We start from the raw sequence: 131236 nt of genomic DNA on the forward strand, positions 1-131236 counted from the left end.
GGTTCAAAAAAGGTTTGGATAAGTTCTTGGAGGAGAAGTCCATTAATGGCTATTAATCAATTATACTTAGGGAATAGCCACTGCTATTAATTGCATCAGTAGCATGGGTTCTTCTTAGTGTTTGGGTAATTGCCAGGTTCTTGTGGCCTGGTTTTGGCCTCTGTTGGAAACAGGATGCTGGGCTTGATGGACCCTTGGTCTGGCCCAGCATGGCAATTTCTTATGTTCTTATGTTCTTAGAGAGGGAGAAATTTTAGATCTAATTATCAGTGGAGTGCAAGATTTGATGAGAGCGGTAATGGTGGTGGGGCCGAGGAGAAAGAGGGCTGGTATAGGTGAAGCTCCAGCGGCCTCTAGCTTCAGCCAACTCCACCTGCTGATGGTGGGGACCCTTAGGTCCTTACCTACGGGTTGCGTCAAACCCACCTCGGCCCAAGGGTCCACCTCCGATGCAAGAGATTAAAGAGGCATTTAGGCAAGATAAGGACATCGCAGAAAGATTAAACGATTGCTTTGCTTCAGTGTTTACTGAAAAGGACATTGGGGAGATACCCATTTCGGAGATGGTTTTAAAGGGTGATGATTCAGATGAACTGAACCCAAATCATGGTAAACCTGGAAGATGTGGTAGGCCAGATTGACAAACTGAAGAGTAGTAAATCACCTGGACCGGATGGCATACACCCCAGGGTTCTGAAAGAACTAAAAAATGAAATTTCAGACCTATTTCAATTAATTTATAACCTATCACCAAAATTATCGGTTGTACCTGAAGACTGAAAGATAGTCAATGTAACCTTAATATTTTAAAAAAAGCTCCAGGGGGTGATCCGAGAAACTATAGATCGGTGAGCCTGACTTCAGTGCTGGGAAAAATCATGGAAACTGTTATAAAGAATAAAATCACAAAACGTTTAGGTAGAAATGGTTTATTGGGACACAGCCAGCATGGATTTATCCAAAGGATGTCTTGCCTCACAAATCTCCTACATTTTTTTAAAGGGGTGAATAAACACGTGGACAAAGGTGAACTGGTAGATGTGGTGTATTTGGATTTTCAGAAAGTGTTCAACAAAGTCCCACATGAGAGGCTTCTAAGAAAACTAAAAATTCATGGGATAGGAGGGGATACACAATTGTGGACAAAGGTGAACCGGTAGATGTGGTGTATTTGGATTTTCAGAAGGTGTTCAACAAAGTCCCACATGAGAGGCTTCTAAGAAAACTAAAAATTCATGGGATAGGAGGTGATACAAAATTGTTCAGAGTTGATACAAAATTCTTCAGAGTAGTTAAATCACAATCAGATTGTGATAAATTGCAGGAAGACCATGTGAGACTGGAAAACTGGGCATCAAAATGGCAGATGAAATTTAATGTGGATAAGTGCAAGGTGATGCATATAGGGAAAAATAACCCATGCTATAGTTACACAATGTTAGGTTCCATATTAGGTGCTACAACCCAAGAAAGAGATCTAGGCATCATAGTGGATAACACATTGAAATCGTCAGTTCAGTGTGCTGTATCAGTCAAAAAAGCAAACAGAATGTTGGGAATTATTAGAAAGGGAATGGTGAATAAAACGGAAAATGTCATAATGCCTTTGTATCGCTCCATGGTGAGACCGCACCTTGAATACTGTGTACAATTCTGGTCGCTGCATCTCAAAAAAGATATAATTGCGATGGAAAAGGTACAGAGAAGGGCTACCAAAATGATAGGGGGAATGGAACAGCTCCCCTATGAGGAAAGACTAAAGAGGTTAGGACTTTTCAGCTTGGAGAAGAGACGGCTGAGGGGGGATATGATAGAGGTGTTTAAAATCATGAGAGGTCTAGAAAGGGTAGATGTGAATCGGTTATTTACTCTTTCAGATAATAGAAAGATTAGGGGGCACTCCATGAAGTTAGCATGTGGCACATTTAAAGCTAATCGGAGAAAGTTCTTTTTTACTCAACGCACAATTAAACTCTGGAATTTGTTGCCAGAGGATGTGGTTAGTGCACTTAGTATAGCTGTATTTAAAAAAGGATTGGATAAGTTCTTGGAGGAGAAGTCCATTACCTGGACTTAGAAAATAGCCACTGCTATTACTAGCAACGGTAATATGGATTAGACTTCGTTTTGGGGTACTTGCCAGGTTCTTATGGCCTGGATTGGCCACTGTTGGAAACAGGATGCTGGGCTTGATGGACCCTTGGTCTGACCCAGTATGGCATGTTCTTATGTTCTTATGTCCTTTTGTGGATTGCAAGCTGGTTAAAAGACAGGAAACAGAGAGTAGGATTAAATAGTTTTCACAGTGGAAAAAGGTAAACAGTGGACAGCCTCAGAGATCTGTACTTGGACCACTGCTTTTTAATATATTTATAAATGATCTAGAAAGGGGTACAACAAGTGAGGTGATCAGATTTGCAGATGATACAAAATTATGCAGAATAGTTCTCAAGTGGTTTGTGATGAGGACCTTCGAAGACTAGAAGATTGGGCTTCCAAATGGCAGATGAAATTTAACGCGGACAAGTGCAAAGTGATGCACATAGGGAAAAATAATTCTTGCTGTAGTTACACAATTGGGCCGATACAGTACAATGTGTTCCGACGGAGCGCACTGTTAACCTGCCATTGGACGCGCGTTTTCCCTTACTCCTTATTCAGTAAGGGGCAGAAAACGCGCGTCCAACCCACCGAACCTAATAGCGCCCTCAACATGCAAATGCATGTTGATGGCCCTATTAGGTATTCGCGCGTGATTCAGTAAGTAAAATGTGCAGCCAAGCCGCACATTTTACTTTCAGAAATTAGCGCCTACCCAAAGGTAGGCGCTAATTTCTTCGGGCACCGGGAAAGTGCACAGAAAAGCAGTAAAAACTGAAAAATTGAGCGTCGGCTGTCAAACCCGCTGACAACCGCCGCTCCGGGCCAAAAGGAGGCGCAAGGGACGCGCTAGTGTCCCTAGCGCCTCCTTTTGCCCATTTCTACCGCCGGACCTAATTTAAATACTGAATCGTGCGCACAGGCGAGTGGCCTGTGCGCGCGCCGGGAGAGCAGGCTCTCCCGCGGACTTTACTGAATCGGCCCAAATGTTAGGTTCTATCTTAGGAGTTACAACCCAGGAAACAGATCTTGGCATCATATTGGATAATACATTGAAATTGTCAGCTTAGGGGCGGATTTTAAATGCCCTGCGCGCGTAAATCCGGCTGGATTTACGCGCGCAGGGCCCTCGCGCGCCGGCGCGCCTATTTTGCATAGGCTGCCGGTGCGCGCAGAGCCCCGGGATGCGCGTAAGTCCCGGGGTTTTTTTAAAAGGGGCGGGAGGGGGCGTGTCGGGGGCGTGGCAGAATGACGCGGCGTTTCGGGGGTGTGACGCGGCATTTTGGGGGTGGCAACGCGGGCGTGGTTTCGGCCCGGGGGCGTTCCGGGGGCGTGGCCGTGGCCTCCGGACCAGCCCCCGGGACCGGAACACGGAGCGGAGCAGCCGGCCGGCGCGCGCAGATTTACGTCTGCTTTTAGCAGGCGTAAATCATGAAACAAAGGGAAGGGGGGGGTTTAGATAGGGCCGGGGGGGTGGGTTAGGTAGGGGAAGGGAGGGGAAGGTGGGGGGAGGGCGAAGGAAAGTTCCCTCAGAGGCCGCTCCGGATTTTATAAGATACGCGCGGCTATGCGCCTGGTGCGCCTGGTGCGCGAACAAAAGTACGCGATCGCGCAATTTTTTTAAATCTACCCTTTAGTGTGTTGTGGCAATCAAAATAGCAAACAGAATGTTAGGAATTATTAAGAAGGGAATGGAAAATAAAACAATGGATGATATAATGCCTCTGTATCGCTCCATGGTGAGACAACATCTTGAATACTGTGTGCAATTCTGGTCACCACATCTCAAAAAAGATATAGTTACACTGGAGAAAGTGCAGAAAAGGGCAACCAAAATGATAAGTGGCATGGAACGGCTGCCCTATGAGAAAAGGCTAAGGAAGTTAGGGCTGTTCTGTTTGAAGAAGAGACAACTGAGGGGGGATATGATAGAGGTCTACAAAATCGTGAAAGGACTTGAACAAGTTATAAATCGATTATTTACTCTCTCAGATAATAGAAAGACTAGGGGGCACTTCAAGAAGTTAACAAGTAGCTCATTTAAAACAAATCGAAGAAAATTCTTTTTCACTCAGTGATAGTTAACCTCTGGAATTCATTGCCAGAGGATGTGGTTACAGCAGTTAGTGTAACTGGGTTTAAAAAAGGTTTGGATAAGTTCCTAGAGGAAAAATCCAAAAACTGCTATTAATTAATAAGCAGTAGTAGCTTGTGATCTGTCTAATGTTTAGGTACCTGCTAGGTACTTGTGCATTGGATAGGCCACTGTTGGAGGCAAGATAATGGGGTTGATGGACCCTTGGTCTGATCCAGTATGGCATATCTTATGTTCTTATGCTCATAAAATTTGTGAGGTGGACATTCAAAGGGTTTGTCCAACTGACAGACAAAAAACAAGATTTGAATCTCACCCCCAACCCCCGCTATGGCTAAAATTTTTACGAATAGCTCGTACACAAACTTTGCTCTGCCAATAAGAGGCATGCTGAGAGAGTTCCCTGGGCACGGTTTCACTGACATTCAGCGCTGCCCAAACAAAATATCCAGATATCTCAAGTCAGCCCAATAACTGCTCTAAAATGATCCAGATAACCAAGATAAATATAGTCTAATATAGTGTATTCATATTGCGGTGGCAGAGGCAGCTTTGTAACAGCAATGGGGTTTCAGGTGGTATCAGAGGACTCACAAATTGTAATTGCCCAGAGGGGGGAAAGAATAGAAAATTAATTCTCCTTCTTACCAGGTCTCCCAATATTCGAAATAGGGGTCCAGAACCCACCCAGCAAGTCTCCCAGGGGAAGAGAGAGAAGGCAGAACCCAAATAGAAAAAAAAAGCTTGAATGCAAGCAGATAAAAATTTTACAAAGTGTGAGCTATGTCTCAGATCTATTATCAAGAGTTTAAACAGTGAGAAACAAGTAATGAAAATATTATAAATGTACTGTAAGCTTTCCACAGGTAACACAACGTGGTTTTTTCTTAATTCACAGTTAACAAGTATTTTAAATGAAGAGAACCATAAAAACAATCAGATAAGTATGGTTGAGTATTAACTGCTATACTTTCTAGATCAAGAATTTAGTAATTAATGCTACTATGAAGAAAGTGAATCGGTGTCCCAATTCTGTCTTGCAGGTGCAGCAGGACAAAATTGACACTCTAATTGCAGGTAAGTAGATAAGTGTTTTGTGTTATTTCTTTTCTGTCTTGTTGGACTCTGTATATCTATTTAACCCTTTTTTTTCTTTCTCTGTCTCTTTCCAGTGAACTCTCCAGACCCTGTGAATTTGGAGGCTTTCGTACTGCATGTCCTTCACTTATCTCTCTGGCACAATTACTTATAACAGCTGCTGCAGTGTTTCTGTACGCTTTTTCTTTGTGGTGTTGGAAAAGTTTCAGTCTAGCTAGACTTTGTGGCAAGTATACACTTAGCTGACTTTCTTTAGGATGAATCTTCGTACCCTCTGCCGCTGCTAGGGGGCGTGGCTTGCTGCACTGCTGCTCATGGATGTGGCTTGAGTGCTAGAGGGTCCTGGATGTTGCTCCCCAACTGTGATGCTCATGCTGTATTGAGTATGTTGTCTCTGGAGAAGTCAGAAACTTATCTATACTCTTTAAATATAAAAATAGCATGTTCCCTCAGTGATTATTCTTGTCAACTAACATGAACTGTTAGCTAATGGTGGCAAACAAAAGATAATTAAATATCCTTATTCTAGCTAGCACAGAAGAATTAAATTCAGATGCTCACTCATGTATGGTGAGGATTTGTTATCAACTTTGCTATAAGCAAGCTTACAGTTTCATATATCCAGCTTGTCTCACTGCAGCACCCCATTACAGTAAACTAGACCTTCTCCTGAGTCAGACTTTGGTTCTCCTACATCAGTTCAATTGAAGAGAATATACTTCTTTAGAAGATATGTGTATTCTCCTATATTATGAGAGCCGCAAGGAGAAAGCCAAGATCACTTATTTTTATATATTTCTTAAAAGCAAGCCATAATAGTGGCATATAAGCCATATAGTGATGGGAAAATCACTCGCTTTATCCATATTACATTTGCCAAATTTCCAGTTAACTCTTATAATGCTATCAATGGTTGATGACAATTCATAGCAATACAGCCAGGTTAATTTAATATTAACGATTAAACTGCCTACTCTGAACCTTACCTGGAATTTACCTTATTTTTAAAACAAATATCATACTAACACAATCACACATACTTCAAACAACCATTCTGGAGATGTGTGCCTTCCTCTCTGTGCTCCACTGTTATTTCTGGGATTTCAGAGCAGTCTCTGAAGATCTGGCAGGTACCTTCTGCTCTCTCACTTAGTCAAACCCAGACTAACTGAAATCTCCAACCAACACACCAAAGAAGATCAATGCTCCTATGCTGACCTCAGTAAAAAATAGTTCTAAGAGGCATTTAGGACTAGCTTTTATATACTTTTGTCCTACGGACAACCCCCATCTTTGTATGACGTAGAAAAGAAAATTTTGGAATTTTGAGACATAATTTGAGGCTGAGATGGAATCTTAATTTCTTAGTCCACTAGCTCCTTCACATAATTTCCCTCTAACACAGGCTCAAATAATGGTGTCACCAGCGTATTTGCATAGACACAAACCCCTTCTTCAGGATTCCACTGACAAAATGGAGTTTGATACATTCTGAGACCCCCAGACCATCTTTGGCTGCCAGGAGAAACCCTCTCCAACTTGGACCCAATGCTTATTTTTTCACAATTTTAACTTTAAAAAGAGCTCTGGGACTCCCCCAAAATCGATTTTGGCAAAATTCAATCAAGGCTATAAATCCAAGGTGGGAGCTGAGGCAGGCTTTCCCCATCTAGAACCTGCTTTTTAAAAAATTTTTTGTTGCTCAGATCCATTTTTATAAACTTTTAAAAGTTCTTCTGACCTCCGTAAAATCAGGAAATACTTCCTCCATGACACTTCCGGGTTGATGACTCATATGTCAGTTCTCCTGCAAGTTCATTGCACAGACACACTGCCTACTGCTCTACTTCTAATACAGTACCAATGGTTGACCTTGAGCTACAGCCATGGGGTAAGAAACTCTTGTAGCTACTTCTTTTTATTTTCTCTCTCTCAGTCTCTCTCATTACAGCACCATGAAAAAACAAATAAAGTTTTCTTACTGCACTGGCCACAACAATCTCAGGGGCCGATGCAATATGGTGCGCTGAGCCGAGCACACTGTTAACCTGCAGTTGGACGTGGGTACAATAGGTGCTAATCAATCCCGTAATGCAATAAGGGGATTAGCGCATATTCAACGCGCGTCCAACGCGGACATCACATGCAAATGCATGTGAATGAGGCTATTAGGCATTCACTCCCGATGCAAAAAATAAAATGTGCGTCTCGGACACACATTTAACTGTCATCTATTAATGCCTGCCTGGAGCAGGCGTTAATAGCTGTGCACATAAAAAAAAAAGTACAGAAAAAAAACTGCTTCTCTGTACTGCCTCCTACTAATGCAACCCCCTAATTTTAATATTGCATTAAGAGAGCAGGCGCTGACTGTTCAGCGCCTGCTTTCTATGAAACTTTATTGCATCGGCCCCTCAGTGTTAGATTCTAAGCAGCACAGGGAGGGGAGAAGGAGCTCTTACAGCTGCCTGCATTTCTTCTCCATGCAGTAACTTACCCAGTAAGAGAACTGGAAAAAAAAAAACATGCCACATCCCAGCAATGTGTTTTTTTTAGATCCCAGGTTTCAAGTCAGTAGTTAAAAATCATTACCCCTTTATTTCTTTGTTTTAACCCTATCCCCAACCAAACAAAAAATGTGTAAAGGCCGAGGGGTGCCCTACTCTTCTCCCCCTTCCCCTGCCAACACGTTAACATTTTAAAAAGTGCCCCTTTCCCATCCCGCCTCGGCATTGAATGATTTTACTACTGCTGAATCATTAATAAGCTGATTTGCATGACTTGTCAGCTCATAAATGATTTAGCAAATGCAAAACTACACATGCCAAAACATCAAATTCCAAGCAAACAAATTTGCAAAATTTGCCATTTTTACCCATGTGAAGCCATGCAAGCTCTTAGGAAAGGAACTGTATAACCATGTGATTAATTTTGTATGGTGTCAGCTACAGTAAAAGGATTCTAGGAATAAATTGAAATTTAGGGTTAAATAGCCTGCAGTGAAAGATCATGGCTGGTTCCATACCTTAAGGAATTCACCTTGGGGTGAATTTTCAAACCTGCGCACGTGAGTACATGAGCTTACTCCCTCATGCAAACTTATGTTTTCCTGACGCTGGAAATTTAACTCCTGGTCAGAAATAGTGTAAAGAAGTGGAGCTAGAGCTGGTCTATGGGGATGAACCTACAGTTTGTGGTAACAGGATCCTCTACAGGGCATTGGCGTGTATATTGTGGCCACAACCTTTATGAGACAGATTGTGCTCCTGACTCATTTTGTGTGCAAAGATTTTAGGTACACAACTTTTATGCTTGTAACTCGTGTTTTGTTTGCAGAGCACAACCTTTATGCACACAAATCATGTTTTCTGCAACTACAATGTGCAAAATCCATGTTTTATATGCATAAATCATGTTCTGTGCAAGTTATGCATATTGGGGCAGATCTTAAAATATGCGCGCGGGTGTAGATTTGTTCGCGCAACCCGGCACAAACAAATCTATGCTCGATTTTATAACTGTTATAAAATCCAGGGTCGGCGCGCGCAGGGGGGTGCACAATTGTGCAACCTGCGCGAGCCGAGTAGCCTCGGAGGGAACTTTTTTCCGCCCCCCCCCCCCCCCCTACCTTTGTTGAGAAAGTTACGCCTGCTCGAGGCAGGCGTAACTTGCGTGCGCTGGCTGGCCAGGCCTCCGGACCGCCCATTTTTCGAAGCCACGGGACATACGCGCGTCCCGGGGCTTGCGTGCGCCACTGAGCCTATGCAAGATAGGCTCGGCACATGCAGGGGAGGCAGGGGTAGGTTTTCGGGGGTTGCGCGCATATCTTACGCGCGCAACCCTTTGAAAATCTACCCCATTTTTGTGTGCACATTTTCAGGTTAGTGTGCTTTTTTTAAATCCTGATGCATTGGCATATCATTAGCTTACTGTACCAGGAGCTAATTCCTTTTTTAGTGCATGACTAAATAAAATGTGGGCTAAACATTAGTACACGTTTTTTTTACTCATGTCTTATCACATTGGACCCTGAGACAGCAAGCACTGTATTTGGTCAATCAAACCATCATATGGTTGTAGCTTTTACATGTTTATTCACCCTTTTTTGAAAGGGTGAATAAACATGTGGACAAAGGTGAACCGGTAGATGTGGTGTATTTGGATTTTCAGAAGGTGTTCAACAAAGTTCCACATGAGAGGCTTCTAAAAAAACTAAAAAGTCATGGGATAGGAGGTGATGTCCTTTTGTGGATTGCAAGCTGGTTAAAAGACAGGAAACAGAGAGTAGGGATAAATGGTCAGTTTCACAGTGGAAAAAGGTAAACAGTGGAGTGCCTCAGGGATCTGTACTAGGACTGGTGCTTTTTAATATATTTATAAATGATCTGGAAAGGGGTACAACGAGTGAGGTGATCAAATTTGCGGATGACACAAACTTATGCAGAGTAGTTAAATCTCAAGTGGGAAAGGCTAAAGAAGTTAGGGCTGTTCAGTTTGGAGAAGAGATAACAGGGAGTTATGATATAAGTCTACAAAATCATGAAAGGACTTGAACGAGTTAATGTAAATCGGTTATTTACTCTCAGGCCGATATAGTACAGTGCACTCCGATGCACTGCTTTTCTGTGCACCCTCTGACTTAATATCATAGCGATATTAAGTCGGAGGTCCCGAAGAGTAAAAAAAGTAAAAAAAAAAAACAAATTTGAATTCGGCCCGCGGCTCTCAGGCCGAAAACCGGACGCTCAATTTTGCCGGCGTCCGGTTTCCGAGTCTGTAGCTGTCAGTTGGCTCGAGAACCGATGCCGGCAAAATTGAGCGTCGGCTGTCAAACCCGCTGACAGCCGCCGCTCCTGTCAAAAAGGAGGCGCTAGGGACGCGATAGTGTCCCTAGCGCCTCCTTTTCCCCGTTTTTACCGCGCCACCTAATTTGCATAGTGAATCGCGCGCACCGGCAAGGGGCCGGTGCGCGCGTCGGGAGAGCAGGCATGCGTCCGCTCTCCCGCGGACTTTACTGTATTGGCCCGTCTGTCAGATAATAGAAGGACCAGGGGCACTCCATGAAATTAGCAGGTAGCTCATTTAAAACAAATTGAAGAAAATTCTTTTTCACTCAGCACATAGTTAAGCTCTGGAAATTGTTGCCAGAGGATGTAGTTACAGCAGTTAGAGTAACTGGGTTTAAAAAAGGTTTGGATAAGCTCCTAGAGGAAAAATCCATAAACTGCTATGATGGTAATTAATAAGTAATAGTAGCTTGTGATCTGTCTAATGGTTGGATTCTTGCCAGGTACTTGTGACTTGGATTGGCCACTGTTGGAAACAGGATACTGGGCTTGATGGACCCTTGGTCTGACCCAGTGTGCATATCTTATGTTATGTTATGTTATGTTATGTTCTTATGATGCCAATAAACGATATCATATATTGAAACATTTCCTGCTGCTTATTCTGCAGCTTTGTTCTAGCCTACAGCAGGGCCGGATTTAAGCATTTTGCACCTATAGGCAGGGTTGGGGGGTGGGGGACCCTGGAGATCAGAAAGTGAGAGAAGTCCCCTGCCCTGGCTCCCAAAGTGCCATAGAAATGTCCTTTTGAAGTGGACAACTGGAGCAGGATTCTCCTTGGCACAGTTGCACACCTCTTTCGCCTGGGTATTTTGTGCCTTCAAAATTTGGTATCTAGGCAATTACCTCTGTTACCAGTGCCTAAATCCAGGCCTGGCATACAGGTGTCCTACTTCAGGGCTGCAAGCCAGATTAGTTTTCAGGGTACCCCCTTAATGAATATGCATGAGATATATTTGTGCACAACTGAGACAGCGCATGCATATTCATAAGAGAGAGCCTGAAAACAGACTGGTTTCATTCCTTGAAGGCTGGAGTTGGACACCCCTGTTCTAGCCTAGGATAACTGAATATGGCAATCAAATTTTGGGGTTGTCACTTGCCTTTTTTTGTCATTGAGAAGTTTGATACGACTAGATTGGGTGCCTGTACATATTATACCCTCAGTTCCAGAAGGCAGTTCTCTTTGGCATTAACACAAGTATTTAGGAGAGCACCAGCAGTAAATTTAAGAGACTGAGATCATTCCCAATTTGCCCTGGCTTCCGGATGAGGTTCATTCCTGCTGCTGTGTGCACAAAGCAAACTCTTTTGGAGACATTACCCCATGAGGAGCAATCCTGTGCCATGCCAAAGTATTTGAACAGTTTCTGGTTTAACATATGCTTATATATGCTGTGGAAATATGAATAGCTTGAAACATAGAAGATAGCCATGAGATTTGATCTTCCAAAAAATTAGCTTTCTGAAAATTTACTTTATTTTTTTTTACACACATTCCAGTCAAATGCCTATAACACTATTTGTTAGTTATAACCAAATGTTTTTTATTCTGCAGTACTGGTCACGAGCCATACCTTGCGCAGATGGCAGCATTCTGCAATATAGTAACTTGTCGCCAGCATAGCCAGTAACATTATGCACTATTCCTTATCACTGGATGCATCTTGGTTGTGGTGTCACTGATATTCTTGTTTTCTCTCTCTGCTTTACAGAAGTCCATTCAAACCAAAGCGGCCCCATCGAGTGCCCTAGCTACAGTGAAAGCAGCAGTGAGACGAGTTTGCTAGTTTCACCCTTAGTGGTGGCTGGAATAGTGATTGGACTTGTGCTGTTTCTGTCCTGCGTGACCATCATCGTTGGCAGCCTACGCAAGGATGGGCGATTGAGACAGCCCCACCTGAGAACAGATGCTGGATACGGTAAGATGAATACTCCGCCTTCTTGCTGCAATGCTAACATGACCATATCAACAAGAATAAAAAGATTGACGTCATCCAAGCAGAGTCCCTGACTAGATTTAGAATTGACAAGGAATCTGAAGGCAAGCATCTCAGGATATTTCATTGTTAAACTGCTAGAGCATACACATTGTGGCTGCTGATATGAGCAGCAGGAGGCATCTGTCCAGACATTTAACCATTGTGAAGAAGTAAAAATGGTGATGGTTAAATATTGCATCTGCAAACTTAACAAAACAGTGCATTCACTGGCACAAAGGATAGATTGTAAGGATCCTCTAGATAAATAAATAAATGATCCAAACCCATGGACTAGAAAGAAAGAAAATTATAGTGAAAGTGAATGAATGATCATATAAAATGGGGAAAAATCCTCTAAATAAATGCCATTTCTCATAACCATGAACAAGAAAGCTCATGCATCAAAGAAAATATATTCCCCCCCAAGTTCTTTATTCTGACTACTGCAGCATTCACCTTTGAAGATAGCTGAAGTAAAGATATGAGAAGGCATGTTGCTAACTCTGTTGCCGTTTCAGGCCCTCTCCAGAAAGAGCTCACTTAAGAACATAAGAACATAAGAAAATGCCATACTGGGTCAGACCAAGGGTCCATCAAGCCCAGCATCCTGTTTCCAACAGTGGCCAATCCAGGCCATAAGAACCTGGCAAGTACCCAAAAACTAAGTCTATTCCATGTAACCATTGCTAATGGCAGTGGCTATTCTCTAAGTGAACTTAATAGCAGGTAATGGACTTCTCCTCCAAGAACTTATCCAATCCTTTTTTAAACACAGCTATACTAACTGCACGAACCACATTCTCTGGCAACAAATTCCAGAGTTTAATTGTGCGTTGAGTAAAAAAAGAACTTTCTCCGATTAGTTTTAAATGTGCCCCATGCTAACTTCATGGAGTGTCCCCTAGTCTTTCTACTATCCGAAAGAGTAAATAATCGATTCACATCTACCCGTTCTAGACCTCTCATGATTTTAAACACCTCTATCATATCCCCCCTCAGTCGTCTCTTCTCCAAGCTGAAAAGTCCTAACCTCTTTAGTCTTTCCTCATAGGGGAGTTGTTCCATTCCCCTTATCATTTTGGTAGCCCTTCTCTGTACCTTCTCCATCGCAATTATATCTTTTTTGAGATGCGGCGACCAGAATTGTACACAGTATTCAAGGTGCGGTCTCACCATGGAGCGATACAGAGGCATTATGACATTTTCCGTTTTATTCATCATTCCTTTTCTAATAATTCCCAACATTCTGTTTGCTTTTTTGACTGCCGCAGCACACTGAACCGACGATTTCAATGTGTTATCCACTATGACACCTAGATCTCTTTCTTGGGTTGTAGCACCTAATATGGAACCTAACATCGTGTAATTATAGCATGGGTTATTTTTCCCTATATGCATCACCTTGCACTTATCCACATTAAATTTCATCTGCCATTTGGATGCCCAATTTTCCAGTCTCACAAGGTCTTCCTGCAATTTATCACAATCTGCTTGTGATTTAACTACTCTGAACAATTTTGTGTCATCTGCAAATTTGATTATCTCACTCGTCGTATTTCTTTCCAGGTCATTTATAAATATATTGAACAGTAAGGGTCCCAATACAGATCCCTGAGGCACTCCACTGTCCACTCCCTTCCACTGAGAAAATTGCCCATTTAATCCTACTCTCTGTTTCCTGTCTTTTAGCCAGTTTGCAATCCACGAAAGGACATCGCCACCTATCCCATGACTTTTTACTTTTCCTAGAAGCCTCTCATGAGGAACTTTGTCAAACGCCTTCTGAAAATCCAAGTATACTATATCTACCAGTTCACCTTTATCCACATGTTTATTAACTCCTTCAAAAAAGTGAAGCAGATTTGTGAGGCAAGACTTGCCCTGGGTAAAGCCATGCTGACTTTGTTCCATTAAACCATGTCTTTCTATATGTTCTGTGATTTTGATGTTTAGAACACTTTCCACTATTTTTCCTGGCACTGAAGTCAGGCTAACCGGTCTGTAGTTTCCCGGATCGCCCCTGGAGCCCTTTTTAAATATTGGGGTTACATTTGCTATCCTCCAGTCTTCAGGTACAATGGATGATTTTAATGATAAGTTACAAATTTTTACTAATAGGTCTGAAATTTCATTTTTTAGTTCCTTCAGAACTCTGGGGTGTATACCATCCGGTCCAGGTGATTTACTACTCTTCAGTTTGTCAATCAGGCCTACCACATCTTCTAGGTTCACCGTGATTTGATTCATTCCATCTGAATCATTACCCATGAAAACCTTCTCCATTACGGGTACCTCCCCAACATCCTCTTCAGTAAACACCGAAGCAAAGAAATCATTTAATCTTTCCGCGATGACCTTATCTTCTCTAAGTGCCCCTTTAACCCCTCGATCATCTAACGGTCCAACTGACTCCCTCACAGGCTTTCTGCTTCGGATATATTTTAAAAAGTTTTTACTGTGAGTTTTTGCCTCTACAGCCAACTTCTTTTCAAATTCTCTCTTAGCCTGTCTTATCAATGTCTTACATTTAACTTGCCAATGTTTATGCTTTATCCTATTTTCTTCTGTTGGATCCTTCTTCCAATTTTTGAATGAAGATCTTTTGGCTAAAATAGCTTCTTTCACCTCCCCTTTTAACCATGCCGGTAATCGTTTTGCCTTCTTTCCACCTTTCTTAATGTGTGGAATACATCTGGACTGTGCTTCTAGAATGGTATTTTTTAACAATGACCACGCCTCTTGGACATTTTTTTACTTTTGTAGCTGCTCCTTTCAGTTTTTTTCTAACAATTTTTCTCATTTTATCAAAGTTTCCCTTTTGAAAGTTTAGCACGAGAGCCTTGGATTTGCACACTGTTCCTTTTCCAGTCATTAAATCAAATTTGATCATATTATGATCACTATTGCCAAGTGGCCCCACCACCGTTACCTCTCTCACCAAGTCCTGTGCTCCACTGAGAATTAGATCTAAAATTGCTCCCTCTCTCGTCGGTTCCTGAACCAATTGCTCCATAAAGCTATCATTTATTCCATCCAGGAACTTTATCTCTCTAGCGTGACCCGATGATACATTTACCCAGTCTATATTGGGGTAATTGAAGTCTCCCATTATTACTGCACTACCAATTTGGTTAGCTTCCCTAATTTCTCTTAGCATTTCACTGTCCATCTCACCATCTTGACCAGGTGGACGGTAGTATACCCCTATCACTGTAGTCTTCCCTGATACACAAGGGATTTCTACCCATAAAGATTCAATTTTGTATTTAGTCTCATGCAGGATGTTTATCCTGTTGGACTCTATGCCATCCCGGACATAAAGCGCCACACCTCCTCCCGGCTGCTCCTCTCTGTCATTGCGATATAATTTGTACCCCGGTATAGCACTGTCCCATTGGTTATCCTCTTTCCACCATGTCTCTGAGATGCCAATTAAGTCTATGTCATCATTTACTGCTATACATTCTAATTCTCCCATCTTACTTCTTAGACTTCTGGCATTAGCATACAAACATTTCAAAGTTTGTTTTTTGTTTGTATTTTTATTCTGCTTTTTAATTGATAGGGATAAGTTAGAATTTTTTAGCTCAGGTGAGTTTTTAGTTACAGGCACTTGGACTACTTTTCTAATTATTGGAACCTCTCTGTTGGGATGCCCTAATTCTAATGCATCATTAGTATCCTTTAAAGATACCTCTCTCCGAACCATGCGCTGCTGAGCGACTGTCGGCTTTCCCCTTTGTTCTAGTTTAAAAGCTGCTCTATCTCCTTTTTAAAGGTTAGCGCCAGCAGTCTGGTTCCACCCTGGTTAAGGTGGAGCCCATCCCTTCGGAAGAGACTCTTTTTTGTTTTGCTGTAATTATTATTTGATTATGGTTATGATTCTGGTTCTGTTATTTATATAACACAAAACCTTTCCCAATATTACCTTGTAAGTGGTCATAAGATCATACAATGCAATAATATTCCACCTCATCAAACAAACATAATTATATTAAATACTAGCAGTACCCGGCCACGCGTTGCAGTGGCAGAGTCAGGTTCTTTACCCTCCCTCCCCCTTCCCCTTGCTCATTTACCTCAGTCACTCATCCTCCTCCCCTTGGTCACTCACCCCCCCTTCCCTCCCCTGTCCCCACTCCAACTCTCTCCCCTCACACTCACCTCCCCCCTCATTCTCCCTCCCCTCACTGTCACCTCCCCCCAGTGCCGGTGCAAGGGGATTAGGCGCCCTAGGCGAGCCTTCTCACTTGCGCCCCCCCCCCCCCATTGCCCCGCCACCCTCCGGTCTTGGCCCCGATTCCTACTCATTCTCGATCACGCCCGCTGACTGTGTGGTTTTCTGGGTCGCGAGCAGGTTGAGCACTGCTTGCGGCCCGCCAAATCTCCACTCCTCTTTGCCCTCACTTGCGGCCCCATATGGCTCGCACCCAGTGGTGCACCAAGGGTCTCCGGCGCCCGGGGGCCAATGCATTTGTGTGCCTCTCCAGCATCCCCCCGTAATCCTTCTTGTACTAATGCTTAAGGTCACAGAAAATCAGTGGCATCTCTATACAGAAGAATTTGGGGGGGGAAGCCAACATGACATTTCTTCATCACACCCACCTCTATAGCATGGATCCTGCTTTAAAACTGGTTATAAAAAAAGTGTTAATAAAAAAGTCCAAAGGGTCTTCTGCGTAATTTTAAAAAGCTGGCCAGTTTCACACTTCAAGTATATTATAAAATTATTTTGATAGCCTCATTCAACTAATTCTATATGACTATGAAAGTGAAGTCTGGAATATATAGGAAGGGACAGAATGTCAATACAAATCCTGCACCTCCAGGTCTGTAACTCTGTGCATCCACTGAAATTCCCCCAAACAATGGAGCTTGGATGTTTCCCTTACAGCTCATCATACTAAAAGATATTTTCAAATTCTGGTGTCACCTCACAGTAACAGCAGCACAAACACCTTCCACTGCCAGGCACATTGGTGTAGATTTTTAAAAACAGCACGATCGCGTACTTTTGTTTGCGCAGCAGGCGCATACAAAAGTACGCTGGATTTTATAAGATACGCGCATAGCCGTGCGTATCCTCTAAAATCCTGGATCGGCGCGCGCAAGGCTGCCGATTTTGGGCAGCCGGCGCGCGCTGAGCCGCGCAGCCTGCCTCCGTTTCCTCCGAGGCCGCTCCGAAATCGGAGCGGCCTCGGAGGGAACTCTCTTTCGCCCTCCCCTCACCTTCCCCTCCCTTCCTCTACCTAACCCACCCCCCCGGCCCTATCTAACCCCCCCCTTACCGTTGTCCGTAGATTTACGCCTGCGAGAAGCAGACGTAAATCTACTCGCGCCAGCATTCTGCTGGCGCGAGTAGATTTACGTCTGCATGGTCCAGGCCTCCGACCCAGGGGCTGGTCCGGAGGCCTGGACCATGCCCCCGGGCCAGCGCTACACCCCCGGTCCCGCCCCCGAAACGCAGCGTCATCGGGTCCCGCCCCCCCCAACACGCCCCCTTCCGAAAACCCCGGGACCTACGCACGTCCCGGGGCTCTGCGCGTGCCGGCGGCCTATGGAAAATAGGCGCGCCGGTGCGCAAGGCCCTACTCGCGTAAATACGCCCGGATTTACGCGAGCAAGGCTTTTAAAATCTGCCCCATTGTGAACTAACACAAAACCCCGCAAAAAAGACACTCAAAATCTATACTGCAGTCCCATCATAACATAACAGTAATAACACCAAGAACTCAAACAACAATAACCCTACCTGTGAATAAGCAAGGGTAAATATTACACTGGGTCCTAGAATATCAATACACCACCTACTGAGGAAACAAAACAAACCCAATTGCTATAGATCCCTATACAGACACTACATACTAGCTGAATCTCTCATCATGGTCACACACACAGAGCAGAGACAGACCCTCACCAAATACAGAATACAAAACAAAGGAGCACAAATTAGAAAAAACTGAAATGGAAACCCCAAGAAGCCAGACTCTGTTTATTAATAATGGAAAAACAGAACCACCATTCCTCATCAAACAATAAAATCAAGAAACATAAAGCATCAGTTATAATAGTAAAACCATACTAATAAAAGAATATTTTAAAACTACTGATAAATAGAATTTCTATTAATTAAAATCATATACATTTTTTACAATTTCCCAAACACCAATAAAATATTTCAATACAGCACATATATCAAAAAACACCCAATAATTAAAACTAAAGGATTTTAAAAAACCCCTGCTGTCCATGCATGGGAGCTCTTGATTTCCAGTCACCCTGATGTCCAGGATTAGGAGGTTATCCTCTCTCTCTCACACACATACTCACATGTCCATTCTCTCTCACACATACACTGTCACATACATACATTCATGCTCTTATACCCACCATAACATCTCGCTCTCACAGACACTGACACACTCTCAGGGTGTAAGACACTCTCTCCCCAACACCCCCCCCCCACACACACACACACTCTTACTCCCCTGGATTTTCTCATACACACTCATGCTCTCACTCTCACTGGCTCTCTCACATACATACAAACACACACACCCAGGCAAGCTCCCAATCATTCTCACACAAACACACACACATAGGCAAGCTCCCAGTCATTCTCACACTGACCCCCAGGCAGGCTCCCATTCATTTTCACACCACACCCTCCCCATCCCCCAGGCATGCACACATTCATTCTCACACATACAGACCCCCAGGCAGGCACCAATTCATTCACACACACACATGCACCACACACAGGCAGGCACCAATTCTCTCACATACAAACCCCAGGAAGACACCCATTCATTCTCATACACACATACACCCCCGGGCTGACTCCCATTCATACACATGCACACACTAAAGGCAGACCCCTCTCTTTCTTTTGCCAGCAACCTCAAATCCTCTCTCATTCCTCTGCTGCCACTGTCACTGCTGCCGCGTGACTAATGGGGAGGTGCTGATTGCTGCTACTGGCACTGAAGCCCATTCTGCTGCCTCCTCTCTGCAGGCCCCGTGGGCTTCCACTTCCTCCATGCTGATCTCCTACATTGTGAGATCCGCATAGAGAAAGTGCTACTCTTGCACATTCCCAAAGATTACAATGTGCCAATCAGTAAAAAGTTGTTTGTTTTTTTTTACTTTGCTGTCTGATCTTAGTTTTCTAATGGGTTGGTCACAGGATTTTTTTTCCACCTTTCCTTTCTTATTTTTTTTTGCCAATTCCTTTTATATTGTCTTTTTTTCTATTTCTTTTCTCTCCATCTGTCTTCTTCCCTCAAACACACAGTCAGGTTCTCATTCTCACATGCTTTCTCTCTCTCTCACACACACACAGGCTCTTACTGTCACATGCTCTCTCTCATACAATCATTCATACACAAGGTCTCTCACTGTCACATGCTGTCTGACTCGCACACACAGGCTCTCTCTCACTCCCACATGCTGTCTTGCTCAAGCACAGGCTCTCACTGTAACATGCTCTCTCTCATACAATCATTCATACACACAGCTTCTCACTCCCACATGCTGTCTTGCTCAAGCACGGGCTCTCACTGTCACATGCTGTCTCTCTCAAACACACACAGGCTCTCACATGTTGTCTCTGCATTGTATAGCAGTAAATGATGACATAGACTTAATTGGCATCTCAGAGACATGGTGGAAAGAGGATAACCAATGGGACAGTGCTATACCGGGGTACAAATTATATCGCAATGACAGAGAGGAGCAGTCGGGAGGAGGTGTGGCGCTTTATGTCCGGGATGGCATAGAGTCCAACAGGATAAACATCCTGCATGAGACTAAATACAAAATTGAATCTTTATGGGTAGAAATCCCTTGTGTATCAGGGAAGACTACAGTGATAGGGATATACTACCGTCCACCTGGTCAAGATGGTGAGATGGACAGTGAAATGCTAAAAGAAATTAGGGAAGCTAACCAAATTGGTAGTACAGTAATAATGGGAGACTTCAATTACCCCAATATAGACTGGGTAAATGTATCATCGGGTCACGCTAGAGAGATAACGTTCCTGGATGGAATAAATGATAGCTTTATGGAGCAATTGGTTCAGGAACCGACGAGAGAGGGAGCAATTTTAGATCTAATTCTCAGTGGAGCACAGGACTTGGTGAGAGAGGTAACGGTGGTGGGGCCGCTTGGCAATAGTGATCATAATATGATCAAATTTGATTTAATGACTGGAAAAGGGACAGTTGCAAATCCAAGGCTCTCGTGCTAAACTTTCAAAAGGGAAACTTTGATAAAATGAGAAAAATTGTTAGAAAAAAACTGAAAGGAGCAGCTACAAAAGTAAAAAATGTCCAAGAGGCGTGGTCATTGTTAAAAAATACCATTCTAGAAGCACAGTCCAGATGTATTCCACACATTAAGAAAGGTGGAAAGAAGGCAAAACGATTACCGGCATGGTTAAAAGGGGAGGTGAAAGAAGCTATTTTAGCCAAAAGATCTTCATTCAAAAATTGGAAGAAGGATCCAACAGAAGAAAATAGGATAAAGCATAAACATTGGCAAGTTAAATGTAAGACATTGATAAGACAGGCTAAGAGAGAATTTGAAAAGAAGTTGGCTGTAGAGGAAAAAACTCACAGTAAAAACTTTTTTAAATATATCCGAAGCAGAAAGCCTGTGAGGGAGTCAGTTGGACCGTTAGATGATCGAGGGGTTAAAGGGGCACTTAGAGAAGATAAGGCCATCGCGGAAAGATTAAATGATTTCTTTGCTTCGGTATTTACTGAAGAGGATGTTGGGGAGGTACCCGTAATGGAGAAGGTTTTCATGGGTAATGATTCAGATGGACTGAATCAAATCACGGTGAACCTAGAAGATGTGGTAGGCCTGATTGACAAACTGAAGAGTAGTAAATCACCTGGACCGGATGGTATACACCCCAGAGTTCTGAAGGAACTAAAAAATGAAATTTCAGACCTATTAGTAAAAATTTGTAACTTATCATTAAAATCATCCATTGTACCTGAAGACTGAAGGATAGCAAATGTAACCCCAATATTTAAAAAGGGCTCCAGGGGCGATCCGGGAAACTACAGACCGGTTAGCCTGACTTCAGTGCCAGGAAAAATAGTGGAAAGTGTTCTAAACATCAAAATCACAGAACATATAGAAAGACATGGTTTAATGGAACAAAGTCAGCATGGCTTTACCCAGGGCAAGTCTTGCCTCACAAATCTGCTTCACTTTTTTGAAGGAGTTAATAAACATGTGGATAAAGGTGAACCGGTAGATATAGTATACTTGGATTTTCAGAAGGCGTTTGACAAAGTTCCTCATGAGAGGCTTCTAGGAAAAGTAAAAAGTCATGGGATAGGTGGCGATGTCCTTTCGTGGATTGCAAACTGGCTAAAAGACAGGAAACAGACAGTAGGATTAAATGGGCAATTTTCTCAGTGGAAGGGAGTGGACAGTGGAGTGCCTCAGGGATCTGTATTGGGACCCTTACTGTTCAATATATTTATAAATGATCTGGAAAGAAATACGACGAGTGAGATAATCAAATTTGCAGATGACACAAAATTGTTCAGAGTAGTTAAATCACAAGCAGATTGTGATAAATTGCAGGAAGACCTTGTGAGACTGGAAAATTGGGCATCCAAATGGCAGATGAAATTTAATGTGGATAAGTGCAAGGTGATGCATATAGGGAAAAATAACCCATGCTATAATTACACGATGTTAGGTTCCATATTAGGTGCTACAACCCAAGAAAGAGATCTAGGTGTCATAGTGGATAACACATTGAAATCGTCGGTTCAGTGTGCTGCGGAAGTCAAAAAAGCAAACAGAATGTTGGGAATTATTAGAAAAGGAATGATGAATAAAACGGAAAATGTCATAATGCCTCTGTATCGCTCCATGGTGAGACCGCACCTTGAATACTGTGTACAATTCTGGTCGCCGCATCTCAAAAAAGATATAATTGCGATGGAGAAGGTACAGAGAAGGGCTACCAAAATGATAAGGGGAATGGAACAACTCCCCTATGAGGAAAGACTAAAGAGGTTAGGACTTTTCAGCTTGGAGAAGAGACGACTGAGGGGGGATATGATAGAGGTGTTTAAAATCATGAGAGGTCTAGAACGGGTAGATGTGAATCGGTTATTTACTCTTTCGGATAGTAGAAAGACAAGGGGACACTCCATGAAGTTAGCATGGGGCACATTTAAAACTAATCGGAGAAAGTTCTTTTTTACTCAACGCACAATTAAACTCTGGAATTTGTTGCCAGAGAATGTGGTTCGTGCAGTTAGTATAGCTATGTTTAAAAAAGGATTGGATAAGTTCTTGGAGGAGAAGTCCATTACCTGCTATTAAGTTCACTTAGAGAATAGCCACTGCCATTAGCAATGGTTACATGGAATAGACTTAGTTTTTGGGTACTTGCCAGGTTCTTATGGCCTGGATTGGCCACTGTTGGAAACAGGATGCTGGGCTTGATGGACCCTTGGTCTGACCCAGTATGTCATTTTCTTATGTTCTTATGTTCTTATTCAGGTCCTCACTCCCACACACAGTCTCTCAACTCTCACACACAGTCTCTCAACTCATCTCATCTCACACGCTCTACAGATCCTCAGCCTCTCTCTCACCTCTGGGCCGCCTCTTCACGGGCCGTTGCAGGATGGGCTCTGCAGCGGCCCTGGTCTTCTCGGGCCACCCGCGATATGGGATTCGTGGCGGCCCGTAAGCGCTGCTCCTCTTCTGTACGTGGCTGATGCTCCTCCTCCTTCCGGCACGCGGCTGATGCTCCTCCTCCTTCTGGTACGCTGCTAATGCTCCTCTTCCAGCACGTGGCTGATGCTCCTCCTCCTCCTTCCTGCCCATGCAGCTCCTTCAACATTTTTCTTCTGGGTCCGCGGGGGCAGGAAGGAGGAGGAGTATTTGCAGGCTTAGATGCGACCTTTTTCTTCGGGCCGTGGTGACGTGAGGTCCACCACGGCCCTGCCGATCTTCGGCGGCCATATGAGCCTTCTTGTCGGCCACCAGTGGCTCGGCGCCCTAGCTGTTCGCCTAGTGCTTCCACCGGCCCTGCCTCCCCCCGCCTACTGCCTACCCTTCAGATCAGAAAACATTTGTCTTTCTATTTCTGTGGGAACCCCCCCACCCCAAAAAAAACAAACCCAATCCCAACCATTTAAATCAAATAATAACACCACCCCTGCCCCCCCCCCCCAAGACCTGGGAAATTAAAATTGTTGGTGCTACATGTGGTCTGTCCCTGGGCGTCTGTGCGCGTTATGTAGCCAAATAGGGGAGTGCCTAACCAATTTTGCACTCCCAAATTTGTTTTGTGGTCTGGGGAGGGCTATTTTGGTGCGTTCCCGAGATCGTGCAAGTTTAGTGTATGTATTTGTGTGTGAACCTCCCCCTTCCCCCAAAAAACACCCTATGAGAAACATTCTCTTAAACTAGCCACCCCACACTCTCCTGCCCCCCCCTCCCCCAGCCCTGCGAAAAACAGTAACCCACCCCCCTGCCCCCCCCAGAGTTGCCAAATGAATGAAACCTGCTCCCCCTTGTGACCCCTCCCCAAGATGTTCACAATAAATTCATTACAACCCCCCACCCTCCAGACCCCCCTGAGACCTGATAAAAATGTCAGTCGGTGGAGCGGGGGTTCAGGAGTGGTCCGGGAGCGATGTATTGGCGTTGGTCCGTCAGCTGCGAGCACTGAAACGGGTTCCGACGGCCCTTTCCCCTTACTATGTCAGTGGGGTGGAGCAATGGCAATGGTAGGTCCTCTGACATAGTAAGGGCAAAGGGCTGCCGGCTGCCAGTCCTGAAAATGGCGCTGATGGGCCCTTGCCCTTACTATGTCACATGGGCTACTGCCACCATTGGTGTCCCCGAGTGGCATAGTAAGGGAAAGGGCCATCGGCGCCATGTTCATTGCTGGCAGCCGACGGCCGTAGTGCAGGAGATGTGTCCCGGACTGGTCCGGGCCCCCCGCTGGAGCCTCCCGGACTTCTGTCAGGTTTTGTGTGTGTTGTGAGGGCCTGGGAAGTAAATACATTTGGCATGTGTGTGGGAGGTGTGAGGAGGGTGTGAGGAAGGTGGGTTTGTGTGTGTTGGGAGGCTGTGGGATGTAAATCAATTTGGCATCTGTGTGGGGGGTGTGAGGAGGGTGGTGGGTGTATTTTATCTGTAAAGGAAATAGTTATCTTCCGGAGAAAAAAGTGCATGAATGTGTTAAAATGGAAGTGAAACATGGACCTGGACTGGCGAAATGATTAGTGTAGCGTGTGTTAGTGTAAGGTGTAACAGATGGCACTTACGTCCAGCAGATGTCGCTGTTTTCCCGAAAAAATCTTTAAACATATTTTACCTGTCACAGGTGTGACATATCTGTAATGTAAGTACAGAAGAACCTTCCCGTATGCGAAATGAAGGTTGTGTCCAAATTTGAAAGCAATCAGTTCAGTGGTTTCTGAGATTAGCGATTTTGTACAAACTATTTAACATTTTTATTTATATAGATTAGATAGACCATCATACTAGGCATCAGAGAAAATGTTAGAATATATTATACTTTCTTCCACCTTATATATAATCATTGGTCTGATACAGTGCACCAAATAATTTTTTTTGTTTTAGTATTACAAATAAGATATCATTTATAAGAATACAATATAGTTAAAACTTATCATTCAAAAACTTATCGTATGATTTCACAAAACGTAGTGGAAATAGTAGTAAACGTCAAATAGCTACCGTGGAAATATGTTTTCAGGAAACGCCGACACGTCACATAAGATAATTGATTCCAGAAATCAGAAGCGGCTACTGACAAAGTATATTTATGAATCTCAGATAGATGAACCTGATGTCCATTTATTTTATTGTATTTATTGCCTTATTTTAAAATATTTAATTGCTCGCCATCCCACAGAAGTGCCCCAAAGCAAGATACAAGCACAAAGTAATCCAGTAATATAAAAAACACATAAAAAAAAGGAAGAATAACACTATAAATACTTTACAAACACCCGGAACAGTGCCAGTCAAATGATACAAACTGAACAAAAATACAGTCACCCAATAATCCAATAATCCAAAAGCAAAATAAAGTTACAGTAAAGCAAATAAGCATGAACTAACCCTCACAAGACACAGAGGTTTGAGCATGCTACCATTTAAGTGAACTGCAGCAGAGAAAAAATGGAGGACAAATGTAGATGTGTAATATTAGCCACCAGCCCAGGAAACATAGAATGAAATTGAAAAGATTGTCAGACCTCTTAGTGTGAAGGCACTAAAATGACCATTGAGGAGGGAGATCACGTGATGTGGTGAGCTGGGAGGACGCTCGCTCTCCAGCTCCAGGGCCCATCCCACCAACCGCGAGTCATCCGGCCTCGTTTTCTTCCCTACGGTGGACAAAACCTACACACCGGGAAGCGCCTATGTCCATAGTCCGCTATATGAACAAATTAAGCTCCCCGATGGCGACAAAAGGAGGACGCAGAGAGAAAGAAAAGTCGGCAGCGGCCTCTCACAAGATGGCGACCGCTGGGAACGGGGAATCCCCTTCGACTTCCCCGGGGCTCACCATTGTGGATATCAAAGCGGCAATAAGTGAAGCCCTCGATGATAAACTAAACCACATTACCAACCAACTCGGAGAAATGAAGGAAACGCTGGGTGAACTCCTACCTCGACTCGAACATATCGAGAACAGGGTTTCCAGCGTGGAGGATGACGCACTTCAGACAGAGCGGAAAATGGCCGCCGCAGAGAAACAAATCAAATTACTAAATGCCAAATTAGAAGAACTGGAAAACCGATCGCACCGAGACAACCTCTGTTTCTTAGGTTTCCCGGAGAGCGTGGATGACAGATCTCTCTGCACGTTGCTAGAATGTGGCTCCCTGAATCTTTACTCCTACCGCATCTACAGGGCAAGCTAGTCGTCGAGCGGGCTCACAGGCTAGGAGCCAGGAAAGAAGGCCAAACCCGCCCCCGTTTGGTAATAGCCAAAATACTAAACTCGGCTCATAAAGGCGAGGTATGGAGGGCTTCCCGGGGGAAAAGGGAGCTGTGTTATAAAAATCACCCAATCCGAATCTTTCAGGATTTTTCCGCGGCAGTGTCGGAAGCGAGAAGAGGCTTTTCCAACGTATGCACCGGCCTTCACAATAAGGGCGTGAAGTTCTCTCTCCTTTTTCCAGCTCGCCTCCGCGTGTGGTATGCGGACCAGGTTACTGTGTATGAGACCCCGGAGGACGCGAAAAAATTTTTGGATCGGCTGCCGGCAGACCCTGGACTGTGAGTACCTCAGGACAGACCCATTCTTATAAACTGGAAGTCCATCAATATACCCATATACTGGGGGGGCCAGCATGGCAGGGGCTGCCGGCTCCACGTGCTGGGGGGGAAAAGGTATTGAGGCCTATGTTTAATGACACTTAGCACCAACGGAGGGGCGGGGGCGCCCTTTAATACCGTCTTGGGACTTTTCCCACAAAGGACGCGCAGCCTGGCAAGAAAACGATCAGCAGCCATGGCGTATGGCGGAGTAGTGGGCTAATTTAGTCCCGGAAGGTGTTTTTTATGGGGAGACCGACGGTGAGCGCCACGGTTCCTTTCTCATCTTCTTTTTGCCCCATTCGGCAGTTTTTGTTTTTGGGGCTGATGATCGGGATTACCCAGACCCTCTTACGCCCTGCTGGCGCGCTCGTGATGCGCTCCCCCTGACGAACATGCATTTGGATTACAAACTGAAACCGGCAAGTTTTCACAGCCACATCTGTTTTCGCTTTTAAGCCGACAATAAAGGGATTTTCAAGTGACTAAGGCCTACCAGCCCGAGGAGGACCGGATGAATAATTGTACAGTAGACACTCCTGGCTGGTGGGATGTGGACCCTGGTCACATGCAACCGGATCTCTAGGCCTCTTGTTTTGGCAGGAGGCAAAAAATGACTGGTTCAGTTTTTTCGGGGGAATGTGGGAGGGGGGACGTGGGGGGTATCGAAGACAGCCCTGGTTTCTCTATAAAGGTAGCCCTAGGAGTGCTGGAGCGGTAGACTTACACTTATTTTCTGCCGGATATTCTGTGTGGTGGTTGCGTGCTACGCTATGCACATTTGTGTTCCCTTGGGATGTAACTGTTCTGTTTTGGGGGGGGGGGGGTCAGGCTGGGGACCCACCCTCGACTTATTACCAGAACCCACCACGGTTCTCCACCCACGACCCCATGTGATTGATGGTCAGGTTAATTTCTTGGAATATAAATGGGCTGGGAACCCCTGTAAAACGGAAAAAAGTTCTGACACATTTGAAACATCTCCACGCGGATATTGCTTGCATACAGGAGACACACCTTTCTGCATCTGAAAGCTTAAAGCTCCAAAGAGATTGGGTGGGCACTTGTGTGTCAGCGCCGGCGCAACACCGTAAGGGTGGAGTTGCTATCCTAATCAGCAAAAATGTTAATATGCAGATCTCTCAGATGGTACCTGACTTGGAGGGTAGATATTTAATTGTCGTGGGCACTCTGAATAATAGACCGGTTACTATCTGTACTATTTACGGACCGAATGTTTATAACCAAAACTTTTTTCAGAACATATGTAACTTACTGTTAACCCACACTCAGGGCACGCTGTATGTTACAGGAGACTTCAACTGTGTTCATGATGCCTCCTTAGATAGAAGTGTGCCCTTGTTAAAGTCCCCGGGGAAACAGTTGAAGGGCGTGGCTTTCCTGTGCCAGCAACTCCAGCTTCTGGATGTCTGGAGAACCCTACACCCCACAGAAAGGGACTACACCCACATTTCACGCTCTCACCACACACTCTCCCGTATTGATTATTTATTTATTTATTTATTTTTAATTTTTATATACCGAAGTTCTAGTAGGGACTACAAATCACTCCGGTTTACATAAAACGAAGAACTGCTCAACAGATAGCGGAGCTTTACATGGAACCGTATAACATATGGAACAGTATAACTGGTTGACAATTTAACATAGTGCTAAATAAAGTGATAATATTTTAACTGGTAATAAATAAATAAATATAATATTTTATATAAGAAGTATAACTAATTATATCTATATAACTATATATATAACTGATTATATCCTTATGTCTCAATCGGACTTTTTTGATGTAGCACAGGCGAGTATTGAGCCCCTAGCAATATCTGACCACTCTCCGATCTCGATATCGACTCCCTCACAACTCCCACATTCCACTAGGATATGGCGCTTTCCATCTTTTCTTAAGGATGATGCCCGATTTGGGAAGTTTTTGAAGGACAGATGGAAAGACTTTGCTGCAAATAACCGGCAACACGCCCAGACTCCCCATCTGTTCTGGGAAACCGCAAAAGTGGTACTCAGAGGTGATATCATATCATATGTCTCCACTCGGAAAAAACAGATCAACAAATCTATCCTGGAGTTGGAACCCAAACTCGCCCAGGCCAAAAAGGCACTTATACATCAGAACACCCCTGATCATCGGAAGTCTTTTTACAGTATTTTAGGGCGCTTAAACACCTTATTAGACAGTAGAGCGCAGGCTTATTTATGGAAGGGCCAACAACACCTTTTTCAATATGGTAATAAACCCAGTCGGTTGATGGCCAATCTTACTAAAGCTCAGCGATCTCGGTCGTTTATTACAAATTTGCGCAAGCCCAATGGCGAGCTGACGGCCAAGGAAACGGAGATTTGTGAAATCTTTAGGCAGTTTTTCAGCACCTTGTACACTCCGGAGACTGGAGACGAAGGGGATGTGTGGGAGGACTTTTTTCGGGATGTAGCGATACCCACCCTTACGGCTTCCCACGGGCGTTCCTGAATGGCCCGCTCCAAACCTACGAAATTGCGCAGACTATTTCTGCAGCCCAGGCAGGAAAATCCCCCGGGCCGGACAGGTATTCGTATGACTTTTATAAAATACTGTCCTCTTACATCTGCGACCCCTTGACAAGTTACTTTAGGGAGGGCCTTAGGTCCGGTAGTTTTCCAACTCATTTTAACACGGCGCACATTATAGTGCTTCCCAAACCAGGCAAGGACCATACGTGCCCCTCCTCTTTTAGACCCATCTCATTATTAAATTGCGATCTAAAGATTCTCGCAAAAGTTTTGGCTGAGAGGTTAAAACTTGTGCTCTCTACCCTGGTTTCCCACACCCAAACAGGCTTTGTCAAGGGCCGAAAGCCCAATGTGACTATTGTAAAACTTCTTACAGCTATGACGATCTGCCAACACCAAGACATACCGGCCCTCATCGCAGGTTTTGACGCAGAAAAAGCTTTTGACCGGGTGGGGTGGATGTACCTTTTTTCGGTCTTACAAAGATTTGGGATCAAAGGTGATTTTTTACAGTATCTATCTTTATTATACACAAACCCCATCTCAAAAGTTTTTGTAAATAATAGCTTGTCTGCGGGGGTGCCCATTCGCCGAGGGGTTCGACAGGGCTGCCCCCTTTCCCCGTTGCTGTATATTCTGGCCTTGGACCCATTATTGCGGAAAATCGAAGGTTGTCCACAGATAAAGGGTTTCGGGGGCCCGAGGTATATTTTTAAAATAGCAGCCTTCGCTGATGATATGATGGTATTTTTGATGCAGCCTCAACGTTCCCTCCCGGTAGTACTGGATGTTTTACGTCACTATGGCCGTTTTGCGGGCCTCAAGATAAACTACGCTAAATCTGAGGCTCTTGATGTCACTGGGACTTTACGTCCCACTTGGGGTAGGGATTTTCCCCTGCGATGGGCCGACGAGTCCCTAACGTATTTAGGCTTAAAAATCCCCTGTCGGGTGGTGGATTTCTATCAGGCAAATGTACGGGCCCTTCTGGTGACCACCTTGCATACTCTAAAAAGATGTACTCCCCTCCCTTTGTCTCTTAGAGGGCGTATACATCTTTTTAAGATGATCCTCGTACCCAAATGGCTGTACCTTTTGCAAATGGCTCCTCTTTGGCTGTCAAAACAGGACCACAGAAAACTCCAGCAAGCTTTGCGCTCTTTTTTATGGCGGGGTAAACGGGCCAGGATTCCTTTACAAACGCTCATGAACCCCATAGCTAAAGGAGGTCTGGGCTGCCCAAATTTGCTACACTATAACTTAGCTTGTTGTTTGAGACATATTCGAGATTGGCTTATGGCGACGTCTACTGTTTCCCCTTATGATTATTTACTGGAATGGTATGGCGTACTCTCCTTAAACCCATTGGTACAATTGCCTTTCTCGATGGTGCCCCCCCACCTAAAACTGCATATACTGGTGCACACCTGTAGAATGGCGTGGAAATTATTTTGCACTATTGGAACTATACCCAGCCCTGTCACTCCACTCCTAGCAATCATGGGGCATGCTCTTTTTCCCCCTGGACAGCTAGGAGGCCCTTTTCAACACTGGCATGGGGGGGGTCTCACTCGCATCCTGGATGTATGGGATCGGAAAACTGGGACGGTGTTACCGTTTTCAACTCTCCAACAGCGGTACTCCATACCAGCTGAGGATCTTTACGCATACCTGCAGCTAACTCATTTCATTCATAAAGAAAAACGATCCTTTGAGGTTACACCGGCAGTTCACAAGTTTTTAGAGGTAATCACGACGGGGAGGAGGAGACAGCTTTTGGTTTCTACCCTTTACAGGACCCTGATGGGGCACTCACCTACCCAACCGTTGCAACAATTATACAACCGATGGCAGGGGTGGCCCCTTTTTTCCCTAACGTTTTTGGAGTTTGTAACGTGCTTTGAAGATATACGAGATATTTCTGAAAATATATTGTTGCAAGAAATACAGTACAGATTTCTCTGGATGAGCCATATCACACCCTATAGAGCCCATCAGATGAAGCTCACGTCCACTCCCAAGTGCCCGAAATGCGGGGTGGATGTTGGTACTTACTATCATTGTTTTTGGGACTGTGCAAGGGTTGCAACATTTTGGAAACAGGTGCGGCAAAAATGTTCTGCGATTCTGAGACAACCGTTGCCCCCTGACCCAAATTTCTGGTTGTTTGGGATGGATGACTCCGTAGTTCCTCCCTTGCCAGCATCTGCACTCCTCTTTGTTTTGCGGGCAGGTGTGATAGGTAAACAGGTTATTCTAACACACTGGGTTGGTGCAGATGGGCCATATTTCGACCATTGGTTCCAGAAAATGGTGCGCCTTTGCTCCCTGGAACACGCTATTACTAACCCGGCCACTCCAAAGAAGTCTGTACACACCTCGCAGTTATGGGTTGCTTTTGTAGAGCATCTGTCTCCGAGGGTGAAAACTTACCCTGATCCATGGTGGACTGGGACCCCGTCCCACCCTTAAGGACCCAAGGAAACACACCAACCACAGGACCAAACCGGGGCTCCAGAAGACAAACGGATTTACCACCAGCTGTACCAAGGGTACCCTTACTCTTCCGACTGAACTGGCAGAGGACGAGAAACCGGGACTTAGGGGCGGGTTGGGAGGGAGGATGGGGGGGGGGGGGCGCTCCTATGGATGGAGAATTCTTTGATAGTTCGCACAGTGTATACTCTTTACTCCTCCTGGGAGGAATGTTGTTACCAGTTTATGGTTTCCTGTAGTCTTGTTGTGTTTTTCAAAACTGCTAATAAAAATATTTTCAAAAAAAAAAAAAAAATGACCATTGAGTAGGTGAGACAGAGATTCGGGTAGGGGATTTGCATGTTACAACCCCCTGGAATTCTGCTGGTAAATTTGCAGGAAATATCACTAAAAATCAAAAGATTCAAACTCCTAAATTACAGAAAGGGTTTTATGAGAGAAATGTACTGGAGAACAGTTCTAGGAAGCAAACAGATTCGCACCCTGACTAACAAAGGGTGTTCAAACATTGGGTGCTGAGTTCCCGGACAAGAGAAGGATACCCAGGCAGGATGGAGGAACGTGCAAATGGTTTCTGTACGTGGTCTTGCCTAGGCTTTTTGGCTGAGAGAAGGTGAGCCATACAGGCTCAGACAACAGAGAAAGCAAAATTTGGCCTTTTGGCTGAGAGAAGGTGACTTATCTAGACTGGGTGACAACAAATGACTGGTCATGAGCTTAGCAGAGTTAAAATCACTGAAAGCTGATACTGCGGAGGGCCTAAATCACTGAATTCTAAACATCCATGAGCCTAGTGGAGCTGTAAACCCAAGCCAGGGAAAAATGTTCTACTGAGGGAGGAGAACTGAAGGACAGTAGCAGTCCAGGAAGTGGAGTTGGGTCCCCAGGAGGGCGTGGACCCCAGCAGCAGATCTGGAAGTGGAGTGGACCCCCTTGAGCAAGGGGACCCCAGCGGCAGTTCAGGAGGTGGAGTTGGATCCCCCAGGAGGGTGTGGACCCCAACAGCAGACTGGGAAGCAGAGGGCATGGACCCCAGCGACAGACCGGGAGGCGGTCGGGTCTCCCCAGGACGGTGTGGACCCCAGCATTGGCACGGATCTTTCAGCGGAGCAGGAGACGGTTTAGATACAGCAGGCCCCCCCCACCCCAGGCCAACACTACTCACCAGCCCAGTTGCATATTTTCACATGGATGAGACTTGGGATAAACGGGGGAGGTTAATAATAATACTTGAATAAGCAGGAATGCAAGAGGTCCCTTCTATTCTGTAGGGTGGTATACTGTGGGGGGCCAACAAAGCCCAAATTGCCAAATATTAAATGTTCTTGCTACCTTATAGAAATGTATATAGTTGTGGAGATTGAGACTACTAACCACAAGTAGATAAGTGAGCTGCTTGACATCCTATTAGCAATGTACATGGTCATGTAGAAATGTATATGCTTGTATAGTCTAATAAACCTGTATATATTTGTACATACTGCCAGCCTTGTTCAGTCCCATTTGTTTTCCTGGGGTGAAGGGAGGGAAATCCCACCTACTAACACCTTCTTCCCTAGGTGGAGGCACCAAGCACCAAGAACATGAGGACCGACGGAGTCTGCCCTAGGGGGACTCCCGCCAGGTTGGTCCCAGACTCAGGAACACCCTGCGAGGTAAGCTGTCAAGGGGGCATTACAAGCACTTAAAATGTAATGCCCCACTTAGAACTATAGCAAAAGTGAGCAAACCATACAATTGGAAAAATAATTACCAATTCCTCCCATAAAATGCCTCTGAAGAACAAAGAACTTATCATAATTGGCCAGAAATAAACAATAAATGGGGAACCACCCTGACTTAGCAACCAGTAGTTAGGACCATCACTAATTGCATCCAGCACCCGTCAGAGTACAGAGCATCACTGACAAAACAGAATACTCTGCCAACAACTGGGGCAAACCCCAGAGAAGAGACCAATCTCTGAATGACCTAACATAATTCAAAGATGGACTATACATCCATGTAAAGAGCCAAGATTTCAGTAATTTTCGAAAAGGGAAAAGCTGTTTGGTGAGACTTGTGAGACTATTCCAAATAGTAGAGGTAAACACCAAAAGGCTCTATTACATGCCACTGTACATCTAACATTGTCTTTTGACAGAATAACCAGCAGCATCTAATCTTGCGATCTCAAGGAATATAACCAGAACCCAGACCTTGAAAACTAGACAAAATACCTTAAACTGAGTATGGATCATTAATGGCAGCCAATATAGGGTCCCTCAGGCTGCATCCACCTGCCCCTGCGTTCTGAACCAAATGCAACCTTCTCAAAGTTTTAATAAGTAACCTCACAACTAGTACTCCTGGGAGAATTCTGTGAAACTGTGCAGTGTAGAATTGGTGCAGAATTCCCTTCCATGCTGAATTCTGTATTTGCCTTGCAGAATTTGGTATGGGGACCAGTAGCCAATAGCGCAGGCCAGAAGGAGGAAGCACTGACATCAGCCCACACAGCTGAAAGTGGCAGAGTCATACTTGGCCTGCACAGGCAAAGGAGGTTGTGGCCATGGGTGATGGCATATGCGGGCCCAGAGAGGTAGCAGCAGTGGGGGTCCACCCATGCCACCGATCTAGAGATGGGAGCAGATGGGTTGGAATCTGAGAGGGATAGCTAGAGAAGAGCTGGGGGGTTAGGAGAGAGAGCTGGGGGAACAGAGTGAGAACTGAAGAGGAGGGTCAAGCTTGGAGGAAGGGGAGCAGAAGAGAGAAAGCTTGGGGTATATCTAGTAGTACTTTATAAATGATCAATAGTAGTAGTAGTAGTAGTGGTAGTAGTAGTGGTGGTCTTGCTAGGACTTCCTGCTGGGAGTGAGGATTTGAGTCTGATGGGGAAGAAAGAAAGAGAAAACTGTGGAAGGGGTTAAGCCTGGGGTGGGGGGGGGGCAGAGTGAAATATCTTGCTTAAGGGTTGGAAGAATGAAAAAGCTGGGGGCAGGTTTTTGAGCCTAGGGCAAAGAAAGAGAATTGGAGGGGGGAGGTCACTCCTGAGAGAGGCAGAGAGAGAGAGCAAAGGTTTTGCTGAAGGTGAGGGGATAGAGGACTGAGGGATGGGAAAGCAGGGAAATGCTGAGGGGATGCTTGAGCTGAGTGGTGCAGAAAGAAAGAGAAAGTTAGGGAGGGGTCAAGCCTGGGGGAGGCAGAGAGGGAGAGAAAAAAAGAGAATATAGGGCTCAGCCATTATAAGGGGGCACTTTGTTTGGGGTGAGTTTTTGGGACATGGGTTGGGGTTTGGGGGGATGTTACAGAAACATTCAGAGATATTCACTGTAAAATTGATTTCATTAGAAAATTTTAGACCTTATAAGTGATGAAAAGGAGTTGATTTGTACAATGCAGCTAACAGAGACTGCAGTGTACAAATTTTTATTGATGTCAGTTTTACAATGAATACCTCTGAATGTGTCTGTAACAACATCCCCCTAACCCCAACCCACCTCCTGAAAACTCACTCCGAATGAATGTGCCTCCTTACAATGGTCCGTATATATAGAGTATTAGCCCTAGAGTCTCTCTCTCTCTCTCTCTGGTGCCTAATGGCGAGCTGTAGCAAATGGCCATGAATACAAAAGCATCTCTAGCCACAGGTAGTTTTTTAATGGAAAATAAACATGCATAGATTTGAAAATGCAATCTGTGTGCATTATTTTTCTCCCTTGACATAAACACCCCCAGGAACACCTCCCCTTAATCCTGTTAAAAGTGCATATACTGTGAAATCCTAGGTGTATGTTTAGCCAGTTTTTAGACAGCCCTATTAGTTGAGTAAATCAGTACTTACCTGGGTAAATGGCTATTTCCTCTTTAATTGGGATGACAGACTGCATCCAGCAATACACCCGCTCTGAAGTTGTGCTCCTAGCAAGAGTCTGGTAGAAATCAATCTTGAGGAGCGATTTCTAGATTCAGTGTGAAACCTCCATTAACAACTAGTTCAGGATATTCTCTCATTTTGGAATTTAATTTGAGAACATTAAGGCAAGATTTCTTTCACCACAGATTTTGCTTTTCTTATTTTTAATTTGTCCCTGAAAGAGGCATTTTTTCCAAACCATGGTCATATCAGGACTTCAGTTTTATCCTTGGATCTGTTGTGCTCGGGGGTGGACCCTTGTCCTGGAGCAGTGGAGAACAGCTCCCTGGTAGGGACCAGGAAGCACCTGCTCCCAGGGGGCGGAGCACTGGAGGAGACAGAGGCTAGGATGAGCTTCACCACTGGAAGCCCGCGGTCCCCCCGGGTGGAGGCTGGAGGTCAGATGGAGTGAGGAAGACCACAACAGCGTAGGCGATGCAAGGCAAAGGACAGAGCCAGAATCAGGAGATGTGGTCAATGGCAGCCGAGGTCAGAATCTGAAGGTCAGTCCGAGGAGTAGTCAGACAAGGCAGGGGTCAGGTTCCGGAGGTCAGACGAGGTCACAAGGCAGGCAGAAGTCAGGATCCAGGCAGCAGACAGAATGGTCAAGGGACAGGCCGAGGTCAGTACCAGAGAGTCAGTCCAAGGGGAGACGAGGCAGACGGACCCTGGAACAGAAGGATGCTGGAACAAGGCTGGAATAAGACTGGAACAAGACTGGAACGCAGAGGCAAACTAGTACCTTACAGTGCCGACCCGATTGCCAAGGCAAGGAAGTGCAGGCAGGAACTTCCTTATATTGAACATTCAGTCAGGGTGCGCCATGGAGCTAGGACCCGCCCCTGGCCCTACAAGAGACCGAACTCCGGCATGAGGCCTGGTGCGCAGTGGAAGACCCGTGACCGCCGCCGCGGGACGCCGAGGCCTGGAGGAGCTCGCGGATGCTGCTGGGAAGGCCGACTCATGACCTGCAGAGGAGCCAACGAGGTGAGCAGGACCGTGCGCTGGCCGGGTGCAGACGGGGCGCGTAACAGGATCGGTTCATTTGTTTTTAACAACAAGTATCATTTTTGCAGCTGTTTTCTTTGGACTCTGTCTTATTTATTGTATGTTTATAAATTGCTCCTTATTTTTATATAATTATTATATTATATTTTGACATACTATATGAACACTTGGTGGTTTTATACAAGTGCATTAACATTTATTTATTTATTTAAAAATTCTTATATACCGCTTATACAATTTAGTTAATTGATCTATGTGATTTACAACTTAAAACATACATAAAATTCAAAGTAAGATAATTCAGTAAAACACAAGAAACAAGTTAACAAACAGATAATGTAAATAAAAACTTAAAAAGGATACACAAGAGCAACCTTAAAATTGAGGTATTCCAGTAACAAAAGGAAAAGACATGAAATCTATGATTGTGTGATGTTGTAAGCAATAGTGTATGAATAGGTTTTTAAAGCTTTTTTAAATTCTTTGATATTGGATATAAGACGGATGTCCTCAGGTAAGGAGTTACATAGAACTGGACCAGCGACTGAAAATGCGCGCTTACGGGTCAGATCCAATCTTGCTGTCTTTATTGTGGGCACTTAAAGAATACATTTGTTCAATGAACGTAATTGACGAGATGGTTTGTAGAGTCTTAGCATCGAGCATAGCCAGACTGACAGGATTATAGATTAAATTGTGTATTGTAATGAGAATTTTGTATTTAATACGAGATGATATCGGTAGCCAATGTAGGAATTGCAGCATTGGTGTAATATGATCTTTGCGCTCTATACAGTAAAATGGATTGCGCTTCATGGACGCTTCATGGACGCGGCTTGCATTTGCATGCCATTTAAATACTGTATCGAGCGGTATGTGATCCAAACTGTGCGCGCGGCAAACGAGCGGGCACCCGGCACTGCCGCACTTTTTCTTACGCACCCTTACTGTATCGGCCTGTTAGTTAGTAATTTAATTTGAAGCAGATTCTTTGAATCAGATTCGGAATGTGGGAAAAACTTGAAAATTATGTTAAATTCGAACTAGGCTGAAATTTTCCCAGCCAACATTCAACCTTGTGAGGTCAATTATCAGACTGTCCACACTGGGGAACGAGTCCAGGAGTACCTTTTACCGTTGGGCTTTGCATCCAGTTTAAAAAAGTAAGCATGCATTTACTGTCACTTTCAAACTTCTTGTGGGAAACAAGGTACTTCTGGACTTTTGCTCCTCCTCTTCTCGTGCGGGTCCTTTTGCCATGGAAAACACATATTGGAGTTGAAAATCCAAACCACACATGACATTTTCCAACCCTCGACCTAGAAACGTCCCCAGGAATGCCTCCTCTATAAGCAGCTAAAGGTATACATGTTCTTCCGCAAGGCGCACATGTTTACTACCTTGAAGGACAGCAAATGTCAGATGGACAATTTACGCAGGTAGCCACTATTCACCGGAGTAAATGGCTTTGAAAATTGTTCTCTGAGATTTATTTATTTATATATTTAGTATTTTTCTATACCGACCTTCATGGTTAAATACCATATCAGATCGGTTTACATCGAACAAGGGGACTGTAACAAAAAATACACATTTATTTTTAAATAAGTGAATAAACAGAAGAATCAAAGTTACATTCAACAGGGATGGTAAAACTTGGAAGCTTAAGCAGCTGGAAAGAAAGGCCTAAGAAGGCATAAAGTTAAGAAACATAAACCAACACGGTAACATGGTTAGTGCTTGTGGGAGTTAAAGGATGTCAAAGTCCATAGGTCTTGGGAAGTGTTAATCATCTATTGTGTGTCCGAGGGATCTGGGAAGGCTTGTCGGAACAGCCAAGTCTTGAGTTTTTTCTTGAATGTGAGTAGGCAAGGTTCCAGCCTGAGGTCTGAAGGGATGTTGTTCCACATGGCTGGGCCTGCTATTGAGAAGGCTCGGTCTTTGGTTGAAATGAGGCGCGTGGCTTTGGTAGGAGGGGCTTGTAGAGCACCTTTATGGATTTCTCTAATCGGTCTGATTGACGTATGAAGTTTGAGTGGGATTTCGAGATCAAGTTGCAGGTGATTATGGATGGATTTGTGTATTATAGAGAGTGATTTGTGTAGAACTCTGTAATTAACTGGTAACCAGTGTAGATAACGGAGGATGGGAGTAATATGTTCTCCTCGCTTGGTGTTGGTCAGAGTTCTGGCTGCCGCGTTCTGTATCATCTGTAATGGCTTAATAGTTGAGCTGGGGAGGCCTGTGAGGAGAGCGCTGCAGTAATCTATTTTGGAAAATAGTAAGACTTGTAGAACTGTCCTGAAGTCGTGGAAGTATAGTAATGGTTTGAGTCTTTTTAAAACCTGGAGTCTGTAATAGCAATCTTTGGTCGTGGAGTTGATCATATTCTTTAGGTTAAGACGATTATCGAGTATTACTCCGAGATCTCTTACATGAGTGTGGGTGAGCAAGGAATTGCTGTGAGACTGTGAGAGGAGGTTGTCTTGGTTGGAAGAGATGAGGAGGAGTTCGGTCTTTGAGGCATTAAGGACCAGGTTTAAACTGTTGAGAAGACTGGTGATAGATTTTAGGCAGTTATTCCAGAGCATGAGAGACTTAGCGATGGATTCTATTATGGGAATCAGAATTTGCACGTCATCTGCATAGATGTAGTGAATTAGATTGAGGCTTGTTAGCAGTTGGCAAAGGGGGAGGAGGTAAATGTTGAAGAGGGTGGGTGATAGGGAGGATCCTTGAGGAACACCCAGAGATGTCCGTAAATCCCTAGTCAGGAGTGCAATTTGATTGCAAGCACAAATTAGAGAATTATTGCAAAGGTAGATTTAGACAATCATTATTTTGCACAAAACAAACAAAAAATAAGAAAGTCCAGCTATTTGAATTACCATGTTTTTTAGCTTATGAGACCATGGATGTTTGTGTATTTCCCTTTCAGCAATTAAGCAACAAAAAGCACGGGTCTGCCATGGTGACCTTTATCAGTCAAGATGTCTCACTATACAAGATAACACTATAATAAAACCATCACTACCAAAGGATGCAGAACATGACTGCTTGAAATCCCAAAATGGATATTCCTAGTATAAATCTTTTTAACATTTGTTATCTATTATTTTAAGCCTTTATTGAGGGTGGGGGTTTCATATACACATTGGGAAAAGCCAAATAACTCTTTGATTTGCCTTCTCTGATGTATAAGCTCTCTAGGAGGTACATGCCAGAGATGAGGTATGAATCGAGCTCTTGATGTACAATTTCCAGTCTAGTTATATTGCTTTTTTTTTTTGCCCGAGGCTAAAACGGAAAGCTAACCATCTGCTACTGTTGCAACTCAACTGAGAAGTCTGAGAGTCAAATTGTAAGCTAAAAAAGAAAACAGGCTTTTTCTTAGCATACAGACAGGTGAATCCAAATCCAGTAGGTTATGCACCTCTACCAGCAGATGGAGATGGAGCAAAGCTGACATCACGGTATATATATCCCTGCAGTGACATCAGCCCGCCAGTATTCTCCATCTCCAGCAAATGGTGGATGTGCATCTCCCTACTGGGGATTACTTTTAAGTTTTTAAGGAGAAAAGAAGAGGAAAATTAATTCACTCCACTCTCCTGTACTGGTCCCTCCCTCAGTTGAGAATTCCTGAGATGATTTCCATGGTCCCTCAGATGAGTGCCTTTGTCCGGTAGCTGGTTTTTCAACTGGCATGGACTTAGCTGTAAAAAAACAGCTGAAAGGCAAGCAGGAGCAGGAAGCCGAATTGCGGTGGTGAAGGTCTATGTCCTCTCCCCCCGCAACCAGAGACCGACCTTGTACTCAGCCAGGATGGGCTGAGCTCAGGTAAAAGGTATTGTAAAAAAAACAAAAACCCCAAAAAACAGAGAACGCAGAGAAGGGGAGTTGAATAGGGATTCCTCCCTCTCCCCCCAGTCTCCATGCTCAGCACGCAATTCAACAGTCATTCCCGCCTCCGGTGGTGTTCTGGGGAAGGGGAAAGTCTGGTGGGTTGAGCAGCCCTTGCAGCTAGGCCCCACTCCAAGGCTCTTCTGGTTCACCACATGGTAGGCTGTGGCGGTGTTTTTGCATGGTTTTTTGTGTACCGCAGACTGCCCTCTTCAGTTCCGTTGGATCGGGCTAGTGCACCCGACTGCGTCCTGTTGTGCGTTTGGTTGAGTGCCTAGTTGGGCACCTAGCTAGGCACATAGGAGCACCTACCAAGGTGCCTATTTTTTGCGCGTACGCACGCGCCTTTTTTGCGTGCATTGTCTGAGCATCCTGAGGGAACTCAGATTGGGCACAATGTTGTCAGGCGCCTGCCTGTTAAGTGTGTTGGCCAACTATGGTGCCCATAGGGAAAAAACCTAAGGACCTTGCCCTATGTATTGCTTGTCATATTCGGGCATTTCAACCTGGCGTTCCCTCGAATTTGTATCAGTGCTCAGGGAGAATTACCTCCTTCTGATTTTACTAAGCCTGGTTCTTCCCAGCCTAGAGTAGGAATGGAAAAAAGAGCTGCCTGAAGGGTCGCCTGATTTTGGAGCTTCCCTAACTGGTTCCTCAGTGGGGAAAGATAGTTCTGTGGACTCAGATCAGTTGGCCCTGGTTTTGGCATGGATTCTTCTGCCTTTTCTTCATGCACAGTCCCTGGCTCCGGTTACTCTTAACAACTCAGGATCACAAATGGTGAAATCCCGCACGTCTGGTGCTGCAGGTAAATGCTGGGGTACACCTGGATTCGGTCTTCCCGATAGGGACATAGATGACACAGATGATGAGACCGATCCTTACTTCCTAGAGAATGGGGAAATTCTCCGGGATTGGAGCCATATAGAACTATGTTGAGGTTCTTTCATAGAGATGAGTTACTGGCTCTGATTTCCCAGACATTGAAGATGCTGGGAGTACTGGGGCTGACACCATGTCTTATCCAAAGAAGGATCCTATTTGAATTTCCTTGTATAAAGCCTCATGCTTCTTCCTTATTATGAGAGCCATTCAAGAAATAATTGATCTTGAATGGGGCACCCCAGAAGCTAATTTTAAAGGGTAACAAGTCTTGGATGGACTGTTCCCCCTGGATTCAGCTGTGAGAGAGCACTTACATTTTCCGAAGGTGGATGCACTTGTGTGTGCTGTTGCCAAGCAGATGGCTGTTCCCGTAGAAGGAGGAGTGGCCTTAAAGGATGCTCAGGATAGGAAAAGTGTGGATATTCTTAAGCAGGCCTTTGAAGCAATGGCAATTAATTTGCAGATAGCTTCCTGTTGTTCCCTGGTGGCTCGCTCCTGTTTACTGCTTTCTCAGGAGGTCGATGAATCTGGCATGAATTACAGGGCAGTGATGGAACCAGCACCTGCCTTTTTGGCAAATGCAGGCTGCGATTTGGTCTGCACTTCATCCAGAGGGGTGACTTCAGTAATAGCTAGGTGTCAGCTATGGCTGAGAAATTGATCGGCTGATACAACCTCAAAATTGCCTTATTTGGGAGTGAGCTGGAGAAAATGGCCAATAAGTGGGGTGAGTTCCTTGTTTACCAGAGGATAAGAAACAGGTGCCGTGATCCTTCAGCATGAGAGGTCGTATTAAAGGGTTCAGGCATTTTCGACCCTACAGAGGAGTGACTTATCAGAGGACACGAGCTTTGGGTAGATCTCAGTCCTTTCTTCTCAGGCAGCCTAGATGGGGTGCAGGCTCAGGTAGTGGCGCACCCTGAGCCTCACAATCAAGGTGTGCCAACCCCCCTCCAGATTATGGAGATAGGAGGTTGTCTATCTCTTTTTTATCGGAGGTGGGTCGAAATCACGACAGACCAGTGGGTGCTGGAGGTGATAAAAGATTACTTTGTGCTGGAGTTTCGCAGTGTTCCTCAGGAAGTGTTCGTGGTGTCTCCCTGCAACTCTCCTCAGAAGAGACAGGCTGTGGAGGTTATATTGTCAAGACTCCTCAGCCTGCGGTCTGTGGTTCCACTGTCCATCTCAAGTAAATACAGGCCGATATTCCATTTATTTCATGGTGCTCAAGAAGGAGGCTCTTTTCGTAAAATCCTAGATCTCAAAGAAGTCAACCGTCATTTGCATGTGACTCATTTTCATATGAAAACCTTGTGCTCAGTGATGATGGCAGTGCAGTCGGGGGAGTTCCTGACATGGATTTCTCCGAGGCGTACCTGCATATTCCCATCCAACTAGAGCATCAGTGATTACTGCATTTCATGGTTTTGGAATGTCATCGGTTTCGAGCACTAACCTTTTGGTTTGGCCACTGCGCCCAGAACTTTTTCCAAGGTTATGATGGTGGTGACGGCGGAATTGAGAAAATTTGGGATCCTGGTACACCCGTACTTGGATAACTGGCTGATTTGGGCCAAGAGTCTGGAAGACAATCTCTGGGTCTTGCGCAAGGTGATCTCCTTGTTGCAGGAGCTAGGCTGAGTTGTGAACCTGGCCAAGATCAATCTTCAGCCATCACAATCACTGGAGAATCTCGGTGTTTGGTTTGACACAAAGCAGGGCAGAGTGTTCCTGCCAGAGGGCCATGTCCTGAAGCTGATGTTGCAGGTGCGTCTATTGTCGAACACGATACGCCCGACAGTGACATCCTATCTTCAGGTGCTTGGATTTATGGCAGCAACCCTGGAGGTGATGCCATGGGCAAGGGTGCATATGCATCCACTTCAGCACTCTCTGCTATCTCATTAGAACCCACAAGACTACTTGATAAGGCCAGTGGAGGTCTGCTCTCAACTACAGTGGTGGTTAAAAGGAGATCATCTCAGAAAGGGGGGTTTCCCTAAGATCATCAGACTGGCTAGTATTCATGACAGATGCGAGCCTCCAGGGTTGGGGAGCTTACTGTCAGAAAATGACAATGCAAGGGCATTGGGGTGCAAAAGAGTCTCTCTGGAACATCATTCGGCTGGAAGCCCGTGCGGTCCGGTTGACATGCTTGCGGTTCAGCATCAGATTGCAGGAATGAGCAGTCTAGATAATGTTGGACAATGAGATGACAGTGGCCTACATCAATTGGCAGGGAGGAACCAAGAGCCAGTAAGTGTCGCAGGAAATAGACCAACTTATGGAATGGGCGGAAGTGCATCTTCAGGAGATCTCAGACTCACACATTGCAGGAAAAGACAATGTAAGAGCAGACTTTCTCAGCAGACGGAGTCTGGATCCAGCAGAATGGAAATTGTCAGACGAGGCTGGAAGCCCATGCGGTCTGGTTGCATGCTTGCGGTTCAGCGTCAGCGTCTAAATAATGTCAGACATAGTGACGACAGTGGCCTACATCAATCAGCAGGAAGGAACCAAGAACCAGCAAGTGACGCAGGAAATAGACCAACTTTTGGAATGGGCAGAAGTGCATCTTCAGGAGATCTCAGCCTCACACATTGCAGGAAAAGACAATGTAAGAGCAGACTTTCTCAACAGACAGAGTATGGATCCAGCAGAATGGGAATTTCAGACAAGGCATTTCAGCTAATAGTGGATCGCTGGGGCCTTCCATTTCTGGACCTGCTGGTGACTTCTTGCAATGCGAAGGTTTCTCAATTCTTCAGTTACAGGAGAGATCAAAAGTCATTGGGCATTGATGCTCTTGTGCAAGAGTGGCCAGAAGGCAAGTTGTTGTATGCTTTTCCCCTGTGGTCTATGTTGGGCAGAATGGTTCAGAGGATCGAGAGTCACAGGAGGATGGTGCTTCTAGTGGCACCAAATTGGCCCAGGAGACCATGGTATGCAGATCTGCGAAGGCTTCTGGTGGACTCTCCCCTCCAGTTTCTGCTGCACAGGAATCTGCTAGAGCAGGGGCCTGTTCTTCATGAAGAATCAATTTATGGTATGCCTTTCAGAGGGCTCGGTTACTGAAGCGTGTGTATTCGACTGCTGTGATTGCCACCTTGCTATGAGCGAGAAAGTTCTCTACTTCCTTAGCCTTTGTGCGGGTATGGCGAGTTTTTGAGACTTGGTGTGAAGATCGAGGGCTTCTTCCTCATTCAGTTAAGATCCCACTTATTTTGGAATTTTTTCAGGATGAATTGAGTAAAGGGTTGGCTCTTAATTCTTTGCAGGTTCAGGTGGCGGCTCTTGCCTGTTTCCGAGGTCAGGTGAATGGTGGACCCTTGTCGGCTCATTCAGATGTTGCCCATTTCTTGAAAGGAGTGAAGCATCTTCATGCTCCATTGCATTTACTGGTACCCCTGTGGAGTCTTAATCTAGTTTTGGATTTTTTAGCGGGTCCTACCGTTTGAACAAAATGGAGATAGATCCAAAGTCCTTAAAATTCTTTATTGTAGAAAAGTGAAGTACCGTATTTTTTGCTCCATAAGACGCACTTTTTTTCCCCAAAAAATGGGGGGGAAATGTGGGTGCGTCTTATGGAGCGAAGGTAGTGTCTCTCCCTCTCGCGCGCTGTTCCCCGCCCCCTCCCAATCAGCATGGTGACGCGGGTGTGTCATATTCTGCCGGCGGAACTTGAGCTCCCTGCCCGTCTGCTGTTCCCGGGGTGCATCTCCCTCTCGCGCGCCGTTCCCCGCCCCCTCCCAATCAGCATGGTGACGCGGATGTGTCACATTCTGCCGGCGGAACTTGAGCTCCCTGCCGGTCTGCTGTTCCCGGGGTGCATCTCGCTGCGAAGGCCGGCGCCGCGCAGGTCAGGCATCAGCTGTTTGAACTGCGTGGGCTATGGAGGCCCCTCCAGTTTGGATGGCTGGCATTTGACCTGTGCCGCGCCAGCCTTCGCAGTGGGATGCACCCTGGGAACAGCAGACCGGCAGGGAGCTGTTTGAACTGGAAGGGCCTCCGTAGCCCACGCGGTTCAAACAGATGATGACTGACCTGCGCCATGCCGATTTTGCAGTGAGCTGCACCCCGGGACCGGCGGGGAGCTCGGGCTCTGCAGGAGGACCTCTCTTGCAGTCCAGAGTAAGAACTTCACTCCTTGTGGTTTGGATGTATTGGAGGGTCATGGGGGTGGTATACTGCCTGGGATGGAGGACACATGACACAGACCAGCAAATAGAATTACTGCCTGTGCTGATTAAGTGGCTACCTGTTGAAATATTAGGAGCAATTGCTCTCCTAATCAATGTAATATAGCCCTGACTATTTATTATTGAACTTTGGAGCAGTCATGAAAGTTTAAAATAACTGGTGTGAGAGAGCTGTGTGAATGAGGGAGAGAGTCTGAGTGTGTGATTGTCTGTGGGTATGTGTATATGTGAGGGAGAGCCAATGAGTTGAGTGGGGGAGAGTGCTAGTGAGTGTGAAAGAGCCTTGTATGATTGTGAGGGAGAGAAAAGCAGCAAGTACCTGTGTGGATGTTCTCTGCCTTACTATAAAAAAACAAAACCAAAAAAATATCCCATGGACTGCCACCAGCGGGGAGCTCCGTACAGAGCCCATCAAGGGGACAGAATTATTTTTCTTAATTTTCCTCCTCCAAATCCTAGGTGCGTCCTATGGTCAGGTGCGTCTTATAGTGCGAAAAATACGGTAATTGCCCGACTCTGGCTGAGTTTCGCCCGTTTAAAGGGGGCTGCTTCAGGGGGCAACAAAATGTAAATAGATATTTAAATAACATATAAAAAACATATATAAAACATATAAATACATATATGAAGGACATATAAAATACATATAAAATCCCACATAAATCATAATACAAATAGTTTAAATAATATTAAAAGTGTAAGGCAAAGGAGATAACATGTATGTAAATAAATTATATTTAAAAGGATGATAAAATAAAAGTGAACTTCAAATAATATGAATAAGAGGAAAAAATAAGTCTATGGCATCAAAATGAAGACTGATAAAGAACAATTAGATACCTGTGTATATAATATATTATTCAAAAAGTGTTGATGGGGGAGTCCGAGGAGAGGAGAAAGAGGGAGAGACTTCCTAAACCCATACCAACACTCAGAGAGGCCTACCTCGGCGCTCCTAGGAGGTGAGAGACCCCGGAACATCCCACGAGCCTGCCGTGGGTGCAGCGGAGAGGCGGAGCCTGAGTGACATCATCAGGAAGTGCCTGTTGCTATAAGTTCTGGCGACAGACGCTGGGTTTTGGGAATCCGAAGAGAGGAGAAAGAGGGAGAGACTTCCTAAACCCATACCAACACTCAGAGAGGCCTACCTCGGCGCTCCTAGGAGGTGAGAGACCCCGGAACATCCCACGAGCCTGCCATGGGTGCAGCGGAGAGGTGGAGCCTGAGTGACCTCATCAGGAAGTGCCTGTTGCTATAAGTTCTGGTGACAGACGCTGGGTTTTGGGAGTCCGAGGAGAGGAGAAAGAGGGAGAGACTTCCTAAACCCATACCAACACTCAGAGAGGCCTACCTCGGCGCTCCTAGGAGGTGAGAGACCCCGGAACATCCCACGAGCCTGCCGTGGGTGCAGCGGAGAGGCGGAGCCTGAGTGACATCATCAGGAAGTGCCTGTTGCTATAAGTTCTGGCGACAGACGCTGAGTTTTGGGAGTCCGAGGAGAGGAGAAAGAGGGAGAGACTTCCTAAACCCTTACCAACACTCAGAGAGGCCTACCTCGGCGCTCCTAGGAGGTGAGAGACCCCGGAACATCCCACGAGCCTGCCATGGGTGCAGCGGAGAGGTGGAGCCTGAGTGACCTCATCAGGAAGTGCCTGTTGCTTTAAGTTCTGGTGACAGACGGCGCACCGCCGCCATTGGTGTGCTGCCTAAGCTGCGCGCTCCGTAAGGGGCGCGCGGCTTGGTCCGGCTTAGGCCGGCGAAGGCTGGAAGGCTGCCGGGTCTTTTTGAAGTGGAGTGTGAGGTGGACTCTCTCCAGCTGGAAGCTCTTCTAGGTATATTTGTTTGGTAAAGTGAGGTTAAGTTCTATCTTGTACTGCTGCTTGGTTTGTCTATTGCTTATATATGATCATGCCTCATACTAAACGTAAAGGAAAGGTCAGACAGGAAGCCTTAACCCCTGTGAGACCATCCTCTGTTCAAACAGCTATTACAGGATATTACTCACCGGCAGAAACAATAGCCTCGGAGTATCCCATTGAAGGAAGAGGTGGTGAGCAGCCATCTCCCCTTCTGGGAGAAGTAAGTCTAAGTCTCGGGGCACCATTACCACCTTTCCCCCCCCGTAGCTCTGCATCCGACCATGAACTAGGCTCATTCTCCTTGCGAGATTCACTTGGGGAAAAGAGTCCGATTAAGGAGTTTGTGGGATTAGGAAAGTCAGAGCATGTTGAGCAGGGAGATTCTATACTCCCTTCTCCGGGGGAGGGACCTAGCAGGGCAAGTACACCTGCTAGTAGGAAAGATTCTAATTTACCCATGGGGGGTAGTGATAGACAAGAATCACCTACATTTAAATTGGATAACCCAGTGTCAGGTGTGTTTGCAGGAAGTCCATCAAATATAACAATGGATACATTGCTTTACAAAAGATTATTATAAGCTTAAATGGTAATATTAAATATATGCAAACTGTTTTGCTTAATATAAACCCAACAGTGACAAGTCAGGCTGAGAAAATGACTAAAGTGGAAGAGGAGATAAAACAGATAAGATCAGTACAAACAGTGATTATTCAAGGTGAAAATGCCTTATTGAAGAGAATTGAAAGTATTGAGAATTCTATTAAGTATACTAACTTGAGAATTGTAAACTTTCCAAAGTGTAAATTAATTTCTCCTTGTGAGCAATTGAAAAATTATTGTTCAGAAGTATTATCTATGTCAGTGGAAGAATTTCCTTCGATTTACAATGCCTACTTTATCAGTTGGAAGAATGAAAATGTAACTGAGCAAAATGAAGTAGAAACATCACTTAATGTCACAGAATTAATAGAAACATCTTTCAGTTCCCAAGTAGAGAAAAGAGGCACTCTATTGGTTAAATTTAAACAGTTGTCTGATAGAAATAAAATTTTGAAAATGTTTTTAGTAAAGAGAGCCTCTCTATACTTGGGACAGAAAGTATGGGTATACCCAGATTTATCTAAAGATACTCAATTAAGAAGGAAAACATTTTTGACATTAGTAAATCAAGCAAGGACATTTGGGATACAAATTAAATTGAGATTCCCTTGCAAATGTATAATGAATACTGGGGGTGAAAAATATGTATACTATGAGCCGGAACAGTTGGAAAGAGTCTTGGAAACACAACGAAACCAGGGTGAAGAATAGAATCCATTACTTAACAGATGGCATGAGTAAAATTGTTTTTTTTCTGCCTATCCTCATCTGAGATAATTAAGTTAATTGTTTTGTTATATTATATTATTGACTGCTCATATACAGGACTCCCCTCCTTTAGTAGTTTTGTAACGTCAGATTTGAAGGTTTATTATATTGTTTTGTTTCCTCTTTTATGACATCATTTAAAAACGATTTAATGGTTATTTAACCTTCCTTTCTGTTAAATGATTCAATTGTAAAGATTGAATATTGTGAAAAATTATTAAAATATAAATAAAAAAAAATTGTTGATGCAGGATATGATAAATAATAATCATCTATCGGGGTTCTTGTTGTAGCACAAAAATTAGGACCTATTGAAGTAGCAAAACCATGAGAAAATAAGTCTTTCTTGACATAATACTTAATATTATTGATAAAGTCTTTAATATCATACTAATTATATATATATATATATATTTTTTTATTTTTTTTTTTTTTAAGGGTGTGTACTCCTCTGTTATATCATCTAAACCCGATACTAATGGGTATATTATATATATTTTTTATATATTTTAATAATGATGAGCCAAGAATTATTTAAAATCAATGAGTTAAATATTTTTATATATTTTTATATTGAGGAGCAAAACATTTTTTGCGGTACCAAACGGACTACTCTTTACCGATACTGAGCAAAAAACAAAAAACAAAATAAATTGTAGTAAGTATAATGTACTATTTCTAAAATACCAGAATACTTAGTAATAACACGAGGCACATAGAGCCAACAATGAAAATAAATAAATAATAACAAAAAGCAGCTAAAGTATTTTACATACAGAGTGCAACCAAAAATTCAAATCGGATATGCACCCAATTCTTTGCTGTAACAGTGCCTACAACATGGGAGTAATAGAGACCAGAAACGAGGTGTAAATAGTAGTCAACAATAGGCGCTCCTTTTAAAATCTACCCCTTAGTGTAGCTGGGTTTAAAAAAGGTTTGGATAAGGTGTTGGAGGAGAAGTCCATTAACTGCTATTAATCAACTTGACTTAGGGAATAGCCACTGCTATTACTGGTATCAGTAGCATGGGATCTACTTAGTGTTTGTGTACTTGCCAGATACTTGTTGCCTGGATTGGCCACTGTTGGAAACAGGATGCTGGGCTTGATGGACCCTTGGTCTGACCCAGTACGGCAATTTCATATGTTCTTGTTCTGCGCGTCGAGTATCCAAACTACAGGCCTTGTCTTGATGGAAGCCATTGCTACAAGTGACTCCAGGGGCGATACAGCTGCGTACTATTCCTTCCTTTTTGCTGAAAATAGGGTTGGATTTTTATTTAAATCAGTCTATTTCCCTGCCGTCTCCGGACAGAGCAAAAGATGCGGAAGAATATTGTCTATTATGGCCTTTGGATATCAAAAGGCATATCTTGAGGTATTTAGATGTTTCTGAACCTCTCAGAAAGACAGACTAGCTGTTTATTCTCCATGGTAGGAGTAAATAAGGTGAGCCAGCATCGCAGGCTACAATAGTTCACTGAATTAAGGAGGTAGTCATGGCCGCATACGTGGATGTTGAGCAACTGTTGCCTAGTCAGGTTAGGGCTCATTCCACTAGGACTCAGGCAATGACGTGGGCGGAAGTTCAATTGTTGTCTCCCATCGTCATTTGCCGAGCTGTGACATGGTCTTCCTTACACACTTATTCCAGGCATTATCGACTGGATGTGCAGGCCCGGGAGGATGCAACCTTTGCATGTGCAGTTTTGACTGGACCATGGGTAGCATCCCACCCTGTTCAGGAGTAGCTTTGGTACATCCCACTGTTTTTGGATTCACCTGCCTGTACGCTAAGAAAGGAGAAATTACCTGATAATTTCACAGACAGGTGAATCAAACTTCCCACCCTTGGCTGCTGAATATTGTGCTATGGTCCTCCTGTGTGGCTGTGTGTTCCAAGGAATACTGGTAAGTGTCAATCCAGTCCCTAGATGAGTGTTATTATACTCCTTATCTGAGCTCCGTGTTTTCCTGTTTCCTGAGTGCTGGAATGGTTATCTGTTAATAATCAAGTTTTGCTAGTTTGTCCACAGTTGGCTTTTGAAGAGAATACTAGCAGGCTGATGTCAGTGCAGGGTTATATATACTGCGATATCAGCTTTGCTCCATCTCCATCTGCTGGTAGAGGTGCATAACCCAAGTGGTTCTAGATTCACCTGACTGTACTAAGGAAAAGGAAATTATCAGGTAAGTAGTAATTTCTCCTTGATAGTCTAGTAAACTGCAATAGAATTCAGAATAACCTTATTTCCACTGTCTCCTCACACTCCTTAGAGCTTTTAATACCTTTACAATTTCAGAAGATGGATATAAATAAGACTGATGAATTCATATCAAACTTCTGCAGGACACTAAATGATTTGTGAGTCGTATAGAAGTCAGCCACCAATAATCCTGTTCATACTCACCGTCAGCTGAAAACCAGATTACTCAGCAACATTTGTTGTGTTTTGTAGGCCCAGATGGTTTCTCGTATGGTGGTTCAAATGGAGAACTGAGATCTGCCTGTATAGAGGAATTCTTGCCTGTGTTCGATTTTGGCGCATACGTGGAAACAATGTCGCAAGTTAATGTGGTGTATCCAGATTCACCGCCATGGTAAGAGTTTCAGCCTCTTCCAGAGGTTATACTGAAGTCATTTCCATGGTCAGGATCTGAGCTATATCAGAATATCATTTCCAATTGGTAAATAAACATGCAAAAACATAGTAACCAAAAAGTATAATGTCCTTAAACGAGCTGGAAATGCTTTTTCAGAAACATTTCTAAGGATACCCAAGTTGAACTATAGGATCAAACAGATATGCATTTTTGCCTCACTGTTCTGTTCATTTCAAATAGATTTGAAACTGAACAAGTTGGAAAAGGTGTACTCCTTGTTGGACTAGACACTTCTTTTTGTTTAGATCCTGCACTCTAACAGTAGACTTACGCACAGAAGAACTTATGCACATAAGTCCATCTGTTATTGTTCTTTAATTGCCAGGAAACCTATGTTTGGATGTGGGCACTTCAGTGCACACCCAACAAGAATGCAGATGGATGGACAGGCACAACATCCTCCCATTACTCTTTCTTTTGTGTCTACAACAAAGAGCCCATTTAAAGGGAGATGCCTTTTGGTTTCATTTCAGAAAAAGTTAAGTGGGGATTAAATTAAAACAATGCATTTCAAACTCATTTTATAGAAAGCTAAAGGAGAACTGTACTATAGCAATATAATACAGTAATTTAAAATAAAAAGAGGCCAAAACACGAAGAGTAGAACCAAAGAATAAGAACTTTATCTTGACATTGCATTGGGGCCCTTGTTAGCCACACCCATACTATAAAGTACAGTTTTGGTGGCTACATGTCAAGAACGTTTAGGAAAGAGCTAGAAAAGGTCAAGGTAAGGACAACAAAATTAAGCATTCTTATCAAATCAAACATTTTCCTCAGGAAAATAAGGCGCTTAATGGGAAAAGATAATTACATTGTGCAAACAGGTTAAAGAGCATACAAGGATCCTGCAGGGGACACGTATACTTAAGGTCAACAAAAATGACAAGGAGGCACCCTCTGTGATTAGGTGTTTTGGAACACTTAATATCTTGTATGCAGTGTCTCCTTGGAACTGCTTCCATTAAATACCTTCATCCTTGGAAGTTGAACCTTCCCCCCTTTCAAAGAATCCACACCAGGGTTTGGAAGAGTGAATCAGGGACTCAGTCCTAGTATCAAGTGTGCTCCAGTCTTAAAGGTGTACCAGGAAGGCGGAACACAGATTACCCCAATGCCTTCTTGGAAGCCCACTGCGGGGTTGTAATCACTGCTTTATGTGGGTTACCCGCAGTAACATTTTAGAAGCCCGTTGCAGTCATACCACTGTTTATTTCATTTTAAATGTATTTATTTAAAATGTAGTGAACTTAACTGTTTAATCTAGCACTGTAGTTACAATACAGCTCAGAAGAAGCTTGTGCTTAATTGGGGAGGGGAGGGGTGGGCAATATTCAATGTGCTCGTGTTGGGACAAAGACCACGCACCCTTTGGCCAGCAGGCTTAGCACTAGTTTTCAAAGCGAAGGTGCACACCATCACCTGTGCCTTCTTTCTCTGCAGGTAGATTTTTTTGCTAGAAAAAGCAAGTGTGAAAGTTGGAAAATGCCTTCGATGCATGAGCTTTTTCGTTCTTGACCTACATGCCCCCAGGAATGGCTCTCCCAGTGCTTTGAGCAAAAACACAGGGACTCTTAGGCCACACTGAGGAAGGCTCACTTTCAGACAGCCAATTAATGTGGGGAACACACTCTTTACCAGCATAAACCGCTTTGCAAATTGTCATCTAGGGTGACCTGCAGCTCAGCTAAAGCAGACATCAATGAGCTACTTAAGGTTGGTCAAGGAGAGGTGAGATTAGGAGACTGGAAGAATTTGTTATTGCTTATATCATACTGCCCAGGCAAATCAATATTTCAAACAGAAGAAATTATGTGCAAGCAGCAATCCTGCTAAAACAATTGCAACTCACGGGCTTAAAGGAAAAGTGAGACAGAAATATATTATTTAGGGTAAACTTTCTCACAGGGAGAGGAAAAATGCTAGAGGAGGAGTTAAAAACTCTCTTCAAGAGAGGGAAAGACTAAGAGTTTTAACAGAAATAACAATGGCCTTTTCTACTGACCAAGAAGGAGAGTGTTTCCTGGTAGTTAATATTCTGGTGTAAGAAATCTCCAGAGCGTTAACAAAAGGAAATATAACTCGGGAGGTCAGTAGAGCATGGAGACAATAGTTTTGCCCTCTATAGTTTTCTTTTGTTATTATATCTGCATCTTCTTGCTTCTCACCCCTTCCTTGTCTTAGTTACATTTTTGATGTATTTTTCTGTTTGGGTTTATTTGGGGAGAAGCACAAACATGGGACTCAGGCCCAAATTTAGGCTTAGGCTACAGAAGCAACTGCCCCCGGTACCATATTTTCATAGGCGCTGGAGTGCCAGTGCTGCCATTCCATCGTCTGGGCCTGTCGCCCTTCTGGCGCAAAGCCCATAGCAGCATGGGGCCTATGAGACCTCCTGTGCTGACAGGGCATGTATTGGCTCCACCCCCACTCCGCATGTGCTTCCAGTTACCATGAAAACCAATGCTAGGGACAGGGCCACCCCAAAGCCTGTGAAGGCTCACTGGCCTCGTGCTGAATTTTCTTGTTGGTTGCTGCTTCAACAATAAAATTGGTTGTGGACTTAGCATTGCTGATGGCGCTGCAACTCTGAGGTGAAGGTAAAGACATCAGGAGAGGGACGGATCTGGCAGGGGTAGAGTTGGGGGGTTTCTGGCACCACTGATAACTAGGAAGAGCCCCCTCCTTCTTGCCTATGGGTGCCCTGATTTTATGTCCAGTTCTGCATGGAACAGTCCCCCAGTGGAGGAAGAGAAGGCAAAAATGACACTGGAATTCAGGCAAGCCTGAAGCAAGCTCAGAAGGTCATTAGTTTGTGAGAAAGCAAAGATAAAATCAAAGAACAAATAGGTTATGAAGTATTACAGTGGGAAGAGAAAGTGGGCTGATGAAAGGGGCCTTGTGATTGTTATCTGCCCTTATAGTCTGTTTGCACAAATAAACACTATAGGAGGCCTGAGGCCTCCTGCTGTGAGGTGCCAGTGGGATTCTAGCCTGCAGGCAAAGAAAAATAAAAGGGCCAAAATAAAGTCCCTATCTCATAAATTATCATATAAAAAAAAGCAAAGGAAGAAAATCAAGATGAGCTGTATTCCTTGTCATAACTCTGATAGCTGCTTCTCTGTTTGAGCTGGGGGGAAAACTTATCAGAAACTTATCAGGATTAAACAAAAAACCACCACAGCAGGAGAAGAAATTTTAAAAGTCTCTAATGTTTCTAATGTAGAGACTATCTTTAATGGTGATATAATTACCAGTGCAACACTGAACACAAGACAAAAGATTCCTGGGAGTGGAGAGGAGAGGATCACCTTGCTGGTGGCTGAAAGGAATCAGTAAGTTTTTGCTTGGGACATTGTCTTTGGGAATATTATTTAGTGTGTTTGTGCTTTTAATAGTCAGTAAGGCAGGGAATAAACTGAAGTTAGACTGTATTTTTAAATAGTCAGGCAGCTAATAAGCAGTAGTGTGTTTATTTTTAATAGTCTGTAAGGCTAAGTTAGAGGGTTTGTTTGTATATTAAAAAGTAAAAAAAAAGTTGCCAGAAGCTAGAAATAAGCTAGGAGCAGTGTATACCTAAGTAAAAAGGTTGAAAACTTCAGCACTCACCTCGGAAAGGTGTTACGGTAGTGTGATTTGGTTTGATTAGGTACCAACATTTGTTAATCAAGAGAGCAGTGAGTCAGTCTGGCTGACTAACTGAAGTTAGACTGTTTGGATTTCCCAACCCTCCCACCCCTTGCCCATCCACCCCTAGCTCATCCTTTAATTTATAGGCAGGTGCCACTTTCACAAAAAAAACCCCCAAAAAAAACCTTATTGAGAGTTTGATCATTCCCCTTTGGCCACTACCAGACATGTAGTGAATTCACTAATACATTTAAAGGACATTAATTAGACACATTCCTACTCCCATAGCAACCTAAAACTTAACTAGGAATTGAACAAATTTGAGATGATGGCAGCAGTCCAGCAGCAAGAGGGGGGCTTCCCAGTCTTTTGCATCGAGTGTCACACGTATGATTTTTTACCCACCGGTGAGAAATTGTACATGTGCATGCGATGCAAAGAGCTCCTGTATCTCAGAGAATGAGTTCGATCTCTGGAGGCTAGAGTAGCAGACCTGGAGGAGCTGAGGCAGACAGAGAGGTATATAGATGAGACCTTCAGGACATAGTAGCCAAGTCCCAGCTTCAGACTGGCAGCCCTGGTGCTGTTTTGGAGGAAGAAGGTCTCATGATCGGAGAGCATCAACCTGGTGCAGCAGGAAAGGATCCTGCAGCAAGGACCTGCTCTCCAGGTGGTGCATTCTCCTTTTGCACCAAGGATGTGTCTCCAAGGCCTACTGCCAAGGAGGGAAGGGTTATGTCGGCCGTCATAGTTGGAGATTCGATTATTAGGAATGTAGACAGCTGGGTGGCTGGTGGGCGTAAGGATCGTCTGGTAACATGCCTACCTGGTGAGAAGGTGACGGACCTCACGTGTCACCTAGATAGGATTTTAGACAGTGCTGGAGAGGAGCCAGCTGTCGTAGAACATGTGGGCACCAACGACATAGGAAAATGTGGGAGGGAGGTTCTGGAAGCCAAATTTAGGCTCTTAGGTAGAAAGCTTAAATCCAGAACCTCCAGGGTAGCATTCTCTGAAATGCTCCCTGTTCCACAGCGCAGGTCACCAGAGGCAGGCAGAGCTCCGGAGTCTCAATGCGTGGATGAGACGATGGTGCAAGGAAGAGGGATTCAGTTTTGTTAGGAACTGGGGAACCTTTTGGGGAAGGGGGAGTCTCTTCCGAAGGGATGGGCTCCACCTTAAACAGGGTGGAACCAGACTGCTGGCAGTAACCTTTAAAAAGGAGATAGAGCAGCTTTTAAACTAGAACAAAGGGGAAAGCTGACAGTCGCTCAGCAGTGCATGGTTCGGAGAGAGGTATCTTCAAAGGATACTAATGATGCATTAGAATTAGGGTATCCTGACAGTGAGGTTCCAATAATAAGAAAAGTAGTCCAAGTGTCTGTAACTAAAAACTCACCTGAGCTAAAAAAAATTCTAACATATCCCTATCAATTAAAAAGCAGAATCAAAATACAAACAAAAAACAAACTTTGAAATGTTTGTATGCTAATGCCAGAAGTCTAAGAAGTAAGATGGGAGAATTAGAATGTATAGCAGTGAATGATGACATAGACTTAATTGGCATCTCAGAGACATGGTGGAAAGAGGATAACCAATGGGACAGTGCTATACCGGGATACAAATTATATCGCAACTCGAGTCTCAGCAGAGGAACCTCGTTGCAAGGCGAGGTACTGAAGCCGGGGCCCAACCTTTATGCTCGGCCGGCGTCTGACGTCATCCCGGGGGCAGTCCCGTCTCCCCGGGTGCTGGACCTTCATAAGAACATAAGAAAATGCCATACTGGGTTAGACCAAGGATCCATCAAGCCCAGCATCCTGCTTCCAACAGTGGCCAATCCAGGCCACAAAAACCTGGCAAGTACCCAAAAACTAAATCTATTCCATACTACCATTGCTAATGGCAGTGGCTATTCTCTAGGTGAACTTAATAGCAGGTAATGGACTTCTCCTCCAAGAACTTATCCAATCCTTTTTTAAACAAACTGCACTAACCACATCCTCTGGCAACAAATTCCAGAGTTTAATTGTGCGTTGAGTAAAAAAGAACTTTCTCCGATTAGTCTTAAATGTGCCACATGCTAACTTCATGGAATGCCCCCTAGTCCTTCTATTATCCGAAAGAGTAAATAACCGATTCACATCTACCCGTTCTAGACCTCTCATGATTTTAAACACCTCTATCATATCCCCCCTCAGTTGTCTCTTCTCCAAGCTGAAAAGTCCTAACCTCTTTAGTCTTTCCTCATAGGGGAGTTGTTCCATTCCCCTTATCATTTTGGTAGCCCTTCTCTGTACCTTCTCCATCGCAATTATATCTTTTTTGAGATGCGGCGACCAGAATTGTATACAGTATTCAAGGTGCGGTCTCACCATGGAGCGATACAGAGGCATTATGACATTTTCCGTTTTATTCACCATTCCCTTTCTAATAATTCCCAACATTCTGTTTGCTTTTTTGACTGCCGCAGCACACTGAACCGACAATTTCAATGTGTTATTCACTATGACACCTAGATCTCTTTCTTGGGTTGTAGCACCTAATATGGAACCCAACATTGTATAATTATAGCATGGGTTATTTTTCCCTATATGCATCACCTTGCACTTATCCACATTAAATTTCATCTGCCATTTGGATGCCCAATTTTCCAGTCTCACAAGTCTTCCTGCAATTTATCACAATCTGCTTGTGATTTAACTACTCTGAACAATTTTGTGTCATCTACAAATTTGATTATCTCACTCGTCGTATTTCTTTCCAGATCATTTATAAATATATTGAAAAGTAAGGGTCCCAATACAGATCCCTGAGGCACTCCACTGTCCACTCCCTTCCACTGAGAAAATTGTCCATTTAATCCTACTCTCTTTTCCTGTCTTTTAGCCAGTTTGTAATCCATGAAAGGACATCGCCACTACTTTTCCTAGAAGCCTCTCATGAGGAACTTTGTCAAACGCCTTCTGAAAATCCAAGTATACTATATCTACCGGTTCACCTTTATCCACATGTTTATTAACTCCTTCAAAAATATTAAATATTAGGGTTACATTAGCCACCCTCCAGTCTTCAGGTACAATGGATGATTTTAATGATAAGTTACAAATTTTTACTAATAGGTCTGAAATTTCATTTTTTAGTTCTTTCAGAACTCTGGGGTGTATACCATTCGGTCCTGGTGATTTACTACTCTTCAGTTTGTCAATCAGGTCTACCACATCTTCTAGGTTCACCGTGATTTGGTTCAGTCCATTTGAATCATTACCCATGAAAACCTTCTCCAGTACGGGTACCTCCCCAACATCCTCTTCAGTAAACACCGAAGCAAAAAAATCATTTAATCTTTCCGCAATGGCCTTATCTTCTCTAAGTGTCCCTTTAACCCCTCGATCATCTAACGGTCCATCTCACTCCCTCACAGGCTTTCTGCTTCTGATATATTTAAAAAAGTTTTTCTGTGCGTTTTTGTCTCTACAGCCAACTTCTTTTCAAATTCTCTCTTATCCTGTCTTATCAATGTCTTATATTTAACTTGCCAATGTTTATGCTTTATCCTATTTTCTTCTGTTGGATCCTTCTTCCAATTTTTGAATGAAGATCTTTTGGCTAAAATAGCTTCTTTCACCTCCCTTTTTAACCATGCCGGTAATCGTTTTGCATTCTTTCCACCTTTCTTAATGTGTGGAATACATCTGGACTGTGCTTCTAGAATGGTATTTTTTAACAATGACCACGCCTCTTGGACATTTTTTACTTTTGTAGCTACTCCTTTCAGTTTTCTTCTAACAATTTTTCTCATTTTATCAAAGTTTCCCTTTTGAAAGTTTAGCACGAGAGCCTTGGATTTGCACACTGTTCCTCTTCCAGTCATTAAATCAAATTTGATCATATTATGATCACTATTGCCAAGCGGCCCCACCACCGTTACCACTCTCACCAAGTCCTGTGCTCCACTGAGAATTACATCTAAAATTGCTCCCTCTCTCGTCGGTTCCTGAACCAATTGCTCCATAAAGCTATCATTTATTCCATCCAGGAACGTTATCTCTCTAGCGTGACCCGATGATACATTTATCCAGTCAATATTGGGGTAATTGAAGTCTCCCATTATTACTGTACTACCCATTTGGTTAGCTTCCCTAATTTCTCTTAGCATTTCACTGTTCATCTCACCATCTTGACCAGGTGGACGGTAGTATACCCCTATCACTATAGTCTTCCCCGACACACAAGGGATTTCTACCCATAAAGATTCAATTTTGTATTTAGCCTCATGCAGGATGTTTATCCTGTTGGACTCTATGCCATCCCGGACATAAAGCGCCACAACTCCTCCCGAGTGCTTCTCTCTGTCATTGTGATATAATTTGTACCCCGGTATAGCACTGTCCCATTGGTTATCCTCTTTCCACCATGTCTCTGAGATGCCAATTAAGTCTATGTCATCATTCACTGCTATACATTCTAATTCTCCCATCTTATTTCTTAGACATCTGGCATTAGCATACAAACATTTCAAAGTTTGTTTTTTGTTTGTATTTTCATTCTGCTTTTTAATTGATAGGGAAAGTTAGAATTTTTTAGCTCAGGTGAGTTTTTAGTTACAGGCACTTGGACTACTTTTCTAATTATTGGAACATCACTGTCGGGATGCCCTAATTTTAATGCATCATTAGTATCCTTTAAAGATACCTCTCTCCGAACCATGCGCTGCTGAGCGACTGTCGGCTTTCCCCTTTGTTCTAGTTTAAAAGCTGCTCTATCTCCTTTTTAAAGGTTAGCGCCAGCAGTCTGGTTCCACCCTGGTTAAGGTAGGGCCCATCCCTTCGGAAGAGACTCCCCCTTCCCCAAAAGGTTCCCCAGTTCCTAACAAAACTGAATCCCTCTTCCTTGCACCATCGTCTCATCCACGCATTGATACTCCGTAGCTCTGCCTGCCTCTGGTGACCTGCGCGTGGAACAGGGAGCATTTCAGAGAATGCTACCCTGGAGGTTCTGGATTTAAGCTTTCTACCTAAGAGCCTAAATTTGGCTTCCAGAACCTCCCTCCCACATTTTCCTATGTCATTGGTGCCCACATGTACCACGACAGCCGGCTCCTCCCCAGCACTGTCTAAAATCCTATCTAGGTGACGCGTGAGGTCCGCCACCTTCGCACCAGGTAGGCATGTTACCAGGCGATCCTCACGCCCACGAGCCACCCAGCTATTTACATTCCTAATAATCGAATCACCAACTATGACGGCCGACCTAACCCTTCCCTCCTGGGCAGTAGGCCTTGGGGAGATATCCTCAGTGCGAAAGGACAATGCATCACCTGGAGAGCAGGTCCTTGCTACAGGATCCTTTCCTGCTGCACCTGGTTGGTACTCTCCCATCATGAGACCTTCTTCCTCCAAGGCAGCACCAGGGCTGCCAGTCTGAAGCTGGGACTTGACTATTATGTCCCTGAAGGTCTCATCTATATACCTCTCTGTCTGCCTCAGCTCCTCCAGGTCTGCTACGCTAGCCTCCAGAGATCGGACTCGTTCTCTGAGAGCCAGGAGCTCTTTGCATCGCATGCACATGTACAACGTCTCACCGGTGAGTAAAAAATCATACATGTGACACTCGATGCAAAAGACTGACCTCGTTCATAAGGTTTTGGAAGACGGCCGGGGCGTTACAAAGGCCAAAGGGCATTACTAGATATTCATAGTGCCCATCCCTGGTGTTAAAGGCCTTCTTCCACTCGTCGCCCAGATGGATGCGTACTAGATTATAGGCTTCTCAGAGGTCGAGCTTGGTAAATAGCTTGGCTCCCTGCAGCCTGTCCAGGAGCTCTGGAATTAGCAGGAGCGGGTATCGATCTCTTTTGGTGATGGCATTCAGCCCTCGGTAGTCAATACAAGGACAGAGTGAGCCGTCCTTTTTGCCCACAAAGAAGAACCCTGCTCCAGCGGGCAAGCGAGAAGGACGGATAAATCCCTTGGTGAGGTTTTCAGAGATGTACTCTGACATGGCTTGAGTCTCCGGTAGGGACAGTGGATACACAAGGCCACGAGGGGGACTGGTGCCCGGCAGCAACTCTATTGCATAGTCGAAAGGCCGGTGTCAGGGCAGGATCTCTGCCTTTTCTTTGGAGAACACTTCAGCAAAGTCTCTATATGGTGCAGGTGGTAAAACGGCAGCCGCAAGCAGAGCAAATTGAGGAGGATGCGGCAATCTGAGACAATGGAAAAAACAGAAGGAACTCCACTGCATCAGCTGGAGGGACTCCCAGTTGATTACCGGGGAGTGGCGCTGGAGCCAGGGTAATCCCAACACCACCGGATGCACGGCTCTGTCTAGCACTAAGAAGGATATCTCCTCAGAGTGGAACACTCCGGTTTGAAGCGTCATGGGATTGTTGGACTCCGAGATTGTCCCTGGTAGCATAGTGCCCCAGATGGAAGCGACGCTCAGAGTGGGGCGCCGTGGTCTAGTAGTTAAGCGTAGTTGGTGCACCAAGTCTGCTACGATGAAATTGCCCTCCGCTCCGGAGTCAATGAGGGCCAAGGTGTGGAAGTACCCTCCTAGGTATTTGATGGAGACTGGAACTTTACACTGAGGAGCTGAGCCAGCATAACCTAGGAGTAGCTCCTCGGGACCTCCTAGGTTCGACCGTTTTCCGGCCGTTCCTTGCACTGTGCCAAGAAGTGCCCCTTGTTGCCACAGTAAAGACACAAGCCGAGAGTGTGGCGTCGTCTCCTTTCCTCTGCAGTCAGAGGTGCACGCCCTATCTGCATGGGCGCGTCCGGCGAGCAAGTAGGGGAAGGCGCCCTGGTCTGGACCAAGGACGGCGGCGGTCTGGAGGACGCTGGAACCGAGGGGGTCGGCCTGCATAGTGGGCGACCCTCTTTAGCCCGTTGCTGAAGCCTTCGGTCAATTCGACCGGCCACATCAATCAGGTCATTCAGGTCGTCTGGAATGTCCTGGGCGGCCAGCCAGCCCTTCTTAAGCAATCCTCGCGCCAACCCACCTCCATGGCGAGGGTGCGGAATTCGATGGCGTAATCCGCTAAGGAGTGGGAACCTTGTTTTAGCTGCAGAAGGTCAGAGGTAGCTGTGGTCTGGCGAGCTGGCTCATCGAATGCTTGCCGAAAGTTAAGGGCAAACTGCTCAAGGTTATGCAGTAGGGGGTCCTGTCGCTCCCACATGGGAGAGGCCCAATCCAGCGCTTTCCCATCGAGAAGGGAGAAAATGTAGGCTACTTTTACGGAGTCCGACGGAAACTGGGCCGGTAGGAGCGTAAACCGGACGTAGCATTGGTTTAAGAAACCTCGGCAGGTCTTATGGTCCCCCGCATATCCCATGGGAGCAGGAAGTTGGGTGATGGTCGCCGTGTTCGTACTGGAGACAGGCGGCGATGCTGGGGTTGGTTCAACAGTGGCTGCCTCGAGACGGGAAGCCAATCGTTCCACGGTGGCGGCAAGTACATCTAGGCAGTGTTGCTGCTGCTGGAGACGTTGTACCATCCCGGGGATGGCCTGTAGGCCTGGTGTCTCCGCCGGATCCATGGCCTTGCAAACTGTTATGTTCAGGAGGAGTGGAGGACCCTTGGACCGGCTAGGAGAGGAAGATCCTCTTGGAAGGCTGGGAGGCGGACTAGCAGGTGGTCAGGCGATGGCTTCACCCAGAGCCCAGGATCCCCCCAGGAGGAGCCCGTAGGGATCAGGGCCACTGGGACTTACCAGGCCGGGAGGCGGCGTTTTCACCCGGGGACCCTGGGACCCCCCCAGGAGGTGCCCGTAGGGGCCTGGGTTCCCGGGGCTTGCTGACCTGGGAGGTGTTCTCTTCACCCAGAGCCTTGGATCCCCCCAGGAGGGGCCCATAGGGATCGAGACTACAGGGACTACTAGGCTGGGCTGGGGCCTGGAACCAGGAGCCAGCAGCAAGCAGGCAGTAGCGAGGCAGAGGGTTCAGTAGCAGGTCCGAGGTCGAGGCAGGCAGCAAACAGCAGTGTCGGGGGCAACCGGAGTCAAGAACCAGGAGGCGGCAGCAGGCGGGAGTAAGCGAAGCAGAGAAGTCAGTAACAGGTCCGAGGTCGAGGCAGGCAGCGAACAGCAGTGTCAGGGGCAAACCGGAGTCAAGAACCAGAAAGCAGCAGCAGGCAGGAGTAAGCGAAGCAGAGAAGTCAGTAGGAGGTCCAAGGTCGAGGCAGGCAGCGAACAGCAGTGTCGAGGGCAACAGGAGTCAAGAACCAGGAATCGGCAGCAGGCAGGAGCAGAAGCAACTCGAGTCTCAGCAGAGGAACCTCGTTGCAAGGCGAGGTACTGAAGCCGGGGCCCGACCTTTATGCTCGGCCGGCGTCTCCCCGGGTGCTGGACCTTCAAAAGCGCTAATCCCGCGCGAGCACGTGGTCGGCGCTGAGGACGGAGTTCGTGAGGGCCCCGGCGGCGTCTCCCACGTGGAGATGCTGCAGCCGTGCGGCCTACTCGACTGGGCGTTTGGGGTCTCTTCCCGCGGACCTGGGCAAAGGTAAGAGGACCCGACCCCGGTCGTGGGAGAGGCGGTTGGAGCCGCAACAACTACAGCTAGCCCTGACTAAAAATTTCTTTGTCTTTGAAGGATCGTATTATCAACAAATTTGTGGTACAGCAATGGGGGCCACCATGGCCCCCGATCTTGCAAATTTATACATGGCGAACTTTGAAGACCAATGGATACATGCCAACAATCCCTTCTCTCAGCATATAATAGCATGGAAACGCTACATAGACGACATTTTTCTTTTGTGGTCTGACTCACCAGATACGTTCTCACAATTTTTCATTTGGTTATTTACATTTCACTGCAGAGGTTCAATGTGATAATATCCATTTTTTGGACATTAACATTACTAAGTCTTCACATAGGTTCATCACCACCATATACAGGAAACCAGTTTCCAGCAATACTTTTCTCCACTTCACAAGTGCTCACCCACGAAGTTTGAAGGAAAGTCTTCCTGTGAGCCAGTTTTTCAGGATTTGATGTTTATGCACATCCCTGACTGATTATCAACAACAATAACTGTCTGCAGAGGAAGGAATTTCTCCAGTGCTGTGAAATTAAGCAACCTTAGCTAAGGGAGATGGTGATCACTGCAGCGCACAGTTACCCTGCGATTGGATGTGCATCATCATTCCCTGATGCAAAACAGGGGTTAGCACATCCAAAACACGTGTCCTATTGTGTGCAAATGCATGAAGATGAGGCTATTATCGATTTCTAGGGGTGTGCATCCGTTTTCCACGTATTTGTGATCCGCAACTTATTTTGTCCTATCTGTTACATACGTGGGGAGGTGAAACGCATCGCGACACCCCACGTATGTAACAGATTTCTGTTTTATTCAGCGCGCCCAGCGGCGCACGCTTTTCTTCGCCCCTATTAGCTGCTTGCTACCTATGATTACCACAAAATGGCGGCGCCCCTGCCGTAACCATGCCAACCTGTCTGACCCTTTCCTGTGAGTCACAGTGACTCACAAGAAAGGGTCGGACAGGTCGGCATGGATACCGGAATGCAGCGTATCCGTGCTGACATTTTCTGAGCAGCACTGAATGCAGCCAATAGCTCTCTGTGGATTTTACTGATGAGCCAGCAGTATATAAACATCAGCACGAGGAGCCACGCAGTTATTTCCAGCGATGCTGTGGGGAGGTGTGCTGCTGGGTGGAAGAGGGAGCAGGCAGAACTAATAGAGAAGAGATAGGCTTGCTACTAGTAAAGGAAAGAAAAATATTCTTTGTTTTGCTGCAGTGCCAGGGTCAGCTACAGCTACTACTAGTCCTGTTTCTTTCAAGCTGTTTATTTAATATTTTGGTCATCTCTGACTGAGAAGAGAAGCTGTGCTAGGTCAGCTAGCACTGACCACCATTTAGGGTGTTGGGCTGGCTTGGAGAGATATATTATTTTCAATTTCATCCATTTTTCTGGAGTGACAAAAATTCCTGCTTTTTTTAATTCCAATTACTTAGTCTCTCAGTGCACTGGGCTCCACTGGGCAGTTTAACAGGCTGGGTCTGTGCAGTCAAGTGCCCAGGGAGTCTGCCTCCTTTGTGCTTACAAGCAAGCAGCTACTGTGTGCATGCCACACACATTAGTGCACAGCCAGGCACCGTGACAGTGGGCAGTGGGTAGTTTAAACAGACTGATCCTAAGTATTTGGTTGGGTCTGTGCAGTCAAGTGCCCAGGGAGTCTGCCTCTTTTGTGCTTACAAGCAAGCAGCTTCTGTGTGCACGCCACACACATTAGTGCACAGCCAGGCACCGTGACAGTGGACAGTGGGTAGTTTTAACAGACTGATCCTAAGTATTTGGTTGGGTCTGTGCAGTCAAGTGCCAAGGGAGTCTGCCTCTTTTGTGCTTACAAGCAAGCAGCTTCTGTGTGCACGCCACACACATTAGTGCACAGCCAGGCACCGTGACAGTGGACAGTGGGTAGTTTTAACAGACTGATCCTAAGTATTTGGTTGGGTCTGTGCAGTCAAGTGCCGAGGGAGTCTGCCTCTTTTGTGCTTACAAGCAAGCAGTTTCTGTGTGCACGCCACACACATTAGTGCACAGCCAGGCACCGTGACAGTGGGCAGTGTTACTACTCAGTGACATTAAATCCATAATGTCAGGGAAAGAGAGATGTAATCGAGTGATTGGGACTGGCAGAGGAGGCACCTCAAAAGACACTAGGGCAACACCACCAGTACAGCTAAAAAGGCAACTGTCGCAATCTAAACTCTTTGTAGGGGATGGCAGTTCCATGCCAAAAAAAATGAAATCCGATCATGATACATCGCCATCGCCACCACTTGTTTCTGGCCCTGTAGTTTTGGAGGAGAGGGAAGGGGAGGCAGAGTCATCCCCGACAAAATGTAGACACCCAAAAGCAGCAGGGGGACAGAAGTCTCGACTAACACTTAGCGTTCACAAGGCAGCGCAGTCACTGTTTGCTTCTGATTCAGATGAAGAATCTTCTTGTGTGGGATTCTCATCAGAAACGGAAGAAATAATAGCTGATGAATCTTCCGTAGAATCAGTTAGTCCTGTCTTAGCCTCCACAAATGTGCAGCAGGGGAGAGATGACAGTGATATCGAGGAGGAGGAAGAGCAGTCAGTACAGGCACAGAGGGTGACTGATGCCGCCTCTGGCATTGCTTCTCAAGGTGCACCCACTACCTCAACTCCAGTGCCAGCATCCACCCCCAAGGTGTTAGAGAGGGGAGGATCACGAAAGACATCTCCGATCTGGAAACACTTTAAAGTGACGGAAGACCCGCGTTATCCTCCGTGTAATTACTGTGCCAGGGATATTAGCAGAGGCAAGCAAATGGGACATCTATCTAATTTTGGCATGAACCATCATATGAAGAGGCAACACCCAACAAGATTACTGCCATCTGGGGATGGTGGCAGTTCCAGTCGGGGGACCCCTTCCAACCAGTGTGCAGTGGTAGGAAAGCAGCAGAGACAGCCCACGCCCTCATACCCTTCTAGCAGTCAGGCGGCAGGCCAGCAACCCCCTGACATGTGGCAGAAGCGACAATCCACCATGGAGGAAATGAGGTGGAGTGCGGTAACGCTATCCCGGGGTAGGAGGCAGGCAGCCTCAAAAGTTGTAACCAGGAGCACTGGGGAAATGATTGCCTTTGATGACCAGCCCTTGCAGCTAGTGCAGAATGTGGGTTTTCAAGCGTTTTTTGAAGGTCGTACTTCCAAATTACAAAATCCCGTGCAGAACCACATTTAGTAGAAAGGTCATCCCCAGCCTGTACAAGCAGTGTCGCAGTCGCATGCAAGCACTGCTAGCTAAGGCAGACGGAAGATTGCATTTCACCTGCGATGTCTGGACCGCCATGAATGCTGCACACTCTTACCTCTCTCTGACAGCACACTGGTGGGACATGGCTGAGGCAGGGGCAGCCAGCAGCTCTATTACTGAAGAAGTATCAGGGTGGAGGTGGGCTTTACTGCATACCCACCTGACGGATCAGGCCCATACTGCAGCCAGTATTCTAGCATGCATCAGAAAGATGCTGGAGGGCTGGCAACTACACCAGCGAGACAGGAAAACGCAGGCAGGGTTCTTTGTCACAGACAATGGTGCTAACATGGTTAAGGCAATAACCAATGGGCGGTTTAAGAACATCCGATGTTTTGCACACACTCTGCACCTGGTAGTGAAGTCAGCTCTGGGCTTGGAGTCCAATGACAAGGAGAATGAATACCTGCATAGGTTAATACAGAAGTGCAGGAACATAGCAGCACACTTCCACAGAAGTGTCAAGGCGGGGCAGGTTCTCAGACAAAAGCAGACTGATTTGGATATGCCTCACAAGCGTCTCATTCAAGACATTGCCACCCGGTGGAATTCCTCCTTTATGATGCTGGAGAGGTTACTGGAGCTGCAGACACCCCTTCATGAACTTTCTGGTACAATGGACATAGGTGTGCAGAATCCCCTAGGGCATCATGATTGGTTAATCATGAGTCAGCTGGTAAAACTCCTGCAGCCCTTCAAGGATGTCACGGAGGAGCTGAGTTCCAGAAGTGCCACCTTGGCTGACATCATCCCTATAGTTAATTTCCTGGATGAACATTTGGAGACCTTTAAACGGGAAGAGGGAATGACTGCTGAGGTGCTGAAGTATCTGGACGTTTTGCAGCAGCAGGTGAAAGACAGATTAAGGCCTTTAACAGACGACCGCACATACATGCTCGTCTCTGTCTGTGATCCCCTTGTGAAAGGTAAACTCGCCCTACAGACCAATTGTCTGTCATTTGTGAAGGAGCTGCTGTTAGCAAAGGTCCGTGAACAGGAGCACCATAGGCGGAGACAGATTAGGCTTGAAGCAGAAGTGGAAACAGCAGGCACGTCAGAGAGTTGTGCTGCTAGCCCAAGCAAGAGCAGCACTGTGTCAGCGACAGATAGTACCTCCTCCTCCACGTCAGAACGCCCAAGGCATGTTGGCCATAAAGATTCATCAGTTGTTTAACGGGCGAGAGAGAAAGCAGCTGGATTGAGTGACTCTGAGCCCGCCCAAGCACAGGAGGAGACAGCAGCACAGCTGTCAGTGACACGGTATCTCTCAGAGCCGACAGAGAAAATGCTGACAGATCCGCTGGCATATTGGGCACACAAGACCACTGTCTGGCCACACCTAGCCAAAGTGGCTCAGCGATATCTGTCATGTCCACCAACCAGTGTGCCCAGTGAATGTGTCTTTTCAATGACAGGGGATATCATGAGCCCTCACCGCTCAAGGCTTGCCCCAGAGTTGATGGAAATGCTAGTGTTTTTGAAAGTAAACCTGCCTTTGCTTGGGTTTCCAAATTTTCCCTGTGAATGGCAAGATAAATAAAAGCAATTCAAAGCCTTGCAGCAGTTCCAATTGCCTCCTATGCTCCAGATAATATAAGCACTGTAGCACATGTACCTGACATGAATCGCTGTGCCTGTCAACTGTCCAGGCATTGTATTCCTACAAGTGTTTGACCTCGATTGCTGTGCCTGTTCATCCAGGCCTTGTGTTCCTACAAGTGTTTGACCTCGATTGCTGTGCCTGTTCATCCAGGCCTTGTGTCCCTAGGTGGGATTGACCTCTGTCCTCGACTGCTTTGCCTGTCAGTCCAGGCCTTGTGTTCCTACAAGTGTTTGACCTCGACTGCTTTGCCTGTCAGTCCAGGCCTTGTGTTCCTACAAGTGTTTGACCTCGATTGCTGTGCCTGTTCATCCAGGCCTTGTGTTCCTACAAGTGTTTGACCTTGACTGCTTTGCCTGTCAGTCCGGGCCTTGTGTTCCTACAAGTGTTTGACTTCGATTGCTGTGCCTGTTCATCCAGGCCTTGTGTCCCTAGGTGGGATTGACCTCTGTCCTCGACTGCTTTGCCTGTCAGTTCAGGCCTTGAGTTCCTACAAGTGTTTGACCTCGACTGCTTTGCCTGTCAGTCCAGGCCTTGTGTTCCTACAAGTGTTTGACCTCGATTGCTGTGCCTGTTCATCCAGGCCTTGTGTTCCTACAAGTGTTTGACCTCGACTGCTTTGCCTGTCAGTCCGGGCCTTGTGTTCCTACAAGTGTTTGACTTCGATTGCTGTGCCTGTTCATCCAGGCCTTGTGTCCCTAGGTGGGATTGACCTCTGTCCTCGACTGCTTTGCCTGTCAGTCCAGGCCTTGTGTTCCTACAAGTGTTTGACCTCGACTGCTTTGCCTGTCAGTCCAGGCCTTGTGTTCCTACAAGTGTTTGACCTCGATTGCTGTGCCTGTTCATCCAGGCCTTGTGTTCCTACAAGTGTTTGACCTCGACTGCTTTGCCTATCAGTCCGGGCCTTGTGTTCCTACAAGTGTTTGACTTCGATTGCTGTGCCTGTTCATCCAGGCCTTGTGTCCCTAGGTGGGATTGACCTCTGTCCTCGACTGCTTTGCCTGTCAGTCCAGGCCTTGTGTTTGTACAAGTGTTTGACCTTGACTGCTGTGCCTGTTCATCCAAGCCTTGTGTTCCTACAAGTGTTTGACCTCGATTGCTGTGCCTGTTTATCCAGGCCTTGTGTTCCTACAAGTGTTTGACCTCAATTGCTGTGCCTGTTCATCCAGGCCTTGTGTTCCTACAAGTGTTTGACCTCGACTGCTGTGCCTGTTCATCCAGGCCTTGTGTTCCTACAAGTGTTTGACCTCGATTGCTGTGCCTGTTCATCCAGGCCTTGTGTCCCTAGGTGGGATTGACCTCTGTCCTCGACTGCTGTGCCTGTCCATCTAGGCCTTGTGTCCTACAAGGGTTTCACTTAGATTGTGTGCCCTCTGGGGATAGGGAAATGCCTACAGTACCTGAGTGTAATCAACTATGAAGTGCTGGAAACATTTGAAAATAAGAATATAAATAAATTAAGAAAAAATAATTACTATCCCTGTCCATACAGGCCTTATGTCCCTAGGTGGGATTGACCTCTGTCCTCGACTGCTTTGCCTGTTCATCCAGGCCTTGTGTCCCTAGGTGGGATTGACCTCTGTCCTTGACTGCTTTGCCTGTCAGTTCAGGCCTTGTGTTTGTACAAGTGTTTGACCTCGATTGCTGTGCCTGTTCATCCAGGCCTTGTGTTCGTACAAGTGTTTGACCTCGATTGCTATGCCTGTTCATCCAGGCCTTGTGTCCCTAGGTGGGATTGACCTCTGTCCTCGACTGCTTTGCCTGTCACTCCAGGCCTTGTGTCCTACAAGTGTTTGACCTCGATTGCTCTGCCTGTTCATCTAGGCCTTGTGTTCGTACAAGTGTTTGACCTCGACTGCTGTGCCTGTTCATCCAGGCCTTGTGTTCCTACAAGTGTTTGACCTCGATTGCTCTGCCTGTTCATCCAGGCCTTATGTCCCTACCAGGGCTCGACCTCTAATGCTGTGCCTGTCTGTCCAGCTTGGAGCTAGGATATAGTTTTCATGACCTTCATAATACGGGCCATTTTCCCAAGCTGTTTCTTTGTTGCTACATTAATGTGTCTAGTGCTATAGAAAACTGATGGTAGTTGTACTCTAGTTCATCCTCTGTGTTCCCATTGTTTACAGAGGCACTGTATGGTACAAAGTCAACATAGGTTGATATTGCAGATTTGGACTTGAGTAGCAGTATTCTTATTTCTGAGAGCTCTTCAAGTTCCTTTGTCATCAGCTGAAGTGCGTAAGTATAGTCGGTATTCACTAGACGCCAACGGAATTCACTAGACGCCAACGGTATTCACTAGACGCCAACGGAAACACCCCACTCTAGGGGTGAACCTGTTCTAGGAAGTCCTTTCCTGCACAAAGGAAAGGGAACTGTCTCCTGATCCAGCCTGTCTTTCCCCTATCAAAACCACAGGGACCAGACTACCTCCACTCTGCCAGCCTGTCTTGCCCCTATCAGCTTTCTGCCACTCTGCTTTGCTGCCATACACCAGATGACTCACTTAACTCCTTGTGGTGTTCTTGCCACTCTCATGGTTCCTCATTGTGTTGGTGCTAGTCTATCTGCTTGCTATGTTCCCCCTTCATTGTGCTGTTGGATGTCAATGCCACTTGTCTTGCCACTTTGCCTGTCGTGTAGCCTTCGATGGTTCATGCATCTGCTATCGGTGCTCTCTTTTGAAGCTGTGGTGTGGTTTTGACATTCTCACTGCTGCTTTGTGCCTCTGTTAAAGCACTCTTGCCACTTCTGGTACCCCTTTGCACCTTTCCAGTGCCTTAGGCTATTCATGCCACTTTGGGGCCACTTTGCCACATTCTAAGTACCTTGGAGCTCTTTTGTTGTTGTGATGATTGCTCCCCAGAAGTTTCATGAAAATTGATAATAAAACCACAATTCTGCAGCCAAAAATAGGTTGGAAATCCTTCCCCCATTGACTTTAATGGGAACCGGAAAACGTATTGACATATCGACGTATGGAATTCTCCATACATCCGAATGCAATGGAAATGACCCCCCACGAATACGTATCACGAATGCAACGAAATTTTTTTGGCTGCACATCCCTATTGATTTCCCCTTCCAAGCCAAAAAAAAAAAAGTGTATCCACGGCGCACATTTTTACTCTCAAAAATTAACGCCAGCTCTGGAGCTGCTGTTAAGTCGTGAGGTGTCCAAAAAGTGTATAGAAAAACTGAAAATACTGCTTTTCTGGACTTCCTCTGACTTAATATTGTGGCAATATTAAGTGGAAGGGGAAAAAAAGCTAGAAATGCCCCTCCCCTTGAAAAAAGGTGTGCTGGCGGTCAGGTTAGGAAAATGGACGCTAAAATTGAGCGTCTGTTTCCCTAAGTGGCTGACAGCCACCTCTCCCAGGCGCCCGCTACTGAGGAGGCACTAGAGGGCGTGCAATTTCCACAGGCGCCTCCTTTTTACCACAGCAGTCCATTTGCATGTAGCATTGGGCATCCCAGAGAGGTGGATCAGCGCATGTTAAGGGAGCAGGCGCTTAATCATGGGCTCGCCAATAATGCATTGGCCCATACAGCACTAAGTGCCTGATTTGGTAAAGATTTTCCTTGGAACTAAAACTTAATAAATCAGGCAACTAATTTACTTAAAAAGCAGATTGCATACATTTTGCAAGAAAAATCTCAGCTGGTCTGATACATTTTTATTGTAAGATTTAAGCTGACTTTCATATTTGGGGATGGGAAGGAATTGTTTTCACACTTTCACAAGTGATTATAGCTGCACAGTATTTTTCACCACCTGCATTAATTACTATGGTAAGAAAACTGATTAACAGGAAGCTGCACCACTGGACTGCAAGCAACCTGAGCAAGTCTGAATAAATGAACTGTGGGTCAAAGGCAGCATTTGGCCAGTCTTTCCTTTGTGAGATGAAACATTGGGATAAAGTGTATTTAATGAGATTTCCCTAATACAGTGGACCCTTGACTTACAAACTCAATTCGTTCCAGAGGGCTGGTTGTAAATCAAGACTATTTTTTCCATGAGAAATAATGGAAATACCCATAATGCATTACGAACATCCCAAAGCACCCCTTACCTAACATTTTCATAATAAAAAAAGGGTTGTATAATGTGCATAATTACCGGAAATACCTATAATTTTCCTAGTGTACTCACCACAAAGTTATAAAATGTGCCTAGCCTACCAGAAACAATTTCATACTGTACTCACCATTCAAGTTGACATCTTTGGCTTGCAGGAAGGGAGGAGGACTCCCCCCTCCCTACCCCCTCAGAGCACATCTCTGGCCCCCAAAGACTCATTTCCCCCTCCCAGCATATTCATTCCTCCTCTCCTGATACCTTGCTGTAGCCAGCTGAGTGCTACACTCCCTTTCTGCTGCTGCACAGAAGCTTCCTTGGTCACCAGTGATACTGTTGCTTGTTGCAATGCCATGCCTGGTCTGCCTATGTGCTCCTGTAAACATCTGCAGCTCTGGGTGCGTCTTAGATGGACTGGCCTCAGCAGCAGCTAATCACTGCAACAGCAGAGCAGAAGTCCCACCCACCAAGCCCAAAAAAACAGGATTGACAGGAAAAAAAACCCAATTAGAAGCAACCGCACGCACAAGCAGATACACATGGCCTTGGCTGGCATTCAGGTTGTAACTCAAGACTTTGGTTGTAGCTCAAAGCTAAAATTTTGGTTGTAACCCAAGTTGTTCGTATGTCAAGCCGGTTGTAACTCGAGGGTCCACTGTATTCAAGCATTCAGAGACATGCAGACTCTTTTCCCAGTAATTGTATTTCCTTAAGTACTGAACAGCCATTCTTAAGTGGTCTTTTATGGACAATCAAGGAGGAAGGATTGAAATTACTGCTCCGAGATTCTCCTTGTTTGTCAGAAGTATATTGAACTTAGCATCAATATCAATGCAGATTTACCTGAGAGGTTTTCAAGGAGGTAACTTTTTTTTTTTTTAACTGCAAAATTTTGTTTCCTTGTCTTTTCATTGTGATAGGTATGAGAGGTTGAAGTGGGTTGTGGCTAAAACAATTGCATCACACTGCTATTAATTGCATCAGTAGCATGGGATGATCTTAGTGTTTGGGTAATTGCCAGGTTCTTGTGGCCTGGTTTGGCCTCTTTAGGAAACAGGATGCTGGGCTTGATGGACCCTTGGTCTGACCCAGCATGGCAATTTCTTATGTTCTTATAAGCAAAGGCTTTAGGCACGAGATTTCAAGCCCGGGGTTACCCACTACATTGTATCAAGCATGCTTATACTAGAGCCAAATTTTCTCATCGAGAATGGTTATTTCTCCCACGCTCTGTTGATACCAGTGATAAGTTGACTTGTGTATTACCGTTTTCCTCTAAGAGTCAGAAAACCAGAAATATTATTTGCAACAATTGGCATATTTTACAGCTATATCAGGAATTTCAAGATATTCTGAGATTCACCTATACCCAAGCTACCAACTTACAAGACCAGTTGGTCCATTCGGATTCATCACAGCAAAACAACAAAACTAACAACATTGGCTCCCATCAAGCATGTGGGTCGTGCTCAGTGTGTTACGGCTATGGCTGCTGTGCAACCGCCTCACCACCAGGGGTCCTTCTAGAGCTGGCTCTCCTGACAGGCCCAGTCCATCTCCCTTGTTCACTCTATGTTCTGGACTTCCCTTTATATCCCTGCCTGGCAGTTCCCTCGGTGCTTCGGCATCGAGCTCGCCTGGGCTCCCTGCTCTAGCCTTCCTTGCTTTGCTGTGTGTGTGGTCTTTGGTCCCTGCTTTGCCTTGCGCTGTGTGTGGCCTTCGGGCCTTCTACCCTGCTTTGCCTTGCCTTGCGCTGTGTGTGGCCTTCTACCCTGCTTTGCCTTGCCTTGCGCTGTGTGTGGTCTTCGGGCCTTCTACCCTGCTTTGCCTTGCCTTGCGCTGTGTGTGGCCTTCGGGCCTTCTACCCTGCTTTGCCTTGCCTTGCGCTGTGTGTGGCCTTTGGCCCTTCTACCCTGCTTTGCCTTGCCTTGCGCTGTGTGTGGTCTTCGGGCCTTCTACCCTGCTTTGCCTTGCTTGCGCTGTGTGTGGCCTTCGGGCCTTCTACCCTGCTTTGCCTTGCCTTGCACTGTGTGTGGTCTTCGGGCCTTCTATCCTGCTTTGCCTTGCTTTGCGCTGTGTGTGGTCTTCGGGCTCCCAGCCCTGCCATATGTGTGTGGCCTTTGGGCCCTCTGCCCTGCCGTATGTGTGTGACCTTCGGGCCCTCTGCCCTGCCGTGTGAGTGAGGCCTTCGGGTCCGCTGCCCTACTGTGTGCGTGTGTGGCCTACGGGCCCTCTGCTCTGCCGTGTGTGTGTGTGTGTGTGTGGCCTTCGGGCCCTCTGCCCTGCCGTGTGTGTGTGGTCTTCAGGCTCTTGCCTTACTACTAGGTACCCTGACCCAGCCTGGACTCTGACACTGTTGCCTGCCGCCTGCCCTGACCCAGCCTGGACTCTGACACTGTTGCCTGCCGCCTGCCCTGACCCAGCCTGGACTCTGACACCGTTGCCTGCCGCCTGCCCTGACCCAGCCTGGAATTTGACACTGTTTCCAGCCATCCCTGTCTCTCTCCACCTGGAGCCACCCTTCTGGGTGGTGTTCACGACACCAGACCAGAGCTCAGCGTAACACAGTGTGCCATATAATGATTCAAACATCAGCAATTTTTTTCACAAGATTGAATTTTACCTGGGTATTGAGACATCAGACAAACTGTCTAACTACTGGCATCATTTATTTAATCCAATGCCCCTGTAACCTCGGGTATATAGGAAAAACAACACGTTCTTTTAAAACACATCTTGTAGAACATCGTTCCTGCTTAAACAAAAGTCGCCTCTCTGCATCTTTGGTAGCGCATTGTATTCATCAATCACATTCTTTTGACTCTCTTAAAGCATGCATTCTTGAGCAATTGTTTCCTTCCTGGCGTGGCGTGGTGGTGATTTTAACAGAAAATTGTTGCAAGCAGAACAGCGATGGATTCACAAGTTGGACACGATACATCCATCTGGACTTAATACAACCCTTGATTTACATGTTTTCCTCTAAGTATGATCGTAGATATTTGATCTTTTTCTAATACAGTATTCAACACGTCATCACGTCGCACAGACGCAGGCTATTTAATTCTGACATCTGGTTGAAAGCGGTCTCTGTCCCGTTTCCAGTGAATTTCTTCGAGACTTGGTGTCCGGTTCATGTAGGTCCTGTTCTCCATCAACACAAAGCTAAATAACAAGTTTGAAAATTGTCCCACATTTGATTTTTGTTTTTTATAACATTCAGAGATTTGATCAGTTTATTTACCCCTGAAGAAGCTACGAGGTAACTTGGCGAAACACAGGCCGTTGTCGGGCAGGTTTAAGACACAACCACTGTTTTACGGGACACAGCATATAAAATTGGTATTACAAACCTCATCAAGTGTTAAGCTGTTCAAGAATCTTCATCTAGCCGCAAATGATTATCAGACCGAACGGTTCTAGTGCATACTTTAGAACACGTTGTCAGGCTTGCTGATGCGGCACCTCTCAAATTCAATTTTTGATTGTATTTTGATTTAATATAACCTTTGTTTTGATGGACGAGTGATTGGGAAGGTTGTTTGCTGCCGGTTTCCTTTTTGTTGCTAGCAGTGACTGATGACATAGACTTAATTGGCATATCAAAGACATGGTGGAAGGAGGACTGCCAATGGGACAGTGCTATACCAGGGTACAAATTATATCGCAATGACAGAGATGAGCACCCAGGAGGTGGTGTGACGCTTTATGTCCAGGATGTCATAGAGTCCAACAGGATAAACATCCTGCATGAAACTAAATGCACAATCGAATCTTTATGGGTAGAAATCCCTTGTGTGTTGGAGAAGACTATAGTGACAGGAGTATACTACTGTTCACCTGGTCAAGATGGTGAGACGGACAATGAAATGCTAAGAGAAATTAGGGAAGCTAACCAAATTGGTAGTGTGCTAATAATGGGAGATTTCAATTACCCCATTATTGGCTAGGTAAATGTATCATTGGGAAATGCTAGAGAGATAAAGTTCCTGGATGGAATAAATGACAGCTTTATGGAGCAATTGGTTCAGGAACCAACGAGAGAGGGAGCCATTTTAGATCTAATTTTCAGTGGAGCACAGGATTTGGTGAGAGAGGTAACAGTGGTGGGGCCACTTGGCAATAGTGATCATAATATGATCAAATTTGAATTAATGACTGGAAGGGCAACAGTAAGCAAATCCACGGCTCTCGTGCTAAACTTTCAAAAGGGAAACTTTGATAAAATGAGAAAAATAGTTAGAAAAAAACTGAAAGGAGCAGCTACAAAGGTAAAAACATGTGCATCCTAGAAGCACAGTCCAGATGTATTCCACACATTAAAAAAGGTGGAAAGAAGGCAAAACAATTACCAGCATGGTTAAAAGGGGAGGTGAAAGAAGCTATTTTAGCCAAAAGATCTTCATTCAAAAATTGGAAGAAGGATCCAACAGAAGAAAATAGGATAATGCATAAGTGTTGGCAAGTTAATTGTAAGACATTGATTAGATAGGGTAAGAGAGAATATGAAAAGAAGTTGGCTGTAGAGGCAAAAATTCACAGTAAAAACTTTTTTAAATATATCAGAAGCAGAAAGCCTGTGAGTGAGTCAGTTGGACTGTTAGATGATCAAGGGGTTAAAAGGGCAATTAGAGAAGATAGGGCCATCGCGGAAAGATTAAATTATTTTTTTGCTTCAGTGTTTACTGAAGAGGATGTTGGGGAGATTTCTGTATCAGAGAAGGTTTTCATGGGTGATGATACAGATGGATTGAACCAAAACACGGTGAACCTAGAAGATGTGGTAGGCCTGATTGACAAACTGAAGAGTAGTAAATCACCTGGACCGGATCGTATACACCCCAGGGTTCTGAAGGAACTCAAAAATGAAATTTCAGACCTATTAGTAAAAATTTGTAACCTATCATTAAAATCATCCATTGTACCTGAAGAATGGAGAGTGGCTAATGTAACCCCAATATTTAAAAAGGGCTCCAGGGGTGATCCAGGAAACTACAGACCAGTTAGCCTGACTTCAGTGCCAGGAAAAATAGTGGAAAGTGTTCTAAATATCAAAATCACAGAACATATAGAAAGACATGGTTTAATGGAACAAAGTCAGCATGGCTTTACCCAGGGCAGGTCTTGCCTCACAAATCTGCTTCACTTTTTTGAAGGAGTTAATAAACATGTAGATAAAGGTGAACCGGTAGATGTAGTATATTTGGATTTTCAGAAGGCGTTTGACAAAGTTCCTCATGAGAGGCTTCTAGGAAAAGTAAAAAGTCATGGGATAGGTGGTGATGTCTTTTCGTGGATTACAAACTGGCTAAAAGACAGGAAACAAAGAGTAGGATTAAATGGACAATTTTCTCAGTGGAAGGGAGTGGGCAGTGGAGTGCCTCAGGGATCTGTATTGGGACCCGGACTTTTCAATATATTTATAAATGATCTGGAAAGAAATATGTTGAGCGAGGTAATCAAAATTGCAGATGATACAAAATTGTTCAGAGTAGTTAAATCACAAGCAGATTGTGATAAATTGCAGGAAGACCTTCTGAGATTGGAAAATTGGGCATCCAAATGGCAGATGAAATTTAATGTGGATAAGTGCAAGGGGATGCATATAGGGAAAAATAACCCATGCTATAGTTACACAATATTAGGTTCCATATTAGGTGCTACTACCCAAGAAAGAGATCTAGGCGTCATAGTGGATAACACATTGAAATCGTCGGTTCAGTGTGCTGCGGCAGTCAAAAAAAGCAAACAGAATGTTGGGAATTATTAGAAAGGGAATGGTGAATAAAACGGAAAATATCATAATGCCTCTGTATCGTTCCATGGTGAGACCGCACCTTGAATACTGTGTACAATTCTGGTCGCCGCATCTCAAAAAAGATATAGTTGCAATGGAGAAGGTACAGAGAAGGGTGACCAAAATGATAAAGGGAATAGAACAGCTCCCCTATGAGGAAAGACTAAAGAGGTTAGGACTTTTCAGCTTGGAGAAGAGACTGCTGAGGTGGGATATGATAGAGGTGTTTAAAATCATGAGAGGTCTAGAACGGGTTAATGTGAATCAGTTATTTACTCTTTCGGATAATAGAAAGACTAGGGGGCACTCCTTGAAGTTAGTATGTGGCACATTTAAAACTAATCGGAGAAAGTTCTTTTTCACTCAGTGAACAATTAAACTCTGGAATTTGTTGCCAGAGGATGTGGTTAGTGCAGTTAATATAGCTGTGTTTAAAAAAGGATTGGATAAATTCTTGGAGGAGAAGTCCATTACTTGCTATTAATTTAGTTGACTTGGGACGGATTTTCAAAGGGTTACGTTCGTTACATACGCTTGTACCCCTTTAAAACCCCTCCTGCGCGCGCTGAGCCTATTTGCATAGGCTTGGCGATGCACGCAAGCCCCGGGACGCTCGTATGTCCCGGAGCTTTGAAAAAGGGACGGGAAGGGGGCGGGACGGGGGCAGGGCGCCGATCCGGGGGCGGGACCGAGGCCTCCGGCATGGTGGCCATGCCGGGGAAATCACGCCCCGGCAAGTTACACCTGCAAGAGGCAGGCGTAAATAGGACAACAAAGGTGGGAGGGGATTTAGGTAGGGATGGGGGGTGGGTTAGATAGGGGAAGGGAGGGGAAGGTGGGGGGGGGGGAGCGGAAGGAAAGTTCCCTCCGATGCCGCATCTCAAAAAAGATATAATTGCGATAGAGAAGGTACAGAGAAGGGCAACCAAAATGATAAAGGGAATGGAACAGCTCCCCTATGAGGAAAGACTAAAGAGGTTAGGAATTTTCAGCTTGGAGAAGAGACGGCTGAGGGGGGATATGATAGAGGTGTTTAAAATCATGAGAGGTCTAGAACGGGTAGATGTGAATTGGTTTTTTACTCTTTCGGATAATAGAAAGACTAGGGGGCACTCCATGAAGTTACCATGGGGCACATTTGAAACTAATCAGAGAAAGTTCTTTTTTACTCAACGCACAATTAAACTCTGGAATTTGTTGCCAGAAGATGTGATTAGTGCAGTTAGTATAGCTGTGTTTAAAAAAGGATTGGATAAGTTCTTGAAGAAGAAGTCCATTACCTGCTATTAATTAAGTTGACTTAGATAATAACCACCGCTATTACTAGCAATGGTAACATGGAATAGACTTAGTTTTTGGGCACTTGCCAGGTTCTTATGGCCTGGATTGGGCACTGTTGGAAATAGGATGCTGGGCTTGATGGACCCTTGGTCTGACCCAGTATGGCGTGTTCTTATGTTCTTACTTACAGGGACCTTCATTATCAGTTTTTAGTTTTTCCTGGGAATTTCAATCTTATAACAAAAAAAAATCAGTGGAAAAATGACTTTGTTATAACAAACAGGAGAAAAATTAGTGGAAAAGAATTCATTTTCCTGATTTTTGTTTTTATATAAGATTGAAATTCCCAGGAAAAATAAAATAAAAACTGAAAATGCAGGTCCCTAAATCCTTAGGAACTAAGAATTCCAGAAAGAAAGATTAAGTTACTTGGGCTGCATTTTACAAAGAAACATAGAAACATAGAAATGACGGCAGAAGAAGACCAAACGGCCCATCCAGTCTGCCCAGCAGGCTTCACACTCTCTTTTTTTTCATACTTATCTGTTTCTCTTGGCTCTCAGTAACCTTTTGGTTCTATTACCCTTCCACCCCCACCATTAATGTAGAGAGCAGTGTTGGAGCTGCATCTAAATGAAATATCTAACTTAATTAGTTAGGGGTAGTAACCGCCGCAATAAGCAAGCTACACCCATGCTTGTTTACCCCGACTATGTAATTCAATCCTTGTTGGTTGTCTGTATATAGATCCACTTTTCTTCATTCCCCCTGCCGTTGAAGCAGAGAGTTATGCTGGATATGCATTGAAAGTGAAGTATCAGTCTTTCTCCCCTGCCGTTGAAGCAGAGAGCTATGCTGGATATGCTTGAAGACTTCCTCCCCTGCCGTTGAAGCAGAGAGCTATGCTGGATATGCTTGAAGTATCAGACTATCTCCCCTGCCGTTGAAGCAAAGAGCTATGCTGGATATGCATTGAAAGTGAAGTATCAGGCTTATTTGATTTGGGGTAGTAACTGCCATAAAAAGCAAGCTGCTCCCTGCTTTTTTGTGAATGCAAATCTTTTTTTTTTCCCCACATTCATTTACGTCCTCTAAACTTTATGGATCCACAGTGTTTATCCCACGCCCCTTTGAAGTCTTTCACACTTCTGGTCTTCACCACTTCCTCCGGAAGGGCATTTCAGGCATCCACCACCCTCTCCGTGAAGAAAGACTTCCTGACATTGGTTCTGAGTCTTCCTCCCTGGAGCTTCAAATCATGACCCCTGGTTCTGCTGATTTGTTTCCGACGGAAAAGGTTTGTCATTGTCTTTGGATCATTAAAACCTTTCAAGTATCTGAAAGTCTGTATCATATCACCTCTGCTCCTCCTTTCCTCCAGGGTGTACATATTTAGATTCTTCAATCTCTCCTCATAAGTCATTCGATGAAGACCTTCCACCTTTTTGGTCGCCCTTCTCTGGACCGCCTCCATCTTGTCTCTGTCTCTTCGGAGATACGGTCTCCAGAACTGAACACAGTATTCCAGGTGAGACCTCACCTGTACAAGGGGATAATCACTTCCCTTTTCTTACTCGATATTCCTCTCTCTATGCAGCTCAGCATTCTTCTGGCTTTAGCTATCGCCTTGTCACATTGTTTCGCCGATTTCAGATCATTAGACACCATCACCCCAAGGTCTCTCTCCTGCCCCGTGCACATCAGCCCTTCTCCCCCCATCGAATACAGTTCATTTGGATTTCCACTCCCCATATGCATGACTCTGTACTTCTTGGCATTGAATTTCAGCTGCCATATCTTCGACCACTCTTCCAGCTTCCTTAAATCCCGTCTCATTCTTTCCACTCCTTCCGGCGTGTCCACTCTGTTGCAGATCTTAGTGTCATCTGCAAAAAGACAAACCTTACCTTCTATTCCATCTGCAATGTCGCTCACAAATATATTGAACAGGACCGGTCCCAACACCAATCCTTGTGGTACACCGCTTAAAACTTCCCTCTCTTCAGAGAGAGCTCCATTTACCATCACACATTGTCTTCTGTCCGTCAACCAGTTTGCAATCCAGGCCACCACCTCGGCACTCACTCCTAAGCTTATCATTTTATTCACCAGTCTCCTGTGCGGGACCGTATCAAAAGCTTTGCTGAAATCCAAGTAGATGACATCGAGCGCTCTTCCTTGATCCAATTCCTTGGTTACCCAGTCAAAAAAGTCAATCAGATTTGTCTGACAGGATCTTCCCCTGGTGAATCCATGCTGCCTCTGGTCCATCAATTCTCCCGACTGTAGATAGTTCACTATTCTCTCTTTCAACAGTGACTCCATTACTTTTCCCACCACCGAAGTGAGGCTAACCGGTCTGTAGTTACCAGCCTCTTCTCTGTTCCCACTCTTGTGAAGCGGGACCACCACCGCTCTTCTCCAATCACTCGGCACCACTCCCGTTTCTAGGGATCTATTGAACAGGTCACACAGCGGACCCGCCTGCACATCTCTGAGCTCCCTCAGTATCCTGGGATGAACCTCATCAGGCCCCATGGCTTTGTCCACTTTCAGTTTCTCCAGCTCTTCCCATACATTTTCTACTGTAAATGGAGTTACATCTACTCCACTCCCCTCCAGTATCTTGTTAACTAGGGATGGTCCTTCTCCAGGGTCCTCCTTAGTGAACACAGAACAGAAGTATTCGTTTAATATTTCTGCCATTTCTTCGTCTCTCTCCACACATTGATCCTTTCCACCTTTCAATTTCACTATACTACTTTGAACTTTTCTCTTTTCACTGATGTATCTGAAAAATGTTTTGTCACCTCTCTTTACTTCCTTGGCAATCCTCTCTTCTGCTTGACTTTTTGCTCTCTTGATTAATTTCTTCGTCTCCCTCAGTTCTACCAGATATTCTTCTTTGTGCTCCTCCCTTTGGGATCTTTTGTATTTCTTGAATGCTGTTCTTTTAGCCTTTATTTTCTCAGCCACCTTCTTTGAGAACCAGATAGGTTTCATTTTTCTTTTGCTTTTCTTTACTTTTCTAACATATAGATTAGTTGACTTGGCAATTGCTCCTTTTAGATTGGTCCACTGTTGATCCACATCTCTCACATTCTCCCAGCCTTTTAGTTCTTCCTCCAGGTACTTCTCCATTTCATCAAAGTTTGTGTTTTTGAACTGCAAAACTCGGGTTTTTGTGCTTCTTTTCCGTATCTTTTTTGTGATATTAAACCATACCGTTTGATGATCACTGGTGCTGAGGTGGGCGCCCACCTGGACATCAGAGACGTTATCTCCATTAGTGAGCATTAAGTCAAGTATAGCTCCTTCTCTCGTGGGTTCCATAACCATTTGTTTGAACAAAGTTACTTGCAGGGCATCCACTATTTCTCTACTGTTATTAGATTCTGCAGATGGGATTCTCCAGTCTACATCTGGCATATTAAAGTCTCCAACGATCACCACTTCTCCCTTCTTTCCTATCCTGTGGATATCATTAACCAGATCTCTGTCCAGCTCATCTTTTTTGTTTGGAGGCCTGTAAACCACTCCAATAAAAATGGATGTCCCATCTTTTTTTAGGTCTGCCCATAGTGCTTCTTCATTGCCCCATCTTCCTTGCAGCTCAGATGCTTGGATATTGTTTCTGACATAAAGAGCCACTCCTCCCCCTTTCCTGTCCTCTCTGTCTTTCCTTAACAAGTTATAGCCTGGTATTGCCGTATCCCAGTCATGAGATTCCGTAAACCACGTTTCCGTGACAGCAACAATGTCCAAGTCCGCCTCCACCATTAGGGCTTGCAGATCTGGGATTTTATTGCCCAAACTACGAGCATTTGTGCTCATAGCTTTCCAGCTTTCTTCATTCAGGTTACTGCTGTTTCTGGACTCCTTTTGTGATCTCTTTAGTTGAGTTTTGTTATCCACATTTCCCTTTGCATTTGTGCAAGGGAAAGGATTAGTGCCTCTGATGGCAGAGTCATCCATCACAGTGCGCTTTTTTCTTTGGTTTCTGATCTGGAATTTCTGTATGCATTGGGTTTCTTCTCTCTTTTCAGATAACATTTCAATCTTTTTCTCAAGAACTTCTTCAGTATTTAATACAGAGAAGGCATTTTGTACTTGTTGCACTTGATACAGTGTGTGTCTCCGGATCACAGGTCTAATTCTACCAGAGCCCACTGTAATACTGTTTTTTAAGCTTCTCAATGCCCGGTGCATTATGCATTGACACAGAGTAAAACCACTTGGTCATATCTCTCCTGGATAAGTAAGGCCCCATGAAATTATTTTTCTATGAGATGTAATTATTTATTTAACATACTTATATTCCACTTATGGTGACAAGATTTATTTATTTATTAATTTAACATTTTTATACCGCAATTCATGTAGCAAAGTTACATATCATTTCGGTTTACATTATAACAATAACAAGCATGTAAGAATGCGATTACATAAAACAGGGGAGTAAACTAGGATAATAGTGAACAGGGTAATAAAACCCTAAAATAATAATAGTGAACAGGGTATAAAACCCTAAAAAAAAGATAGCCAAGGATCAATCTTCTCTGAATAGCACAATGGTTGTTAACCGATCCAAGACAACTGATGCCCCTACCTGGCCATGCCTGTGCAATTTTTCATGTCCAGATGAGGCAGCCAACAGAATGTCCTGGGCAAAAATGTAGTTTGCAAAGTCTTTCATCTGGCAGTAAATCTGTAAGAATTCCCTTAGCATGCTAATAATGTAATTGTTTTGATGTAAGAGCTACAAATCACATTTAGAGCCCAATTTGATTTGCTACCGGTACATGGATGGGTGTTTTTTTTCCTTCTAGTTTATTACATTAGAGTAGATTTGGGGAAGTGCCATGCAATCAGGTTTGTCATATGATTGACATTTGCTGGGTGGGCAAATGAAGTACTTTACTCAATCTGTTTTGACAGCCTTCAGTACATGATGCTTCTATTCATCAATCCTCTTACGGAGAATTAATAACATTCTAATGAAGTTGACATCTGTGGAATTGTCTGTCAAAGTGATTTTATGTGAGAGGTACAGAAACATTGCCACTAAGTAGAGATAGCATGATATTCCTCTGTCCTTCATGGCCTCACTTAATCACATTGCCAAATTATTTGCATTTCTTTGATCATTTTATTAACATAAATAACTTATTTTAGCATTTGAAAACTTTCAAGCCAAAAGAAAATCATTTTTAAAAAGTTAATTAAAGTCATGGTAGAAATACTGCTATTTCTAAGAAGTCAGATTATATTGGAGCAGAGACCGGTGCAGTCAATGAACTGTGTGGGCAGATATGAAGATCAGGAGCCACCTTTTCATTGGATTAACCTGATAAATTTCTTGACCCAATTTTGAACTAATCCTCTATCAGATCAAAGTAAAATGGGCAGGTTGGAGAAAAGAAGAGGTTACCTGCATGTACAAGTGAATTCACCTTATATTTTTATGTCTCATGTTGAGAAGGTAAATATCATTTTTACCTAATTTCTATGATGAATAATCAGTTCAGAACGAGTGCTAAGTCAAGCTTTTTTCTGCTCAGTAGGTAAAATGGGGAGCAGTGGTCTCTATCACTGAACTTCCAAACAGTAGGATGTGCACAGGTCAAACATTTCTTTTTTTCTTTTTTCCATTTTGTGTTTTTTTATTGCTTTGTCTTTTTGTTTGATTTTTTTTTTTATTAATTGAAACAAAAACATTTTTTTTTAAATGAGAAAAAGAAATATGAAGGGGCCAGATTAACCTCTCCCCCCCCCCCCCCCTCCACTGCAAAACTCCCCAGTGCTACCACAAGAAAAAAAAATTAACTTCTTCCCCATGCCTTTCCCATTCCCACACTCTCCCTGTATTCATCTTATCCCATTCGTTAGGTCAAATAAGTCACAATGGGGTAGGAGCAATTTGCAATTGCTCCTGTCCCGATGAGTCAAAATGGCAACAGCAGGTATACAACAAAATGGCAGCGACTTGATAGCCATTATGGGACCAGTAAGACAGGAGCAACTGGGAACTGCTCCTGCCCCATTTTGATGTATTCGACCCCATGAATGGGGAAGGCCCAAGGGGGAAAATTTGTTTTATTGTGGGCTGGGGGGGGGGGGAGAGGGTGTTTGATGGCAGCAGTGGCTGTAATGGCAAGTGGTGCTTTCTGAAATGTTTTGCATGCCATTTCGTTTTGAAATGACACAAAATGAAAAGGAGTACTGTGCTGCATTTTTTCTGTGGTATCAAACAGATGCACAACCCTACCAAATAAAGATTTTTAACTTACAAATGTAAATAGTACAATGTTGTTGTTGCGTCCGACAGTCTCAGACAGCTTCAACCCTTGTGCCTCACCTTTTTCTCTGCTCTCCCCGCTAGCCTTGGGAAGATGGCCACCGCCGCATCTGCAAGCCGCTCTCTCCGGTTTGGAGATGTAGAGGATTTATCAACCAGTGTTGCATGCACTTTGCCCTGCAACTTAATCATTTTCCTACAGCCTATGCCAAGACCACCTACATCTTGATTATTTATTTATTTATTGATTGATTGATTGATTGATTGAGTTTTATATACTGTCATTCGGTTTTGCCATCACAACGGTTTACAAAGTTTCGCTGTTTAACAGAGTTTCCAAAGGTTATTATGGTTGTTAACCTAGATAGTATAACTTAGATAATTTAGATCAGTGCTTCTCAACCGGTGTGTCACGACACACCAGTGTGTCGCCAAGCACCGGCTGGTGTGTCGCGTGCTCCCGGTCTCTCCCGCTGCTCTTTCTTCCCTGCTGCCGTTGTCGCCGGGCTATCAGCACGTTCAAGCCCTGTGGGAATGGCAGCAATGCTAGAAGAAGCTGTGGCACCTGCGGCTGGCCTTTTCTTCTTCCCGCGCCTGCCCCCCCCCCCCCGTGACCCGGAACAGGAAGTGATATACAGTGCGGTGCGCGGGAAGGAGAAAGAGCCGTGCCGCATGGAAAAGTAGCAGCGGCGGCAGCAGCAGCATCAGCCCCCGAGCAATCGAAGCAGCCGGTAATCGGGAAAGGAGACATCAGCATGAGCCTCCCGCGGCCGATGGGATTCTTCTTTCTTGGCCTGTGGGGGCTGGAGGAGAAGGCTGCTGCAGCTGCCATTTATGCTCGGGGAGGGGTGGGGGGGGGAGAGGAAGTGAATGAGAGAAAGAGAGAGAAGCAGCCAGCCAGCCTGTGTATAAGTGAGAGAATGTATTTGATTGAGAGCATGTGTGTGATTGAGAGAAACTGGTCAGAGAGCTGATGTGTGTGTATATGTGAGAGACAATGAAAGTGACTGCTCAGGGAGATGACTGATGTGTATGTGAGAGTGTGACACAGTCAGGGGGGTGACTGATGTGTTTGTGTGTGTGAGAGAGAGAAAAAGCATGGAAGTGAGAAATCTGGGTATGTGAGAAAACATGGGAATAAGAAGCCTGGTGTTGTGGGGGTGTGTGTGAAAGAAAGCATGGGAGTGAGAAGCCTGATTATGTGAGAGCATGGGAGTGGGAAGCCTGTGTGTGTGCATGCATGAGAGAGAGACTGGTTGGTAACGTGACTGTGTGTGTGTGAGAGAAAGAGACTGGTGTATGTGAATGTGAGAGAAAGAATGTGATTCAGGGAATGAGAAGCCTGTGCACATGGAGAGCGAGCATGGAAATGAGAGAGAGACTGGTGTGTGTGTGTGCGTGTGTGTGTACGTGTGTGTAACAGAGAGAAAGTGATTATGGGAATGAGAAGCCTGTGCATGTGAAGAGAGTGAGCATGGGAGTGAGAAACCTGGGTGTGTGTGAGACAGCATGGGAGGGAGAAGCCTGTATATGTAAGACAGAACATGGAAGTGGGAAGCCTGTGTGTGTGTGTGTGTGTGTATGCATGAGAGAGATCAGATGACTGGTGTGTGTTTGTGTGTATGTGTGTGTGTGTGTGTGAGAGAGAGAGAAAGAGAGAGAGAGAAATAAAGTGATTATGGGAATGAGAAGCCTGTGCATGTGAAGAGTGAGCATGGGAGTGAGAAACCTGGGTGTGTGTGAGACACAGCATGGGAGTGAGAAGCCTGTATATCTGAAAGAGAACATGGGAGTGGGAAGCCTGTGTGTGTGTGTGTGTATGCATGAGAGATCAGGTGACTGCTGTGTGTTTGTGTGTGTGTGTGTGAGAGAAAGAAAGTGATTATGGGAATGAGAAGCCTGTGCATGTGGAGAGAACAAGCATGGGAGTGAGAGACTGGTGAGTGTGTGTGAGACAGAGAAAGTGATTATGAGTGAGAAGCCCGTATATGTAAGTAGAACATGGGAGTGGGAAGCCTGTGTGTGTGTATGGCATGAGAGAAACTGTTCAGGAAGGTGACTGGTGTGTGTGTCAAAGACTGTTTGGGAGATGATTGGTGTGTGAGAGACAGAAACTGGTCATGGGGGCATGACTGGTATGGTGTGTGTGTGAGAGACAAGGGCACTAAGGAAGAGGACCATGAGTATAGTGCTTAGCCTCTACTGCTGCTTCTGCTGTGTGTTACGGCCTGCATGGAAGAGGAGTAGGAGAGCTGCTGGAGGGGGGAAGTAAAGGTGGCTTTTTAAGTTTATTTTTCTTGATTGACTGCCATTTTAATTATTTAATATTATGTGATGTGTCTGCTTTTTTTTAAAATAAATATTTTATTGGTGTTTGGAGAATTTTTAATAGTTTTTTTATGAGTTTTTAATTGTTGGATGTTCATAGCTGTTTTGAAACATTTATTCTGCTTATTAGTATAGTTTTACAATTATTTCTGTGTAGGGATCTATAGCTGCTTGCTAGTTCTGTTTTCCTAATAAGAGGTGTATTGGTTTTTAGGGCCTGATTTAATATTTGTAGTGTTGCCTTTTCATAGATAGGGTTGCTCCTGTGAGTGATTTTCATAATACAGGTGTAACTGAGTGCGGATTAGTTCATGTGCATTACTACAGATCCTGGGAATATGTTATGTCGGTTCTGTGTCTGTTACCGAGATATTTTACTAGCATGTCAGTGTTTGTATCAGTCTTATTTGTTGTGTTTTCTCAAGAGGACATGTATTGGTGGTAAACTGCTGTCTTTTCATAAGTAGGGCTATTGAGCCTGGAAGTAGAAGGAGTATGAGTTGCTGTTACTGAGATAACACCAGAACCAGAATATCTTTTTTGTAAGGTGAGTTGTATGGAGAATGTCATAATTCTGCTTTACATCTATTATTGTGGGTCAGGGGGGTTCCCGTGGATGCAAACTGTACTTTTACATCTAGCCCCGTGACGATCATGGGTCAGTGTGTCATGCATGTGAGAACCATCTGTCAGGTGTGTCCCGACAGAAAAAAGATTGAGAGCCACTGATTTAGATAAACACTGATTTGTTTAACAGTTTCCAAAAAGGTTACTGTGGTTGTTAACCTAAATCACTTAACTTATATAATATATATATATATTAACTTTAAAAACATGGATCGGGTGTCAAACTATTCAGTTTATGGTCAGTAGGGAGAAGTAATGACCGAGGGTCATTGGGAGTTTTGGTAGGCTTTGGTAAACAGCCAAGTTTTTAGTTCTTTTTTGAAGGTTTTTGAATTTTGCTGTGTTCTGAGTTCGATTGGGAGTGCGTTCCAGAGTTTGGGACTTTCTAGGGTTATGGCTGTCTTTCGAGTTGTAAGTTGTTTGGCGTGAGCAGGCGGAATTTTTAAAAGACCTTTGTTAGCTTAGCGGAGGTTTCTATTTGGTGAATGTAGTTTTATGGATGCGCTTAGCCAGTTTGTTTGATTTTCGTATATTGTTTTGTGTAGAATGGATAGTATTTTGTATTCTATCCTAAATTTTATTGGGAGCCAGTGTAGTGATATAAGAATGGGAGTAATGTGATCGTGTTTTTTAGATCCAGTGAGTATTCTGGCGGCTGTATTTTGGAGGATTTGGAGTGGTGGTGATAGGTAAGTTGAATAGCAGGGAGTTGCAGTAGTCCAGGTTGGAAAAGATGAGCAGTTGAAGGACTGTTCTGAAGTCGTTGGGGGTGGTGGTGATAGGTAAGTTGAATAGCAGGAAGTTGCAGTAGTCCAGGTTGGAAAAGATGAGCAGTTGAAGGACTGTTCTGAAGTCGTTGGGGGAAAGGAAAAGTTTTAAACGTCGTAGGGTTAGGAGCTTGTGATATCCGTCTTTGATTTTAGAAGTGATGAGGTTCTTGAAGGATAATTCATTGTCTATTATGACTCCTAGGTTGCGGGCATGATTGATAGGGGAGATTGCAGCTTTTTGGTTCATTAGGTTGAGTGGTGGCAATTGGGGAGCGCTGTTCTTTCTATCCAGTATTATTATTTCGTCTTTTCGAAGTTTAGGATGAGTTTCATGGTGGATAGAAGTTGCTGTATTTTGGTTAGGTAAGTGGCTGTTTTTTTTGTAGGTGTCTTCCAGAGTGTTGTGAATTGGGATTAATATTTGGATATCGTCCACATATATGAAATGGGTCAGTTTCAGGTTTGAGAGGAGGTGGCATATTGGGAGCAGATAAATGTTGAAAAGTGTCGCAGACAGGGCGGAAGTGTCGCAGACAGAACGGAAGAGCATTGGCTTGGGCCTCTTCACTGTGGGAACACAATGACCCTATCCTACATGATCTTGCCGGGTTCCTTGAACTGTTCAGATCAGTTTTTGATGACCCTGCCCAGTATACTACTGCAGGATCTTCGCTGGGTCACCTGAAGCAAGGTAATAAACCTTTATCAGACTTTGCCTTAGAGTTCAAGACACTGGCGTCTGAACTACATTGGGACCCTAAATGCCTGAGAACCCTCTTCTTTGAAGGACTGAACACTCGTTTGAAGGATGAGCTGGCAGCTCGTGAGATGCCTGAGACCTTGGCTGAACTGATGAAGTTGGCAACAAGGATTGATCGCCAACTTCGTGACAAGGTTCAAGAGACCAAGACTCCCAGAAGATCCCTTCAGGACGAAACTCAAGTTAAGTCCACACCCAGGCCTGTTCCCTCGGGTCCAGTTGCTGGCGAAGAAGAACCAATACAATTAGGCCGCAGCCACCTGACGTCAAAAGAGAGAAGAACACAAAAGAGGTTGGGACTATGCATTTATTGTGGACAAGCTGGCCATGCTGTACAAACATGCCCTATATGTCCGGGAAACTGGCAGACCTAAGTCCTGCGGGAGGACTCTTCTTAGGTCTAACTGCACCCTCTCCTTCACTCTTTCTTCCTGTCTCTTTAATATGCGGACCCTTAGAATACCAGACCCTTGCCCTAGTGGACTCAGGGGCATAAGAAGAAAATGCCATACTGGGTCAGACCAAGGGTCCATCAAGCCCAGCATCCTGTTTCCAACAGTGGCCAATCCAGGCCACAAGAACCTGGCAAGTACCCAAAAACTAAGTCTATTCCATGTAACCATTGCTAATGGCAGTGGCTATTCTCTAAGGGCCAGATTTTAAAAAGCATTTACATGCGTAAATCTGGGTTTTACGCATGTAAATGCACTTTACTCGAGTAAGTGGGCTTTTGAAAATTGCTACAATATATGCCATTGAATCGTCCATACGATTTATTCGCATAAGTGCACTTTACGTGAGTAAATGGCTTTTGAAAATTGCTACAATAGTAGTTACATTTATGCGCATAACTCCTTTTGAAAATGACCCCCTAAGTGAACTTAATAGCAGGTAATGGACTTCTCCTCCAAGAACTTATCCAATCCTTTTTTAAACACAGCTATACTAACTGCACGAACCACTTTCTCTGGCAACAAATTCCAGAGTTTAATTGTGCGTTGAGTAAAAAAGAACTTTCTCCGATTAGTTTTAAATGTGCCCCATGCTAACTTCATGGAGTGCCCCCTAGTCTTTCTACTATCCGAAAGAGTAAATAACCGATTCACATCTACCCGTTCTAGACCTCTCATGATTTTAAACACCTCTATCATATCCCCCCTCAGTCGTCTCTTCTCCAAGCTGAAAAGTCCTAACCTCTTTAGTCTTTCCTCATAGGGGAGTTGTTCTATTCCCTTTATCATTTTGGTAGCCCTTCTCTGTACCTTCTCCATCGCAATTATATCTTTTTTGAGATGCGGCGACCAGAATTGTACACAGTATTCAAGGTGCGGTCTCACCATGGAGCGATACAGAGGCATTATGACATTTTCCGTTTTATTCATCATTCCTTTTCTAATAATTCCCAACATTCTGTTTGCTTTTTTGACTGCCGCAGCACACTGCACCGACGATTTCAATGTGTTACCCACTATGACACCTAGATCTCTTTCTTGGGTTGTAGCACCTAATATGGAACCCAACATTGTGTAATTATAGCATGGGTTATTTTTCCCTATATGCATCACCTTGCACTCATCCACATTAAATTTCATCTGCCATTTGGGTGCCCAAATGGCAGATGAGGCAGGAGGCAACTTCGTTTTGAGACGATTAGTGGAGCACTACCATGACGTCTCCACTACTCCTATCTTCCATTCACGGAGAGCCCTTACCGGGCAAAGTGACCCAGCTCACCGAACCAGTGATCTCCTTTGTACTAGAGAAGGCCATGCACCCTATAGTACTGGGGCTACCGTGGCTGCAGCAGCATATGCCTCAATTCAGTTGGGCCACTCTAGAGCTTTCACAGTGGGGTCCAGATTACCATGGTAAATGTCTTATGGAGGTCTCTCCTATACCCTGCTTAACAACTACCCCATTGATGCCTGGGTTGCCGCCTCAGTATGCATCTTTTCAAGATGTAGTTTCCAAAGAAGCCGCAGACATACTACCTCCACACAGATCCTATGACTGCGCCATCAATTTGAAGCCTAACACCGAACCACCCAAAGGAAGGGTTTACCCTCTCTCTCTGTGGTAGAGAATAAAGCTATAGTTGAATACATATAGCCAAGCCTTCCCCTCTACAAACTCCATTGCCTGATCTAGAATTGTACACCACACATCTCTGTAAACAAAACTCTCCAAATTTTTCATGCATAATATCCATTAAAGAGAGGTTGGCCCTTTGCCCCCTCTTCTGTATATAGTATCTATTATATTTTATTTCATTTTATTTATATATTTATTGCTCCGTTCACCCCTTCTTTATTTTCCTACTCCAAGTTAAGGCTTCCTTGTTATAATGTAACTGTATGCTCCGTATCTCTTGTTGATTGGTTAATTGTATACTCTGCTTAGTTCATTGTAAACCGAATTGATTTGATTTGTATCAAGAAAGTCGGTATATAAAAGCCTTAATAAATAAATAAATAAATAAATATAGGAGAACCTTCAGAAAGGCTTCATAAGACCCTTCAAGGTTCCTGCCGGCGCAGGCTTCTTCTTTGTGGGGAAGAAGAATGGGACATTGCGTCCATGTATTGACTACCGAAGTCTAAACGAGATCATGGTAAAAGACTGCTATACCTTACCACTCATCTCAGAGCTATTTGATAGACTACAGGGAACCAAGATCTTCTCCAAGCTTGATCTCAAGGGAGCCTACAACCTAGTTCACATTCGCTCTGGCGATGAATGGAAGACAGCCTTCAGTGGGCACTTTGAATATCTAGTGATGCCCTTCGGCCTATGCAATGCCTCGGCTGTCTCCCAAAAGAGTGAACGACATTCTGCGTGATCTACTCTACAAATGTATCATTGTGTATTTGGATGACATCTTGATATTCTCCCAAGACATGAAGACTCATCTGGAGGATGTCAAAAGAGTGCTGCAAAGACTCCGGGAGAATCGCCTATACCCAAGTTGTCAAAATGCGAGTTCCATAAGGAATCTGTGCCTTTCTTAGGGTACATTGTTTCCAACCAAGGTTTTCAGATGGACCCACAGAAGCTACTCCAACCCTTGCCAGTGCCAGACAAGCCCTGGACACACATTGCTACAGACTTTGTGGTAGACTTACCACTCTCGGGAGGTAATAACATAGTTTCCAAAGATTCATGTGATTGTCTGGGTAACAGTGGACAGTTTCTCGAAGATGGCTCACTTCGTGGCTCTCCCTGGCTTGCCCATAGCCATGGAACTTGCAAAGCTTTTCATCACACACATCTTTCGCCTACATGGCATGCCTAAGCACATCGTCTCTGACAGAGGAGCCCAATTCACAGCTAAGTTCTGGAAAGCATTGTGCAAGAAATTTGATATCTCTCTCGACTTCACCTCTGCATATCATCCTCAGTCTAACGGGCAAACAGAGAAAATGAATAGGTCACTTGTGTCTATCGCTTTCTGACATCTCTGCTCCGCCCACCTTACCTCATTGGCGACTCCCTCCGGGGTTGATGGAAGGCTAGCTGCTGCGGCGTCTCCAGGCTGTCCTCCTCCGGCGTTCCCGGACCGGCTCAATGCTGCAAGCCACCATGTTGACCAGATGCCTAAGGGCGTGTGCGCAAGGCCCGACTGATGTACTGGCATTGGCGTGAACCTCAGGGGCATCTCCCTGAGATGACGTCATCAGCTCCAGATATTTAAGGTCTCAGTTTTCGCTAACAAGACGAGTTAGCAAGAGATAAGTTTACCTAGCTTCCTCCAGGTCGCTGCGGATGGGATTCGCTCTCCGCAAATCTAGCTACTCTGCCTCCTCGGATTTCATTAGAGGTACCTACTCCTCGGGGGCCTCGCCTTCTCTTTTTCTTTTTGGGTCGCAGTTCGGAACGTCCGGGGCTGGTCCGGGACGTAGGCTCCTCGAGGGCCTACGTCCCGGACCAGCCCCTGAATACCACTTCTGCTAAGAAGTCATAGCTGCTTACAACATTAGTGAGATTCCATCTATCTCTCAGAGCTTTCCCTGGAACCAGGTACTCGCTCCTCGAGGGCCTACTGTATTCCAACTCCTGGGCTGCCTCAAGAGGCTATGGTGTGAATGTTATCATCAAGGACTTGTTCTAGAACTCTGCATATCCTATCTACTCACTTTCTTAGTTTCTCTACAGCTCAGTCACCTGGGATCTCTGTTCCAATACCTGAGGGCCCACAGCCCAGCCGGGCGCTTCCAGCTCACTACTGCCACCTCTAGTGGTTTAATATATTGTCTAATAAAAGAACTAGTGTGTGTCTGTCTCCTACACTAAGCCTGACCAGTGGTCCCTCTCGGGATCTCCCCGGAGGGCATGGTCACCTGCCACTGGTCCAAGGATCCATCCACAACTATTCTAAATAATAACAGATTGCTATATCCAGCAACTCCGTTAATAACAGATTGCTATCTCTCAGCTTAACAACAGAGCTCTAATAACAGATTGATAATTCCCAGCTTTAACAACAGAGCTTTAGTAACATCACTCAAGCAGCTCATTCGTGCCTATGTAGGTACTCGCCAAGATGACTGGGCTGAACTGTTGCCCTGGGCTGAATTCGCCATCAACTCTTATACAGCAACATCAACTGGATCAACACCATTTGAAGTGGTATATGGACGACTACCATTACCACCCTTACCACTTCCACTTTCAGTGTCATCCCCGGCAGCTCAATCTACTGCCAAAGATATCCAACAACTTTGGACTAAAACTAAAGAGATGCTTCGTAAAGCAGGACAATGAGCAAAGAAAGGCTATGATGCTCATCATTGCAAGGCTCCAGAATTCCAGCCTGGTGACAAAGTCTGGCTGTCTACTAAACATCTTAGACTCAAGCTTCCATCAGCTCGTTTTGTTCCACACTTCGTCAGACCCTTTCCCATTCTCCAACAACTAGGTACTCTTACATACAGTCTGAAACGCCCACCAGCATTGAAGATTCAGAATGCGTTCCACATCTCACTACTGAAACCGCTAGTCCTTAGCGAATTCTTATCCAAGACACCGGTCCCAACATCTATTGATGCAGAAGAAGACATTGAATACAAAGTAGACGCTATCCTTGATGTAAGAAAGAGAGGCAGAGTATGGGAATACCTCCTGACATGGGAGGGTTACGGATCTGAAGAAAACTCTTGGGAACCTTTGGCTAATATCATGGATAAAGAGATGCTTCAGCAATACCACAGAAAGCATCCTCAGAAACCAAGAATAGGTAGGAGGTCTGGAGGGGGCTCTTTGAAGGGGGTACTGTTGCGTCCATCAGTCTCAGACGGCTTCAACTCTTGTGCCTCACCTTTTTCTCTGCTCTCCCTGCGTCTGCAAGCTGCTCTCTCCAGCATCCCCAGAACGGCTATGGCGTTGCCTCACGCCATGTTTCTCCTAAGGGCCTCCTAGGGTGCACGCGCGCGCGCTACCCACGTCTTTATTCCAACTATGGCACGACTCGAGTGACGTCATGCCATCCGGGTATTTAGCCTGCCCTTACTTGCTAGCTAATCGAGTTAACAAGGACTGGAGCACGGATGGGACTCATCCGGTCTAAGCTACTCTGCCGCTTCCATTGCTGCCGCTGGAAGATCTCCTTGCCCTTCGGGATATTCTATAACCTGGGTACCCGCTCCTCGAGGGCCCTCTACTTTCTTTTCAGGTGCCTTACTGGGATCAGGTACTTGCTCCTTGAGGGCCTGCTCTCCCTGCATTGGTGCCTGCTACCATCTACTTCTGCCTGGTGAAATCGCCAACCTTACAGCTACCATCTAGTAAGTAATCTAATTCTCAGTCTGTCTCATCTACAGCTCTGCTGTGCTGGGAAACCTACATACGGATATCCCTTTACCATCGTGGTGAGACGAGTTCCCTCTGCTGAGCGTCCCTGGACTGCTACCTCTGGATCATCTCACTACTGCCAACTCTGGTGGTATACATCAGCTGTACAATAAAAGAAAATACTCTGTGTTTGTGCATCCTGAGTCTAGCCCAGTACTGTGGCTCCCCACGGGGCTCTTCCCTGTGGGCGTGGTCATCTGCCACAGTACTCAAGAATCCACTCAAACTCCTTGAAACCATAACAGTTGTAATTATGCCTACTTTCCATAGTAACTACTTTTTATTTTAATTATGAGGGAAACCTAGGAGACTCCTTTTTAAGTCGAAACTTCCTGCCTGACATATAAATAATGCATGTGGAGCAAATTTCACTAATGAGGGAAGATCAGTTGAAAGGAAACTGCATGAAGAAAATAAAATCCATGCCGCCCTGGTTTTCTGAAATGAAGGGCAGCTGCCATTTAGATTGTTTTGAACTTAAAAGGTTTGTTTTCTCCTACCGGGCAAGACCCCATCCTAATGTCTTTGTTTGATTTGCTACATCACTGTAAAAAAATATTGTGGGGTTTTAGGCACATTTTGCAAAAAGTGAGCGTGCCCATTGTCAAGGCCCGTCTGTCTGTCTGTCTGTACACCTCTGGGCACAGGTAAGCAGGTGTGGCTGCAGGGCCCTTAGTCAAGTGGGAGTCAAGCAACAGGAGTTCCTGCCACTGCCTCCTCTCCCCCTCCCCAATCCGAGGAAGGAGCCGCTGGTGTTCTCCTCCTGCAGGATTGGGGGTGGATGGGTGGAAGGGGGCCTGAAGGGAAACCCACTGCTGTGCACTGCTTCAAGCAGGCACTTTTCAACTGTTTGTTTATAGAATTAAAGGGATGGTCCCAATTAAGCCTTGTAGATCTGCATTTTTAGCATCCTTCTCAATTCATCTTCACAAAAAAAAGCTTACTTTATTGGATGCCAATCAGCTGTTAAACCTTAAACATATTACAAACTTAAATAGCTTCACTGTCATAACCATTATAACTGTGAAACTGTTTGATACAGGCAGCCATGCTGAGCACAGGGTTAGAGCTAAGAATGAGAACACTCTCCTCATGGTCTTTTGGCTGTACAAAATGGGATGGTTAAGGCCCTGCCCCCGACCCTGACCCTCTGTTGGGGACCAGATGCTGTAGGAACCATTGCCAAAGCTGGAGTATTAAACCTGCTGCAAAAGAACCCCAAAAATATTATTTATCGAGTTTTATATACCGTCGTTCGGTTTCGCTATCACAACGATTTACAAAGTTTCGATGTTTAACATAGTTTCCAAAGATTCATGTGATTGTCAACATAAATATTGTAGGCTTTATATACGCTGATTGTATTTCAAACTATACGGTTTCAGTTATGTTTGTATTACGTGCTTGTGTTGGTTCCACATGGTTTGCATAGGGCTAGTAGGAGTTAGGTAGTATCTGAGAGTCATTGGATGTTTTGGTAGGCTTTGGTAAACATCCAGGTTTTTAGTTCTTTTTTGAAGGTTTTTAGATTTTGCTGTGTTCTAAGTTCGGTTGGGAGGGTGTTCCAGAGTTGGGGACTTCCTAGGGATATTAACAGTCTCATGCATTAAATGTCCTGCAAGTTAGGAGATTGTTGTGAACAATGAGACTGAGATAAACCATTGGTTTATCTTTATTTTTATCCAGTATTGATACTTTGCTAATACAGAGCTTCTAAATGGCAGATGCAATTTAATGTGGACAAGTGCAAAGTAATGCATGTAAGATAAAATAATCCCAGCTACAGGGACATAATGCTGGGTTCCACGTTAGGAGTCACCAGCCAAGAAAAGGAGCTTGGAGTCCTTGTGGATAATGCTTTGAAATCTTTGGCTCAGTGTGCAGCACCAATCATGAAGGCAAATAGAATGGTAGGAATTATTTAGAAAAGAATAGAGAACAAAACTGAGACTATCAAAATGCCTTTGTGTCGATCTATGGTGCAATTGCACCTTGAGTACTATGTGCAGTTCTGAAAAAAAAAACGAAGGGTGGCAAAAACAAAGGGGATAGAAAAGCTTCCTTATGGAGAAAAGCTAAATAGATGAGGGCTCTTTAGCTTGGAAAAGAGATGACTGAGAGGGGATAGGATTAAAATTTATAAAATCATGAGAGGGACAGAACTAGTAAATAGGGAATGGTTATTTATCCTTTCAAAGAACACTAAGACCAGGGAACACTCCATTAAACTTGGAACCAGCAGATATAAAACAAATCATAGGAAGTATTGTTTTGCTCAGCGCACAATCAAGCTATAGAATCTGTCACCAGAGGACATGATCAAGGCAACTAAATAGGTGTAAATCAGATTTCTACTGTGTAATTCAGCATATTTTATATCCAGTGCATGTCCATGCCATGACCAGTTTCACCAGTTCATCCACCAGTTCGCCTAGTCTAGACTTAGGTCCTTGTAACCCCCTGGTTTAAAAACCTGCACTCCCTCCAGTTATCACAGCCCCTTTAAATCCATCAGAAATGGCTGTTTGTTTGGGGCTTTTTAAGTTAGCCCTCCTCCATAGCAAAAGTAAGGTTACAATTCACTGGACCAGGCATGCGCCCAGGCACACAAGTATTTCCCTTCACATCTCTTGGCCCTGCCTAGACCTTGCCACTTTCTGAAAACTGAGGTGCGTCTGCATGTAGGCGGATTTTAAAATACGGTGGGCGTGTATAAACCTTACATATGCGTGCATTTACTGATTTTTTGGTGCGTGCCAGGCTTTTAAAATTCACCTCTTAGTTATTAGCCAGGTAGACTTGGGAAAGCCAGTGCTTATCCCTGAGAGTGAAATACAAGAAACCGGTCCACCACGAGGTATTGTGACCGGATTGGCCACGGGCAGAGACAGAACGCTGGGCTTAATGGACCTTGGTCTGATCCAGCATGGCACTTCTTATGTTTTTATACATAGAATAAAGGAATCTTATTCAAGAATTAATGTAATTATTTCACAACACTTTTGTCAAACGTGCTTTGTGAACACAATACTCATTCTTACCACCTAGTTACAACTGGTGTCACTTTTTTTTTTTTTTACTACTGATGAATGGATTAATTGATCAGGTTAATATCAGAACCTAAGAACCACAGGTTTATACAGACATTATGGTCTTTAGTTTTTTTCTTTCCAACCAATAAAATAGTTACATAACATTCACTGCTCCAACAATATACTGCGAGCAAAAACACAGGAATGGAAAAATCTTGGGCCCACGAGCACTTGTGATAACTAAGATTTAGAATCTGTGGAGCTCATAAGAATATTCAAGCCGATGACTAATTGAGCTCCATGTTTCTGATAGTCAAACCCAAGCAAACCAGCTGGAGACCAGGATAACAGTATCCTGCCTGCATTATGAGAAGATACTGTAACCATGGCCATGGGCCTCCACCCTTGGCTTGAGAATATTACAAGTGGAGTACCTTGGACCTAGCCAAAATTCAACTTAAATATAAACAAAACAAAACAATGACTTTGGTAAGTTAGATGGCATGGAGTCAGTTTTCAAAAAATACTCAGTGCTTCATGTAGACCCCTAAGTTTTAGGCACCAAAATAATTTATTTATGAAAAAATAAATTAATAAACATCATTCAAGGCGGAAATTTAGGAAAAAATATCAGCCTTAGTGACCTATAGTGTTGACTAAAAATTCACTAACTTTAGTCGTGCAATTCACTTGCCCGGATTTAGGCGTCTGTCTTCATCTCTATAGTTTCCCAAATTTGGGTACCTAGTAAAAACAGACTCCTAAATTTAGTCACTGAGCCCCCTAGTCATTTATCAAAGAGGTGCCTGACTCTCAAAGACTAAGTACCTAAACCCTTTAAAAATTCCCACAACCCCCCCCCCCCCACACACACACACACACACACACTTTTAATTTTAGACACAACAGCTTGTAGAAGAAACTTTGATATTCAAAAAAACTTGCATCATGAAACATTTGTTAACCTAAGAAGAGGTATCAACCCAGCTGGTTTGTCAGCTTTCTTTTAACAAGTACAATATAATTACAGTTTTGGTCAGGGAAACAAATAAAGGTTTGCTTTCTAAATGTTTCCATCTTTGGAAAGAATATCATGTCCCTAAAAAACAAGGCTAATTAAGGAGCAGCTGTAGGAAGCCATGTGTCCTCCCCGCACGGGGGTACCACATGGAATATGCTGCTTGGCACAGTGCAACTGCTTTATGTACTAACTTGCTTCTTCTTCAAGAAACACAGCAACATTATAAATCAATACCTGCAAAGGGGCCAGAGGAAAGCAAGCTGGCCGTATGCTTCCAGCCATCTACAGTGCTGTCAGACAGAAGCAGACAGTTCTCCAGGCTCTCGAGAGAAGCAGGAGTATGTTCTCTCCTGCTAGGTGGATATTATTTTCTCAGTCCAATATATGGAAAGGATGTATTGGGATCCAGTCTTGTCACAAAGGTCTACAGCAAGCCTTCTTACCATGGAAATGGTCAAGTCTGCCAGTGGGTGGTCTTTTATCAGAGCTCTGAGCAGCTGCTCTTCTTTCAATTATTTTATTTAAAATTAATAATAGCTCTGGTTTAATTACTTTTGGATGAGATTTATTGATATTTGCTGTTAAGGGATTTTTTTTGTGCCTCAGATAATTAATGGCCCATCTGGTATGAGCAATCACTGTTCCTAATTATTTGCTGTCGCATACCAAGTGGTGGTAGTGGGGAAGTCGCTATTGACAGATCTTACTCAGAAGTGGGCAATAACACTGTCAGCTGTGCTGTTTCTGGGGCACTAGAAGTGTCAAATACAGGCAGTCTGTGGAGAATGCTAGAAGTCTGGACTTTGGAAAAGATTTGCCAACGATGCAGAATAGAAGAAACAAAACCAGAACCCACTGCCTTATCTATATTTATATTGTTCTGCATAAAATATTCTGCAGCAGATCATACATATCTATAATTCTTTTGAATTTTAGCTCTCTGGTGTGCTATAGAAAGGTACTGCAATATACTGTACCTTCACATTTCACTAAATATTTTAATGTTATCTTCTCTTCCTCTGAGCTATGTAATGAGAATTCAGAGATTACTGGCAGAAATATTGGTGACCAAAAGCATGATACAATTTTAAAATGCTTGAGACAAAGACGAAGCATGATTCTGAAGGGGCTGTAGAGGGGTAACAGGCAGAAGAAAGACTGAAAGGACAGGTGGTGAGTGGTCGAGGATAATGTTGGTTTGGACAATGTAAAAGTGTCGAGTATTAGAGAAGAGTCTCACTCTAGGCAGACTGGATGGGCCAAGTGGTCTTTCTCTGCCTTCATTTACTGTGTTACATTATCACAGGCTCAGTCAGTTTCCACTGATGCAAGGTTATTGTGCTGCACGGGATTATAGTTAGAAGGAAATAAAGGCATCTAAGGCATTCTTTGCACTATGCAGTACCTCTGGAATGGGAATTCTCACATCCTCTCCAGTCTAAATACAGAAGCTCAGAAGAACAGGATACTGTTCCTAGAGTAACCCACTACTGTACATGCCCAAAGCTGACGCTGGCAGACATTAACTTTTTTGGTAAAGAGAGTAAAATAGACTCTGGGATCTATTTTCTTTTTCACAATATAAAGTTTTTCTCCCCAAGCTGGCAAATGCAGTTATCACAGCGGTAATGCTTTCCTAGGGCTGCCGCCTGTCTTTTGCAGTATAGATTGCTGCCATCCACAATATCTACTACATGTACCATAAACCAGTGAACCCCAAAGCTAATTTTGCTCATTCAAATAAACATACAACATAAAACTATGATCATCCAAACCCAAATCACTCAGAAGAAGCTGAAAGCCTAGCATTGATAGCTTTTTTTTTTTTTTTTAACAAAATGGCTAACCTGGACCAATGGCCTTAACTTTGATCTGCAGCTGTCTGTTAATATCACCGCTCAGGCAGTAGCCTCAGACGATATCATGGCAGAGAGCCCAGTGCTGCTAGAGTCCATAGAGTAGTCAATGACTCTTCCAGTATTATCTGGGGGGACAGGGACTGCCAGAGCTGAGAACAGCACCCTGCAGGGACTGGACAGCATTGAAGCTGTACAGTGGGAACACACCATGTGTCTGCTTCCCACACCCTTATGTGTAGTAGGGGTGTGCATTCGTTTTGAACTGAAATGTAAAACGCTACTTTTTTTTTTTTTTTTTTTAACTTAAAAAAAGTGATGAGGCGAAAACGATCGGATTTCCAACTTATTCAACATAGCTATGTTGAATACGTTGGAAATCGCGATTGTTGATCCAAAATAAAAATTTAAACCCCTCACCTTCCTTAATCCCCCCCCAAAGACTTACCACAACTCCCTGGTGGTCCAGCGAGGAGTCAGGACGCCATTTCTGCCATTTCTGAACTCCTTTGCGAGGAGCACGTGACGTCGGCGCCACGTCGGAGTGACGCAGCATCACGTGATTCCCCGTGGGTTCACTCCGGGACCCTCGTTCGACCCAAAAGGAACTTTTGGCCAGCTTGGGGGTGTCAGGAGGCCCCCCCCCCAAGCTGGCCAAAAGTTCCTTTTGGGTCGAACAAGGGTCCCGGAGCGAACCCACGGGGAATCACGTGACGCCGTGTCACTCCGACGTGACACCGACGTCACGTGCTCCTTGCAAAGGAGGTCAGAAATGGCGTCCTGACCCCGCTGGACCACCAGGGAGTTTTGGTAAGTCTTGGGGGGGGGGGGGGATTAAGGAGGGTGAGGGGTTTAAATTTTTATTTGCACATATGGACATAGACTCAACTTATGGAATTCTCCATATGTCCATATTGACCGCAAATGGGACCCCCTTTCGACTTATGGACTTATGAACATAAACTTTTGCTCTGCACATCCCTAATGTGTAGTTCCATCTAATACCACTTCTAATCCAAGCCCTACTGGTAACATCTTTGCTGGAGAGTTATAAGAAAAGGATGAAAAAAAAGTAAATAGGATTGGGGCACATAGGGTATGTGGGAAACTCTTCAAAGAGAGGAAACAAGCCCTGTAAAATGGCGGAGGCATTTGATCAGACCAGAAAACCAAAATGGAATCCAGGTGCTCATGCTCTAAAGCACCTGCACTTGGGGTCCTCATTAGATCTGGACCTCAAATAGTGCATCCCCTGTGGACTGATTCTCTGACCGTGTTTGCAAACCTACTTCTCCCCCTCTCCCACCCCCAATTGCATTTGGAGAAAGTAACTCCCTCAAACACCACCAAGGCACACTCTTGCCCCTCCCTCTAACATCCACTGGGCACCCCACTGGTTTCATAGCCTTGGCAGTTAAAGAGTGGTGGGAGGGGGGGAGGAGGTAGCATTTGGTGTTGTCATCTAGCCAGGCTGGGAATTCAGGTCTATCCCCAAATTTAAAGTCAGAATCTATAAGATAACTTCTAGGTTTATTACTTGGGTGGGCCTTGAGACCAGGCTGGGAATTATTATTTTATCCATGTGCCCTAACTGAATAAATCAGTATGACTCTAGCTACTATAAATCAAAACTGAGCATTCAAGAATCTCATTCTCTGGAGGGAGACGTTTTATTCCTGGTTTTTGGCTTGACATCCCAATGCACAGTGATATTCTTCAGATTCTTGCATCTGACCTCAGTGCTTCAGGTAGAAAAATGTCAAAGTGACATGTCAGAATGTTTCAGGAGTGCTGCGGAAAGCTGATCTCTTGGCAACACCGCCAACAATTACCGTTAGCACTACTCTCTCAAGTAAAGCATGTCTGCAGGGTAAGAGGACACCCACGAAAACGTACACCAGTGATTAATATGGGTAATAAAATAAATAAAGCCATATTTCCTCCCATTTCCAAACAGAAAAAAACCCCAAGCTAAGCTTGATTCTTCCTTTCCAGGGCTCAATAGTTTTCTCATTCAGAGAATCTGGTGTCATTGGTAGTATGTGATTTATTTAGGAGCTACTGTCAGGTAAGATTACTAATCAGATGATATTTGTTGTTAACTGCGTTCTCTTTCTCTTTTCACAGTCTTCCACTGGCATATAATCAAGTCTTACATCCATTTCTACAAAGGTGAAATTGTTTATTTTTTATTTTTTTTACAGCTATGATGAATGCGTTGGGCCCAGATCCACCCAAATTTACATCCCTACGGATGACCCTCCGCCCTATTCCCTGATAGAACCTCAGAGGAATGAGTCGTCCACAAGCATCAGCCTGGAAGAGGCAACTCCTGAGGTTCCAGAAAGAGCCTTGAATGGTTCGGTCATACTGCAGGAGAGACAGCTGCCCATCCTCTCTGTTTCCTTCCCAGTGGTCACTCTTGGGGTTGCGCCCTGCTACGAGAACATTGTCTCTGAACAGAATGGACCACTTCCTCTCATCGCACTGGAGACACTCAAAAACACTTCAGCTCCTCAACACAGTGACATTTCCAACAGGATAATGTAAAGAAATGTAACTGTTTGGCCTGTATCATCTGAGACGAAACAGTTTTCTTGCCAAAAAAAACCCAAACTAAATGAAATAAGAAACCATTGATGTTTTATATCTGAAAGGATGACATGAAGGGGGGGTTTTTGCATCCAAGTTTGATAAACTTAACTGGTAGCATTGACAACTGTAGCACTAGCTGTGCATTCATTAATTATCTGTAATTTTCAAGGACCCGAATACACTGGTATTAAAGGTGGATTAATATAGGGGTGGTTTTCAGTGCTCTGCACAATGCAGCATGAAACAGTGAAAAGGATTGGTGGCAACGGGGGCTGTTTCCTCATCATTTTTTGATTTTGGTTCACCTTTCACTCAGTGGCGTAGCCACGGGTGGGCCTGGGTGGGCAGGTGCCCACCCAACTTAGACCCAGGCCCACCCAACTGGCACCGGAACTGCAAGGCTGTCGCGGGATCCCATCCCCGCGACAGCGAACAAGAGAACTCACGCCTCGCGCGCCATCACGGCACACAAGGGGAAGCGCTGCTGCGGCCGTATGGCCAACCGGTCTTCCTGTTCGGGGGGGGGGAGCGGAAGCGCCGCGCGCAGCTTCCGCTTCCTCCCCCAATGCAGGAAGATCAGCTGCCTCTCCTGCTGCCACCCGTTCTCCGGCTATCTTCGGGCCCGCCGAACTTCCTGTTCGGGGGGGGGGGGGGAGCGGAAGCGCCGCGAGCAGCTTCCGCTTCCTCCCCCCAATGCAGGAAGATCAGCTGCCTCTCCTGCTGCCACCCGTTCTCCTGCTATCTTCGGGCCAAACGGCCCGCCGAATTTCCTGTTTGGAGGAGCGGAAGCGCCGCGCACAGCTTCCACTTTCTCCCCCAAAGCAGGAAGATCAGCTGCCTCTCCTGCTGCCACCAGCCTCCTGCTATCTTCGGGCGTCGGGCCGTACTGCCCGCCGATCTTCCTGCTTGGGGGGGGGGGGAGGGAGGAAGCGGACGTTGTGCGCTGCGCTTCCGCTCCCCCCCCCCCCCCCCCGACAGGAAGTTCAGCGGGCAGTACGGCCCGACGCCCGAAGATAGCAGGAGTCTGGTGGCAGCAGGAGAGGCAGCTGATCTTCCTGCTCTGGGGGAGAAAGCGGAAGCTGTGCACGTGCTTGAATGTGTATGTGTGGATGAGAATGGGAGTGTGTGTGGGTGAAAACTGGAGCCTGGGTGTGTATGTGGGTGAGAATGGAAGCTTGAATATGTGGGTGAATGGGAGCTCGAATGTGTGTATGTGTGGTTGAGAATGGGAGCCTGGGTTTGTGGGTGGGTGAGAATGGGTGCTTGAATGTGTGTATGTGTGGGTGAGAATAGGACCTTAAATGTGTATATGTATGGATGAGAATGGGAGCTTGAATATGTGTGGGTGAGACTGGGAGCATGGGTTTGTGGGTGAGAATGGGAGTCTGGGTTTATGTGTGTGGGTGAGAATGGGTGCCTGGATGTGCGTCTGTGTGTGCATAAGAATATAAACCTGGGGAGGGGTGAGAAAGTGAGAACTTGTATGTGTGTCTGCAGAGAATATGAGCTTGTGGTGGGGGGGGGAAGAGCATATGAGAGTGAGAGCTTGAGTGTGTGAGAGGGAGTCTGTGAGAGAAAGTGTGTGTGTGTGTGTGTGTGTGTGTGTGTGTGTGGAAGGGAAGAAGACAGTAATAGAAGAAAGACACTGAAAAGGAATTAGGAAATGAGCTATAAGGGAAAAAATGGGAAAAAGAGACCAGGACCAACTGATTAGAAAAATACAAAGATCAGACAACAAAGGTAAAAATATATATCTATATTTTGAGATGTTAGCAATTTAAATATAAGCAACACAACCGCTCTCTCAAAATTTATGGACAGGTAGGAGCCGTGCATAAAATCGTAATAATAAGAAGGCTAAAGTACCACAAATCACCGTGAATTATGTTTGTATCATTAAGTAAACCTCATACTTAGGCGTAGATGTGAATGCTATGCTGCATAATTTGGCATTATTTATCAGTAAAAAAAACAACTAGTAGACCTGCATGCCTACAGCCCACCCATGTTAACCTTGTGCCCACCCAAAAAATCAATTCTGGCTACGCCACTGCTTTCACTCCACAGCAAAGTGGTATGGCAGAAAGACGCGCATTGACTTATCCAGCATTTCACATGGCCTTGTACATTTCAAAAAGTGATTGGTGAAAGGGAGCTAGAGAAATTCAAATACTCGGCCTAACTGTTACCATTAGGGTAAGGCTGTGGATATGAGATATCTTCCCTGATGATGCTCCTGCATAAGGGGACCAGGTAACACCATGTTGTAGAGGACAGGTTTTTCTTTGTTGCATTCATAGAATTATAGTTCCATATTTTCAAGAACAGGTCTACAGGTCTCTAGATGTGATGGAACCTGTAAACCTGATTACTTTATACTTCAGAACCTTCTTCTGATAACAGTCAAAAAGGCTGCCAAAGACTTCAAGAGATGCAGTTAGCAGAAATTGTAGATATATATATAAAAGCAATAACCTACGTAGCCAGGACGTTTATAGTCAGTTGATGCTTTATTTAGTGGCATTCAGATCCCAAGGGGATTATTACTGTTATGGGGAGGTTTTAAGTTATTTCACTCTGTTCTTAAAGCAAGAAGCAATTTGTATAAAACACTCCAGACCATTCAGTCAATGAAACTGAAATATTTCTAAGCGATTAATACCCTGTGATCAACTCTCATGCGGTACTTGAAATATAATTGAATGTTTTATTTCTTCTATAAATATTTAAGTATTTTATTTATTTATTTAGAGATTTTTCTATACCGCGGCACGTGCAGCACATCACCTCGGTTTACAGCAAACAATAATGGAGCAACAGGCTTTACAATAAAATATTAAACGGAGCAGTATTTATTTAAAAAACATTTATATACCTCCTTGTCTGTAGCAATAAATACAAAGGTAAAAACATATGTATATAACAACAAAAATACAATTTAATTTGATTACACCTCCCATCTGAAGACATCGGGAATAAAAATCCTCTTTCCTGATGAAGAGATTGATCCTATGATGAGAAAGAAAGGCCTGCACCCTTTTTCAAAAGGTTAAAGTAATTCACCTCCTGATGAACTGCCAGAGGTAACTTATTCCATAAAATTAGGATACGGAGCAAGACCAACAGCGAGGCCCAAAGGGAGGCAAAAGCCACTGGCTGAGGACCGTATTGTTGATAGCTGAAGATTGCTTTCTCTTATGGGAAAGGTCAATATACCTCTGCTATACCACGAGAGCAGCAGTCCGTTTGTGTTATATGAGACCGTGTGTACAACATACTGACCAGTCATGGTACAGACATTGAGGGATACCATGATGACCTAGAAAACAAAGCTCAGGGTTTCCCAGACCAGTCCCAGTAACCTCAGACCCACTTGGGATTTCAGGATATCCATACTGAATATGCATGAGATAAAATTTGCATAGACCGGCAGAGAGGGACTGTTGCTTTTAAACATCTGGAAAATCACAATGACATTTGCTGTTTCATTTTGTACCTATTCTCATCTAAAATTAAAAAAAAACATTTTATTTTGTTTTATCATGTGCTAAATGATTTAGCACATTGAAAATAATTTATTGCACACATTAAAATGCAGAAACGAAACAAAAAAAAAGAGTAAATGAAACAAAAAAAGCCAAAGTTTTTCCCACATGCACTCATATCCTGGGTCTCCAGTGTATGCAAATTTATCCTGGGCACATGCAAGGTGGATCTCCAGAAAACCCGACTGGCTGTAGGGGTTACCGGGACACGTTTGGGAAATCTGATGCTGCAGAGTCCTGCGTGAGAAACCTGGGAGCACCAGGAACCCGCTGGCAATGAGCTTCCTCCTCATGGACCTCTCCAATGGCCTTCCGCAAAGCTGGGTTTTCTCAGCATTACCTTTTCTTCGTCGCTCTGTTTTGTTACAAGGGACAAAGCGTACTCACGTATTGGGGGCCAAGTGGCGCGTCACTAGAGGCTACAGCTTGCTATCTCTCTTATCTAGATAGGTTGCATGGTTGTATAGTAGGTCCTGCGATTGTACATTTATGCTGGAAGTCTTAGCGGCAGTTCATAACAGAACTATAGAAAACAAAGTGTGAAAATGAAAAACGTGGAATGCTTTACAAACATGAGTTTTCAGCTGCTATCGTTTGAGAAGTACAAACTTACATATGATTTTGATTTTCAGTACTTAAATATGATGTGGGGGGCTGAAGGATAAATATTTATTGTGTTTCACCTGAAAAGTATTTTAAAAAACACTTGTGCAGCTGTATCTTTCAACTGTTTTAAAATTTTCAGGTGCTCCTTAAATTTCAATTTAACGACATCCTTGTGGCTACTGCAAATGATGTAATTATTTAGTGATTTTTGACATTAAAACAACACTGTACTTTATGGTAGCTGCTTTTAAATCTCTTTACCCCCTCCACCTGCAAGGCACGCAGTGAGTTCAGTCTCTTGCTTCAGAGATTTCGTGTATGGAATGTATGGTACAAACCGGCAGGAAAAGAACTGGTGTCAGCATGGACACTGGAAACGTCTGGTAAAGGGGTCCTCATTGGACCTTTGCTGACAGATGACCATTATTATCACTATATGATTCTCTCTTTACGAATCCAGTTGGGGATTTTTCTTGAAAGCAGAAATGGCGCTTTAGTAGTCAAGATAAGTAGTCTTGCTACTACAAGAATACGTAAGAGGGCCATGCAGCAGCAGTACGATGAACCAGTAACAATAAGCATGAGGATAGGTGTGGGCCTAGGCCAACTCATAAGTTCATCATTTTTGGATAATGCCAGAGAGGGCTTCTGGAAGGTTTGCAGGAACCCTCCTTTGTTAAACATTTTAATGAGAAACAGGAGAGGCACAAGATTTCCACCTCATCCACACCATTCCAAACAGTCTAATCCAGAGCAGGGGTGGCCAACTCCAGTCTTTAAGATCCACACACGTCTGGTTTTCAGGATATCCACATGAATATGCATGAGATAGATTTGCACACAATGGAGGCAGCGCATGCAAATCTGTCTTGTGCATATTCATGTGGATTCATATTCCTGAAAACGTGGCCTGTTTTGGCTCTCAAGGACCGGAGTTTGCCACCCCTGCCCAGGGCATGCATGGAGCTGTGTTCTGATTTCTCTAGGAAAAGTATGATTGCATTTCTGTGCATAGCATGAATTAGCCTGTTCAGGTTGAGTTGCATGAGGTGGGGGATCCTGCTTACAAATACCTCTGCCTCCACTACAGCATGATAGAAGCAGCAGGGGGAGGGAGGTCAGGAAGTGATTCTTTCAAGCACCAGTGTCATTGCTGCTGCTGGCACAAGAGTGCCGATAATGAAGAGGCCACAGGAAGCAGCGGGAGCTTCCTCCTCATGGTCCCGTGGCATGAAATGTTTCCAGATTTAAAGCTCATGCCACCTGCATGTTGGGTCTCTGCATATGACATCAATGCTGGTTAAGAAATTGCCATGCTGGGTCAGACCAAGGGTCCATCAAGCCCAGCATCCTGTTTCCAACAGAGGCCAAACCAGTTCACAAGAACCTGGCAATTACCCAAACACCAAGAAGATCTACTGATGCAATTAATAGCAGTGGCTATTCCCTAAGTCAGCTTGATTAATAGTAGTTAATGGGCTTCTCCTCCAAGAATTTATCCAAACCTTTTTTGAATTCAGCTACACTAACTGCACTATTCACATCCTCTGGCAACAAATTCCAGAGCTTAATTGTGCGTTGAGTGAAAAAGAATTTTCTACGATTAGTCTTAAATGTGCTACTTGCTAACTTCATGGAATGCCCCCTAGTCCTTCTATTATCTGAAAGTGAAAATAACTGATTCACATCTACTCGTTCAAGACCTCTCATGATCTTAAAGACCTCTATCATATCCCCCCTGAGCCATCTGAAAAGAAAAGAAATGGCAAATTCATAATGCATTGAATCAAGCTCTAAGTTGGATGTGCATTTTGTAGTTAATCAAATTGCCATTTTTTTCATTCCAATACCGATAAAATGCACTGGGCTTTTTTCAATAAAAGATTATTTTTCCATAGGCACTAAATGAAGGCCCAATGTTTTCCTAAAGAGTTCCTCCTGATGAGCAGAGTCACAAATTAGTTAAATAACACACACAGGCCAAAATATTTTGCTTCTCAAATGGTTTTGTTGTAGTTTATGTGAGGGATAAAAAACATGTAAGTTGATATTTTGAGCTATCTTGTCAAATTATATTGAAATAATTTAAATGATTTAAAATGCAGACTTTGGCTCCGGGTTCACCCAACCCAGACTATAAATATTTTGTGAGTTGTTAGTATTTTTGTATCTGTAATTTAAAAGTAGAAACCGAGAATACTGGGAGGAAATTAAACTTCTGCTTGAGGAATGGTTTTCAACAAAAACGAATTCACGTGAAAAGTTGACTCCTTTTCTTTCCAGCTCCCACAAAAAGGGCTGTACTGCCCCCGGTTATTAAAGTTAAAAGTATACTTCAAACCAAGCGGTGCCATTACCTGAATCACTTTCCAGGACAGCCTCCAGAGGTTTTGAAGCCTGAACACTTAGCAGAAAACATTAATTGGAGGTAGCAGATGGTGACTATTCAGTCTATTCCGGTAATTGCCCGTTTGTCTATTGTCTGCTCTCTGGCACAGTTGGCCGCAGCCTCTCACTCAGCACTGCTTACTAAATTAAACATGGGGTGCTAATTGGACTAGGGAAGCAACTGCTTAGTAAAAAAAAAAAAAAAAGGAAGAAGAAAAAAGAAACTTTTTAGGTTTGCATTGAAAGAAGCAGCACTTGCATACAACAGCCCAAAAGGAGGTTAATTGACTGCACTTCCAGGAATTATACCTCCTTCGGCCACCAAAAGAAATCTTTAGTGTAAGTCACGTGCCACCTTCTGCTTGGCAAGCAACCTTTGTCACCTCAAAGCTGGGGTAGGCACAGGATGTCCATAAACAGACATCTCATCAAGGACAAGCCGAGTCGGTCCTGGTTTTACAACCATTGGAACTATCTGGTAACCTAGCATGGCATTGTGAATTTGCTTTAAGAACAGTAGGACTGCCTCTCCATGCATGCAAAGGAGTATATAGGGGGGGGGGGGGGGGGGTTAATCGTTTGCTTGGATCACAGAGTTACCAAGCTACTCAGTTCCATGAGAGAGATATTTTGGCCAGTCCTCGGTTTTGAATTTACAATTCCAAGGCATGGTGGTATCTGATTTTGCCTACTGAAATCGGCACTGCAAGTAACCTCAATACATCAGAAGGGCAGGTGTCAGAAATCCATTCTGTTCATGTGCTGTTGCAGTACAGATTTGGGTTTGGAATGGTCATCATCAGGGTGCGTACGATGGACTGAGGAGTGAACTGCCATCCCCATGGACACAAAAAAAGGGTTGAATTGAATGTCAGGACCAGTCATCAGGGCTTCAACCCCTAGCTACCATCGCCTTGGTGGATTTGTGAGTCTGTTGCCTTGCTTACTTTTTTACATGCTTTATTTGAGATGGCCCCCGGTCAGTGGATATCTGCGTTAAGTGCAGAGAGACATCAGCACACCTATCATATTGTTATAATGTAACTTTTGACTCTGCCTCTATTTGTTTCGTATTAAGATGTTTACTGGCTATGTTATTGTTTAAAACTTATGTTCGATGTAAACCGAATTGATTTGATCTGTATCAAGAAATTCGGTATAGAAAAGCCTTAAATAAATATTAATTGGTGGATGGATACGTTTATATGATCAGTTGCTTGAATGCTGCTGTAATATTTGAAAGGAGTTCTTTGCCATATCCCTAGGTGGGCAGAGCCCAAGTGATTGTCAATGGTTATTAACAGTGTGCTGACATATATAAATAGAGGGAGGGCAGATTTATTTATTCATTTAAAATGTATATGTAGCCTATCAATCTTACTAGGTGGTTTACACTGAAACATTATCAATCAAAAACGTAAAACAGTAAATAATTACAAATCATAGTAAACACATAATAAACAAAATTGATCAAAACATCCATTATGACACAAATAAAAACATAAAAATGGTTATGACTGCTGTCTCTGTTGCGTGTCACCTTCCTTTGTCAAATCCAGTGTCTAGTTCCACATCTCTGGCGGCGGTGGGCCGCCAGCTCCGTCCTCGGGCCACCCCCGGTGCTCCAGCTACTGCAACAGGCCTCTGTGCTCCACGACAGGCCTCTCCACGTGGCCCGCGGAGAGATGCCGCCATTCAGCGCCTTGCTCCTCCCTAGGCGCGCATGCATCTTTGCTGTTTATGAAGGGCCTGTGGCGGGAACCTGGCCGCAGCCCTGGATGATGACGTCGCTGAAGCTCCGGTATATAAGGCCGGGCTCAGCTCCTGATAGTCGCCTTTGCAACAGGTCTCCACGCTGGTCGTGTACTTCATTGCCTCTTGGTGATTCTCCTGAGTTCCTGATCCCTGCGAGTTCCTGTTCACTTTTGTTCCTGTGTTCCTGATTCCTTGCTTTCCTTCGGATTGACTTCCTGGACACGACCTCTGCTTTGTCTGACCACACCATTGACCTTCTCCTGGACCTGACCTCTGCTTCATCTGACCACTCCATTGATCTTCTCCAAGCCCTGACCTCTGCTTTACCTGACTACGCTATTGATCTTCTCCGAGCTCAGACTTCAGCCTTGCCTTGCCACCGCTCCTTGATTGCCGCCGGCCCTGACTCCATCTTGCTCTACGACACCTCTACAGTCTACGTCCCGGACTTGATCTATTCAGGCTTCAGCTTGTTCTTGCTCGGGCGCCCCCTATCTGACTTTGGTTCTTTTGGCGCCCGGGTCTCTGGGACTCCACCTCGTTCAGTACAGACTTCTCAGCTTTGTTGTTGCTGCATCTGGGCTGACCTTTCCACCCATCTATTGACAACGACATATGGAGGCCCACCCAAGCCCAGCAGGCCCCGGTACCCAAAGGCTCAACCCACGGGGAATGAGGGTTGGTATTGGTGAAGCGCCAGCCAGCCTCCGTCCATCAGCCCACTCCGCCTACCGATGGTGGGGACCCGTAGGATCCTTCCTACGGATAGCGTCAACCCCACCTCGGTCCAAGGTGGGCACAACAGTCTCTATTTGGCCCTCTTTAAAAAATTAATAATTAAAAGTACTGCCATTGCTTTTTAATTACAAATTAAGTGCTTGCTGAAACAAGAATGAGCAGCATCCATCAGGCTGCAGTTTAAATGTGTTACACGACATGAGCTTTGTGCTATGAATGCATAACACTGGCTGATTGATAAACTATGAATGACATAAATAAAAACATAAAAAGTGATTATAACTGGTTGCTGCAAGTTTAAAACCTTCCACAATGGATATCAGACTTTTTATCCTGTTCTTAGCTGAACCCTTGGAAGATGGACGGATACTAACCAAAAACTTCAAGACTGGATAAAACAGCCCCGAACACAGAGTTCAGTCAAAATGCAAACCTTGTCAAGAGTGTTCCTCTTATCTTCCTGGTTAAGGACAAAGAGGAACCTCTGGGAAATATTTTGACTTTGTCACTTGTTTGTTTGATCACTAAATGCATAGACGGCATCTTGTATTTAGATTTGGCAACATTCTTTGAAAAACTGTGGAGAAGTACTTTTATTTTTTCCTCTGTTTTTCTAATGAGATCAGCAGAAAGGAGGCTGTAAAATGAGGGGTCATGGAATCAGGATGAACTGGATAGACTCAGGAGTAGGGATGTGCAATCGTTTTTGCTGAATTGGAAAATTTCAAAGAAATAGTCCAATTCGGCATGGGTAGGAGGACCCGAATCCTGAGATGGATTTTCCCCGAACTTCGGGGAAAATTCGTTGTTTGGGTTAGCGTGGCGGGGGAGGAGCACATTTATTAAAAAAAAAAAAAAAAAAAAAAACCAAACCCACCCCAACCCTTCAAATGTAGTTAATTACAACCCCCCTACCCTCCCGACCCCCCCCCAAAACAAAACTTGCCTAAAGTCCCTGGTGGTCCAGCGGGGGTCCCGGGAGCAATCTCCCATTCTCTGGCCGTCGGTTGCCAGTAAATAAAATGGCACTGGTGGCCCTTTGCCCTTACCATGTGACAGAGGCTACCGGTGCCATTGATCGGCCCCTGCCACATGGTAGGAGCAATGGACGGCCGGCGCCATCTTAGAAAACTATTTCTTTACAGAAAAGGTGGCGGATGCAAGGAACAGCCTTCCCGTGGAGGTGGTGGCAATAAGGAGTGTAAGCATGGGATAAACACGGGATCTCTGAGGGAGAGGTAGAGATTGTAAAGCTGAATAGTTGGTGCAGATGGGCAGACTAGATAGGCTGTATGGCCCTTTTCTGCCCTCATGTTTCTATTTTATACCTCTGTTAATATATCATCATATACACTTGGGAGGTTTTCATCTGCATTTGCACAGTATTTTATTTTCATTTAAATAAAATAAATTTTTCCAGAGATTTATCATTAATATAGACTTTTGGGACTTGTGATTAAATTATATGGGCACTTGTGTTTTACTTATGGCCCACAATTTTTTATGACTGTCCTCCACTGATTTTACATCCTTATATAATATATGATACAACCTTATAACCTAAGAAAGCCGCCTTCTAGCCCAAAAACATATTGTCCCTTGACATCGCATGAAGGATTAATGACGTGACCAGATATTGCCATGTCACAAAGGACAGGCCGATCCAGTCCTAGTTTAATCCCCACTGACCCTACGGACTTCTGATTTTCCTTAAGAGAAGCAGGAGCATAAATCCTAACATGTAATGGCATAATAAACCAGGACTGGTTCAACCAGTTCTTTATGAAATGGAGCTATCTGGTCGTCACCACTGGGTTATGAATCAGTCTCTGGAAGATACGACACTACTTTACAAGTAGCGTTAACTGCATTAAGGAGTACCTCCAAAGCCCAAGAGAAGTTTACCTCCTGTGGGTGCAGTGTATGAGTCCCACCCTCTGGCACCAGCAGTAAGGCTAGTGCCCCAATTGACGGTTGTACATTTTTTTTGTTTAGATATTCTGCACAAGCTGTAGCTATTCAGATTCTGCTAAATGGAAATTTGGAGAAGGTGGGGGAGGGAAATCTGCAACCCATGGGCCAGTGTGGCTTTTCCTTTCAGTTTTTTCATGGACATGAGGGTGTGTGATTGCACAGCTAGGGAGTGATGTCCACAATCCATCACTAACAAGCTTAACCATGGAATAAGGATTGACATTATTAACCATAACCTCACAAAGTTTCACATTTCTATGAAAATGAGTTTGATGGTGTAGAATATCCTGAAGGAAAAAATACCAGAGGCCTCAAAATGAATTAAGGCTCTGAAGAAAGAAGAAGAAGCTATGGTGAACTATGGCCTAGTTCTGCAAAGCAACATATGAACTATGGCCTAGTTTTGCAAAGCAAAACACACATTAGCAGAATCCAGGTGAAACGTCAACAAGTGAAGTCACAGGATGAGCATAAGATAAGAAGATGACAGGTCTGAGAAAGGGTATCTGTGAAGATAACAGATCTGAAAAAGGGTATCTGTGAAGAAAGTTTGTGCATATGAAGTAAGATAAGATTAAACGGGAACAAAGAGTAGCTGCACTTAGCAGCAAGGTTAACTGAAATCTTGTGGTTTTGGTACAAATAGTAGTTATCAATTAGCTTACAGAAAATGTATATAAAAAGAGCTTGCAAAAAGAAAAAAATTAAGCAAATGTTCCAGACCATAGATGTGCTATGTACATTGTTGTAAGTATACCTTTGCTTCCTGCGTATACCATTGCTTATACTCAGTATAATAAATATATTATTGTGTGATTTAAGACTTGGTCAGAGTTGTTTATTTGCAAACAATCAGAGTTGTTATTACAAACAATTGGTGGATTGAATGCGGGCATTCGTCACATGTTTGTGGAAGCAGCTCTGATTATTTCTTGGGAAGAGTAGAAGATTTACGTTCTCCTGGTGTGATCCCCTAGGGCCCAGCTTGATCAACTGGTCCAGGAGTGATCGGTAATTAAAGCCAGGAGTCCTGTGTAAATCGTGGTGATAGTTTTGAGAAAAGGCGCCTGAGGTTTTAACGCTGCAGCAATTGTTGTTTTTCTTGTATTTACTGTGTGGGTTGATATTAGCGTGTATATATTTTGTGTTCTTATTTTGTTTTGGTTACTATATACAGTTATATGTGCGTAGCCTAAGTAAACGACAGTTTAAAATGGTTAACACACACCCAACCCCTAAAAGGGTCCCAGAAGGACAATTAGGAAAACCTAACACGGTACGTACATTATATGTTAACAGTGATGATACATGTACGGCTGTCCAGCATGTAATTAATTTATTTCCATTTGAAAAAGACCTTATTAAGAAAACAAATGACAAATGGGGTAAATACTCTGCTAAAGATTCCTTTTCCTGGCCCATGGAAGGATCTTTGAAACTTAGTTATTTATTGCCATTGTTAACATTCCTACAAGATAATAAAAAGAAAAATAGTCTAAAGAAACACCTGCATGTCTGGAATTTATTTTCAGTGACAGGTGACTTATATACAGCTGATAAAGAAATAAAAAAGAAAAATAAGGTTATAGGTGAGATAGGATCAAAATCCCTAAATCCGCCCCCATATGTGACTACATGTCCCCTGCTGGAAGACAGTGATCAAGAAATTTTAATGCCTATACCAGCAGGCTATGGTCCGTTGAAAGGTCCTGTACAAAAGCCTAAACCCTTATATCCGGACTTAGAACAAGCAGCTAAATTTGAACGGGAAGCTGCTGAGCTTTTCCCTGGAACAGATAACTTTAAAATTAAGGGATTAGTGCACCTGACACCTGCCGATGGCAAGGACTGTCAGCAATTACGGGTTAATGTGTTATCAGAAACCCCACAGAGTCGGTCAACAGAAACGGCTCAAGGGTCATCCTTGACACCAGAGATGATTAAAGAAAGGATTAAAACGAATGAGGAAGGTTCATATGGGGCTCCATGGTGGACCACTGTTAAGACAGGATTAAGCAATGCAAATATAAACATTCCTTGCCACCCAGAAGGGCCAGTAAATGAAGCACAGCTTGCAGAAATAAGGGAATTAATCGGCAAATATTGTACGGAGTCAGAAGATTGGGAATATATTCAGAAAGGTCTAGACATATGGTTAAAATGTATACAAGATTTAAACTCGCCACCCTTTAAGGGAGTAAGAAACAAGAAAGATAATGTGGAATTGAAAGAATTTCCTATCTTCCTAAGAGATAATGGGCAACAGCCACCCATTGCAGCTTATAAACCATATACACCAGTAGATATTAGTACGATTATACAAAAATTGCCTAGTATACATAAAGGAGCAAGGCTCTGGCTCGAGGCAATAGATACTAATACGGCCGGAACACATTTAGCCATAGGGGATTTTAAGGCGCTATGTGCAGCTTGCGGCATTAGTTTACCACAACTCTCAGCAGTAAGCGCACGTCCGAGACTTATCACCCATATTGCTGACGGAATTCCTTTCCAAGGCCAAGATAGGATAGATTTGGTAAATGCTTTAAATGTCCTGTATCCTACAAGCATAGATTATACAGCTATCACTGCAGCCAAGTGGGATGGCTTAACTGATTTTGCAATGCACTTGACAAAATGTATGGACATGTATAAGGCACAAACCGGGCAGGATGCTGATATACAGCCAAACATCCCTGTATTTTTACATTTATTCTATGCTACTTTGCCTGCAAATATGCAGACTAATTTGAATAATGTTGTGGCACTTTCAACAAAAACATGGCCAGAGGTGAGAAACACTTTAATGCATTTCGCCTCAGTGCATTGCAAAATGATAAGAACTTCTAATAAAGAGCAACAGAAAATGGCTAGCAAATTAATGACATTACAGATAGCGGACTTAGAAGAGAAAAAGAATATGAAAACACAAAGAAATCAGGATACAGTAAACCTACAAGGCAGTGATATACAGGATTGTTATGTGATACAGGGTCCTCCGCGTACCCCGTATGAAGGAATATATCAGGGAGCATATCCCTCCTATATCCCCCGAGGTCGAGGGATGAGAAGGGGAAGGGGAGGAAGAGGTTTTGCACAAGGGATAATGAATAGACCGTCCCCTGATAGAAGAGCTCATGTGCAGTGCTGGAATTGCCAGTCATTTGGACACTATGCAACTGAATGCAGGCGATCAGGAGTTCCTGATCACACACAACAAACATTACAGACACCGCCGCCGCTTAACCAAACATTGCAGACACCCCCACCGTTATCTGCACCAGATCAGTTACAGGCTGGCCAACAGCCCTCACAATTCCCTGTGTGGGGCCAAGGTAATTATTGACAGACTACGGGGAATAAGGGAATAATGCAGGGTGATACTGTGTTTTTACAGAATTCAGAGCCGTTTATTCAACTATTAGTAGGTCCTCAGCAGGTTCCAATGCAATTTTTGATTGATACAGGCGCTACATCATCTGTTATTTGTGTTAAACCAAGCGCTGTAAAAAGATCCATTGAAACAAACACCACTATTGGCTTTGATGGCAAGCCCAGTAAAAAACATTTAACTGAATTAACCCCAGTAGTAATTAACACTACACAAGGTAAAAGAGAAGCTTCAGTTAAATTCTTAATTGCTGAACATTGCCCTGTAAATTTACTAGGACGAGACCTACTTACTCAATTTGGATTAACTCTCACCTTTAAAATCCCAGCATCTAAGAGCCTCCTTTCCTTACTCACTTCAATAGGAAGTGAGGAGGAGAATGAAATCCCAGATGAATGGAAATGGGATCAACTACCTTTAGATTTGTGGAGCACTGAAGAGTCTCCTTATGGTAGGGCAAAAACAGCTCCAGCTTATCGAATTAAAACAGTACCATTTGAGCTGGGACCAAATGTGAGCCCTTATCCAGTAAAAGAAAAATTAATGGAACCTACTATGAAACATATTGCTAGATTGTTAAAACATGGTATTATTGAAGAATCACAGTCACCCTATAATACTCCTTTGTTCCCTGTGCCAAAAGGAGAAAAAGATGTCAGAATTGTTCATGATTTACGTGCATTGAATGATATAGTGATTCCACAATATCCAGTATGTGCTAATCCTCTGACATTATTACAAACACAGCCCATATATAAGTTCAACTCTGTCATTGATTTATCTAATGCATTCTTTGCAATTCCTCTACATACTGCTTCTCGTGATCTAACATCTTTTGTATTAGGCACAAAGGCTTATCGATGGGCACGGATGCCCCAAGGTTTTACAGATAGCCCGACTGTATTTTCAAAACAATTGAACAAGGATCTAGAGCAGTTCAGAAGTATTTTACCTAAATCAGTATCTTTATTTACATATGTTGATGACATATTGCTTTCTGCTGAAACTAAAATAGAATGTTGTGAATGGACATTTAAATTATTACAAAGGCTTGGTGAGGCAGGATATAAATGTAATCAACAGAAATGTGTATTAGCTAAGACTCAAGTAAATTTTCTAGGTCAAATAATATCCTCAGCTACTAAACACATAACAAAGGACCTATTGTTAGAACTACAGAAACAGGAGTTTCCCCAGAATTTAAAGCAATTACGAGGTTTATTGGGAACTTTTAATTACTGTCGACAATGGATACCAAGTTATTCAGCGCGCATTTCTCCTCTACTGAGGCATTTACAGGTACCGGCTGGTACTGGGTCTTATGCGCAAATAAAATTGACTGAAGATGACGAAATGGTAATACAAGATGTATTACAGACTTTACTACAGGCTGAACCCTTAGGTACTGTAGACCCCAGGCTGAAAGTGCATATATGGGTCCGAGACATGGGAAACACATGGGCTGCTTTTGTAAATCAAGAAGATACACCGAAACAAGCAGTGGCATTTCTATCTGGATCCTATAGTCCAGTGGAAATGGCTCTACCTGAAATTCCAAAGTTATTAACTGCTATTGTCGCCGCTATTGGTAAATGGCGAGCTATGATGCCATATAGCTCGTTAATTTTACACTGTGCTCATTCAATACATCATTTGCTAACGACTAGTCAGGCTGCATTGACAGCAACCAGATTTGGTAAATATCAAACAATATTGACTGGCCAAGATATAGTAACAGCACCTCTCACGAAAGCTCAGAATAAGTTACTAGATTGTTTTTTTCCTAGTAATGTACAGAGACAAATTGAAAGAAAAGACATCCCGGACCTTTTACTGACCCAGTTTGATCCCCTTGACAAGGGACTAATATGGTTTACAGATGGGGCACAGAAAGACCAGCAAGCAGCGTTTGCAGCATTAAGTGTTACACCCAGTTTAGATATTATTACCAAAATACAGTATCAAACAGAGAAAGGTGTAACAGCACAAGAAGCTGAACTCCTTGCTGTAATAGCAGCTTTGAAATCTTCAGGAATAAAAGAACACTGCACAATCTATACTGATAGTTCATATGTAGTTAGTTCTCTACAATACCATTTATTGAAATGGAAAAGAAGGGGAATGATTACTGCCACGGGTCAGCCCTTACAACATATCAACAACTGGAAACAAATACTGAATTTATTATCGAAAAGGGAAGGGGTTGGTTCTAAAACTGCTATAGTATGGACGCCAGCACATACTGGACATATGAGCTTTGAGGCACAAGGAAATGACCTAGCAGATAAAGCTGCTACAGAAGTGCTTACTGTGAAACTAATGACTATGCAAACACGGTTTAGCTCAGAATTAATGCATACTCCATATCCCATGCCACTTGACATACTCCATGAACAACCTAGTGGTGAGGAATTACAGAAATGGGTGACAATTGGATGTTATAAAAAAGGGAAAGAATGGCTTCACCCTAATGGAAAAAAATGTTTGACAACATCAGAAGTGTTGCGATACTTCTTTGCATGGCATGCAACCATGCATCTGTCTGCCACTGCACTATTAGCAGGCATACAAAGTAACCATTGGAACCAGAATCTTTATGCTTTAGCTGTACAGATAATTCATAACTGTTTAGTCTGTTCTACTCATATAGCTCGTCGAGGCCCAGCTGTGAGTCCTGGGAACTTGCCTATCCCCCAGGGACCAGGTTTGGAATGGCACATTGATTACACTGATATGATTGAAGCAGTTAAAGGAAAACGGTATGTATTGGTATGGGTGGATAGCTTTTCACATTGGATAGAAGCTTTCCCATGTACAAAAGAAACAGCTCATGTAGTTATTGATACCTTTTTACATAGAATTTTACCAGCCCATGGATGTCCGATCAAAATTGTATCTGATAATGGGACACACTTTAATAATCAAATTATGAATGAATTACAAGAGATCTGTAATATTATCCATCGACGTGTGTCAGTCTATAAGCCAACCTCGAATGGTTTGGTAGAACGATATAACGGAATATTGAAAACCAAATTGAGGGTATTGCTAGCAGCATTAAATAAAAACAAAACAAACAAATTATATACCTGGTTGGATGTATTACCATTGGCCTTAATGAATATACGGAATACGCCAGGTACAATCCATGAGATTACTCCATTTCAATTACAGACAGGACGGATTATGAATCCGGTGAGAATAAGACAAACTGATACTCAAGTAGAGTATTGGAAAAAAGTTCAGCCCCTAGTAGCCATGGCAGCAGATCTAATACAGACTGAATCGAAAAAGGTTCCTAAACAATCTTTTTGCGCTTCCTTTTCAGTAGGTGATCAAGTACTACGAAAGAATTACACCCACAAGACTTGGAAGGATCCGATATACGTTGGACCTTTCACTATCACAGACCTCAGCCATACTGCTGCTAAACTATCTGAACATTCCACTTGGGTACATTTGTCGGATATACGGACATTTAATCCGATACTATAATTGGACTGTTGCATTATCTTTTCTCTCTGAAGTAGACTGACGACTGCAGGAAAAGAAAATGTTATGTTTACTAACCTGTTTATATGTACTAACGTATACATGGCCACTTGTTACTTCTTTCCCTCTCCAACAGGCCCCTGTTTCAGGTTTAACAAATTTGTGGGTACAGACAATACAAGAATTAGTAAAGACTCTTCCAGCAGATGTTACTGATTGTATTGTCTGCACTCCACATCAAAAAGCCCATTCACATGTCCCAGCCATTTCCTTTCCAGTTCCATTACACCATATTTAGGATTTAAAGATAATGGACAACACAATATGACCATAGATCCATTAGCAGGACAAACATGGACACAATATTTGGGTAATGCCAAACCTCCCCCACTTACAGCTGATTTACCAAAAAATGGTTTTCTTTGCCTTAGTAATGTTACTTCCCCGAACCCTATTCCTTGCAACTATACTTACTCCACATACAATACAACATGGATTATTCGTAAGGGAACCATCTTACCCAGCACCCCTTTCACTGACATTGTAATAAGCTGTAATTGCACATTTTCACATATTACTGCATCTCCTCCACCAGGTTGCCTCCCATGTATAGCAAATCTGTCCAAGATTGTACATGTAGCCACCGACACCCAATACATACGCACTTTCAATTCCACATACACTGTCTGTCCACGTCTGTGTGACCTCTTCAACATAGCAGACAATAACTGTTCATCTGAAAATGACTTATCTTTGGTTCCTTGTAGTGTATTAGGAAAATATAAATCTCCTTTTGTTTATGGCCCTTATGACAATAGCAATGATACCGTAATACAAAACTTTGCAAATCTTTATGTTGGACATTATTGGTTGTGTGATGGAATAGTTTTCCTCAAACTCCCTACATACTATGAATTTTGTGTGTTAGTTACATTTAACTATTTTTCTCGAATTATTCCATTAAATCACCCTATGCATACCCGCTCCCGAAGGAGTGTTCCCTCAGCTGTCCCTGAGGATCAAGCAATCCAACTCTCATTGGATTATATTAACTCCACCTACCCTTTAACTAAAACTAGATTAGATGCATTAAGCTATACCTCATGGTTACCATTTGCCCAACCTGCAGTTGCAGCTGAATTGGGAATGGCCATTCGGCGACTACAATCTGTTCTCCATGTAGTCACGCATGAATTAGAGATTGCCCTTAAAGCCCTTCAAGACACGGTAGATGAATTAACTACTGTTTCTACATATAATCGACATGGTCTGGACTATATATTGGCTGCCCAAGGCGGATTGTGTACAGTACTTAATAGCTCTGAATGTTGTACAGTAGTGGTCAATCGCTCTCATATAGTTTACAACGCAATGCAAAAGATACAAGAACTGGCTAGACTTCAAGTTAGCGATTTTGAGGGAGGAATCTCAGTAACTTGGTGGGATTCCATAACCTCCTGGTTTTCTAACTTATCTAGTCATTTGAAGGGGATAGTAGGAGTTTTTCTTGGATTACTAGTTTTAGGTATAATGTTATGTTTTTGTATTCCATGTATTTGTTCAGTATTACAATATTGTCGACCAAAGATGCTAACACCAAAACCAGTAACCAATATGATAGCGTATAGTAATATAAACTTGAGAACTACTAGAATGATCCAAACCACAATCAGTACAGATGATAGCTGGGAAACGGAAAGTGAGAGCAGTTAAAAAAGGGAGGTCCTAGGGAGGTGTCCACAGATACAAAGAAGAAAACCCTAGTCTCTATGCTGTTCCCCTGTGTGAAGAATGAAGATACCTAATGTGAGCCAGAGTCAATCTGGCTCAAGGGAGGATTGTAGAATATCCTGAAGGAAAAAATACCAGAGGCCTCAAAATGAATTAAGGCTCTGAAGAAAGAAGAAGAAGCTATGGTGAACTATGGCCTAGTTCTGCAAAGCAACATATGAACTATGGCCTAGTTTTGCAAAGCAAAACACACATTAGCAGAATCCAGGTGAAACGTCAACAAGTGAAGTCACAGGATGAGCATAAGATAAGAAGATGACAGGTCTGAGAAAGGGTATCTGTGAAGATAACAGATCTGAAAAAGGGTATCTGTGAAGAAAGTTTGTGCATATGAAGTAAGATAAGATTAAACGGGAACAAAGAGTAGCTGCACTTAGCAGCAAGGTTAACTGAAATCTTGTGGTTTTGGAACAAATAGTAGTTATCAATTAGCTTACAGAAAATGTATATAAAAAGAGCTTGCAAAAAGAAAAAAATTAAGCAAATGTTCCAGACCATAGATGTGCTATGTACATTGTTGTAAGTATACCTTTGCTTCCTGCGTATACCATTGCTTATACTCAGTATAATAAATATATTATTGTGTGATTTAAGACTTGGTCAGAGTTGTTTATTTGCAAACAATCAGAGTTGTTATTACAAACAATGGTAAGGACATCTGCTTTTTCTGCTATTGCATTTTCATGCAATAAAGATAAGTAGAAGTTTTTTTGGAATAGATTTGTAATAAGCCTTTGAGAGTTCTGATCACAGATCTATGCAAAAGGAACTAAGGATGGTTTGCTGGCTTTTTTTCTGGGTATTTAAGTGTTTTTTATTTCAGATCTGGGGGGGCCCCCAATCATGGCAGGGTTACAAAAAAATTCAAATTAACCCAGTTCATAGAACCAAAACCATCAAATGTATCTCATGAACATTCACTGTGGATATCCTTGAAAAAGACCTGGCCAGGGTGGTGGCAGGGGGGACTGGAATTGAAACCCATTCTGAACTGACCTGGCAATAATGTAACCTCCCACTGAGCAGAGGAGAAAGCAAATAGAATGCTAGGAATTATTAGGAAAGGAATAGAGAATAAAACAGAAAATATCATAATGCCTCTGTATTGTTCCATGGTGCGACCTCATCTCGAGTATTGTGTGCAGTTCTGGTCACATCTCAAAAAAGATTTAGCAGAATTAGAAAAGGTACAGAAAAGGGTGATCAAAATGATAAAGGGGATGGAATGATTCTCCTAAAGAGGTTAGGACTCTTCAGCACAGAGAAGAGATGGCTGAGGAAAGATATGATAGTTTTATTTATTTCATCTATTTATATTAAAATTTTTGTATACCGTCAGCTCCTAATGATCATAACGGTTTACAACAGAAACATACACAGTAAAATTCAAATCAGAAACAAACATATAATTTTAAAAAACAAAATCGCAAACAGAACCTCCTTTCCTGCTACTGAATTTATCTAGATTTATAAAATAATGAGCAGAATGGAACGGATGAGTGCAAATCAGTTGTTTACGCTTTCATTGTATAATTAAGCTCTGGAATTCATTGCCAGAGAATGGTAAAAGCTATTAATGTAACTGCGTTTAAAAACGGTTTAGACAAGTTCCTGGAAGAAAAGTCCATTAACCATTATTAAGATAGGAGTTACAGAAATCCACTGCTTATTCTTAAATATATCCGAAGCAGAAAGCCTGTGAGGGAGTCATTTGGACCGTTAGATGATCAAGGGGTTAAAGGGGCACTTAGAGAAGATAAGGCCATCGCGGAAAGATTAAATGATTTCTTTTCTTCGGTGTTTACTGAAGAGGATGTTGGGGAGGTACCCGTACTGGAGAAGGTTTTCATGGGTAATGATTCAGATGGACTGAACCAAATCACGGTGAACCTAGAAGATGTCTACCACATCTACCACATGTCTACCACATAATCACTCCTCGGACTTAGTACGGATGGAAGAGACCAGGATCAAAGCAACACAAAAGACACAGACGATGATAAGTGAAAGGTCTTTCCAAGCACAGGAGCGATAAAATTTAGCAGCCTCACTGGGGTCTTGTTCGGGAAACAGCCCTACGGATCCTACTTGTGAAATCATCAGGCAGTGATTATGAAGGGAGTGTGGCACCCGTCCGCATCAATCGTGACTGTATCCCCATTTAACGGGGATCAGGAAGGGCATGGTTTTGAGAAGTTCTGGGGTGGGGGGTGCGGGAGGCCATGTGTCCAGGGTGTCTTTGTATTGTTAATGCCTGTGACTGGAAACGAAGGGCTGATCATTTTCAGGTGGCAATGTTGCCTTTACAGCTATTAATGTTGTTCATCTCTCTATTAGATATCATTGGGTGTTTTTTTGTAACTGAGTGGGAGAATGGGACGCAGACTACCTTCCAAGAGTTGAAGTCGGTCATCTTACACATCTCAAAAATTATTAGCTATGGGTGATCTCACAAAAATTGTCTCATGGAACGTAAATGGGTTGGGGTCGCCGATTAAGAGATACAAAATCCTCCATCAGTTAAAAAAAAGCAATACCACAGTGGTCTGCATCCAAGAAACCCATCTCTCGGCCAGTGAGAGCCAAAAATTGCAGAAGAATTGGGTGGGGGCCTGTTACTTCTCACCTGCTAAAGGGAGGAAAGGGGGGGTCGCGATTCTCATACATAAACCTGCTTCCTTCACAATTTCCCAAACTATCCAGGACCCTGAGGGGAGGCTAGTGATGGTCATAGGCACACTTAATGGAAAGCTAGTCACGATCTGCTGCATTTATGCTCCCAACCTTTACTCTCACGCTTTTTATACATATGTCTTAACACAGCTAGTAACTCATGCTCAAGGTTACGTAGTGGTAGCGGGCGATTTTAACTTCACACATGACCCTCAGATGGATAGGTCGCCCCCTGGTCCCGTCTCTCCGAGTTGTGTAGGGAAGGGAGCGGCGTTTTTATGTCAGGAATTCTCCTTACTCGATTCATGGTGAACGCTACATCCCACTGAACAGGACCATACCCATGTCTCACGGGCACATATTGCATTATCCAGAATCGACTATATACTAATCCCACAAGATGGGTTCCAGGCTCTCATTAAGGCTCCCCTGCAGTATCAGATCATGCTCAGATTTGGATTGAACTGCGATTTCAATACAGAGAGCCTAACGAGAGATTTTGGAGATTTCCCAACTTTCTTAGGCATGATCCGGAATTTAAAGATTTCCTTCAATCTAGATGGAAGGATTTCGATCTCCACAATCATTCTCACAAAGTAAACCCCCAACTGTATTGGGAAAAGGCTAAGACCGTCATAAGGGGAGAGATCATTTCTTATTTGGCGTCTCGGACAAAAAGGCTGAACCAAAAATTACTACGGTTAGAGGCCCAATTGCAATTGCATAAGCAGCAACTGTCTAATAACCCCTCTCAGGAACAGCAAAAGGCTTACTATAGCATCCTGCAAGATATTAATTGTTTATTACATCAAAGGGCCCAACAAGCGTTTCAAACAGCTGATAGGAATTTCTTTCAATATGGTAACAAGGCAGGTAAACTAGCCTCGCTAGTCCGGGCTCATAGAGGGAAAACATTTATCCCGACTATGAAAACGAGCGCAGGGAAAGAAGTTACCTCCCGTAAGGATATATGTGAGACCTTTCGTGTTTTTTATGAATCTCTGTATACTGACGACATAGTTGGAGGGGTTCAAGAGGAAGCAGACTTCTTTCAAGGGCTCCCTATTCCTACTCTTTCAGATTCCCAATTGGCATTCCTGAACAGACCAATAATACCACTTGAAGTAGACATAGCCATTGCCACGAGTAAAAGAGGAAAAGCCCAGGGTCCTGATGGATTTTCCTTTGATTTTTACAAACTGTTAAGATCAGCTGTTTGAACCGCGCGCGCTACGGAGGTCCCTCCAGTTCAAACAGCTCCCTGCCGGGCTGCTGTTCCCGTGGTGCATCTTACTGCGAAGGTCGGCGGCACCCCGGGAACAGCAGACCGGCAGGGAGCTGTTTGAACTGGAGGGGCCTCCGTAGCGCGCACAGTTCAAACAGCTGATGTTTGACCTGCGCCATACTGATTGGGCTGAGTTGGGAGGAGGGGGACGGTGCACGAGAGGGAGAGACGCTACATTCACTACATAAGATGCACAGACATTTTTACCCCACTTTTGGGGGGGGAAAAATTGCGTCTTATGGACCGCAAAATTTGGTAATCCACAATAATCTTAGGGTGACTAGAAATCAAAGTTCACATATGGAGAATGGCAAATTTTTTTATCCTTAGTAATTTTAATTACTGGGTGTTATTTGATGTGTCTGCTGTTGAAATATTTTATTGGTGTTTGGGAAATTTTTAAAGATTTTTATGAGTTTTAAATTATTGGATGTCCTATTTGTCAGTTATTTTGAAATATTCTTTTTATTAGTATGGTTTTACTATTATGATTGATATTTTATGAGAAATGGTGGTTTCTGTTTTTCCATTGGTGCACTGCATACAAAATCTAGCTTCTTGCAGTTTCCAATTTTTGTCTGCATGTTTCCTTTTAAACTTTATGGTCATTTTTTCTATATTTGGTGAAAATCTGTCTGTCTTCTGCATGTGAAACTGAGGTGAGATATTCTGCTAGCATGTAGTTTCTGTGTAAGGATTTATAGCAGCCCGGTTTGTTCTTTCTAATAGAAAGTGTATTGGTGTTTTAGGCCTGCAGAAATATTTATTTATTTTATTTATTTATTTTCTTTTAATATTTGCAAATATTTGCAATGTTGCCTTTTCATATGTAGGATTGTTATTGTTTGAGTGCTGGCAGTTAGTGTCATTTTGGTATGGGAGATTTACTATACTGTAATTATAATTCAGCTTACTCATGGCTTTCTGAAGACCAAACTCATACCCAACATGTTTTACAATAGGCCTAATACAATATGGGTTCAGAGTGTTTTTTTTGCATGATTTCTGGTTGACACCACAGCAGTGCATCTAAATGTAATACACATGCGATATTTTTACCTCAGAAGAATATACTTTGAGTACTTTCTTATGTAAAATCTATTATCTATTATCTCCTACACCATGTACGGCACCCCATGCCTGCCCCACCCATCAAGTACAGCAACCTTCTGCCCTCCCCACCCTACCCTTCCCCTAAATAATGTTTCTCTCCCTTATACTCCCCCTCCATAACCACTACAGTTTTCCTCGTACCTTACCCTTACCTTCCCCCCCCGCCCCCACTTTCCCTCCCCACTCCCCCCCCCAAATCCACCTTTGCCTTTCTATTGTTCTCTGCCTTATTTAGACAAGATTATCAATTGCCTTATTTATATGCTAAAAGTTGAACTCAGTTTTGTTCTTTTACTATTTATTTAGATTAAGTGTTCTGATTTCTTCCAAGATTTGTTCCATGTAAACTGCCCCCAGCAGTTTTGTTCTTTTTCTATTTATTTAGATCAAGTGTTCTGATTTGTTCCATGTAAACTGCCCCCGGCAGTAGTTCTTACTGTTATCTGTAAACCGGAGTGATATGTATTGTATACAGGAACTCCCGGTATATAAAAACTATAAATAAATAAATAAATAAATAAATATTGTACATAATTTCATGTCAATTTCAATTTTGTTTTTTAGTTCATTTTGATTATCTAACAAATTTTATTTATTTATTAGTTCATGTTCTATTGACTATCTAACCAAGTTCTACCTTTTAAAAGGTACCCACTTCTCTTAACCTGCTATCCTTCTATCATTGCTCATTGTAATTTCCTTTCTCAGTTACCTGTAAACCGACATGATGTGTTTTACGAATGCCGGTATATAAAAGCTATAAATAAATAAATAAATAATAAATGTATAATTTTGAATTGTGTGCCTCAGCTGGTATAAGAGTAGTACTGGCACCCTTTTGTCTCTAATCCACTCCTACCACTGAGGCCTGTCTTTCTCCTACTTGTTTCAATCAGCTTTTTGAAACCATGCAGTGCATAGGGAAGAGAGGAATCAGTAGTGGGAGGTGCTAGGTAGAAGTATCAGGCTTCCAGTGTAGCTCTTCTGCCACCTCAGACAAAGCAAGTATAAAGAACTACAGCAGTTTGGCTTGTTTTGTTCTTGTAGTAAGAGATGTCCTATGTATTTTTAGAATATTGTGCTTGGAGGGAGGAGATAATTGTGATTCTTCAATGTATTTATCAAACTTTTGGTGGGGGGACCCAGATCTTCTAATTACCTGGCAAGGCCCCTAGGGGATGGGATGTTAAAAACAAAATTGAATATGCATCTTAGGTATTGAGGGGCCCGATTCATAGTGGTTTCCACTTCCAGTACTCGAAGGTCATAAATGGGTCAGGGTTTCAGAAGATCCCTAATGAATATGTATAAGGGAGTGTTGGGAATGAGAGAGTATGGTACTCTGACACAATATCTATGACATCATTTATTAATGTGACATCATGGTAATAGACGTTATTTACATACCACATGATTACATATGCCATCCAGCACCCTTCGTGTCATCAGCCTTGTATCGAGTCGTCAGGTCAGCAAAGGCGAGAAGGGGGTTTTCAGTGTCCAGCACTCTATACGTCTATAGAGGCAATATCTCCTACTCCTGCTGGTCACTGGAAAGTCCTGCTCTTTTATACCGTGCCGTAAACAAGTGTGCGTGCGAGAGAGAAATGATTGATCACTATCCCCCCATGTTATGTATCAACAGTTGCTACTACCCAGTCGGACTCACCCTGTCCCTGGCATGTAGGCGGTTGATCAGACTGCCATATTCCTGACGGAGCCAGAAAGCTGAGCTGCACAACCTGTTTAACAAGAACATGTTTATCCTACAGGGAGCTTTGCATGCACACTCCCTCAACCCAACCTATTTGTAGGCTTAAGGCATTTCCTCCATCTGGTCTCTATGGATAGTAAACA

General features: G+C 44.0%; 1 protein-coding gene across 1 annotated transcript; it reads left to right on the forward strand.

Moving 5' to 3' along the window:
• Positions 1-7022: 7022 nt before the first annotated feature.
• Positions 7023-105043, forward strand: BEAN1 (brain expressed associated with NEDD4 1). Its single transcript, XM_029608180.1, has 4 exons — positions 7023-7184; positions 11856-12062; positions 51075-51216; positions 104238-105043. Exons 1-4 carry the CDS (start codon positions 7157-7159, stop codon positions 104581-104583), a joined length of 723 nt encoding a protein of 240 aa, XP_029464040.1. The 5' UTR covers positions 7023-7156; the 3' UTR covers positions 104584-105043.
• Positions 105044-131236: the final 26193 nt, after the last annotated feature.

The sequence above is a fragment of the Rhinatrema bivittatum genome, chromosome 7 (assembly GCF_901001135.1).
Source record: "Rhinatrema bivittatum chromosome 7, aRhiBiv1.1, whole genome shotgun sequence".
NCBI lineage: Eukaryota > Metazoa > Chordata > Amphibia > Gymnophiona > Rhinatrematidae > Rhinatrema > Rhinatrema bivittatum.

Coding starts and splice junctions, on each gene's coding strand:
- BEAN1 (XM_029608180.1), top strand. CDS start 7,157: ATGGTTGACCTTGAGCTACAGCCATGGG. Junction 7,185..11,855: donor CCTTGAGCTACAGCCATGGG/GTAAGAAACTCT, acceptor TCTGCTTTACAG/AAGTCCATTCAAACCAAAGC. Junction 12,063..51,074: donor GAGAACAGATGCTGGATACG/GTAAGATGAATA, acceptor TGTGTTTTGTAG/GCCCAGATGGTTTCTCGTAT.